Here is a 144179-nt window from a genome sequence, read left to right as displayed (position 1 = left end):
AGGGACTCATATGAAACTATTACAGAAGGTTCAAATGCTCACTGATACTCCAGAAGGAAAAACCATGCATTAAGAGGTGGTTTAAACTTTTAGAAATTGAAGATCAGGGTAAATGTAACTTATTTTGTCCTCTGGGGAACATGTAAGAATGTTCTGTAGTTTCTGAAGGGCAGTACTAAATGAAAAAATATGATATTTAGGCAAAATAAGAAAAATGTACACATCTACATTCTGTTCAAATGTTTACACCCCTGGCACCCCTTACATTGTTTTTCTTTCTGGAGCATCAGTGAGAGTTTTTTCAAAAATTCTGAAAAAACAAAGAATTTGAGGGACCTGAAGGATTTTTCTGAAGAACAGCAGGCAGTTTAACTGTTCAGGACAAACAGGGGACTCATGAACTACTATCACTGAACAAAACAACACAGCTGTGGATCATTCAGGTAACAACAGGTATTCAGAATCAAGCGTATGTAAACTTTTGATCGGGGTCATTTTTATAAATTCAACTATTTTTTTCTCTTGTGGACTATGTAAATATCCTTTATGTGAAATATCTTACTCAGCTTCAGTACTAAATAAAAAATAACATGCATTTGGTATGATCCCTCTTATTTTGGGAAAATTCTGCAAGGTGTATGTAAACTTTTGACTTCAACTGTATATCAACAACCTGGGCTCATCTGCATCTACCTAAACTTTTGTAAAGCTCTAAATCAATACCTAGCTATACACAAGTGGCAGTTACAAACATTTGCATTACATAACTAGATTACATAGATACATAACTAAATTTTCTGATGTAGTAAACTTGCTTGGAAACTCACCTGGTACAGCACAAATCACAACACTCAAAACACAAGAGCTCAAACAGTTGGAGAAGTGATCTAAAATGCAAATAACCCTCTTTTCCGGAATAGAGTGGCTTTACAGCTCATTCGTCAGATACTCTGCTAAAAAACATCTGTTTGGTTTTGATTATCATGTCTATCGCACTGAAATCATGCGTTTTAAACCATATTAGTTTCAACTTCTGATATATGTTTTTCTAAGTGCACACATCGGAAGCACACACACAGAAAGCAGCTGTTACATGGCATGTGAGTACTAAACTAAGTTCTCTTTCATGTCTTATTGCGCTTAATCTGTCAAATACACACAGGTTTATGTTTAAAACACACGTGTTACTAAAATAGCTGGTTATGTCTGTGAAGGTGAATGGCTGGGAAATTCTGTGCTCATCTGTGCAGCCAATGACAGAACAGTAAGCATGCTTTGCTCAAACTTTTGCCATGGTGTTAGAATTGGTACACCGTTGTTGCTTGCGAAAACAACATCTTTTTCACGCTTTCTGGGTTGGTAGATGCACCAGGGACCCGATTATAACGCTTAAACACGGAAAAAGTCAGATTTTCATGATATGTCTCGTTTAACCTTTTATCAAGAAGCAATGTGACCATTTTGCCACAGGCACATTTTTTCAGTGAATCTGGGTTCATTAATAAACAAGAAAATGGATTTACTAACTTGACTTGTTAATAGAATCTTGTAAATACTGTTTTGAAACACATACTTTATCTCTGTTTTATCTCTGTGGTGCTTAAATGTTGAGGTGACATTAGGCCATGCAAATAAAAGCATCTATTGTTTCTCTTTAAGCAATACCAGTGTGTATTGTACTATGCTCCTGTTATTTATATCCATTGGATCTCAATCTGGCTACTGTTCAGTGCCTTTATGAGGCTGTGTTATAAAATGAATTAAATAAAATTAAATGTGTTGGGTCGTTTGTTTAGATTAAACACTCGATTAAATCAAAGTTACAGTTTTGTGGCCTTTAGTCCCTGTCAGCTTAAGCTATCTCTATTCTAGTGTGATATATTTACAATTATTCTTCATTGTGCTCATCTCACTTTTTTGCCTTTTAGCTTGTTTGCTTAAAAATACTATTTTTTCAGAGTTTGGAGACTATTGTCAGTTCTCGGTGTCTGTTAGCAGAGTGTGACCCTGAGCAAAGTCTTTCTCTCTCTTTATCACATCTGATCATTCATTAGTGACAACATCTCCAGGCAACAAGCTGTTTCTACCAAAACAATGTCAATTACATCTTCAGGACAAAAACAGCACATGATTATACTGCACAGATCATTGTGTGGCTTTCACATCATGTATTTTTATTTTATTTCATTCAGAAGTTCAGAAAATATTCTCATAACATGATTTTTATGAAGTGATTTCGATATCCCTGTCAGGGATTTAATCTAGGATCTAGGAGTTGGTAATGCTGTACATGCCGTCTGTGGTCAAAACTTCTTTTGTTTCTAAGAAAGGCAAAGAAAGAGACATAGAAAGTAACCAAAAACATTTAAATATTTTAGTGAATATCCTTCCACTGTGGTTAAATCAAATACATGCCGGATACAAAAATTCGGAGAGGGATTTGAGTTCAGTGGTATTTTTATACTTTAACACCACAGAAGGCTGTTGTGGACAGCGAAGGAGAGCCGTCCAAGCCTCAATGATCAAGCTCTGTGAGCTACTCATATTCACGTAAACTTTAAAACATAGTCTGTGTGCCCTTTGATTTTCAATGCATTTAAATGTTTTGATGCTTTTATTGGCCTGAAATGTATAAGTTGTGTTGCTATTTTTGTCCAGCTCACAATTAAATCCAGCCATATGAAGTATCATCATGCTATACTGAAAAGACACATTCTTCACATACAGAAAAACAGGATGCATGACCTGTGCATGGCACTGTGGGTGAAACGCATTTCTTTCCGTGATGGAATAATTACATTAATCAAATTGACTTCAAAGCACGGTGAGCTGGAGAATGTCTCTATTAATAACTGTCAGGTTTTAGGCCATGGGGGTGTGTTTACTACCAAGTACCAAAAAACATTCATTGCTAAATGTCTGGTAAATACTAAAACACAATTATGTAGTTTACTGTCACTAAGCCTGTAAGGCTTTTATGAGACATTTATTACTTCCTTTCTGTGAATGGTTGTGTTAGATTGTGTTCTTAGCAGGCGTCATAACCATTACTTAACCTTTGACCCCACTGACAAATATGGGCCCACTTGTTGAAAGTATATTTCAAACTGAAATGTATGAGTGGTGCTTATTTGTCCGAAGATATCGTGGGAACCAAGTCATGAGTGCCCTTGTGAAAGAAGTACACTTTGAAACTTTTAAAAAGTTTTGCTTTCCAAGAATATACTTAATAACAAGCTGAAAGTAATGATTTCTGACACTTATTCACTTATCATAGAACAGAAACTGCAAATTATTTGCTTTTTGTGTCAAACCAAGGCTGTCATTACTAGTTTTACTGCTGTGTTCGACAATATAGATACTCATAGACTGATTACAAAACTATACAGGTATTTGATGGCATGATTTAAGATCCTTCCTTAAGTTTAGATCCTGTCTGATTGTTATCAATTTGTTTATTTAAACGAGGAATCATCTCAATTCTTGCCAGAGAAGTATGGTGTGCCACTAAGATCTGTCTTAGGCCCTTTGCTATTTTCAGAAGAAAAGAGGACCTCAGATGACAACAACACTTAACCAACATACAAAACTACTAAATTTTCTAAGTTTCATCGCAACATATAATCTTGGCTGTTAATAGTGATCACCGTTTGTTTAAATACATTTCATTAACTGCGTGATAGTCACCACTGATAAGCTACTCTGAAATGTAATGTAGAAACTTACATTTTTTTGTGAAGCTGCTTTGCAATGATTTGTATCGTGGAAAAACGCTATACAAACAAACATGAATTGAACTGAATTTATGAGATGTATTTCAGATTTGTTTTATATTAAATGCAATTATTTTTTTACTCTATATTTTACTCTATGTAGGACTTTTGTAATAGGGGTTGACTGATATGTTTTTCAGGGCAAATTCCGATACCGGTTATTACAGATCAAGTAGACTGACAACCGATATTTTGAATCGATATACAGTTGAGGTCAAAAGTTTACATACACCTTGCAGAATATGCTAAATGTTAATTGTTTTGCCAAAATAAGAGGGATCACACAAAATGCATGTTATTTTTTACTTAGTACTGACCTGAGTAAGATATTTCACATAAAAGATGTTTACATATAGTTCACAAGAAGAAAATAATAGTTGAATTTATAAAAATGACCCTGTTCAAAAGTTTACATACACTTGATTCTTAATACTGTGTTGTTACCTAAATGATCTACAGCTGTTTTTTGTTTAGTGATAGTTGTTCATGAGTCCCTTGTTTCTCCTGAACAGTTAAACTGCCTGCTGTTCTTCAGAAAAATCCTTCAGGTCCCACAAATTCTTTGGTTTTCCAGCATTTTTGTGTATTTGAACCCTTTCCAACAATGACTGTATGATTTTGAGATTCATCTTTTCACACTAAGGACAATTGAGGGACTCATATGCAACAAATAAGGGGCTCATGAACTGAACAAAACTAAACAAAAAAGTCAGTACTAAATAAAAAATGTTTTGTATGATCTCATTATGGTAAAATAGTTAACATTTTGCAGATTCTACAAGGTGTACAGTATGGAAACTTTTGACCCTTAATTGTATATGTCTGGTGTAGAAATAAGAATATCAAGGTCTCTGACAAAAACTTTCTTTTAAATTATTTTATCTGCAAATCGGTTTTGAAAATTACAGATACCTATAACTATAAAAATGCTTAATATCGGCACCGATAATCGGTCAACCCCTAATTTGAAATTATGATTGAGGTTAAAATTTAGTACATTTAAAATATATTTACATTAAATGGAATATCAAATAGCACACTACAGTTAAATTTATTTACAATTTACAGTATTTTAAATGTGCTTTACATTGATTTTCATAGTATGTTACACTATGGAAGTTAACAGCTACTAGAAACTTTAATTTTCCAAATTGTTCAAAATATTGTTTTTTTTATATATTGTCTTTTGTGTTCAACAGAACAAAGTAATTCATACAGGAGTTAAGTTTATTTTTTAAAAGTTTGATCAATAAGAATAGTCCTCAAAGCAGACCCACCGCAGGCAGTGCAGCTCAGTTTGGAGCTTCAGTGACATTGATGAGTGCGTCTTTACTGCTCTCAGTCCATTAAAGGGTCTGCGAGTGCAGGAACCAACATGCTTCAACCAGATGTGCAACAGCAACCCAGTAACCCTGCGTCTTCCTTTTGATATCTGTTATTTGTCACAGTTCCCATCACAGTTCCCACATATTAATGCCTTATTCTGCATGATCATATTTTAGATCTCTACCCCATTCTTAAACTTATCAACTACCCTAACTACAGTGAGGTCAATAAGTATTTGATCACCCTGTGATTTTGCAAGTTCTCTTACTTAGAAATCATGGAGGGGTCTACAATTTTCAGCATAGGTGCATTTTCACTGTGAGAGACAGAATCTAAAAATAAAAATCCGGAAATCACATTGTATGATTTTTTAACAGTTTATTTGTTAATTACTGTGTCAAATAAGTATTTGATCACTTGAGTCAAAAATTTTTAATATTTGGTACAGAAGCCTTTGTTAACAATTACAGAGGTCAAACAGTTCCTGTAGTTCTTCACCAGGTTTGCACACACTGCAGGAGGGATTTTGGCCCACTCCTCCATACAGATCTTCTCTAGATCTGTCAGGTTTCGGGGCTGTCGCTGAGTTTCAGCTCCCTCCAAAGATTTTCTATTGGATTTAGGTCTGGAGACTGGCTAGGCCACTCTAGAACCTTGAAATGCTTCTTACAGAGCCACTCCTTGGTTTTCCTGGCTGTGTGCTTTGGGTCATTGTCATGTTGGAAGACCCAGCCACGACCCATCTTTAATGCTCTGACTGAGGGAAGGAGGTTTTTGCCCAATATCTCACAATACATGGCCCCGTTCATCCTCTCCTTAATACAGTGCAGTCGTCCTGTCCCCTGTGCAGAAAAACACCCCCAGAGCATGATGCTTCCAGCCCCATGCTTCACTGTAGGTATGGTATTATTGGGATGATACTCATCATTCTTCTTCCTCCAAACACTGCGAATGGAGTTAAAATCAAAAAGTTCTACTTTGGTCTCATCTGACCACAGGACTTTCTCCCATGACTCCTCTGGATCATCCAGATCCCTGGCAAACTTCAGACGGGCCTGGACATGGGCTGACTTAAGCAGGGGAACCTTCCGTGCGATGCAAGATTTTAAACCATGACGTCTTAGTGTGTTAATGATAGTAGCCTTGGAAACGATGGTCCCAGCTCTCTTCACGGCATTGACCAGCTCCTCCCGTGTAGTTCTGGGCTGATTCTTCACCATTCTTAGCATCATTGATACCCCACGAGGAGAGATCTTCCGTGAGGCCCCAGTCCAAGGGACACTGACAGTCATCATTAGCCTCTTCCATTTTCTGACAATTGCTCCAACAGTTGTTGTTTTTTTCACCAAGCTGCTTGGCAATTGCCCCGTAGCCCTTTCCAGCTTTGTGAAGGTCTACAATTTTGTCTCTTGTGTCTTTTGACAGCTCTTTGGTTTTGCCCATGTTGCTACTTAGACTTTGGCTGATTGTGGTGTGCACAGGTGTCTTTATGACAGCTTACGACCTCAAACAGGTGCTACTAATTTAGAATCATGAGCAAAGTGTAGCTGGACTATTTAAAAGCAAAATAACAGGTCTTTGAGGGTCAGAAATCTGGCTGATAAGCAAGTGATCAAATACTTATTTGACACAGTAATTCACAAATAAATTGTTAAAAAAATCATACAATGTGATTTCCGGATTTTTATTTTTAGATTCTGTCTCTCACAGTGGAAATGCATGTATACTGAAAATTGTAGACCCCTCCATGATTTCTAAGTAAGAGAACTTGCAAAATCACAGGGTGATCAAATACTTATTGACCTCACTGTATTAATAAGCAGCAAATTAAGAGTTTATTAAGGAAAAAGTCATAGTTAATAGTTATATATACTTTTTTTAAGTTACAGGGAATGGAAAACAGTCAGGAAATGAAAACACGTAGCTGCTTCCAGTTGATTGATAAGGCTTGGAACGTTTTTAGTATTGTTCTGATGTGAGGTTGATATGGAGGATGTTTGCTACATTACCTCACTAAATACACTGTGAAAATGTTCTCAGCATTCCTTTTGTCAGCTATCATATTTTCCTAAAACAAGGCGAACCCTAACGTCCACACAAAGACACTTTCACTATTGGTTTTAAGATGTTGAAATGACTGCAAACAATAGCGATGGAGGCTTGTAATCAACTGACACAGTCAATCCAGTTTTCCCTCTCAGTTGCTACCAACCTAAATCACAAGAAGCAGAAGCAGTAAATGTTGAGTTTCTCCTGTCTAATTTGTTGGACAGGATGACAGGCAAATATGCCACCTGGATTACTGCTGTGAGACAAACACGACTTACTATGACAGAAGAAGACGAACATTAGCATTTCAGTGGACTGAAGGTTCTGCGAAGATCATCACAATTCAGTACGGAAACTAATTATATCAGAAGGGCTTTAGGTGATCATTAAGACATATTGACTTCATTAGTGAAATTAGGAAGTATCTGGAGTCTGTCATATGGTATATATGCTCTGAAATAACAAAATCAGTCTTGTGACTCATTAATGAACTCTCTATGAATTTTGTACAGAGATGTCAGATACATTTTTTATCAAGCAAAATTTGATTTAAAATCAAAAACAGCTCCCTAATTAGCGTGTATGTGTGTGTTACCTTAACAAGCTAATAACACAAAGAGCAGTTCTGTCTATGCTAATGGACATGGTGTGATTCTGATACAGAACAGACAGAAGTTTTCTGAAAACAGACACTAACTAGTGTTATATAAGGACAGAAAGTCCAATGCCAAATCAGTGTTTGCATTTATATTCCATTTACAAAATCCACCGCACGAGTTTTGGGACAGTGGAACACAAAATAAAAAAGTCTTGCAGAGTTTGTAAGCTGCTTTATTAAAATCTGGCAACCTGATCTCATGACGAAAACGTACCTCTCTGAACTTTTTCGCAAGACCAATAAGTACATATCACTGCAGTTTCCAACAGAAACTAATACTAGAGGCCGTAAAAAAAGTGAGCACTTGTAATTGTTTTCGTACACAGTTACGATTACAGCTCATTATGTTTCGCTATTCAGATGTAACAAGCTTGCTCTGTAGCTCAGCCGGCACGGTATTGGGTTTAAGATGTGGAATCCTTGGGTACAAATCCCGTGAAAAACATGGCTCATGATGATAGAGCTGAAAGATGAGAGATTGAAAAACAAGTTAAAACAGCATGCTTGCTATTGTGTTTTTACATTACATTGCATTAGAGTTATAGCCTATAACACAGAACTGTGGGGACATGTACAAAACCAACATCACATAAAATGTACCATATGTACGCTCATCTGTTTCCTGGGAAAAAAAATTAACACCCTTTTAGCGCCACTCAGTGGACATTTCACATCGAATATGTAACGTATGTACGTATGTGGCGGTACGTATTCCGCGTCTTGCGAAAACGTTCCCACAGGTACATTTTCGTCATGAGATTAGGCTCAAATCTGGCCTGTTGTAATTAGTCACAACACATAATTTCACTGTATGGAAATTGGCAGCATAATCATTCTTCAAAATATCTTGTTTTGTGTTCCACTGGGGAAAGGAAGTCATACAGATTTGAAACAACATGATGAAACAAGATGACAGAATTAAAATTTTTGGGAGCATTAACCATCAGACGACTATCAGCTGAATTCAACCCTAACCCTCTAGTTATTTACTATAAATATCATGAGTGTAGGACACGGCTATCCAGAAAGGTATGACAGTGCAAAATGCAGTAACCACTGTTTTAACTACGTTATGAATAATGCTGCTTGGACAAGAGAGGCTTCTGATTTTATATGCTGACTTTAGCTTACCTTGTGCATTACGAAAAATGCATCACATATATTTAACTGCAGTCCCACCGAAACACACAAGCTCTCCTCTGACACACATAAAGCAGCCACTGCTATCACTGAAGCACTGTCCAGTCAATACAAGCTGCTTTCTATGGCCTTGAGAATTCATTGCAGACCTTTGCATCAGACAACTCAAATCAAGCCTGGTCATACGCCTGCTAAACTACAGCTTGTTTGCAGACGAATATGTGAATATTGAATACAATTTAATTAAAATCTGAATGTGTAAGTGTAAGTCCACCCTCAGTGTGTTTATTTGAGTCTTTTAGGATAAATCGGCGGCATGTTATAGCAAATGTGAGTGTGCTTTCTCACAGAGTGAATGCTAATTCTGAACTCTTTACATTGACATTCACAGGTAAGCAAGCCAAGCACTGGGTAGGCTAGAGAAAACTGCAGACTTCAGCACAATGACCTACTTCATTAACAGAACTAGCATTAAAGCACCAGCAAGGCTGATGACATAGTGTGTTAGCATCAAATGAATCTTGTTTGACAAAGATGAAGTTGGGTCACAATCTATAGACTATTACAACACTCCTATTCCTGTGCATTTAACATTTGGAATTGCTGAGTAATACAAATGAACTACTTATAAACTTATGAGTATAGTTCTATCATTTTAGCATTGTAATGGATATGACGATGTTAATGTATTTGGTCTTGGCGGAAGTGATCTGCTAGACTGCTAAATTGCTGCTGCTGTTGGTTATTTCTGTTTTTTGTAGATTATTGCTGCTGCTGCAAAGCAAGTACAGGAACTTGCTAGTGCCAATACATACGCCGATATAGTGCTGTGAGTATTTAAGACATACTGCTGCTGCACAAATAGCGTATATAATAACCCATAGTTGATCTAAACAGGTGGAGCTAGGGAGGTGGAGGGTTTCAGAAGAGCTCTGAAAGCATGCTGCGAAATGTTCAAGTGAATGCTAACTAGCCACTTAAATGTAAAGCAGCAACCTCATTGGTTGTGTATGCAACATGAACCTTCTAACCTGTGACAAGCAGTTTAACGCTGTAAATATCATCAGTTTGTGGTGAAGACCCATCAGTCTGTGCCATCTAGAGTGTCATGAAAGAATTTGGCATTTCACCCAAAAATTTTACACCAAACTTGTATGACTTCTTCTGTGGAAGATAAAATATATAAAAAAGATATAAGGACAATAGCGTAACTGATGAAAGAATCTTCATTTTTGAGCTATTAAAGGCACATTTTCAGTAAACAATATTTAAAGGGATAGTTCACCAAAAATGAAAATTCTGTCATTAATAACTCACCCTCATGTCGTTCCAAACCGCAAGACCTTAGTTCGTCTTTGGAACACAAATTAAGATATTTTTGATGAAATGCAAGAGCTTTCTGACCCTCTATAGACAGCAAGGGTCCTACTATGTTTAATGTCCAAAAATATCCTAATTTGTGTTCCGAAGATGAACAAAGATCTTACGGGTTTTGATACAACATAGGGGTGAGTAATTAATGAGTTTTCATTTTTGTGTGAAGTATTCCTTTAATTTTATCCCAGCTCACATATTTGTACTTCATTTGTTGGTCGTAAAGTGTACAAGCTGGCTTTAGTGTTGTCTCCTTGCCTCTAACAAGCTAAATCAATTTGTCTGTAATAGAGGAAATGGCCGTACCAGGCCCTATTACATTCAGACACAATGGCTTTATGTTGGGACCTTTTCTATTCTGCCCAGCATTACCTTCTAAATGAGAGCAATAAAAACAAAACTCCAGTTAAAACACTTTTCTAAATGACTTGAAACAACTGTTTGAGTTCAGAAAACAGGTTGACATTGGCAGGGATTCTTGAAACAACATTTGCCTTCGGTTGCAGCTCAAGATATAATAAAGGGAACTGGTCTCCTCCCTGAGGAACCCTGAACAGTGTGAGAACAAATCCAATCCTGAGGTCACTGGTGCAGGGGGATTAATTGGAGTGTGCTCTGAAATCCTATTAAAACAAACATTAAAAATGTTACCAATTTCTATTTTGGGTATGGAAGAATTTCCCTTCACTGACACAGATTATCCGCTGTTCTGTAACTCTCTTTGGCACTGTGCTTGATTGAAGCACTTTTAACTGAAACTTCAAAGGGGGAAGGATGTGCACGCGCCTACACCAGTCACAGAATTCAAAGGGATTAGTCGAGTGCTGCTCATGGGATAATAAAAAAATGGAATATCTAGCCCACCACAGCCTGTTGCTGTGGAATTATTAATTACTACATCCAACCTCTGAGATGAGCCCTGGAGTGTAGCTTCTCACTGTGTTTTGTGGAAACAGGTGGAAGGTTTGAAAACCAAATACAACCTGGTCTCATGTTGAAAACATACCTGTGGGAACATTTACGCAAGAGGCGAAATACGTACCACCATGTACGTATTGTGACATATTCGATGTGAAATGTCCACTGAGTGGTGCTAAAAGAGTTTTTTCCCCCATAACAGATTAACGTACATACGGTACATTTTATGTGATGTTGGTTTTGTGCGTCACCTGATTTGAAATGTCCGTTGAGTGGCGCTATAACTCTAATGCTCTGTGACGTTTTAAAATGACATACCATCTGCACTACACCTAAACCTACCCAACAGTATGAACAAAAGTGAATGTGACATAAAAACGCAATTGCAAGCATGCCGTTTTAGCTTGTTTTTCGATCTCTCAACTTTCAGCTCTTTCATCATGAGTCATTTTTTCATGGATTCATACCCAAGGATTCCATACCCTGAGTCCAATTCTGTGCCAGCTGAGCTACCGAGCATGCTTGTTATGTCCGGAAACATATGGAGCTGTAATCATAACTGTGTCATGAGACCAGGTAGACCAAATAGTATGAGTCTGCTGGGATTTTTCAAGTCTTTTTCCCCCAAAATATACAGTTCATATGCAGGTCAACCTTGCTGAAACAAACAAGTAAAAAATTTAAATTTGCAAAGCAGAATGACTCCATGCCATTCACATAGACGCAAAAATGTGGGACACAGAAAACCGAAAGGTCTTGAGGCACATTTTTTAAACAATGAAAATTCTTTTTCTGGAGAATCACAACAAAAAGTCAACACAAATATTATTGCAATTTAAAAGAACTGTTGTCTATTTGAATACATTTTAAAATGTAATTTATTCCTGTGATTTTAAAGATTAATTTTTAGCATGATCCTTCAGAAATCATTCTAATATGCTGATTTGCTGCTCAAGAAACATTTCTTCTTATCAATGTTGATATTATTATATATATAGTTTTAAAATTATATGCTTATTATATCATATTGACATGGTTATATGTTTTTTGTGGAAGCCATGATCATTTTTTCATGATTCTTTGATGTATAGAAAATTTAAAAGAACAGCATTTGAAACAGCCATTGACTATGGAAAAAAAAAACTATGGAAGTCAATGGCTACCAGCAAAAGTCTGGATACCAACATTCTTCAAAATACCTTGTTTTGTGCTCAGAAAAAGAAAGAAACTCATACAGGTTTAGAACTTGATAAAGAGTAAACTCATTAACTGCATTACAATAGTCATTGGCCACTTTATTATGCTGTAGTTCAGTTATAATACTTTAGCAATTTATAATATTTTGTTACATTGAATCCATCTTTGTGTCTTATCTAGTTACATTTGAACTAGATAAGACACAAAGATGGATTCTGCATATATGGGAATAGAGGTCAAGCAGCACTTGATGTGGTTTGTATTATTTTGCTGTGTAATGGCCATGAGAATTGTCTTACTTCCGAAAGCAAAGCAATCTTACAAGGATAGTTCACCCAAAATGAAAATGTGATGTTTATCTGCTTACCCCCAGGGCATCCAAGATGTAGGTGACTTTGTTTCTTCAGTAGAACACTGAAGATTTTTTAACTCAAACCATTGCAGTCTGTCAGTCATATAATGGCAGTCAATAGGACTTTGAGAGTCAAAAAAACATACACAGACAAAACCAAATTAAACCCTGCGGCTTGTGATGATACATTGAGGTCTTAACACACAAAACAATCGGTCTGTGCCAGAAACTAAACAGTATTTATATCATTTTTAACCTCTGATCCACCACCTACATCTTGGATGCCCTGGGGGTAGTCAGATAAACATCAAATTTTCATTTTAGGGTGAACTATCCCTTTAATGTGAGCTGATACTGTACATCTACATGGAAACCATCAACTGTGGATCTTAATAACTCACTCAGAGTGATAATCAATTTTATGCCCCATTACCCACCATGCTTTGATGCCATCCCACAGTGCATTTGGCACTCTGGGATGACTGCTAAATGACATTTAGTGAGTATTTCTCGTTGCTACTGTCACAGTGTTTACACTCAAATACTACACTATAACCAAACTTTAACTGACATCCAAACATTCACATCTATATAATATATAGCTTCTCTCAAAAAACTTTTTTTTTGCCTTTTTAAAACTTTATCTAAAAGTATTATAGTATCATTTACAGTATATGTTTTTTAACATTTGTGCTGCACTTTTAGCTTTGATATAAATTGTTAGTGTCCATTTGCTGCTATAAATTCGAAGCAGCGTGCTTGTAGTTTTCAGAGGAAAAAAAGACAGTCACACTACATCTTATGACTCGTCTTGCATATTGTGTAAGCTTTTCCAGTTATTACAGGAGTATGACACAAACTCTTTTTGAACTTGTTTTGACTGCTAAAACAAGATTAGAGATGAACTTGTGTGTGGAAAATCCCACACTGGATTCTAATGAGCATTTAGTTTGGACCACACACAAACAGAGTTTCTGCTGAACAACAGACTGACAGCACTGCCAGAGTAAGAGGATTTCCCTCAAAACAACAGCACGCCCGCTTTCTCCTTTCTTCTTCAACTGTACTTCTGTTAGGGACTGAGATGCTTTCTTCCCTCTCTAGAGGTTACTGAAGGTCAGTCTGTGGTTCGTCTAGTTCAGAATGTTCAGTTTTCTGATGCGACAGGGACAGTGTGACATTTGATCATAAACAAGGACACAAAGTAGAGTTGGGGTACTCGGACTTGTACTCGGACTCGAGTCCGGTCTCGAGTACAATTTTTAGCGGACTCGGACTTGTCACGGACTCGGATGCATTTTGACTCGGACTTGACTCGGACTTGAGCTTTTCGGACTCGGGAATTATTGCCGAGTCCAGCCGAGTCCAGGGACAGTTGATGGAAATTTTACTGACTCGATGCATTATTACGAAAGTGACATTCAGTATTATTGGCATGTGTTTTAAAGTCTTGCCGGTACTTGAAAGCCTGCCTCTCAGTCAGCGCACAATGCTGAATTAAACTCTTTCTCTATTGCTACACACTTACACGAAAGGTAATGTCAAAATGCATCGTCTTGGAGAGCATTCATGTAAATGCTATCGGTTTTGTGTTGAGTTAGAAATACAGATGTGTCAAAATATATGATCTGTGCGTCCGGTCTTAAAGCGACAGCAGTGTAAACCTGCCACAGACTGCGTCATAATCAAACAACAAAATAAAAAGAGAAAATCACTCACTGCTCTTGATTGAAGCAGTTTAGCAATTTTAATAAGAATCATCTATATTTATTATATACGGTGAAGATTGTAGAGAGTTTTATTTTTACATTTATTACTTCATTAAATGTTTGTAGTACACTATTTCTGTGGTATACTTTACTATATAGATCAATCTGAAAAACGTATAAAACTATTTCATTTGTATTTTGATTATTATATTTATTTATGCTTTTGCTTGTAATTAATTATTAGACTGTTTATTTTCCTTCAGTAAGCTTGAGAATGTTTTACTTACTTACTTGGGTGTGCATTATTTTCTAATAATTCAATGGCCCGTTGTCAATAGACCAATTTGGAGTAGACGTTACAGTTATGTCAGTAAAAAAATACTATTTAAACCTATAACATTTTACATTTACCTATTTTATCACAGAATTCAGAATTTTTTTATGTCGTTTATATGTTGTATTTAAGACTTTAGAACTCAATTTAACGCAGCAATAGCAAGTTTGTCAGTTCTGAGGGAAAAAATAAACTCATGACTTTAGCTGAGAGGAAAAGGGAGAATGTATTTTCTTATCAGAATTGTGAGATATAATCTCGAAATTGAGAAAATAAAGTCAGAATTTTATTCTTTTATTCCATGACTTCCATGTCATTAACCCTCACAGCCTCATTTTCATCTAAGAAAAATATGTCACTAGCTGTCCATCTCTTCACCTACCCCTCCCTTTATCACAGATTCATTCTTTTACTCGTAGGTACAGTCCTGTCCTTCCCTTATAATTCCCACATTGTCCTTCCCACATTCTAAAAGCTGTTTCACTCTGAAATATGTCATAATATCAAGTCAGTCATAACTTCTGTTACATGACTTTAAGTTTGCTGAGCAGGACACTAATGAGATGGTGTGAAATAAAAAAATCAAAATGGCAATATGCAACAGAGGTTTCCTTTTGTTACATTTAAATTGTCATTGCCTTATTGTAGTTGTACAAATTAAAACAAGGTTAAGATACTGTTTTTAGATACTGTAAAAACAGTAGTTTTTAGTTGGACTCGGTCGGACTCGACTCGGACTCGACCCATTTGGACTCGGACTTGAGTCCGACTCGCCCCATTTTGGACTCGGACTTGACTCGGACTCGACTGGTTAAAGACTCGGACTCGACTCGGACTCGACTTACGTGGACTCGACCCAACACTAACACAAAGTCTCAAAAACAACATTTCTCAACCTCTTATGCATGAATAGTTAATAGAAGTCATACATATTAAAAGTGTCTTGGATTTCAGTGTTGAATTCAACCTAGTATTGTGTTCAATGAAAAACGGTGAAACAATTGAGTCAATGATTTACATGGCATTTATATGTTGGTCTAATAAAAAAAATCTTGGTTTTAGGTTTAAAGACCTTTTTAATGTGGTTTTAATGTGCAGAACACATACTGCAAAAATGATTGTGGCCTTTATTTTTTATGATCCAAAGTAACTTTTTTTCAAGATTTGCTGGTAGTAATTACTATTGCATTACTTCTTATAATTATGCATTGTAAAGATTTTTCAAAAATTCTTCCTGCATCATAAAAAACTTACAAGGAATTAATTATTTTTTTGAAATAGCTACTTTTAAAAGTTCTGGAACATGCAAAATGTCAAAAACAAAATAAATAAATGCATACTCTAGCAGTCAAAAGTTTCTGAACAGTAAGATTTTTTACATTTTTTAAAGAACTCTCTTTTGCTCACCAAGCATGCATTTATTTGATCCAAAGTAGAGCAAAAACATCTAAAATAACTGTTTTCTATTTGAATATATTTTAAAATGTAATTTATTCCTGTGATTTTAAACCTGAATTTTTAGCATCATTACTCCAGTCTCCAGTGTCACATGATCCTTCAGAAATCATTCGAATATTCAGATTTGCTGTTTAAAAACCTTTTATGTTGAAAACAGCTGAGTAAATTTTTTTTTAGGTTTTTTTGATGAATAGAAAGTTCAGAAGAACAGCATTTATCTAAAAACAGAAATCTTTTGTACTATTATAAATGTCTTTATCATCACTTTTAAGTTTGTTTTGCCAAATAAAAATTCTCAGATATCTTTTGATCCTGAAAAAAATGTACTCAACTGTTTCAAATATTGATAACAATAAATGTTTCTTGAACAGCAAATCAGCATATTAGAATGATTTATGAAAGATCAAGTGACATTAAAGACTAATATATTTAATTAGAAAGCAATTATTTTAAATAGTAAAAATATTTCACAATATTACTGCTTTTGCTGTATTTTGTATCAAATAAATGCAGATTGGTGAGCAGAAAAGACATTTAAAATCTTACTGTTCAAAAACTTTTGACTGGTAGTGTACATTAATAATTTTAAGAATTAGAACTGAAAAAAAACCTTTGGTTGTATGAATTAACATTAAAAAAATGTTAAAACATTTTGCCTTTTACAAAATGTTCTGAAAAGATTTCCTGCTGGATTTTAATATGATACAATGATGTACGCAATCTAGTTGAACATTCACTAGATACATAATATTTGTTGAGCAAACTAATGCAATGAGTGTTATCTTCTCTAAGACTCCTGAAAATCTCATTCGAAACTGTAGCAGCACTGACAGGTGTATTATCACAAGAAAGCTCTATAGCTCAGTCTTTCTTTTCAGTTCCTGCTTCCCGCCGCAGTCTGACCCTCCCCCAGTCCCACTTGAACTGCAGCCTGGTTCACTGGGATGAGCGATCTGTCAGAGTTATGTCCAGTGTTAATCATCATTCACGTGACCATGGAGAGAGATCCAACGTATTGGATTTCTCACCGTGAGCCCTGGTTCCCCAGTGCATGACTTGATTCCTGCAGCTCAGACACTGATGGGATGTGGAGAACTCATTCTTCCATAATCCAGCGTCCATCTATCAATCTCTAACATCACTCACTAATGGCTCAAGGACCTTGAGAGTCTTCGGTTGAATAGTTTGCTGCACACAAGGTGGAGCTCAGCTACAAGTACACTTATTTTCCTCTAAATATTTAAACCGATACAGACCATTGGACACACGCATGCAGCACTGCCTCCACAGGGGCCGACCCCTCTGTTGTGTATTCTGCCCAGTCACGCGTGAGGAGAGAGACTGCTATGTTGGAATGCATTCACATTCAGTTCTTCTGAATAAACAGCTCGATGAATGAGTAAAGCTATGCATGAAGACAATCCAAGGAAAAGTGTACAACAGTCGCTCAATAAAGCATAGCATTCAAACTATTGTTCCAAAGTCAGAGCTCATTTTTACAGTTTCATAATTTTTTGTCTTTAGACAAACATATGTTTTACATTTAGTCATTTCGGTCATGACTGGAAAGGGCCATTTACCCCCCCAAAAAAACGAAAAAGAAAATTCTGTCATTAATTACTCAACCCTCATGTCGTTCAAAACCTGTAAGACCTTCGCTCATCTTCAGAAGACAAATTAAGATATTTTTGATGAAATCTGAGAGCTTTCTGACCCTGAATAGACAGCAACGCAACCATGTTCAAGGCCTAGAAAGGTAGTAAGGGCATTGTTAAAATAGTCCATGTGATATCAGTGGTTCAACCATAATTTTACGAAGCTACAAGAATACTTTTTGTGCGCAAAGAAAAAAATGACTTTATTCAATAATTTCTTTGGAGCATATTCAGACTAAATAATTCGATCAACACAAAAAAATAAGCATCTAAATGCTTGAATCTGACTGCTTTCTTCACAAAGACCCGCCCCTCTTTATTACTGTTGTGAATTATTACTACATGCAGTGTAAAAACATTGCGGAGCAAAGAGGAAACTGACAACATGCCGACAGACAAGACAGAGCAGGTTACTTTAGGTATGAAACAAAGCCTTAGCTTTCAAATTTTTTGAGAAATTCAAACAATAAATACCGTTTTGTGGCTCTTTAATGTGTCGTGACAGATTGGTCTCAGTTCAAGTGTCACATGAACTGTTCATCTCTTCCTCTATTGTATTGTTTATATTAATTTGGACCAGAGACGTTGTCAGCGTATGACAGCCACAATCTCATCCACATCGCTATAAAATATACCATCCTGTGTAGAATTCAAATGAATACAATGCGTTTTATGGTTTGCGCTGATTCGCGCATATGATTAAGTGACACAGTGCAAAACCAGACTAAATTCGCCTCAGTGGAAAGCATATTTACACTAAATCGTCTCAATCGTTCCCTATCACCTATATAGTGAACTGCATGCCATTCACCGTACAGAAAATACTAACTCTGTGAACAAGTGACTGATTTCAGCCGCAGCAGTGCAGGGTGATGTCATCAAAACTGTTGATCCATTTTGACGGAAGTTAGAGACTGTAAGTTTTGAATGCTTCTATCTAGTAAATGCAGATTTTTTCATTGTTTTGGAGCACCCGCTTAACCTTAAGGCTAACATATTCATATGAAAAGCCAAAAATTTTGATTTTGATTTCATGGGGACTTTAACAGGCATTTTCTTTATTTTATTGGCATAAAAGGATATGGCAAACAAAATGGTTACGAAGCATTTTCATAACATGTTGATAAAGGGGACGCCGTAGCATTTGGACATAATGCGCCCTGCACACACAAATGACATTACTGCTAATAGGCTAATTTCCTCTTTCCATTTTCTCTACAGAGATATTTTGATCTAGGAGATTTTACGTCGTATGAAAAGTGAGGTGCCTTACAAAGCAAGTCAGATTAGTGAAATGTTCCACTTGAGAACAGGCATCTAGCTTTTTTTTTTTTTTTAATAAGACACAACCAAGTCAAGGATGAAAGGGATGTGTTTGACAGGAGATTTGTTCGTCTCTGTAAACAGCAGCTCTTTTTGACATGCACTTTTGATTTTATTTTCTGTCCGGTGTCTTATTGCTTACATTCCCCTGTGATTTCAAATGACAGGGAACTGACTGTCTCAAAGCCACTCAAAGTCACAGAACCGTCCTGACACTGATGAACATTAGTACCAAACCTTTGGTCAAAGACCTCCTCTGTTGAAAATGAGAGGTTGCACAAAACAGAAAGACTGAACGCTTAATAACAGAGCTGTGATTGCAGGGAATTTGAGGAAAACAAGCCGTAAATGATAGACTTATGATGGGTTTACAGCAATTTCCATTTCAATAACACTCCCAAACCACTGAAACAACTCACTGGAATGCAGGAAGAGACACCTGGATCTCTTTCCCTCCCATACTGATAAAAGCACAAAATCTCTCAGGATTCCCACACTAAAAGAAATCCACCAAAAGTATGATGGCACTAACATGGTTTGTTGGACATGTGTTGGCATTAGAAATTACCTTTGAAATTAAAATTAATTAATGAATTAAATCTTGAATCTTATGAAATATTAAGAACTGTCAAAGAAAAATTGTTAAACAAAGCTTATATTTCAGGAACATCATGCCCTTAGGTGCCTAAATATAAAAAGATAATTAGGTTTTAGTATCTCACAATTCAGACTTTTTTTGCTGAGAAATGCACCATGCAAACTCTTTTCTCGGAATTCCACGATATGAACTCACAATTCTGACTTTTTTTCTCAGAATTGCATGATATTAACTCAACTGCTAGTTATAAAGTCAGAATTGCACGACAAACTCACAATTATGACTGTTTTCTGAGAATTGCATGATATAAACTCACAACTGCGAGAAATAAAGTCAGAATTGTGTGTTATAAACGTACAATTGCGAGTTATAAAGTCAAATATTGAGGGTGGCGAAGACTGACATGTCCTCAGAATATCTTGCAATTGTGACTTTTAAAAATAAAACAAAAAATAAACAAATAGATAAAATTAATTAATTAATTTGTTAGTATTAGTATTATTATTGTCTTTTTTTTTCTTACAATATCTCTATAGTTAGGCCATAATGTGGCCATATTGTGCAACATTTACTCATGGATTGGTTCATAAAATGTATACAATTTTAAATTTTAATATACATTTTTATAAAAGGTTTAAATTTGTGATGCAGGTACTATCTTATTGTATTTTATTTATTTTTATTTTTATAATGTTAAAATTATACTTCCATGGTTTGCTGGACAGTGCTATTTAGTTTTCAATTATATGAATTATTATTATTATTATTATTATACATTTTTTTATTATTATTTTATTTCAAGCTATTATTTTTTTAATAGTTAATAAAAACAAATCTGGTACCGAAATAGTATAAGGGAATATTTTGAAGTACTTTATATCATGTATATAATAATCATTCAGTACAATGGTATCTGATACCATGGTACCTTCACAGTATGTTTTTTGTCTGTATCACATTAGTAATCAATCAATATGAGTTTTCACTGAGAGAGTATTTTTTTCCCTTCAAAATACTCAATACTGATATCCCCCAATTGAAGTCACCATACATAACACAGCATATTCAAATCAAATCAAATCTAAATAAATAAAGCACTGCCAGAAAACTTATTTATAGTATCTAAGCTGGGCAACAACAAACACTTTATAAATTGCGAAATACAGCATTTCCCATTTTTTCCTACCTGTTTTGAATTTATCCACATGTCTAAAGTGCCAGATGGACTTTACTCTGTTAGCGTTCTGACTGCTGGTAAGGTTAGCCTGGGTTTTCTTCTTGCTGTTGGAGTTCCCCATGGCATTGATCTCAGGGCCCACCGGCTCTAGACTCCCCAAACCCACCGGACTGCCTCATATGGACGCTTATTCAAATGCTCTCGCTCCCTCCTGCTCTCAACGCCTGAATATTCCTGTTCCCGCTCAGCGCTCCAGCTGCCGCAGCGGGGACAGAGATGTCCCGCTCTCTGCTGTGCGTGTGATTCTGTGTGTGTGAGACCCTCCCTCCTCGCCTCTGTTGTTCAGACCACACCGCTCTCAGCGATGATCAGTCACAGCTCACTCCAGCCACTTGGAATGTGAGGAAGGAGGGATATGTGCTTGTTTCAGCCACTCATGCTTGTATACACACACAAACACACATTGAAGCACTAACACTTGTGTAATGGATGCAGTTTAACTATCAGGATTCACATATTTGAGTATATCCTGTATTGTCTCTCACTCTTTCCTCCGTGTGTTTTATAGAGCTTGCCTTAGGCAGTTCATACCTCCGTTTGCACGGTTGCCTGCTTTTATTTCCTTTGCCTTTATCCACTAAATCCCAACGACTCCATCCAAGAAATGTTTTCCTAAACAGTAGGTGGGTGAATCTTATGAACGCTGTTAAGAACTGTCTAAAGGAAAATTGTAAAAAGAAGCTTATTTTTTAGGAACATCATGCCCTCAGTTGCCTAAATACAAAATGGGACAATTAGGTTTTAATATTCAATGTTCTTTTTGTGTGTGTTTATGGAAGCCTGTTTAAATGACAGCCTGTTTCTGCCACTGAATAAAAAAAGGTTATTGCGAATTTATTTCTCAAAATTCTGAGATAAAAAATCTTTCTTCTCAGAATTCCTCAATACAAATTAGCAATTCTGACTGTTTCTCAGAACTGCATGATATGGACTTGCAACTGCAAGTTATAGTCAGAATTGCATGACATTAACTCGCAGTTCTGACTTTTTTCTCAGAACTGCGTGATATAAACTTGCAAAAGCGAGAAATATAGTCAGAATTGCGCAACTGCGAGCAATTCTAATTTTACTCCTCGCAATTGTGAGTTTATATCACGCAGTTCTGAGAAAAAAGTCAGAACTGTGAGTTTATGTCGCACAATTTCTGACTTTATAGTGTAACATTAACTCATAGTTTTGACTTTTTCCCAGAGTTGCGTGATATAAACTCAAAAATCACTAAAAATAAAGTCAGAATTGAAAGATAAAAGCTCACAATTCTGACAATTTTTCAGAACTGCATGATATAAACTCGCAACTGTGAGAAATATAGTCAGAATTGCGCAACAAACTTTTTTCCTCAGAATTACGTGATATAAATTCGCAACTACAAGTTATACAGTCCGAATTGTGCGACATAAACTCACAGTTCTGACTTTCTCTCAGAATTGCATAATATAAACTCACAATTGTGAGAAATAAAGTCAGAATTGCACAACATAAACTCACAATTTTAACTTTTTTCTCAGAATAATGTGATATAAACTCGCAACTGCGAGAAGTCAGAATTGCGCAACAACTTAATTCTGACATTTTTCTCAGAATTGTGATACAAACTCGCAATTCTGACTTTTTATCAGAACTGCGTGATTAAACTTGCAACTACGAGTTATAAAGTCAGAATTGCGCAACATAAACTTTTTTCTCAGAATTATGTGCTATAAACTCGCAACTACGAGAAATAAAGTCAGAAATGTGTGACACCTGCACTTCTGCCTTTTTTCAGAATTGCGTGATATAAACTTGACACTGCGAGTTATAAAGTCAGATTTGTGCAACATAAACTCAGTTATGACTTTTTTCTCAGAATTGCATGATACAAATTACAATTACAATTGCGGGAAATTAAGTCAGAATTGCATGGCAAACTTACAATTCTAACTTTTTTCTCAGAATTGCTTGTTATAAACTCACAACTGTGAGAAATAAAGACAGAATTGCAAGATAAAGTCTGACTTTTTAGATCTCTATATCTGTTTATATCTCACAATTCAGACTTTTTCGAAATTGCAAATTATAAAGGGAAAAAGACTGATATGTTCTCAGAATATCTAGCAATTGTGACTTTTTTTCTAAAATTTAAGTTATTAAGTCAGAATTGTGAGATATAAACTCTCAATTACCTTTTACTTTTTATTCAGTGGTGGAACAAAACAATAAAAAAGGTCATTGTGAATTTTTATCGTACAATTCCATTTTTTTCTTGCAATTATGAGTTTATAGTTTACAATTCTTTAGAATTCTTTATGAATCCTTTAGAATAATTCTAAGATAAAAAATTGTGATATTTAAACTCTAAAAATCTTTCTTTTATATTTATTTTTTACAAGTATATTATTAAAACATTTTGTTCTGATTTTGGAGTAAAAACATGGCTAGGATACACCCCCCAAAATAGTTTCACAATCTGAACTGTTTCAGTATTAAAAAGTCACAACTTAAAACATCTTCTATTTCACATACGTGGAAACATTACAGATGACATCTCTTGATACATTACTGCTGCAAGCATGTAATTCAAGTCTTCCTCAGACCAAAAACAACAACTTATTATTCAACTGCTGCACTGTGCAAGCCTTAAACCTCATCCCATCTCAACCACGGATATGCCAAGAACCCTGCATATTTTATCCATTATTCTTTCTTCCACCAGCATCTCTTTCTTTGTCCTATTTCTGGTGCAGTCCTCTTGTGTCACACTCTTCTTGTGTTTCCAACTTTCTCTCCCCCCAGCTTACCGTCTTTCACTCTGTCTTTTACTGTTTCTCTCTATCAGGTAACCTAATATTTTATTCGACTCTGATCTATACCAAGAAGTGCACCAACGGCAGCATACAGCCTGTTTCAATTGTACAAACTGCACATAAACACTCAGAAGGAAATGTACAATCAACACATTATGAATATACTGCGATTACATATTCAAGATGAAAATAACTGACATATAAATAAGCCTTTGCTATGAATAGACTAAAAAACAGATTAGGTGCAATAAAATAACTGAACTTCAAATGAAAACAAAAAACATAAAAAGACATTTTAGATAGTGTTTTTCCTATTAAATGAGGAGATTAACAGTCTTTATGCATATTTTATGATGTAATTTTGCATTTAAATGCAAAATATTTAGCATTTGTGTGTGACACAGCTGAAACTAAGCCTACAGGGCTTTAGAAACTTTAATTTATACATTACGTCATGATCTCAGAGAAAAGGAATGCCCAATGGAGATTTTAGGAGGGAAACACAGTGCCCCAGGAAAGTTTTTGACCTTTTCCAGGTACAAGTTGGGCCTCCCTTTCCCTTGTTTTCTCCTCTCTCCGTAATCAAGAGCAGAGGCTTTACAAATACTGAAAGCTTTGCAAATCATTGTTAATCTAAAACAGACAGAAGACACAAGAGGCCCCGACATAAGCAGATGCAAACATAATGGAATCCTGGGAATTACGTTATCCTCTTGTAACTTGGCAGGGGAAACACTTTATGAATCATGTAACAGAAAAGAACTGTAACAAAACCTATTTCAATCAGCTACCTCATACCAGATTCATGGCGTATGCATTGCATTTCAAACTCTTGAAACACTCCTCTTTTGAAACATTACCCGTATTGCATCATCTGTTATTCACAAACACAATGAAGCAATCATTCTCCACTAAAACAACCACTTTTAAACCATGCAAATACCGACACAAAGCCTTCAACATCACTCTCATGTTTGGCCTTATAAACTAGCTCCAGGTTTAATATCAGGTTTGACCAGGACAAGTACATTACACATCAATATACAGACACTTAGAAGTAGTCTGAATACCGCAAGAAGCTTTCAGAGGGCATCATCACCAACTAATGGATAATAATGCCTTATAAATCAATGCCGCCCTTATTTGGCTCCACATTAGGCTCTTTGCACAGACTAGCTCCATCCTTCTTCCCATGTGATTCAGCTCATCTGAATTCTGTTGATTCTTTCTCTCCTGAACCTGTGAATGTGCTCTGGGACACGCTATGCTGTTTTAGAGGCTTGCGATGTGAAGAGAGGAATTTCAACTGACAGGAATATAATGCCCTGAAGGTGTAGTGATATTACTGGCTTCCTACCTGCCGCCTGCTTTATTCATCACTGCTGAAGTGACAAAAATGTGTCACACTTAATGTCACACTTCAGTTTTCCATAAGAGAGACTTTATTGCAGCTAAAAACTTGCTTTTCTTTTTATACATACTAAATTAACTGCTTTATTTATGGAGCCTTGTCAAAACGCCAAGTATGACAAAAATGACGCTGTATTAAAACGTATACTTGTACGTACATATTTTCATCTATACAAATTCATTTATACTGTTCAAAACAACAAAAAAATTAGGCCTAAATTTAGTATTTAATGGAATAGTTCATCCAGAAATGAAAATTACCCCATGATTTACTCACCCTCAAGCTATTCTAGGTGTATATGACTTTCTTCTTTCAGACGAATACAGTCGGAGTAATATTAAAAAATGTCCTGGCTCTTACAAGCTTTATAATGGCAGTGAATGGGTGTTGAGATTTTGAAGTCTAATAAAGTGAAAAATGAAAAATATCTATATTTATATTTATAAACCGTAATCTTGGATGATGTAGGTGTAGCGTAAGATCTGGTGAGAAGTGACGAACATGGAAGAGCATAGGACAGACTAAAAGAAAAGACCAGTCACGAATTAGAAGTACAAAACAAGGATTTGTAAAGTAAAATGTCGAAGGATTTCGATATAACCCAAGAGGAGACTTGTTTTCTAGGTCTGTAACTATTAATCGAAAAATAAAAACAACAACAACAAAAAAAGATTTTTACTATGTGTTGATTTGCTGGCCGTAAATGCAGGGAGTCCATGACAAATCCTAAGCGGTTATAACTAAATGCACTAGGTGGCGTTTTAGAGCGTGTTAACAAGTTGATAGTATTTGAGCACAGAATGTCGTCATCTCCCTGGCGACGTTTGGATTTACTTTAAACAAAATGATCTTATTAAAGGTTGTATCAGCGATTTCTAGCCTGAAACATAAAGTGTCAAATTCAGCTGACCTTTCATCACGATCCGCTCGCTGCCTGCCCCATAAATTGTCTGTGAAAAAAACCGCGTCTCTCTGGTCAGCCTAGGGTCCGAGATATGCCAAAAAAAAAACAATCGGCGCTATCAACTATTCCACAGATAAACAAACAGTGTTCCAACCAATCAGCGTCAGGGGTTTGGTGTTGTGGACTTTCGCTCCGCCTCCCTCACATCCCTGCACCAGTAGGAAAGTCCACAACACCAAACCCCTGACGCTGATTGGTTGGAACACTGTTTGGTTATCTGTGGAATAGTTGATAGCGCCGATTGTTTTTTTGGCATATCTCGGACCCTAGGCTGACCAGAGAGACGCGTTTTTTTCACAGACAATTTATGGGGCAGGCAGTGAGCGGATCGTGAAGGTAGGTCACCTGAAATTGACACTTTATGTTTTAGGCTAGAAATCGCTGATACAACCTTTAAATGATCTGACAAAATGTAATTACTTCTGATTAAATGAATTAGTGAAACTGATTTATCATAATACCACAACCACAATGAGAAATCACATGAAATCCAAACACAGTCAATTGTGGAAAGACAGCTGTCCATCACTGCATTCATGACTGCAGGACCCAAGTGAGGCAAGAATAGAGTACATCTGCAAATGCGAATTGATCTTGAGACATATATAAAGTTTCCCGAGGGAGAGTGGTTTAACACAAAGCGCTAAACTGTTAGCACACTTTATCTTTGTCAGCGCGTTTTTATTGTTGAATGAGACTGAGGAACAAACTTTCACCTGAGCATGTGAATATTATTGTTTCTCTCAGAATTAATATGTGAAACAATGTAAACACAATAAATATATGCCAACTCGAGTATATGTACGTTCTGTACTGTAACTGGCACACTCTGCTTGATCTTGAATGTTTTTGTTTTTTATATGTAGGCTATATATTTTTTTTTTGCTTACATATGTTTTCAACCAAAATAAAACCATGAGATATAACGTGACGTTGCTGTAGAACATTGTTGTGTAAAGGCTAATCATAACACAGATGGCACACAGTTTTACATACATTCTAATTCATAAACATCTTAAAGACATCTAATAGATGTCTATTTGACATATGATAGAAAACGTCCAATAGACGTATCGCAGATGAGCAAACTACGTCTAGCAGATGTCTTGCGGATGTAAATGCAGACGTCAAATAGACATCTCCGAGATGTATGTGTGCTATCAGGGAAGCTTTTTCAGAAATTGTGACAAAAACATGATAATTACAAATAACGTGTTTCTCAATAAACCTAATTTAAATAAACAAATATTCTAATTCAATATTTTTGGAAAATGCCCATCCCTAATTCGTACAAGTGAGGGTACAAATTAGCCACTTTGTGTCATATGTATGAACTGCCATGAGATTAGGGTTGAAATACAGTATCTTAATGCTGTGATGGACTAATTGGAAGTTAGAAGTATTCCGCAGAGAATTTTAGTCAGCATCATGCCAATACAGCAACAGCCTGCTCACTGCTGTTTAGAGTTAGTAATACAGTGGAGACCATTCACAATAATTAGCAGGTCATGGCTCCTGTTGTCAAGGTGAACCTTCTTTTTCTTGCACCTCTAGAAACAGATGAAGACCCCCATCTGTGCATGAGTAAGCATGTGTATGTGTGTGTGAGCCATTTCATGTGCTTGTGTGAAGACAGAAGTGTGTTCAGGTACTGTACCTCAGGTCTCATCTGAACTTACTCCTTCCAGGCAGAAGCTGTGTGAATTTTAATTACATATTTTGTACGAAAAACTGCCAAGCCTGATGTTAGAGAATGTAGAGTAGCTACTACATAAATAAGGCCAGACATCCTGGTTCTGTTAGGACTAGAGTTATTAAGATGGATAAAATTTTGTTGTTTTTGTTTAGCATCAAGAACGATGACTGTAACAATGTGATTTGATAAGATTCTGTTCATTATAAGCACACAATGTGGTTTTCGTGTCTGTCGCTTTAAATATTCAAGCTCTTTAAAATCAAGTGGATTCTGATTGGTTGAGAATGTTTTTTATCTTAATCAACAATCAACTTAATCAACTAATTGTTTTGAAAGGGATTTTAATGACATCACTCATCTGTACTGTTATAATTATAGTTGTGGTTTGGACTTCCCTAATTACAGACTTAGAATGATGACTAAAACTTTATAATTTCAGTTATCATTATAGTTACCATCCTTAGCCTGAATAGGCTGTTAGCCATGATGGTCCTAAATTCAGGTTGTGTCCTGGTGTCCTGGTTGCCAGGGATAATATTCATACCCCTGGCAAATTCTGACTTAAAGTTAATTTTATTCAACCAGCAAGTTTTTTTTGACCGGAAATGACACAGGCTTCTCCCAAAAGATAACAAGACGATGTACAAGAGGCATCATTGTGGAAAAAAAATACTTCTCAGCTCAGCATTTGAACAAAAAGTGGCATGTCCAAAATTATTCATACCTTTTGCAAACTGTCACAGTCTATGGGAAAATCCAAAGTTCTATACCATTCCAAATAGTCCAAGCTGTTCTAAAGCATCCTAATTACCCTGATTCATTGGGAACAGCTGTTTTAATCAACTCAACAGGTGAAAAACAGAAGCTCTCTGCTGTTGGTTTGTGGACAGTCATGGCTAAGACAAAGGAGCTCACTGAGGACCTGCTCATAAGTCAGGAAAAGGCTATAAGACCATATCTAAATGTTTTGAAGTTCCAGTGGCTACAGTGCAAAGTATTATTAAAAAATACAAGACGTTCCAAACTGTGAAAAATCTCAGAGGACGTGGTCGGAAGCCAAAAGTGAAACCTGTGCTGGCCAGGAGGATAGTGAGAGAGGTAAAAAAGAATCCAAGGATCACCACCAAGGCCATCCTGATGAATCTGGGCTCTGCTGGTGGCAACATCTCAAGGCAGACAGTCCATCGGACACTACACACCGCTGGGTTCCACGGATGCAGACCAAGGAGGACACCACTTCTCCAGATAAGGCACACAAAAGCCCGCTTGGCCTTTGCTAATGCTCAAAAAAGAAGACTTCTGGTCTTCTGTTTTATGGTCAGATGAAACAAAAATTTTATTGTTTGGTCACAATGATGTAGCCTTCATTTGGCGTAAAAAAGGAGAAGCCTTCAACCCTAAGAACACCATCCCCACTGTCAAACAAGGTGGTGGAAACCTAATGTTCTGGGGGTGTTTTCCAGCCGGTGGACCAGGGAACCTAAACGTAGTAAACGGCACCATGAAAAAGGAGCAATACATCAAAATTCTCAACAACAACATCAGGCAGTTTGCAGAGAAAGTTGGCCTTGGGCACCAGTGGACATTTCAGCATGACAACGACCCAAAACACACAGCAAAAGTGGTGACGAAATGGTTAGCAGACAAAAACATTAATGTTTTGTAGTGGCCCAGACAGAGTCCTGACTTAAATCCAATTGAGAATCTGTGGTGAGAGCTAAAGATCAGGGTGATGGCAAGAAGACCCTCCAACCTGAAAGAGTTAGAGCTCATCGCTAAAGATGAATGGGCAAAAATACCAGTGGAGACATGGAAAAAAACTGGTCAGCAATTCTAGGAAGCGTTTGATTGCTGTAATAGCCAATAAAAGCTTTTCTATTGATTATTGAGAAGGGTATGAATAATTTTGGACATGCCACTTTTTGTTCAAATGTGAATAAAAGATGAGTAATAATTTTTTCCACAATGATGCCTCTTGTACATCGTCTTATTATCTTCTGGGAGACCCCGGTGTTATTTCTAATAAAAAAAACTTGTTGGTTGAATAAAAGTAACTTTAAGTCAGAATTTGCCAGAGGTATGAATAATTTCGGGCTTGACTGTAGGTATGTCCTGTTTTCAGCTGTCACGGTCAGTTTTTTCATACTTGAATTGTGAAATTCTTTCAGACAATTAGCTTGCATCTGGTTGCCATTACAATTGGCAAACATTTAAAAGATATGACTCAGACCATTCAAATGATCTTGAAACAGCACATGAATGCTGTGGAGGGAAATTAGCATTTTGTTCCACACTGCCCTCTAGTGGCTGAAGGTGAGCACAGCTTGGCAAGCATTGCTGGCTCCTGCATTATTAGAGCACTAACCAGAAACTCAAACCTGCTGTTCTCACTGTTCTTACGAACACAAAACGGCGCCCAAAACAAAACCATGCTGAGAACATTTCCTTTAAGTTAGCAATTTTCTCTTGCACAAATCTGCAATTGTTCTAGGTTTGCTGGGATATTGCCATCCTGGAATGAGAGGGGTGTAATCCTAGTGGCATCAAGTCAAATTCCATCCACCTGCATTCCTCCAGATCCAACACTTGGCAGACACATGGCCAGTTCAGTCCCAGCTCAGTGCCAGCCTACAAATGCAATTCACCTGCTCTCAGAAGGAACAGCTTGTTCTTTTCTGATTATTATTGTTTTAACATTGTGTCATCCATTTTTAATCATTCAAGGCCATTGGTCTTTACACGTTATAGAGGAAGGAAAAGTTAATCTTACAAGCAGCACAGCGTGAACCTTCATAGTATATCTGTGTTCATTGTTCCCTGTCTTCATTCCTAGCATGCCTGCTCACAGCGCCAGAGTTATGAAGAGGCTAAAAGAGGCAGAAGAGACTCAAGGTCAAGGCGAGATGATGAGTCATGATCCATTATAAGAAATGAAAAGAGATTCAGCACAACTTTATCTTAGCATCAACCAGGTGGAAGGAGACAATGCAAGGTGTGAGAAAGCTGTCAGTGGAGAGCTAAAAGTGCTTCACAACAAAAGCAGACAGAATTCTTTCCTCATTCATGTCTAAAGTGTGATGTTTGTCTCCGAGTGATGACGAACAGCTTTTGAGATACTTCCTTAAAGTTTTGAGCCGAATGTACAATTTGTTGATACTTTTGTGTGCTTTATTAAACATTAAAGGGTTAGTTCACCCCAAAATAAAAATTCTGTCATTCCAAACTTGTAACTTTGCACAGAAAATGTATTCTTATAGCTTCATAACATTACGGTTGAACCACTGCTGTCACATAGACTATTTTATTAATGTCATTTTTATTAAATTTCTGGGCCTTGAACGTGGTAGTTGCTTTGCTGTCTATGCAGGGTCAGAAGACTCAGAAATCTATCGAATTTCATCAAAAATATCTTAATTTGTGTTTTCTGAAGATTAAAAAGGTTTTACAGGTTTGGAATGACATGAGAGTGAGTAATTAATGACAGAATTTTTATTTTTGAGTGTACTATCCCTTTAATATGATGGCGTTTTAGTGCCATGTTAAATTTTTTTTTTTTTTTTTTACAAATAAATAAAAATTAAGATTACAAGAATAAAGTCAAAATATTACAAGAATAAAGTTTCAATATTTTGACTTTATTGTCAAAACATTTAGACTTTATTCTCAAAATATTTAGACTTTATTGTTGAAACATTTTTACTTTATTTCCTGAATTTCGACTTTATTCTCTAAATTTTGACTTTATTCTCGAAACATTTTGATTTTATTCTTAAAACTTCTACTTTATTCTCGAAACATTTAGACTTTATTTTTGAAATTTCGGCTTTATTCTTGAAACATTTTGACTTTATTCTTGTAATTTTGACTTAATTCTCGAAACATTTCGGCTTTAATCTGGGAATTTCTACTTTATTCTCGAAATTTTGACATTATTCTCGTTATTTTAACTATTCTCGAATCATTTTGATTTTATTCTCAAAACATTTTTACTTTAATCTGGAAATTTCTACTTTATTCTCGAAATTTTGACATTATTCTCGTAATTTTGACTATTCTCGAAAATTTTTGACTTTACTCTCGAAACATTTCAACTTTATTCTCAAAACATTTCAACTTCATTCTCAAAACATTTTAATTTTATTCTCAAAACATTTCGACTTTATTCTCAAACATTTCAACTTTTTTCTCAAAATATTTCCACTTATTCTCGTAATTTTGACTTTATTCTCGAAATTTTTCAGCTTTATTCTCGTATTATTTCAACTTTTTTATTGTAATTTTGACTTTATTCTCTAAATATTTCTACTTTATTCTCAAAATATTTAACTTTAATCTTGTAAAAAAAATGGTATTAATAGATCTAAACAAAGAGATACGGAGGTCACAAGGTCATGGGCCGGCTGCCATGACAACAGGAAATCTCCCCATACTGTTATCTGGTTTTACAGCAGCAAAGTGTAGGTGTGTCAGCACCCCTTGTTGAGCTTGCGTGTGTTTGCCGGACAGCTGGGTGTAACCATCATGACCCAGACTGAGGTCAGATAACTTGTTCCTGACCTTGGCAGCTTCTTTTAGACTCTCCTCATTCCTGTACTTTCTCTCTGGAGCTCTAAACTGCAATTTCATCCATTAATGCTGTCAGAGTGTCCTTGTTTCATTACAGCAACATCACGACCACAGCCGACATTAAACAGTCCAGCTAAGAGGTTCAGCCCTCGGATAGTGTAAGCTATGTAAAATCTTACCGCAAAAGGGATTAGCGACTATGTTTTATCTTGACTTTAAAAGAGGTGTGAGAGAAATGTGCCCTGACAGCTTTGCGGTAATAAGAAAAAGACTTTCTTAATAAGAAAAAATGCTTTCTTATGTAAATGAAGAATGTAGTGAGAAGATGTTCATAAGCTGTCAGTGAGCAACCTGGTTGTTTTCATGCACAGGCTGGAAGAGGGTGAGAGAGGGCAAGTTTTTGTTGGAGTAAATGGTGAAACGAACCTGTCAACAGGTGTATCTATTACTGGGAGTTACATAATGAAAACCACAAACACTGAGACACATGAGACGACTTGGCTGATTGGGCGCACGTAAGGATGCACAAAAAATGTAGAAGTTTTAAAAGCAGGTTTTTTAAAGGTGACATCATGAAAATCAGATTTTTTCCGTGTTTAAGTGCTATAATCAGGTCCCCAGTGCATTTACCAAGAGGTCTCAGAGGAGACAAGAGAGCAGTTGATTTATTGATTTATTTACTGTATATTGTGCTGCTGCCACACTAATCTAATATAAATGTGTTTTCTTCCAGCTGTTTATCTTCGCAGACATAACTGACTGTTTTTGTAACTCGTGTGTGTTTTTAACATAAACTTGTGTGTATTTGACAGTTTAAGCGCAATAAGACATGAAAGAGAACTTAGTTTAGTACTCACATGCCATGTAACAGCTGCTTTCTGTGCGTGTGCTTCCGATGTGTGCGCTCAGAAAAACATATATCAGAAGTTTAAACTAATATGGTTTAAAACGCATGATTTCAGTGCGCTAGACATGATAATAAAAACCAAACAGATGCTTTTTGGCAGAGCTGTAAAGGCACAGCCCTATTCTGAAAAAGGGGGCGGGGAGCAGCAGCTCATTTGCATTTTAAGAAACAGCATGCTTTTGCTTCCACTCAAAATAGGCATTTTCAAAATGACTTAAAAATTATCTGTGGGGTAAACTTTACAGACACATCCTGGGGCACTTGAGATTTACATTACATCTTATATTACATCAAAGAATCCTAAAAAAATAGTAAAGTATTACGTACTACATTAAATAATAATGTAATAAATTTAATTTTAAAATATACTAAAATAGAAAAACAATTTAGCAATATTAATTTTTATTTTATGCAAATATAGCTTTGTGAGCAAGATATGTCTTTCAAAAACATTTTTTAATCCAAAAATACAGTGATAAATACGGTGATAAACTTGTGGAAATGTGGCTTTATATGCAGGTGTGCACATAAGTGGTCCATAGGGCGGCATACACGACCAAAATAAGAAAATGCGCTGTGAAATAAGTTCAGAGCGTGAATTTGCGTACCGACATGGTTGCAGCTGTTAATGCACAATTACCATGTTAGACAAACTGTAATACTGATTTCTATTCGAATTGAAAGCATAATTCTAGGCTTTTCGCTGCCGTTTTCAAAGCACAATGCAAAAACGAGACATTTAATTCACTGACGCTCTTCACTGAATGCTCTTTAATCGGAAGCGCTAAACCCGGCAGGAGTGTGTATACTTACTTGCCGGCAACCTGCCAAAATCAAGCTTGCTAATTAAGGTTTGAAAATGATGAAAATTCACATAATATTAGTAAATATTATCATTTTATTTTTAGGTTTACTATAAAATAATTGTATTTTTTATTTAATACTCCCTCTTTATTTTAAAACATAATAGTATTGCCACACTTTATTATTTTGTTTATTATTTTATATAAAAAAAAGAAAAGTCCAATGATATAATTATCACTATTATTATTATTTGTATTGTTTATTATTTATTTATTATATTATTATTTATTTATTTATTCATATTTATTATTTTAATTATATAATTATTTTAGAGTTATATTTAACGGGTCACACTAAAGTGTGTGAGGACCAAACCAAATCTCTAGGTACTCTAGGTTAGAACCAGGCTAAAAAACTTGTGTGCACCCCTGTTTATATGTTATAAAATATGTTAAATGGAGCTGATAACAATCGACTTTTTCAGCTAGGTATAACTGACTCCAAACTAATTCATTATTGATTTTTAGTGCACACCTGAGTTGGTAATGGGGCCATGACACGAAGCAGAGACGCGGTTACACATCAGAGTACATTAATATTTAATAATATTTTCAGCATTCCAATGCACTAAAATGATTCTGTGAATCAAAATACTGCTTACAAACAGTACGGGATGCTGTTACTAGTTTGGAAATAAGGCAAAGTGCTATTTCAAAGTGATTTACAACTGTAATGTAATTGTAATGTATGTCAACCAGAATCAGTAGTTTATTTAGGACATTACATAAATGTTTTTGATTGCAAAATGCTATGATTGACCAGAATCAAGTACTGCAGAACCTTTTAATGAGCAAATATATTTATTCAATCATCATGCAAGTGTGCAGCTTGAATGACTGGTGTTCCAATTCTGTGGAAATCTGCAGAGTTTTCTGTGGAATCCGGTGGTTGTTTTTTGTAAAGGCCTACTTATCTTCGCAATCTTCTCAGCAACACAAAAATATACAGTACTTCTCTTGAAAACATTTCATCGTGTTCCTCCACTCTGCAAGTCTGTTAACCCTAATGTCTATCACAGTTTCCCAATTCTGACCTCATGTGCTCTTTAGTCGTCTTCTGGTCAGGGAAGCGCTCGGAACAGTAAATTACTGTCTTTTGTCACTCTGCTCTTTTGTGTTTCTGTGACGTGCGTTGGGATGTATATCAGTGTCACCCCAAACGTCATTAAACATTCACATGTTCTTTATTTCAGAGCTATTACAGGAAGCTCATGTTTCATTGAACCCTCCTCTGTTTGACCACAAGTCATCATTCTATGTTGGCATTCGAGATCATCATTAACAGATGTCTGGCCCTCACAATATAAAATGACCAGTTGAGCAAAATCTGCCTTCTTCTTCACTTTATTCTTATTGCCACTATACTTGTGATTTGAAGTCAATGGCTACCGTTAACTGTTTGGTTACAACATCTTTTACTTTATTTAACGGGTTTAGAACAACAAAATTTTTCATTTTTGGGTGAACTATCCCTTTAAGTGCATGTCCACAAGGCCAAACACAAACAGCTTTGACTTGGGTTAAATTGAGACACAGCTCTGTGTTTCGCCTTCTCTCACTCATGTGATAAAGGATCAATGTTTACTGTGTCTATGTTTCGCTTTAGAGGGAATCCCATGCACAGTGATCTCACCCCACAAAAAGCTTCCGGACCTGATAGAGCCCTCTGGCTGGAGGGAGGGGGGTAGACAGAGGCTGAGCTCAGTCAAACAGGGGTGACGCAAGGAGTTAGTTCTGCACTGTTGAGCCCCTCAGCAATGTTCCCTCTAATTTTTCTTTTCTTGCTGAGCAAAACTTTTTTCTATTGGGCGGACATTTCGGCCACCTGAGCAAAAACATTGTTTATACCAGACCTGTACAGCACACAGACAAAAAGTGTGTAACTTTTTGTTTTAATGTGCTATTTAAATTTGATTTGACCCTTGATGTAACTATTTTTGTTTGGGATCAGTAAAGTCTTTTAAAGTTTCTTATGCTCCTCAAGGCCGTATCTATTTAATAAAAATACTGAATATTATTTCAAAAAAATAATTTTGTGAAATATTATTGCAATTTCTAATATTGGAATAAATGCTGTTCTTTTTATTAATCAAATAAAAATAATCACAGGTTCCAAAAAATATTAAGCAGCATAACTGTTTCCAACATTAATAATAAATCAGCATATTAGAATGATTTCTGAAGGATCATTTGACACTTAAAAACTGAAGTAGTGATGCTGAAAAGTCTGCATTGCTTCACAGGAATAAATTATATTTTAAAGTATATTAAAACAGGAAACCAATATTAGAAATTGCAATAATATTTCACAATAATACTGTTTTTCTGTTGTTGATGAGCCTTAATGAGCATAAGAGAATCCATTAAAAAACCAGGTCAAATATTTATTAGGTTTATAATATAGGCCTAACATAATATAATATCAAGACAAACAGCATTTAAACTGATAAAATAGAACTTAAAACAAACCGAAGCATCTAATCTATCTGTAAGTTAAATATAAAAAAAAACATGTACATAATCATGAAATATCAAAAAGTGTGCTTCACCCTCCACTTCCACAGCTCCACCTGTATAGATCTGCTACAAGGTGACTCAGTAAAAAATACTTTTAAAATATTAGGAACACTGCAAGTACATTAAAATGTACTTCTTGGGGGTTGGAGACTGAAACTAGATAAAAAGAAAAATAAAAAAAAAAGGGATGTAATATTTACAAGCACTTCAGATAAATCAATCATCTTTCAATAACAAAGCATGTGTCTCATCTCTCAGGCTTTTCAACACTTTGGTTTTGTTTCCCTCTTATAAGACCAGAAAATGCTATAAACTGTGGAGTCTAAAGAGAGAATATGAAACTCTGAATGATATGTTATTCTCGGTGTATGTCCAGCTAAAGTCCCAAGTGTCTGTTAGCTCACAGACTCTGGCAACTCAAAGTCTACATGCTTTTTCAGTCTTACAGAGGGAGTGTGAGACTTGTGGGGGCAGGAAGAGAAAAATCCAGAATCTGAGTTTGTTTTACATAGTCTTCTGCTCTTCTGGTTGGACCTCTACATGAAAGTGGTCCAGCAGGTTTTAAAAAGCCAGTGTCCAAGAGGACCTCGGGGACCGGATTTGCAAAACTTTCCCAAGACCACTTAGCAGAAAGGTTGGGGATATAATGCTGAATGTAGTGTCCAATATTGTTCTTATAATCTTAGGTTCCACAAAGGGACTTATGAGCAGATGTCACATGGCACAGATTCTAAATCCTTCATGCAGAGTCTAGTTACAGCACATCCTTCTCTAATTTTTAGTTTTTTTTCTAAGGCAGCTGATAGGGTGTTATAGGGGTTGCTAGAGTGGTTTTGTGTGTGGATTATAGTGCATGTGGCAGTTTCTAGCTTGTCTTGGATGGTTGCTATGGTGTTGCTACAGTAGGTGATTGCTACAGTAGATGATTGCTAAAGCATTGATTGGTTATTCCCGGTCCTGGTGATTGCTAGAATGTTTCTAAGTGGTTGTAAGGTTTTTCAGTAAGTGTAGGTGGTTGCTAGGGTGGTGTTACCTTGTGAGTGGTTGTTAGGGTGTTGCTATGGTGTTTACAGGAAGTTGCGGGTGGTTGCTAAAGTGTTTCTAAGTGATTTCTAGGTTTTTACCTAAGTGTAGGGTGTTAGGATGTTGCTAACTTGTGTTGTTTTCACAAGTTTCACGAGTTTGCCTATTAGAAAGCATATTTTGGCATGCTGTCCTGGGGGAGGGCTCCGGGCCCGGAATATAGACCGAACCCAGAGAACTCCCCCTATCCCTAGTATGGGATAAAAACAGATTAGAAGTGGGGAGTTGGGGTGGAGGAGGGATGCCAAGAAACTGTCACAGGATGGAGGTAAGAAGGCTGTCTATATGTGTTGTGCTTGTTAGGATGATTAGCTAAATGAGTTACACCTGTGCAGAATTGATTGATTATCTGATCGTGCTCCTCCTGTTATATAATAAAACATCATTTGTTGCTAGGAATATATGGACAGTTGCTAGGGTGTTGCTAGGGACTTTTCAGGAAGTTATGGGTGGCCACTAAAGTGTTTCTAAGGTCTCTAGTTTTTTGCGTAAGTTTAGGATGTTAGGATGTTGCTAGCTTATCTTCTGTGGTTGCTTGAGCTATGATAGAGTGTTGCTAGGAATATATCGGTGATTGCTAGTGTGTTTCCAGGAAGTAATGGGTGGTTACTAAAGTGTTTCTAAGTGGTCTCTAGGTTATTGCTTATGTATAGGATGTTAGGATGTTTCTGACTTGTCTTGGATAATTGCTTGAGCGTTGTTAGGGTTTTGCTAGGAAAATATGGGCAGTTGCTAGGGTGTTGCTAAAGTGTTTCTAAATGGTTTCTAGTTTTTTGCTTAAGTGTTGGGTGTTAGCGTGTTTCTAGCTTATCTTGGGTGGCTGCTTGGTTGTTGCTAGGGTGTTGCTAGGAAGTTCTGGGTGGCTGCTAGGGTGTTTCCAGGAAGTTTGGGGTGTTGTTTGTAAGTGCTTTCTAGGTTTTTGTTAAGGTGCACGGTGTTAGGATGTTGCTTGCTTGTCTTGGGTGGTTGATAGGGTGTTGCTACAAAGATGTGGGCAGTTGCTAGGATGTTGCTAGGGTTGTAGGATGCTGGGATGTTGTTAGCTTGTCTTGGGTATTTGCTTGAGCATTGACAGTCTGCTGCTAAAAAGATATGGGCAGTTGTTAAGGTGTTGCTAGGGTGTTTCCAGGAAGTTCTGGGTGTTGTTAAAGTGTTTCTAACTGGTTTCTCAAGTATAGGGTGTTAAGATGTTGCTAGCTTATATTGGGTGGTTGCTTGGGCGTTGATAGGTGTTGCTAGGATGTTCTGGGTGGTTTCTAGGGTGTTCCCAGGAAGTTCTGGGTGTTGCTAAAGTGTTTCTAACTGGTTTCTAGGTTTTTGCTTAAGTGTATGGTGTTAAGGTGTTGCTAGTTTTTCTTGGGTGGTTTCTTGGGCATTGATAAAAGTGTTGCTAGGGCATTGCTAGGATGATATGGATTGTTAGGGTGTTGCTAGGTGATTGCTAGGGTGTCCCAGGAAGTTTTGGGTGTTGCTAAAGTTTTTCTAAGTGATCTCTATGTTTTGCTTATATGAAGGGTGTTAGGATGTTGCTAGCTTGTCTTGGGTGGTTGATTGAGTGTTGATAGGAAGATATGGACAGTTGCTAGGGTGTTGCTAGGGTGTTCCCAGGAAGTTCTGAGTGGTTGATAGTGTTTCTAAGTGGTTGCTTGGTTTTTGTTTATGTGTAGGGTGTTACAGTGTTGCTAGCATGTTGTGATTAGTTGCATGGTTGTTGCATGAGCATTGCTAAGAAGTTTTGGGTGGTTGCTAGGGTGTTGCTAGGTGAATGCTGTGTTGTAGTGTGTTGTGGGTGGCTATTTTCGTGTTGATAAGACAATATCTTAATAAAACAGATACACACACACACACACACACACACACACACACACACACACACACACACGCACACACACACACACACACACACACACACACACACACACACACACACAATATGACAATTATTATTATGTTGCATTAAAACTAATACCCTAAGAAAAACATTGACCCGTGTCAACACCACACAATGCCACTGATGTGCTCATAGACACATCATACCAAATCAACGCTGTTTTGTCTTTCCAGTAGAAAAGTTGAAGCCAAAAGCGTAAAGTAGAGAGTTATAAAGCAAAAAGAAACAACAAAAAACAGATAAGCCATTCCAGAGAAGACATGTCCTTGTGATTGTAGCCTAATCCTGCTTGAATAAGTGATGTCCCCGTGATAACCGTTCAAATAATACAAGAAAGAATTTCCATGTTCAAGGTTTGGACAGACTGGCACCAGAGAAACGTGGCTAAAACCAAGCTGTATGGTATTTTGAAACCTTTCCATCTATGGTATCAAAATCAGGCATCTCTGATTAGCATCAACTAATCCAATTCTTCAAAAACCCAGTAATACGCAAATTGTTATAAATACACTCCATTTATAGTTACTGAAGCAAACAAGGAGTTCTTGCTTACCTTTAGAGTCACCACTGGCATAAATCGGTTTGGCTGTAGTGCTCTCTCCAGACCGTCCACATGGACCTCCTGACCTGCTGTGACCATTACTGAGACTCCTCTTGCGTTTGCTGCCCTTGAACCAGCTGAAAGCCCGGCCCAAGGATGAACCCCGTTTCTTCTTACTGGCCTGCTGCAGGGCCAGGATCTCAGTAATGTCTTTGGGCACCAGATCCCCCACAGAGCTGCTCCTAGACATCCTGAGACCAATGACCACTGATCTCTGACTGCTCTCGTATTCCACTCAAAACACCTGCCTCAACATCAAGAGAGAGAAGAAACATGAACATACATTTCTGAAAAGAAGAAAAGCAATGATGAGAAAGTGGATCTAACTGGGTTTCCATCCAAAAGGGCAAAGTATGTGCAAAATTATAATATTGCATACAATATTTACAAATAAAGCACAGTTTTCATCCAACAAGTCAAATAGAACATATCGTCACTTCCTGATAACCTGGCACAAAAAAACACTAAGAAAAGTAGGAGAAGCCACTGAATATAATAATTTTCATACATAATAAATTACTTGTGGGTTGTGGCTCAGAATGACCAGACAAAACACTATACATTTCTAAAGCGAATGTCAGCTGTTTGGGAACACAGCCGCGTAAGACATTGCATCCCATTGTGCCAAGTCACATGACTTTTTGGATGCACATAGAGGAATTTATTCAGCAAATGCATTTCCATTTCCCCATTCCCCTCTTTTTTTCGCACAATTTAAAAGCCACCTCAATGGAACGTAAAAACTCTTTTGCGAATTAAGGGATTTTTCTTCTAAATTAGCCATTTCCATCACTTGTTTCTGATGCGGTACTTTAAAATGTGCATAAAAATGGGGTGACAGAAACATATAGTGACAAATGAGACATGATATAAGCTGTGTTTCCATTACCCTTCAAATTGTGCAAAATAAAAATGGGAATCGAAAATATGCCCAATGGAAACAAGGCAGTTTCACAAAAGCTCCCATATATTACAAAATAATTTTTAGGTTTGCATGAGGTGGTTTTTCAGGCAATCCAAAAAAGGAATATATCGCAAAACTGCAATAGAAACTTTTTTTTGCATTTACAGGTCACTTGGTGTACATTAAAGTCACATGATCATTCTTTAATGTACTATAACCTCCAAGAAGAATTTACACTGCATTAAGGCTCCGACACGGCCAACGGAGCTGATTGTGGCCACTCCAGTCAATGCTTGTTTTTATACCAGCTGCACTGTGGTGGGTTTTAGAAGTGGTTTCCGCACTGCTTTGCAGAAGATACGTCTCCTTCGAATTAAAAATAATGGCTAGTGCGGTGGCTGCAATATACATTAACCAACCAACATCGGTTGTCATGACTGGAATGGAAAATGGATCGGTCAATAGAAACGGGTTAGTAGAAATGTATATTTTTTTATACATTTTTATTTCTAAATTAGTTTTGTGCAAATCTGTAATGGAAACACACCTATTGTTTAATAAAATCTGCGCCAAATTGATAGAAATGTGCTGATTATATTCATGGTTTCATATGGTTTTGAAAAAATGTCAAAAATGTCTCCAAAAATGTCAAGTGGTGCAATTACGACTTTAAATACATGGTAATGTACACATCCTGATTATTACTTTTTAAAACCTTTTTTTATTATTATTTAAAAGTAGTCTTCGAGGCCCCCGATGTACTTCAAGCAAAATCAAAGAACAAACTTATGTGACGTCATTTCGAACAGCCAAAATGAAGTTTGTTTTGTGTTTGTTTTGGGAGCTCGAAGCAGTAAACTTTCTAGAAAAGTTTGTTCCGGCTGCAAAACACCATTGTACCATTGGTCTGTGACGATAACGTCATAGGATGTGTGCGCTGATGCTCTGCCTTCTCTCATGCAGAACTCCTAGTACTCTAGTCTGAGTTCATTTAATCTGTCGAGTCCTTCGACGTGAGTTGTCCGCAGGAAAAAAAAACATAAGCATAATGGAGATCTGCTTTATAGTAGCAAATAAAGTTGTGCTTCTGATTTATGTTTAATACTGCTGATTGTCATACAATTATATCAAATCATTTCATCTTTTTAAAGACTTGTTGACCTTGAATCAGAGTCAAGAAGGCCATGATGTAATATCCTGTTGTTTATGCTTTTTTACGTTGGTTAAACCACATGACTTTGACGTGGTGGGCAAAAGTTTTTCCAAATATCAATTTGCAGCAAAGCAGTTTTATTATTATTTTTTTTTTTCTGACAAATAACAAACCTTATTCTAAAGTCCTAACTATTGCATACCCATATAACCAGACAGGACTGTAATAATGTTCAAGAATGTTTTCCCAGAACCAACTAGGATGCAGATCCAGGAACTTGCCCTATCCTTCAGCAAATCATGGTACTCATCTTTTTAGTAATAAGCTGAGTTAGCAATCAAAATTGCAGTACATTACAGGTCCAGTCTCTATTGAGCAACCTGGGGCTGAGGACACAAATCATTGACCGAACCCTACTAGCCCAGATCTTTAACCATTACGCCACACTTCTGTGTAACAGAAGAAATGCCCAGAAGTCAGCAGCCACTTCAGCTCCTGTGTCTATATCAAGTATATCTTAGTACCCATAGAAACAAGGAAATCTGAGAAAAGTTACTATTACTCCCTCTCCAAAGATGCCTCACATGTGTTTTGTATCAGGTACTTGCGAGTCCCTTTTCAACATTCACATGCAAATGTAGCGTCCACAGCCCTCATTCCCTAAAAACGTTTATTCTCGCTAAGCCTTCTAATCTCAGTCATGGTGCGAGAACTGGAGGTATGAGAGACAAAACAAAAGTAAAACAGTGTATAAGGGGGAAAAACACACTACCTCATGCAAATGCAGGCACTGAAGTTGCTCTCCCTCTGAGAAAATATGCAAGTAAACTCCACTATATCCAACTTTTTCAGTGTGGTAATTCGACAGCAACAAAATCTCTCAGGATGGTGTAACACACACACACACTCACACACCCCAATTACACACTCACAAACCCAAACTCTCACACTCCATCACACTAACTTACACAACTACAACTCAAAACAGTCGTCACATTCCCAAACACACATTTTATGTGGCTACACACACAAACAAGCACATAAAAACACCAGAGGGTACCTTTCTTTTCTTTCTTGCGTCCTTTTGTCTGTGTTTCTCAGTGTGTGTCTTGTCTTTGCTGCAGTGCTGTCTTGTACTGTTTATTCAGCTCTTTTTGGGTGAGTGGAGCTCCATGCTGGTCAGTCCTCCCCCTCCTGTCCTGTCTCCTGGTCACCATTCAGCGCAGTGCAGAGAGGAGCTGCAGTTCACACGTGTATTCCACCCAACTATTTCACAATGACAAGCTGGCTCCCTCCCTCCCAGACTCTCTCCTCCTCCTCCTATCTCTCTCTCTCTTTCTCACTCTCACGCTCTTGCCACAATGTACACACCGTTTCACTCCTCTCTACCTTCACTTATCACTCTTAGACATCGCTTTTATCCACTCCTCCTGTCTCCCTTCCCTATGCACTCATTAGTTTTTGTTAACTTACTATCTCATCCTGATCAGAGGTGGTGGAGAGACACCATCCTGTTCCCTGATGGGGAGGCTGGCTTTGGTTTCGAAGCACTGACATGAAGCCAAAGTGTTCGACGTATGAAAAACAGACAAGCACTGCACATGCCACAGGTTCATTATGAGCTACAGGTGATTTATGGACTCTGAAACCTGAGATGTAGCGTGTCTTCCGACATGACTGACAGGCTTAGAGGCATGTAGACTCTACAGCTATGAGAGTGAGGCTAAAAGTAAAAGAATAAGCCAAAACATTGGAAAATGGCTGCTGAACGTACTGTATTTGGAGATGAGCTACAATTATAAATATATATGGTTATTATATCTGCAAAACATCAAATAAAGTGCTATTGATTGTAAAGACAGATAGGATGAGCACATTTACAGGCTCCCGATTGGTCATTTTCTGAAAAAAAAACCACAAATGTACTTTAACTTCAACAAAGTAGTAAAATACATAAAACTGACATAAAAAATAAATACGAACTATAAACATATAAAATAAATATATATTAAAAATGAAACTAAAACTGGGTTGCTCCCTGTGTGCACTTGAAGACAACTGACTTAATACATCTACTTTATCACCATCATCTTGAAACCAGCTGGTTAAACATAAGGTTAGCTGTGAGACACTGTCTCGAATCAATTGTTTGCAGATGCTACTTTTATATTTCGTATCGTATAGGGCAGGCTATGCAGCTCATAGTGACAGCCATACATTTTAAAGAGTGGCTCAAGTGTTCAAATACTTTTGGGGCCACCGTCTACCTTAATGAGGTCTGGTAACCAGTGGCAACAGTTAGGAGAGGGTATGTGCAGGGACTTGTCTCCTTAATGTACCGAGTAGCTCTTTAACCTCTGACGGTGCTTCACCCTCTGGGGAATTTTCTTTTGAACTTTGAGGGCCTGGTTGCCGTGAATTCGCTATTTTTCGTTCTTTCGCAGCACAGAGAAGCCACAGAAAGCAGGCTAAGAATAGCGGAGCTAATAGTGATGTCATGTCCCGTGGGAAACGGTGGCAAGGGATCTGTTACCCGACTCATCTGGTTTCATTTTAAATCCTGGCTGACGGTGAGCTCACTCAGAGATGTTGCAGCTTTGACAACATCCTCTGAGATGATGTTTCCTGTCTGTTGTTAATGGTTTCATGTTCATTGTGCAGGCTAAGAGTAGTATATAGACCATGGCATCCTATTTATTAACCTGTTAACCCAATGTTTGAGAATATGCATTATTCAGAAATGACTAATAAAAATGGGTATTATATAAACAATACATAAACAATACAATAAAATTGACAATAATATGTATAATATTATAATATATGAGGAATATCAGACAAATAGCAGTCGATATGGCTGTATATCAGCACAGCTGTGATTCGGCTGTAGGTAATACGAGTGTAATATTGCATTTATACAATCAGTTCACTTTAAAGTCACTTTAAAAACCCTCTTTTGTGTGAATTACTTCCTTCCACGGATTCAAATCTGTTAAACCGTTGTCTGACAGTTTAACAGAAAACGTCACTTTAGGACTAGTAACGAAGGAATGTTGAGTTGTTTTATTGAAAACTTATTGTATTACTGTTTGAAAAGCTCACTTTATTATGCAGAGTATTAGGAGAGAGAGATGGACTGAGCGAGTGTAATTACCTGCATCTGATGCAGAATTCATTCTTCAGCTCAGTCTCATATTCACAATAAAACATTAGTTTGAATGTCCGCTGAGGATAGCCATATCTTTGTCGTACTATCCTTTCATCTGTTAAGAGTGATTTACAATGACACACTGCTCAGTGCATTTGTTGGCTGCATCTTACAAGGTGTTGTTGAAAGTAAAAATAACTTCCTTGTTTACAACAGCGCTTCAGTCTCTTTCAAAATAAAAGTCTTTACTGCTGACTGACTTCTCGGCATCTAATGGCAGATCAACATAACTAAAATCTCCATCACGAACACACACACACCATTTGCAAATACTAAATAACATTACTAAATACTACTTTCTCTCCCTTACCTCGGCTTATTCCCTTCTACTCAGGGGTCGCCACAGTGGAGTGATCCGCACAACTGATTTAGCACGTTTTACGCCGGATGCCCTTCCTGACGCAACCCAGTCCTGAGACTGCACTAACTCGTGCAGCCCCAGTGCTGGGACACACCCACTCACTCATACAGCCCATTTAGACTGTTCAATTCACCTATGCATGTCTTTGGAATTGTGGGGGAAACCCATGCAGACATGAGGAGAACATGCAAACTCCACACAGAAAGGCATCCTGGCTCAGCCAGGGCTCGAACCAGGGACCTTCTCACTGTGAGGCAACAATGCTACCCACTGAACCACCGTGCTACCCCAATATTACTAAATACTACTATTATTTAAAAATAATATTTATTGAATAATAATATTTGATAAACAACAACAGCCATTATAAAAGTTGCTAGGCAATTCAGTCAAAAGTACAAAGGCAGCGCTTTGATATACAGCATTTACATAAAATATAACATGATGAGATTTTGCCCTTAGCCAAAAGTATTTGCTCTGGAACAAATAACAGATTACTGACACCAAAGACTGTCCATTACATTTACCTAAAACAAATTATACCTCATGTTTAACCACTATATAGAGACATCAGAGCAAATTCCAGAAGATCTGGCCGAGGTAAGGCTGCTTTCGGCGGGTTCATGAGCGCTGAATGACCACTGACGCCCTGGAGCTCACATCTCCAAAAACATTTAAGCTAATTTTAAAATAGATGTTACCTTTATTAACAAACCACATATTTGAAGTCTAAATAGTACATTCTCACCTAAAAAAACTCCTAAAACTGTGACACAAAAACAGATTTGTTTTTGACAACAGCAGATTTGGGCATCCACCATGACACTTGCTGTGAGAAATACAGCAAGCCGAGTGACACAAACAGTGAAATGGTTAGAGTTCCTATATCACAAGACTATCTAATTGTATGAATGGGCTCTACCACCTGATTCATTCATATAGTATGTTAGTGTGAAACTGCAGGGCTCTTGATTTGTCCAGTGGGATTCTTCAGAGACGTGTCAAAGCGTTCTGTCAATATTTACTCTAGTCTCACAAACTGATTTCTGAGTTCCTTTTATCTGAAACCTATCTGAGAGACAACAAACTATGAGTGTCTCTAAAATGACAGTATTATTTCAGCCTCTGCAAAGAAATAAAGCCTTGCTGTCTGGCGCAGCCCTTCATGAACTATGTTTAATGTGTTGTCGATGTATTTTCCACCACGCCATGGCCATTTACAGGAAAATTTAGTGACTGTAAACAGAGATAAGGGAGACGTGTGTGTCAGGATATGTACCCAGGACGACTCAATATGCTCTGTAAACACATGGCTGCTTATTCTCAGAGCCTGTTTGACTTTCTTTCTGCTTTGAAAAGCACAGATGGAGAACCTCGGGCCCTGGCCTCCTTCCTCGCACTGGGCTGGACCAGCTATGATCCAGTAAATCAGCACTATCTAGGGATCACAATCTGGATCTGTTTTTCAGGGTCACAGAGTGAAGATACAGTACATGCATTTTTTTTTAATTCATCCACAGATTGCAATCAGACATGATCATTAACCATTGCAGGACCATACAGATCATTTGTCAATTAAAACAAGGTTAAAATATGACATGGACGTTCTGTCAGCCACCTCTGTGTTGTACAAAAGAGAGAGAGAGCTTGTGGGGGATTGGGTGGGGTTACTGTGAGTCAGACTTAAACTCAGTCCCTATGAACACATTGAAATGTTTAAATGTTGCTATAGCAACTATGGAGAAAACAGTCATTCTCTTGCCTTCACAAAAGCCTCAGTGTTTTGTTGTGAAAGTATGGAGCTCAATCTGTGGGTATATTTTGAGTACTACTATACACAAACATTTACCAATAGAAGAAACTCAACCTTGCCAGATCCTTTGATCACTGGATTGCATTGGGAAAATGGAACATTTCCTCATTCCCAGCTAGATATATCAAGTCTTTCTCAAGGTAACCAAGAAATTGCTTGCGCAAAACATTTATTTTTAGTTTTAACCAAAGTGATTTACAAATAAGGAAAGCACAAAAGCAATTTGTCATACAGGAGATAATGTTAGTAGCTTTGTTGTACATAATGGGATGAGTTGTTTTGTTGCTACAAGCAGTGTAGCTCAATTTCAGAGAAGACATTTGCTTCCATCTCGCATCCATCAATCTCAAAACATGGACCTGGAATACAGTAAGTATAACTGTAAAGTATTAACTGTGCTCAGTGTGTGTATATTAGTTATGATGTACAGTATGGGAGTAGGTTTAGTTTAGTTCCATGTCGTAATCCAAGAAAGCTTGTTTTACCACAGAAGAAGAGTGAATAGAGAGTCAAGGTCACGCTATTCAACGTGACTATTTTATGAGGTGCCGATTTTGTATTAATTCGTAAGATACAAACATGCAACATACGAAAAAGTATTTTTAGAAAAAAGCATGCAAGAAATCAACCTCTAAATATTACCGTCAGGAATTGTACTAATTCATACTAAATAGCCACCAATTTAGCAAAATGTAAAAATAGCTACAAACTGCAAATGAGACTCTGTTGAGATATTAGCAGTTATGGTTTAACTGGGAATCAAACACTACCTCACATGCCTATTCTGGCTGCTGTAATCATCAACCATCTGTGATGAATATCCTAACAGGTATAGCACAGATGGTTTTTGCTGTTTGCCAACCAGTCAGCATTTGTGCTTATTATGGATTTTCAAAGGCCTTTAGTTATTCTTCTTCAGCCATGTCTTCTCAGGCTGTAAAGTTGGTTTATCTTAAAGGGGTCATCGGATGCAAAACTCACTTTTACATGTTGTTTGAACATTAATGTATGTTGGCAGTTTGTGTACTCAACCACCCTACAATGATAAAAATTCACCAGTGGTATTTTTTAATGACATTGGTATTTTAATGACCAATGGTATTTTTTAGTGACGACACACAGACAGAGGCCGCTCCCACGATAGTTGATTGACATGAGCACCTTACCTTAGACCTGCCCTCAACGAGCTGAAACAGTCCGACTCCAATCGCCATTGTGTCGACTCAGGTGCAGGGGAAGACAAGAATGTCTCCGATTGAGCGATTGAGGTGTTCTGTTGTTGGATGTAACAATGAACATAGCAGTCATCATTTACTCCCGACATCTGAGCCGCTGAAGACACAGAGGATTAACGTTACTTTCGATTTTGAAAGGAAAGCGCTGATCCTGATCTACATGTGCGTCTATGTGTGTGCGAATCATTCGTGATGCAGCTTCACCCACAGCAGAAGTGAGTGTAAGGGTTTTTTATGCATCTTTGCAAATGGCCTTTCTTAATAATTTGCTAGTTCTCAAGTTTTACAGCTAAACGCGGCTAAAGTAAACATTACGGCTAGTCATCCCACTGCAGAAAGGGGCGGGGTGAGCAGAGCTCATTAACATTTAAAAGAACATGCAACAGAATAGCTCGCTCTAAAAAGGGCTGAGAAATTTTAACCAAAGTGTGTTATAGACTTCTCATTAAGACCCTAAAGAATCATTTCAACTTCTGGAAAATGGCCATCCGATGACCCCATTAATTTGTTTTTCGAAGGTGAACAAAGGTCTCACAGGTTTGGAACGAAATGAGGGTGAGTAATTAATGACAGAATTTTCATTTTTGAGTGAACTATCCCTTTAATAAAATCGATCCTATTTACTAGAACTACTAATGCTGTGCCCTACTAAAACATTACTGACTGATCCTTGTATGTCAACAAAAATGATCATATACTGACATGAGAATATTTTTTTCTGATAATCCAAAAATCTATTTTTTTTGTCACAAATTTTTATTTGTCACTCACAAATTAATCACTCTTTTGATCTAATTGATCAAACAAGTTTGCAAAATGGCCTTCGTGTTTCACTATTTGCCATTCACAATTCTTTAGGACAGTTCACTTACACACTGGATCGTTTGCAGTGGTTTTTCACATAAAAATAGTAACAAGATATTTTATTAGACAGTAAACATAAAGAGTACCAGATGAGGTGGATATTTATTTCATTTATATCCAAAACAGTATTAAAGGGGTCATATGATCGTTTAGGGTCTTAATTAAACATCTATAACACAGGCCTACTTTGGTTAAAATTTCTAAATGGTAGTGCAAAACAACACCCTTTTTACCTTGTCAAAAACAGCTCTGTTCACAGCGACCCATTTCGGTGCATGTCCCTTTAAATGCTAATGAGCTCTGCTCACCCCAACCATCTTTTCTGTGGGGTGACAAGCCGTTCTCTGATACTTTAAACTTTAGCTATGGAACTTGCTAACTAGCACATTATTAGGAAAGGCGATTTGCAAAGATTCATAAAGAAACCCTTGCTGAAAAATGCTGAATCATGAATGATTCGCACAAACATAGACGCATTTCGGTATATCGGGAGACACATTCCCTTCTAAAACAAAAGTGTCTAGGGTCTGTGTGATGTCACACAGCCAAAAATCTGAGAATGGCTTTATCTGAGAAAGAGATGATTTTTGCCAATTTAAAAAAAACACTGGGTGGATTTTTATTATTATAGGGTGGATACACACTGCCAAGACACATTTCAGTTCAAACAACATGTAAAAGTGAATTTTACATCCAATGACCCCTTTTAAAAAAAGTTTCAAAATATGGACAGACTTGATTGCTGTGGGGCCTGTGCCACAGTACTGATGAAAAGCTAGAAACTCCCGTGTTCGGCTCATCTAGTAAACCTGATAAATTTCACAAGGTTATAAGAAGATGTGACGCAAAACATTTTATTTACATGGAGCAAACTCCACCCACAGAAATATACTGGTAGCGCAGATCCAAAAGTTCATCGACCTAAAAAATGACAAGGGTACAGACAGCTTTACAGCTCAATTCATGTAAATGCTTTGAAGAAATATGAGCTTCAACATATAACAGTAATTCAACAGCTTTAGCTTATCACAACGAGAGTCAAAATAAGTTCTTTAAACCATTAAACCTCTATTTGGACCCAGTTTCTACTGTAATTTTCTCTGTAGATCCCTGTAACGTATATGCAATTTAACAACTCAAAAACAAGCCCCTTATTCACAGGTGCTTTCCGTAAATCTTCCACCTCTATCATGGATGGGAGCTGAGGCAACAGCCAGGAAATCCCGCCTGTCCACTGGGTTAAGCCCTCCTCTCCCAGTATTGTATTATCCCTCTCTCTCTGTCTTTGTCCTCTGCAGACTGGATTTCCTTCTGTACCACCGAACAGCCAGTGGCACAATAACAAATACACACAATCTCACACACCAATCACATATGAGCAGAGGACAAAACATACAAACACACAGTCTACACTGTATAATGACTATGAAAACTGTATATTGTTTCATAATTATTTTTGTAAAAACACAAAATTAGATACTTTGAAAAATGTTCATGCTGCTCTTTTCTATAGCAAAATAATACAGTGACCAAAGGCTGACACAGCATAAAGATTCTTCAACTTTTTTTGTTGTTCCACTAAAAAAAGAAAGCTGTGATTTTGTGACAGAATCTTACTATCCCTTTAAGACATAAACTACAGGGAAGATACAGACACTCAACAGTAATACATTGTGATCTTTTGTTGCACATATGCAGTCCAGCCAAACCCCAGCAGGCCCCAGACGGGTGCTCTAGTACCACAGCTTTAGCCTTAATGAGACTCACATAGTTTCAGTGCACACTCATTACTGTGTCACAAGAATCATGGAGAAAGTACATCTTGGCAAGTGTCCCCATTTTTTTTTATCTCCTTCATCAAGCCAGTTCTCCAGAATGAAACGCATGGAGAGTTTCAATTAGACATTCTGGCCTGTGATGAACACTTTGATTTAGAGGCTTCTGTGCCTTCATGCCTCTGTCCGTAATAAGGCACTGATGTGCCAAGCTCCCAGAGCATCAGAGATTTAACACTTTAATACTAGCGCTCAATTAATTCACCAGTCTTCCAGTGGCTGGTCAAATCATGTCTGCAGACTGTTTCCCAAACAGTCCAGCATGAATTATCCATCCTTATTAAAGGGATAGTTCATCCAAAAATGAAAATTCTGTCATTAATTACTCACCCTCATGTCGTTCCAAACCAGTAAGACCTTAGTTCATCTTCAGAACACAAATGAAGATATTTTTGATCAAATCTAAGAGCTTTCTGAGTCTCCATTGAATCAAGGGTCCTTCAACGTTCAAGCCCCAGAAAGGTAGTAACGATTATTCAACAATTCTTCTCTTTTTTGGGCACAAAAAGTATCTCATAGCTTCATAAAATTACGGTTGAACCACTGATGTCTATGGACTATTTTGTCGATGTTCTTGGTACCTTTCTGGGACTTGAACGTGGTAGTTGTGTTTCTGTCTATTGAGAGTGAGAAAGCTCTCTGATTTCATTAAAAATTTCTTAATTTGTGTTCTGAAGACAAATGAAGGTCTTTCGGGTTGTATGTGTCTTATGTGTTTACATATCCTAATAAATGCCCAAGCGCACGCACAAAAAGCTTGCCATAGTGCACCGGCAGATATAACAATTATGAATGTATCAGGGAAAAACAGCAAGGAGACTGCAATAATGTTTTAATAATTTATTGATAAAAAAGTGGTTTCTTTGTTTTCCACTTAAAGGAACACTCCACTTTTTTTGGAAATAGGCTCATTCTCCAACTCCCCCCCGAGTTAATAAATAGAATTTTACCGTTTTGAAATCCATTCAGCTGTTCTCCTGTTCTGGCGATATCACTTTTAGCATAGCTTAGCATGGATCATTGAATCCTATTAGACCAATAGTATCGCGTTCAAAAATGACCAATGAGTTTCCGATTTAAAACTTGACTCTTCTGCAGTTATATCGTGTACTAAGACTGGCGGAAAATGTAAAGATGCGATTTTCTAGGCCGAAGCAGGCACAGTAATATCACGCAGCACATCGCAGCACAACGTGACCAACTGCATGCACAGGGAGCGTTCCTTGTTGGAAGTTACCTAGCTGGGAACTAATTTCAGGTGCTGCGTGATATTACTGCGCCTGCTGAGTCCATATTACGGCAGCAAACTTCCTTGACTATTACACCGGAATTGGAGTGTAGTTCCTAATCTTATTGGCCTAGAAAATCGCATCTTTACATTGTCCGCCGGTCTTAGTACACAATATAACTACAGAAGAGTCAAGTTTTAAATAGGACAAATACCGAAACTCATTGGTCATTTTTGAATGCGATGCTATTGGTCTAATAGGATTCAATGATCTATGCTAAGCTATGCTAAAAGTGATATCGCCAAAACAGGAGAACGGCTGAATGGATTTCAAAACGGCAAAACTCAACTTATTAACTCCAAAAAAAACTCCAAAAAAAGTGGAGTGTTCCTTTAAGAGATGAAGTCGGCCACATGGACTTGTCATCTCCACAGTAGTAGATGTGCCTGTTTGCATGTTTCATATGGATTACATAATGTGAGAATATTTTTCTATTTGAATTGGTTCATTTAAAAGTAGATATTTCACTCTCTATAGATCTATTTTTCATGTCAGTAAGGAAAGTATACACCGAGTTTCGAAGTTTTGCGCTCAAGTTCACAGAGACCGAGATGGCAGAAAGCGCATCCTGTTTGCTTTCATTATTTTACAAAAGCGTAGCGTTTTGTTGTTTTTGTGAGTGCACACAAATAAATGTAGTCTTTACAGATTTGAAAGTTGTATTACTTTTATCTGTATGACCAAAAATGACGGAGTATTTTAAGAGCAAGTGACCGCACCAGCGCCTCTATCTGTCATGAAGCAAGCGCACTAATGTTCAGCTTTTACACTTAAATAGTGCACATTTTCCAGGGTTAACATTAGATTGAGCTGCCATGTACAGTTGCGACTACATACATCTTTCAGATGAAAAGCCATATTTGAGGTTGATGAATAATAGGTGAGCGTTTTGGATGACTTGCCCAATGTACTGTATTACCACATAGACCAGCTGTTAACGATCTGTCCATCATGGACTGCATGACTTGCCACTTCCTTGTTTTTTTTTTTTTCTTCGCCTAAGTGACTAATAAAATTTCGATAGACCAAGCCTCTTCTTGTCGACTAATGGTAAGTCAACTATTAGGGGGCAGCCCTAACGAAGAGCAAGTTGCTAGTTGTCCGCTGGTTGTCTGTCCAGTGTGTTTTAGTGCAACTTTTTTGCCTCGATGCAGGCAATGCGAGGCCACAGTCACAGTTACCATTCCTCAGTGCTAGATCCTTGGTGTCAGCTTGGTGTGTCCCTGCCTTTAGCATACAAGTAAAGCCCAGGACACACCAAGCTAACTTTAAAGAACTAGTGGCGACAAAAGCAGATGGTGTTGTTGCCTGGCGTCGATGGCATCTGGATCAAAACGCTGTGCTTGAACACAACGTACAGAATACAGCCAACTGCTAACTAGCATGTGTGTCTTTTGTGCCTGTGTGTAAGGAAATTGTCTATATCAGCAGCTATCAATAGTCTATATTTGTCATTTAAAAGGAGAAACCGGAACAAGATTTATGCAGATATACAAAACATAAACAAAGCAGCGCTTGCTTGCCATTTTGAATATCAGTTATGTTGACAAATTGCTTCCTTTAAAGTGGCTCATGTTGATATGAAAATATTTGTATATTAGAATGCTCAGGTAAGATGATGTGTGCCATCTTGTCCTACTTGCTCACTTTCATCACTTTCACATTAATTCTGATGCCCTGACTCATTTGCTAAAATGAACACCCAATCAATGTGAGTTCTCACTCTCACAGACGGCCCCAATGGCGATTTAAAATGATGCCGCCAAATTGAGCCCTACACTCTTAAAAATAAAGGTTCCAAAAGGGTCTTTTTGCAGTGATGCCATAGAAGAACCATTTTGGTTCCTAAAAGAACCTTTCAGTAAACAGTTTTCAAAAGAACCGTTTTGAAGAACATTTTAAAAATTCAAAGAACTTTTTCGACTATAAAGAACCTTTTCTGCATTTGAAAGGTTCCATAGATGTTCAAGGTTCCTTATGGAACCATTGATGCCAATACAGAACCTTTATTTTTAATAGTATACAAAAGTCGATGTGAAAAACGAACCCGTCAGACGTTCAAAACCAGGCCGACGTTGGTGTGTCCCGGCCTTAACTGATTAGCCTGCTATTTTAGCACACTGCTAGCCTAGGGTAACAATACTTGACATGTCCTGGCCAGTTTTTAAATTGTTTAAAATGTCTGGGTCTTGGCTTTGTTTACCTATTGTTATCATACTTGTTGAAAGTATTAACTGAAAAGTAGTTTGACCAATTGAGTGCAGGCATTGTACATAATCAACCAATCATTGATCGACCATAGAGAGTGCATCAAAAGTAAAATGGGCCCTATTTTAACAATCTAAGTACATGGTCTGAAGCACATGGCACAGGAACACTTGGAGACGTTTCAGAATCCACTTTTGCTAGTTTTAGAATAGAAAAAAACGGTCGGCGCCTGGTCCAAAAGAATTGCACTTATTCTCTTAATAAATCATGGGTGAAATAAACCAATCAGAGTCTCATCTCCCATTCCCTTTAGGAGCCAGTTGTGCTTGCACAATGGCGGATTTGCTATTTACAGGGCGGAATTTGTGGATCTGCTTGTGCCCGAGGTTAAAGCGTGCGACCATCATGTACGGGACAAGCTGGATTCCATCAAAGCCCCCTGACAATAATACACAATAATAATCTTTTACAGTGTAATCCTTTATTTTTTTTTTATATATTTGGCATGTTTATAAAATACTGCACCATTGACTTTAGACCAAGTTTTAGTTGGTCAATGACGCAATCGGTTTTAGTTTCCTCAAAATAGCAACAAGCTATAACTGCGTCAGGCTGAACTTGCGTCATGCCTGGCATCGCATTGCGAACAATCTATTAGCGCCATTCAGTGGACATTTCAGTTGGAAACTGCAGTGATATGTACTTATTGGTACGTATTTCACGTCTCGCAAAAAGTTTCCACAGGTACGTTTTCGCCATGAAACCAGGTTGGGTTTTTAAAAACTGAATTGAGAAACTGGGAAAAGTTTCTAATAACTGATACTCTTGACAAAAGGGGGTATTATTTCAATCCAAGCTACAGCAAAATAAATAAATTTGGCCAAAACTGTAATAGGATAATGATCTGCAAACTGTATTTGGAACAAATTCCATGTTTACAAGCATGTGCAAGCAAGATTGCAAGCCATCCGACCACTTCCAGGTTGGAGGAGCACATCTGGCTGGATGCTATGAGTCTGAGGTTGTATATGCCTACAGAGCCAAACCAATGACTCATAGAAATGTGGCTTTGACAAGAAACCACTGCTTGAAGGCAGGACACAAAAGAACTTCATAACCCTACCCTTTTCATAACATCTGCCACAGACAGACAATCAGATAGATGTGGCTGAAATCACTGTTTACTAAAGACAAAAAAGCTGCAACTGCACAGACACATTCAGCTTTGATACTATTACAGACATATTATTTGTCAATACATATTGATTGTCTGTTTGTCATTTTGATTTAGTCATTCTTTGCAGAGTTTTATGGTCTTTAAAAGAGAGGTTAAATAAGCTAATTTATTATCCTTTCATCCTGTTCAGACACAGGCACAGGTCCAGGCATGATGTTTGGTCTCTCTCTTTTTTCCTATTTAAGAGACACGCTGAGAGGCCAAATGTCCTGAAATTCCTGGACTTTGCTCCATTTGCACAACAAAAAGAGAACAAGGAAAGATAGCAATCATTGTTTTTATGTCCGTTTTTCTTCTCAGACCTAAAAATAAAAGTCTGCAAAAATGCACTGAGATTTTGGAGAGTTTAATTACGGCCTACACTAAAGAATCTTGAACACACAATAGGTTCTTTTAAACAGTGGAGGTCTATGATAACTTTGCTTAGAGTCAGTATGCAGATGCACAAAATCTGCTGAGAAAATGGACAATATTCCCAGGCTTTGGCTTCTCAGTGCTCCTCTGGGCATTATGTGGTTGAGTATCTCAGCAAACACATGGATGCTTTTGTTTGTCACTATTTCCATTCTGTTTTTCATTTATGCTTTACTTGATCCATATTTAAATGCTGGTTGCCTGAAATAATCCCATGATTTTGTTTATTTTTTAATAATGACAGCACATAATCTCCATTTATGACATAACATGAAATACTGACTTTAATTTATTTAAGTGATTTTATCTTGCAGGTCTTTCAACAAGATGAACACTATGGAAAATTAAAAAGGGTATACTTGCACAACAATGATTTAAACAACAAAGTGTTTCCTTCATGATTTGAAAAGTTTTGTGTACAACATCACCATAACAATCCCTATTCACACATATCTGTGACAACTAAAAATGATGTATAATGCTTGCTAAGCCAGTAGTTGGCAATGTTACTTTGTAAAGAAACACTACTGCGCACATACCTATAGACTGACCACGTAATACACATACACAAAATGTCAGCACTTTTACAAATTCCCGTTTACAATGAGATCATAACAGTATCGTTACAGTAGTGTAAATGAACGGTGAAAACAGGTTTATGTTTTTAGTTGAAGACTGTGTCATCTAAACAAACCCTTATCTTTTTTTATGGATTAGTTACAGTGAGGGAAAAAAATATTTGATCCCCTGCTGATTTTGTACATTGGTCAGTGACAAAAAAAATGATCAGTTTATAATTTTAAATTGTATGTTTATTTTAACAGTGAGAGACAGAATAACAAAAAAGTCCAGAAAAACGCATTTCAAAAAAGTTATAAATTTATTTGCATTTTAATGAGTGAAATAATTATTTAACTCGTACGCAAAACATGACTTAGTACTTGGTGGCAAAACAAGTTGTTAGTAATCACTAGGGCTGTAACGATACGCGATATGAAACCGAAATCGCGACACTCAGATCCACGATCCTGTGTCGCGGTGTGATAAGGGAGAATCGCGACACACCCCGTGACTACCTTTCCAATCATGTGACGCCTGCCTGCAAAAGTTGAGCTAGTTGAAAAAGAACGTGAGGAAACATGGCAACCAACCCAGAGATTGCGGACCCTCCCTCCTCATTTAAGTCAGCAGTATGGCAACATTTCGGAGCTGTATGATCCATAAAATACGGAGAAAGGCTATTAATAAAGAAAAAGAATCCAGAAAATGTGTGTAGTACAGCCTGCGCAGTAAAAATACAATTATGTGTAAAATGTCATAGTAAACTGTGTCTGACATGAAAACCACGCTAGTCATTGTCCCATAAAATGACAAATAGCAAATAACACATAGTATTTTCATTACGTTTCATTTATTTTGTTTTTGTAAAGTAAAATGAGACCTTGTTATTTGCAATACGTTTACCCCGAGACCGCGTCGCGAACACCAGCTCGACCGCAAAACACTTTCACTATGAGAGAAAGCGGCAGCCGCTCAGAGATTCCACCGCTTGACGCGTCCCATGTGAAAGGGCTTTTAAACGGTCTTCAGACAGAGCGCGAACACAAGCACGGGACCGTTTGAGAGCAGCGTCAGCGTGTACCGGATTGAGTCCAAAGAGCAAATACCCGTGCCTGTCACCCGCACTGCACCTGACAGATAAATATTATTCCACCTTTACGTCAGTAATAGAGGTTCACCCGTCGGGTAGGACTCTGTTTCGCACACACATAGAATCTTGCATCGCTAGCAGGTTTAAAGAATTTGACATCTTGACAATTTTATCACTATCATGTTAAATAAAATAAAAAAATCAGTGACAGACAGACCTTATCAGTTGTTAATTTTAACACAGAAGGTTTTTATTAAACCTTAAAATGTGACCTTGTATGTAAAACTAAGAAAGCTATTGAAATTTATTTTTTTAAAATAAATCTATTGTTTGATTTTCAGTTTCATGTTTTAATTTTTGTTCAAAATATCGTGATACGTATCATATCGTGAACCCAATATCGGGATACATACCGTATCGTGACCTAGGCATATCGTTACACCCCTAGTAATCACAGAGGTCAGACGTTTCTTGTAGTTGGCCACCAGGTTTGCACACATCTCAAGAGAGGTTTCATCCCACTCCTCTTTGCAGATCCTCTCCAAGTCATTAAGGTTTCGAGGCAACTTGAACCCTTAGCTTCCTCCACAGATTTTCTATGGGATTAAGGTCTGGAAACTGGCTAGACCACTACAAGACCTTAATATGCTTCTTCTTGAGCCACTCCTTTGTTGCCTTGGCCGTGTGTTTTAGGTCATTGTCATGCTGGAATACCCATCAATGACCCATTTTCAATGCCCTGGCTGATGTTCTCACCCAAGATTTGATGGTACATGGCCCTGTCGATTGTCCCTTTGATGTGGTGCAGTTGTCCTGTCCCCTTAGCAGAAAAACACCCCCAAAGCATAATGTTTCCACCTCCATGTTTGACAGTGGGGATGGTGTTCTTAGGGTCATAGGCAGCATTTCTCCTTCTTTAAACACAGCGAGTTGAGTTGATGCCAAAGAGCTAGATTTTGGTCTCCTCTGACCACAACACTTTCACCCAGTTCTCCTCTGAATCATTCAACTGTTCATTGGCAAGCTTCAGACGGGCCTGTACATGTGCTTTCTTGAGCAGGGGGACCTTGTGGGCCCTGCAGGATTTCAGTTCTTCACGGCGTAGTGTGTTACCAGTTGTTTTCTTGGTGTCTATGGTCCCAGATGCCTTGAGATCATTAATAAGATCCTTCTGTGTAGTTCTGGGCTGATTCCTCACCATTCTAATGATCATTGAAACTCCACGAGGTGAGATCTTGCATGGAGCCCCAGACCGAGGTAGATAGACAGTTATTTTGTGTTTCTTCCATTTGCGAATAATCGCACCAACTGTTGTCACCTTCTTACCAAGCTGCTTGGCGATGATCTTGTAGCCCAGGGCTATTCAATTAGATTCATTTGAGGGCCAATTATCGAGCTGAAAATTTGAAGGGGGCCAATGGGATGGGGGCCGTCCCGATCTCTTTCTAGGGGGGGGCTTTACAATTAAATTGAAATGCACTAAAATCAACTAATATTACAACACCAACATCTATAAAAGGTTAACATTAGTGCTGTCTGTCAATCCATTAAAAAAATATGCATTTTTCTGTAATTAATCATGATTAATCGCATATTTCTATAGTCAGAATTTCACACTGGACCTCCAAATTAAGGTAGAAACAACATAAAGTATATTTTAAATATGTGTTTAATGGCATATTTTTTTTTTTTACCAAGTAGGCTATTATTAATGAAGTATTGATATCAATACTGGTACTGGTGTCTTTATTAAATGAATTTTCTCTCAGTTTTACATATTAATTATGTCCATTCAATAATTGAAAGCCAATATTTTCAACATTTAATAGGCTCTGAAATATATATAACAACTTTTAATTTAGATTATTTTCTTTTTTTTTTCTTTTTTTAAATTTAAATATCTTCACATGAACTATAAATTGTTTATGCATGAACTACACAGATTATTATTGCAATATACTGGTTATAATTGTGATTTGATGTATTTTAATTTTTTTACTTTAGTGTTTGTTTACCACAAAGTATATTTTGGCCATCCAAATAACATTGGATACGAGCTTTACGTGCTGGGAATGGTTGTGCAAAATGTTTGAAAGTCTTGAATTTCTCTTTCAAAAGGTTGTACAAACTAGGGGTGGGCGGTACACCGGTGTCATAGTCATCACCGGTGTGAGATTGCGCCACGACATGGATTTTCTAATACCGTCAATACCGGTATATTTAAAACATTAAATTTTCTTCAAACGTTCAGTTGTGGTCTGAATACCTGTCCTTATACTATATATCTTGTTGTAAATAAAAAAGTAAAACATATTCGTATCAGCTTTGCAGGTGGTAAAAGGGGAGTGGCCATTAAACGACTGGTGAAACATCGTGAAAGGTCGGGCCTGTAGCCTATACCAGGGGCGGAGTGGCAATCGGGACGACCGGGACTTTTCCCGGTCGGCCGGCAAAAGGATTTACACAGCGGATCACAAATTGAGCAGGCGCGAGGCGAACGCGACCGGCCTGTTAACTTTTACTTTCGATTTTGTAAAGGGAGCAGCACGTCTTATAATAGATATTTGTCAGTGAGTACAAGATTGCAACAAATCCTCCAGTCTATTTTTGTCATCTCTCTTTACTTTCGACCCGTGATCATTCAAATCTAAAGGTCATTGTACACTGAGTCCGATTTTCGTATGCGTTTTTTTTTTTTTTAGTTTTCTCATATTCGCCATCCTTATCAAAATGCTTATTATGGATGTGAAAATGCAGAAAATCAAACACGATCCAAATTTTTTTATGACGGACGAAAGTTTCAGAGGCAGTGTGTAAACTCTATTAACATAACCTGTATTTTTTTTAACGTGCAAAAATGTCGGACGAAAATTTCGTACTCATGTGTGCAAAGACATTAACTCCAGCAGCTCTTGTTGGATGCAGGGTTGCCAAGTCTGCGTTTTTCCCCACAGAATTGGTCTACTTTTAAACTGTTGCCATGGGTTGATTTCCCCCAGTTATTGAAAGGTTGTAAATATTGCAGAAATTAAATTTCAATAAAAAATATTTTTTTGTTTTGTTGTACACTGTTAAGTAAGATCTTTAGGTTTTTTGCAAAATAAATATGTTGAGAATGCATAATACTCTCCCATGTCTCTTTTTGATAAGGATACCTACCATATACTTATTATATTATGAAAATATTAACTTTATTCACATACTAAATGGACAGGACAGGCTACTCCTCCGAAAATGTACCAAAAAAAGTAATACCGTGATATTATACCGGCACCGTTCAAAAGATGAAAAATACCGTGATATTAATTTTAGGTCATATCGCCCACCCCTAGTACAAACCCTTAAGTGAATACTGTAATAACATTCAACTATGCTTAAATTGGCGTTACTTCTGGTTTTCTGACATACCTCAGCGCTGTTTATAACAGAATTTGATTTATTCTCAATAGATCTTGCAGCAACCTTAATTCATTCTGTGCGAATTCAAACACTTCTCACTGGATCTCGCAGCACTGTGCAGTTACAGTGTTGCGAAATCAACTTTGGTTCCCGGCTGTTCTGAGCTCGGACAAGCGTGTTAACGTTGCGGTCCGAGCTGATAAACGGTCCGCGCTGCGCAGCTCAAACGTGGCGCGCTTTGGTTTCTCTTTCGTTTCGTTTGGCGTTTTATGTTTCTCATATGAAACAGAAATAGCAGCGCTTATGAGTTGAACAACGCGGTGGTCGCGCCAATGCGACCGCTCACAAAATTTAGTCGCACCGGCAGAAAAATGTGACCATTGGTCGCAGTCTGGAGCCCAACAAGTGCTTATTAAATCTGCTGTCTATTGATGTTGCGGTCTCTAGTAGATTGTTGTTGTTCTTGGCTCTCAAACTAATTAGTGCCAAAACAATTCAAGCCACTTGCGCGTACATCTCCCTCGGGCCGGACAAAGATGATTGGCGGGCCGGATTGGGCCCGCGGGCCGCCAATTGAATAGCCCTGTTGTAGCCTATTCCAGCCTTGTGTAGGTCTACAATCTTGTCCCTGACATCCTTGAACAGCTCTTTGGTCTTGGCCATGGTGGAAAGTTTGGAATCTAATTGACTGATTGCTTCTGTGGACAGGGGTCTTTATAAAGGTAACAAGCTGAGATTAGGAGCACTCCCTTCAAGACAGTGCTCCTAATCGCAGCTTGTGACCTGTATAAAGGACACGTCTCAGCTTGTGACCTGTCTTTTATACAGGTCACAAGCTGAGATTAGGAGCACTCTCTTAAAGGGAGCTTGTTAACTGTATAAAAGACACCAGCCAGAAATCTTGCTGATTGATATGGGATCAAATAACTTATTTCACTCATTAAAATGCAATATCAATTTATAACTTTTTTGAAATGCGTTTTTCTGGATTTTGTTGTTGTTATTTTGTTCAAATAAACCTACCATTAAAATTATAGACTGATAATTTCTTTATCTGATCATTAATTTTTTATTTTTATATCATAAAGACATTATTTAAACGCGATTGTGGTATATATTGTTACTGTGAAATAAAATTACTCATATCTTGATATAAGATTTTGGTCATATCGCCCACCCCTAGTCGTGAGTATACAGTTAAAAAAAGAACAACAGCTAGATTTGGTCTTGAGTAAAAATTTGCAGTACAGTTACACAATCTTTGAGTGTTACGCGTTATGTCCATTCAGAGTCTGAAAGGACAGTTTGCAATCCACTGCTGCATTTGCTAATTCCGTGTTTATGCTGTTACCTTAACAGCAGGTTACAAAGCAAAATGAAAGACCACTTTTGTAGTCTAAACCCATATGTACTTGTAGCCACACAATGAACTAAAAGGTATACATGTATAAGAAGATGTATGTGATGAACCTACTGAGTTTACTGTTTTGGTTCAAGTAAGACCCTTTTTAGAAACAAGAACTGCATTTATCATAAACTGCTGTGTGTACAATATTCCAAATTCTTTAAACTTACGTGGTTCACTTTCCCTATACACTGATAAGGAGTGTAATTCACATTTACACATATAGCTGACTCAGTACAAATGTGTTATACACTCCCGTTTGAGAACTTTAAAGTGAAAAACAGACCATTATCAACATAAAATCTTTCATATCAAGTAAGTGGAATGTTAAGTACCTGTTGTTTTTAAAAATCCCATCAACTCTAATCTCTCTTTTCATTTTAGTTTAGTTCTTCAATCACATCTTATACTCCTCTTTCTGATTCAGGTGTCAGGAGGCTGATCCGACTGACCCGTCTTCTAGAATTCCCTCTTATACAATCACTATCACGTCAGCTGTCAAAAGCCATTTTATTACTGCAATGAAAACAGCTGCACTAAAAATCCCAGCAGACAGTTTTTGATCATATCTGACCGTCAGGAGAGTTGACCTCAACCACATCCACTGAAATAAATTGAAGAGACCAGTTGAAAGCAGAGACGGAGAACATAAATCTCTCCAGATCACATTGATCTGCTCATCTCCAACATTCTTTGACTTCCAAAAACTCTATGTCCTTTTATGGTTAACTTACCAGCTAAGCTTTGTAGAATGTGCCATGTTTTTCTATTACTGGGACCCAAAGTATTTCAGTTTAAGTGATATGTCTGCATTTAATGCACTATAGTCTATCAATTCAGAAATTCTCATCATACAACCCAGTGTGGGAAATTTGCGTGTGTTTTCTTTAGATCAAAAATGATATGTGAAGCTTAAAAGGAACATAATGAAGTGCCAATTACTTGATAGGTAGATTTGCTTCAGTTGTATCCCACACAAAACATCATGAGAGAGTTATCTGATGCTTGAGAATGTTGTCGTGTCAGTTCAGGTTGTTATTTTCAGACAGGTAAGGCTGTTTATCGCGACCATCTTTCCTTTTCATGTAATACTAATGCTTCAATGTTGTTGAAAAGCCACAGAGTGATACATGTGCTTGTGAAAAGCATGTTTTTAAAATGCAGTCTTTGAGATAAGCAGATACTTTCTTGAAGACTGTCTCAGACTTACTTTTCTTAGAAGACACTTGGAGTTTCCATTAACAACACAATCTAAGAAAAATCTGACAGCCAGCACTAAAAAAAAGATCACAATGCTCATCTGGCACCACAAGCAGATTTATAGTTCTCCAAAGACTTTCATGATAATATAACTCTGACCAAAAATAAAAATGGCATAAAAATGGCATTTTATCAACAGGGATGTGAACAGCAGAAAAAAGCAGTAATGCAAAATAAAATTAGTAATGTTTTAAAGCAATTAGAATTGGGTAAAAAAATATAATCATTCTAATTTTTATGAAACAATGTTGATTCTTAAATTCTAATAATTGATTAGATTACACTGATTACTGGTTTTGATGCTGGTATGCTGGTTTAAGCTGGTCCTTTGCTGGTTTATGCCGGTCCTTGACCAGCAACATGACCAGCTAAGGACCGGCATAAACCAACAAAGGACCAGCCTAAACCAGCTAAGGACCAGTATTAACCAGCAAAGGACCAGCCTAAACCAGCTAAGGACCAGTATTAACCAGCAAAGGACCAGCATAAACCAGCTAAGGACCAGTAATAACCAGCAAAGGACCAGCCTAAACCAGCTAAGGACCAGTATTAACCAGCAAAGGACCAGCCTAAACCAGCTAAGGACCAGTATTAACCAGCAAAGGACCAGCCTAAACCAGCTAAGGACCAGTATTAACCAGCAAAGGACCAGCCTAAACCAGCTAAGGACCAGTATTAACCAGCAAAGGACCAGCCTAAACCAGCTAAGGACCAGTAATAACCAGCAAAGGACCAGTATTAACCAGCAAAGGACCAGCATAAACCAGCTAAGGACCAGCATAAACCAGCTAAGGACCAGCATAAACCAGCAAAGGACCAGCATAAACCAGCTAAGGACCAGTAATAACCAGCAAAGGACCAGCATAAACCAGCTAAGGACCAGTAATAACCAGCAAAGGACCAGCCTAAACCAGCTAAGGACCAGTATTAACCAGCAAAGGACCAGCCTAAACCAGCTAAGGACCAGCATAAACCAGCTAAGGACCAGCATAAACCAGCAAAGGACCAGCATAAACCAGCTAAGGACCAGTAATAACCAGCAAAGGACCAGCATAAACCAGCTAAGGACCAGTAATAACCAGCAAAGGACCAGCCTAAACCAGCTAAGGACCAGTATTAACCAGCAAAGGACCAGCCTAAACCAGCTAAGGACCAGTATTAACCAGCAAAGGACCAGCCTAAACCAGCTAAGGACCAGTATTAACCAGCAAAGGACCAGCATAAACCAGCTAAGGACCAGTATTAACCAGCAAAGGACCAGCCTAAACCAGCTAAGGACCAGTAATAACCAGCAAAGGACCAGTATTAACCAGCAAAGGACCAGCATAAACCAGCTAAGGACCAGCATAAACCAGCTAAGGACCAGCATAAACCAGCAAAGGACCAGCATAAACCAGCTAAGGACCAGTAATAACCAGCAAAGGACCAGCATAAACCAGCTAAGGACAGTAATAACCAGCAAAGGACCAGCCTAAACCAGCTAAGGACCAGTATTAACCAGCAAAGGACCAGCCTAAACCAGCTAAGGACCAGTATTAACCAGCAAAGGACCAGCCTAAACCAGCTAAGGACCAGTATTAACCAGCAAAGGACCAGCCTAAACCAGCTAAGGACCAGTATTAACCAGCAAAGGACCAGCCTAAACCAGCTAAGGACCAGTATTAACCAGCAAAGGACCAGCCTAAACCAGCTAAGGACCAGTATTAACCAGCAAAGGACCAGCCTAAACCAGCTAAGGACCAGTATTAACCAGCAAAGGACCAGCCTAAACCAGCTAAGGACCAGTATTAACCAGCAAAGGACCAGCCTAAACCAGCTAAGGACCAGTATTAACCAGCAAAGGACCAGCATAAACCAGCTAAGGACCAGTAATAACCAGCAAAGGACCAGCCTAAACCAGCTAAGGACCAGTATTAACCAGCAAAGGACCAGCCTAAACCAGCTAAGGACCAGTATTAACCAGCAAAGGACCAGCCTAAACCAGCTAAGGACCAGTATTAACCAGCAAAGGACCAGCCTAAACCAGCTAAGGACCAGTATTAACCAGCAAAGGACCAGCCTAAACCAGCTAAGGACCAGCATAAACCAGCAAAGGACCAGCATAAACCAGCTAAGGACCAGTAATAACCAGCAAAGGACCAGCATAAACCAGCTAAGGACAGTAATAACCAGCAAAGGACCAGCCTAAACCAGCTAAGGACCAGTATTAACCAGCAAAGGACCAGCCTAAACCAGCTAAGGACCAGTATTAACCAGCAAAGGACCAGCCTAAACCAGCTAAGGACCAGTATTAACCAGCAAAGGACCAGCCTAAACCAGCTAAGGACCAGTATTAACCAGCAAAGGACCAGCCTAAACCAGCTAAGGACCAGTATTAACCAGCAAAGGACCAGCCTAAACCAGCTAAGGACCAGTATTAACCAGCAAAGGACCAGCCTAAACCAGCTAAGGACCAGTATTAACCAGCAAAGGACCAGCCTAAACCAGCTAAGGACCAGTATTAACCAGCAAAGGACCAGCCTAAACCAGCTAAGGACCAGTATTAACCAGCAAAGGACCAGCATAAACCAGCTAAGGACCAGTAATAACCAGCAAAGGACCAGCCTAAACCAGCTAAGGACCAGTATTAACCAGCAAAGGACCAGCCTAAACCAGCTAAGGACCAGTATTAACCAGCAAAGGACCAGCCTAAACCAGCTAAGGACCAGTATTAACCAGCAAAGGACCAGCCTAAACCAGCTAAGGACCAGTATTAACCAGCAAAGGACCAGCCTAAACCAGCTAAGGACCAGTATTAACCAGCAAAGGACCAGCCTAAACCAGCTAAGGACAGTAATAACCAGCAAAGGACCAGCCTAAACCAGCTAAGGACCAGTATTAACCAGCAAAGGACCAGCCTAAACCAGCTAAGGACCAGTATTAACCAGCAAAGGACCAGCCTAAACCAGCTAAGGACCAGTATTAACCAGCAAAGGACCAGCCTAAACCAGCTAAGGACCAGTATTAACCAGCAAAGGACCAGCATAAACCAGCATCCCAGCATCGAAACCTACCTAACCAACATATGCTGTTTTTTTTCAACAGGGATGTGAACAGCAGAAAAAAGTAGTAATGCTAAATAAAAGTAGTAATGTTTTAAAGAATGTCAATTCTTAAATCTCAATAATTGATTAGCCTACCTTGTTGAAAAAAACTACATAACCAGCTTAATTAACTAATAAATAATAAACTAAGTTAATTAACACATTGTAGCACAACTCCCATCCAATAAATCGCAATAAGATACTTTTGATGTGAAACTAAGTCTTACATTTAAAATTCTGTCCATTTTATTACAATATTCGGACAATAAATACCGTTTTGGCGCTGTTACTGTGGAGTGACAGATCGCCTTAGCGCCTCAGTTCAAGAGAAGTGTCAATGCGAGATCAGCTGTCTCCTCTGCTTTAACAACTTGCAACACAAACTAAACATCAAGGTTGCAAAACTTGCAAACTTCCAAAGGTTGGTTTAAAGAAAGAGTACAATTTACCGAAATCCGTATGCTGTCTCATGTAATCGCTTAACTTGTTTCAACCGTGAGAAGACGTCAATATAAGAACTTGTAAACAATTTCACGTAACGTCACATTTAACTCCGAAAAAAAAAACATATTCGGTGAGCGTAAACTCATTAGTCGGCTAAATATATACACCATGTAAGATATTCATTATAATGTTTACTGTTCTTCAATGTTTAATTAAAGTTTGAATAAATCTGTCAAGTTTTAATGACACCATTTAAAAGTTTATATTTAAAAAAACTAATTGGAGTAGCCTACAAATTGTAACTTCATTGTATGATTATACAAATCAGTTAATTTAACCTTCAATATTATATAAATGCCATACCAACTGACTGTCATGTATATTTTTAACAGCATTAGTTTAGTTTTTTTTTTCTTGAGAAAATTTGGCATGTACTGTACCTGATATATACATCCAAAATAATCAATATTGTATCAAATCAGAAATCGAATCGAATCACAACTTTGTGGATCAGAATCGAATGGTGAAATTTGTGTCAAAACCCAGCCCTAAAAACAATACAGTATGCTTCAAATATAAAAAAGCGATACAAATTTCTAGGTCTCTAATCATTTGTCCAAATTGGAGACATTGACCACGCACTTGTACTTCTGTTTAGTCTCAGACTTTTGAACCTCACTGTATGTACTCAGTTACACATATTGACGCAGCAAAGCCCTGTAGAGCAGTAGTGACCTTTTAGTCAAACACTGGATGTGAAGCGGCATACCAAAATATTTAACTTTCCAGAGCACCTCTAGACCACAGGCTTACAGCCATCCTCTGTGGTTACACAGAAATAGAAAAAAGGAAATTATTGATGGAAAACAGGTGAGTAGTCCCTCACACAGTTGCACAATACAATCAATACCATACATATAGTTTAGGAGAATAATTGGTAAAGTCGTTCTCATCTGTGTAAGTGTGTAAATGGAAGAATCCATTCAATGTCTCTTATGGTATCTATGGTAACCTCAATGGTAACAGTGTTTAATGTATCCACTTATTTGCTGAGCAAACCTATAATTCAAGGCCACACAGATTGGGATTAATTTCACACTATTTGGAATTATTAGTAGTGTTTGCTAAGGCTATATCTTCACTATTGTGATTTACTATTGTATTGTTACAAATCTGGCCACCTTATTAAAAAGCATGTAGTGACAGTTTTTTTACAAATAAATTTAGAATGGTCATTACCAAGTTCGGTCAGCTCAGGCATCACTCAACACTGCTTTATTACTCAGCTCAAGTATCTCTACATTCCTCAGAGGGGGCTTATTGTAAGAGAAAGAGTCTTGAACTGATGGGCATTAATACAGTTAGAAAAACCTTGTAGTATAAAGCTTCTAAATTTAATGTTTAGAAATCTTATTTTAAAGATTCCAATTGGATTACTGATTCTGTCACCACAACATTTATAAAGAGAATGCAAACACACCTATGTAGCTGCCATCTTATGAAAAGAGGTTGTATAGCGCCACCATGTGGTTCTAAAAGGAACACAGTTCAGTTACAGGAAAGCCCCTAGACATGTTGACCCCGCAATGGTTGCGTCCCATTTAACTAAGCGGACCAGTCACAACAGAAATCTTTTTTTACCACTCCAAGATTTCTCCTTTTTATGTCTTAAGGGCTTTCACAATATTCCTAACTCCCGAATAATGACTGACATCTTTGTAAACTTTTGAGGTTTTTGTGAGCTTCTGGATAGTAATCTGTTTGACGGATTTAATCAAAATGGATCATACAAAATGCATGTTATTTTTTATTTAGTACTGACCTGAATAAGGTATTTCACATAAAAGACGTTTACATACAGTCCACAAGAGAAAATAATAATTGAATTTTTAAAAATGACCCTGTTCGAAAGTTTACATACACTGTTTGGCCTGAACGCTTAAACTACCCATTGTTCTTCAGAAAAATCCTTCAGGTCCCACAATTTTTTTTTTCTTCAGCATTTTTGTGTATTTGAACCATTTCCAACAATGACTATGATTTTAAGATCCATCTTTTCACAATGAGGACAACTGAGGGACTCATATGAAACTATTACAGGCACTCATGATGCTTTAGAAGGAAACATGATGCATTAAGAGCTGGGGGGTGAAAACTTTTTGATTTTGAAGATCAGTGTAAATTTAATTCCTTGGTCTTCTGATGAACATGTAAGTATCTTCTGTAGCTTGATATTTATTAGAAATTATATTTAGGCAAAATCTTCACACATCTTCATTTTGTTCAAAAGTTTACACCTGTTTTTTTTTTTTTTTCTGAAGCATCAGTGAGCGTTTGAACCTTCTGTAATAGTTGCATAATGCATATCAAATGCATAAAATGCATAAAAATGCATAAAAATGCTGAAAAACCAAAGAATTTGTGGTACCTGTAGGATTTTTCTGAAGAAAGGCGGACAGTTTTACTGTTCAGGACAAACAAGAGACTTATGAACAACTATCACTGAACAAAAATCATCAGAATGTTAATAGTGCATTAGTCGTTTATTCATGTGTATTTATTAATTAATGACTGAACAGTATTCTAAATTGTAACCCATCATAACTTTCTTACATTTATCATTTTTAAAACCTCCAGTAGATTAATTTGGAATAAACATGACAATTTTTGCTAAAGAAGGATTTAGAAATAGCACACTGATTTCTCACATTATTTGGAAGTACTTTCACCGTCATGTCATTATTATTATTACAAACTGAATTTTTTCATCTTATCTTGGTTTAAATATTTGTTAAGTCGTATCACAGTACCAGTTTATCAATTTGTTGAAACTAGATGTCTCAAAATATGTATCTTGCACCAACTGATCTGTGAATGTCTAATTATAGAAGCTGAGAAAATGAGCAGGCATGATGGGAATTTGGCGCTGTTGGCTCTTCTAAACAAACACTCACTTCTTATATCTCACTGTCTAAAATGACTCTCTTGAAGCTTTCAGTTCCCACTTGATTTTAATCCTGCCCATGCTTTTTGTGAGCTGGCTTTCAGGTCATTCCTGAATATAGGTCAGTGCCGTTTAGCAAAACCACAAAAGTGACAACTTTTCACGAGCATCTCCCAGTGGCCCCTATTGGTAACTGCAGCATGTCAGTGTTGTGCGGCCACCCCTCTTGGATTCTTTTGCTGTGTCATGTCCATGTGCGGACCCTACACTTTCCACCAGTTGGATACTGGTCATAGCTATTTGCATGAAATTTGTTCTTTGCAGTCCTATTGGTTCATGAGAGCAGGTCACCTCCCAGAGGACCTCATGATTCCTGATTAGTTCAAGTTGGTGCTCATGCTGTACAAGCTCGTATTTCTTCCCCCTTCTGTTTATTAATAAATGTAAACAGATTAAACGTTGCCTGAGAGACCAGCGGCGCATGTTTAAACTCGGTCAGAGAGAGGCCAGACTACCGTTGTCCTATTTTCATGTTCAGTTGGCTACCAGCTCTTCCCTTGGAGTTCACTTCATGGTAATTGTCCTGGAACCTCTTTGTCTGAGTTGAGGTGAGTTGATGAATATATTACAGTTTTTCTGAAAGGTTTTTGATGTTAGAACATTTACATTTGCACAGTATCCTAACTCTAGCTATATCTTTAGACTTGTCATATCACTACCTACTCAGTAACTTCACAGTTTCTTCATGGTTTTTCTTTCACACTTTGTTTCAATTCTTGGGGATGGTTTCAAAAGTCTGGAAAGCTGGAGGATATGACTTAATTGAAAACAAATATACATCTATTTTCGCTTGATTAGAGTGATTAGTTACTTCAACCCAGCATGTAAAACTGCTAATATGTCTTATAACATGCCTGAGTTAACATGTCGAAGGAATGAGCAGTTGTGTGATGGGGATTTTGAGATCATTGGCACTGGTGGAATGTTCTCTGTCTGGACTTGCTGCCAGTTTCAGCAGCTGCTCTGTGTCCCATTGAGACTGGCATAAGAAATACCAGCACTGTCTAACAAGAAGACTGTGGGTGGGCATTTCTAGATACTTAAATCATAGAGTTTGAGTAAAGTTTATGCACAAAAAATTGTTTCCTCTTTTTGGTGATTGACAGCATTTTGATAAAGAGGCAGGAGATTAATCTGTTGTAATGTTTACATTTTATTTATCTCCCAGTATTCGCATTAACCCTTTTTCCACAAGTCAAAAAAATTTTGAGTTTCCGTCACTCATTTCTGATGCGATACTTCAGAATGTGCATAAAAATATGGTGATGGAAACATAGCTAATGTGTATAATGTTTACAGCTAATCAAACAATCTATTTGCAGATGTTAATCTAAGCTTTTCATATGTGCGCTGTGTATAAGTGTGTTCAAGATCAGTCAGCTGTTCGACAAGTTTATGCAGCTGTCCTTCAATGACGTATTTGCTTCAGATTTCTTCTCACCATCCTTCATCACATTTCACAGAGCACATTGTACATACCTAAACTATAAAATGAACTTGATGGCTAACCACAAGATTAATATGGTGTTGATATATTGATAAATGTGTCTGATTTAACCGGCAATTTTTGTCATTAATCAATCACACTCATGTCGTTCCAAACCCTTAAGACCATTGTTCATCTTCGAAACATAAATTAAGATAATTTTGCTGAAATCCAAGCTTTCATACCTTCCATAGACAGCAAGGGTCCTACCACGGGCAAGGCACAGAAACACTGTAAGGACATAGTTGAAATGGTCCAGGTGACATCAGTTGTTCAACCATAATTTTACGAAGCAACTAAAATACTTTTTGTGCGCAAAGAAAACAAAAATAGCAGCTTTGTTCAATAATTCTCCTAATGCACAAAAAGTATTCTCTTAGCTTTGTAAAATTATGGTTAAATCACTGATGTCAAATGGACTATTTGAATGATGTCCTTACCACCTTTCTGTGCCTTGACCTTGGTAAGACCCTTGCTGTCTATGGAGGGTCAGAGTGCTCTCGGATTTCATCTAAAATATCTTAATTTGTGTTTCAAAGAAGGTCTTACAGGTTTAGAACGAGATTAGGGTGAGTAATTAATGACAAAATTATTATTTTTTGTTAGTGAACTATCCCTTTAACGTAATGTTCACCCCCTTAGGTCAACATACAAAATGGAAGATCAAGAAATGAACTTTGAGCAAGCTTATGGGTCTCTGTCAGAGACAGACAAAACGTACGAACCCTTATTTATTGAGGAGGAAGATGAAGACTACTTTGAAGATTGCTTGGAAGAGATTGAGGCTGCTCTAACTCTTCCCAGAGAGTCCATGCCTTATTCAATAAAATGCAGAGAAGCTATGCAAGCTGAGTTTAATGGACTTATGCAGCAGATGTTGGCACAGTTAGATGCTTTTGATGCGGCCCATCCAACTGCTGCACCACTAGAGTTGTTTTCAGAAATGGAAAACAAATTAGACAGGAATGGATTCACAAAAACAATCCAGTTTGGAGAGACGTGCATTCCTGAGACAGAGCAAACTGTGTTGGAGGACGCAGATAGTGCTGTTGGCATCCCTGTCGAAGCAAGGCCTGAGTTGTCTGCCACCGTGGAAATACAAATGCTCAGAGAAGCATTTGAAAACCGTATTGAGGAGGTGGGCCAGTTGGAGCGCAGAAGGGATGTGTTGGTTCAGGAGCTTCTGGAGCTGGAGGAGCCAATGGCCCAAGAGCTGCAGACTGTGAGGAAGGCTCTGGAGGAGGAACAAGGCCTCTTGTCCAAAGTCAGCCTGGAAAGACAAAGCCTGCAGGAGGAGACTCAAAAAACTAAGAGACGCCTGTTCAGAGCAGCCCTAAACTGTGCACAGAGACAAGTAGAGCTTGACTTACAACAGAAAGAGGTGGAGCAGCTCAACCAAGCTCAGGTAGTGTTGAGGGAACCATTTTTGCTAATGCAACCAAGATTTTAAATATCTGACAAGTCCCAACCAACCGAACTTGCAAAACAAATGTCATAAAAAATCATATGGTTTATGTTACTCATTCCCTATTGTTCATGTGACATCAGTTATCTTAAATGGGTGTTAAATCCATTCTAACTGTATTCAAAAATCTCTGACTCAGGAGGAGCTGAAGGCCCTTGACGTTAAGCTGACTGAGGAGATCACCAAGATCCATTCAGATCACCAAACCCACTTGGAGGAACTGCAAAAGCAACTGAACATCACTCAAGAATCCAGCAAGAAGAAGAACCGCTCTTATGTGACTCAAGGACGACGGGCCTCTTGTGATCTACAGCAGTACCTTCAGGGTGGGATCAAAGCTCTGGAGGACTTTTACGAGCCCCGGTTAGTGTCCCTGCTGAAAAGACGTGAGGTTGCCGTGGATGCCTTCAGTAAGGCTAAAGAGCAATGCCAGGAGCTGAGGGCCCAGTTAGGACCACTGAGAGAAGAGGAACAGATGCTGAGATTCCAGAGAACTTGTCTGGAGGAGAGGATCCAACTAATGGAGAGGCAGAGGAGGGAGAATGTGGAACAATATCGGGTGAGTAATTTCAATGACTGATACAGTGAGGGGAAAAAAATACTTGATCCGCTGCTGATTTTGTATGTTTGCTCACTGACAAAGAAATGATCAGTCTATAATTTTAATGGTAGGTTATCTCTAAAAGGGAGTGCTCCTAATCTCATCTTGTTACCTGTATAAAAGACCCCTGTCCACAGAAGCAATCAATCAATTTGATTCCAAATATTCCACCATGGCCAAGACCAAAGAGCTGTCCAAGGATGTCAGGGACAAGATTGTAGACCTACACAAGGCTGGAATGGGCTACAAGACCATCGCCAAGCAGCTTGGTGAGAATGTGACAAGAGTTGGTGCGATTATTCGCAAATGAATGATGCCAAGAACACCATCCCCACCGTCAAACATGGAGGTGGAAACATTATGCTTTAGGGGTGTTCTTCTGCTAAGAGGACAGGACAACTGCACCGCATCAAAGGGACGATGGACAGGGGCCATGTACCATCAAATCTTGGGTGAGAACCTCCTTCCCTCAGCCATGGCATTGAAATTGGGTCGTGGATGGGTATTCCAGCATGACAATGACCTAAAACATACAGCCAAGGCAACAAAGGAGTGGCTCAAGAAGAAGCACATTAAGGTCCTGGAGTGGCCTAGCCAGTCTCCAGACCTTAATCCCATTGAAAATCTGTGGAGATTCGAGTTGCCAAACATCAGCCTCACACCTTAATGACTTGGAGAGGATCTGCAAAGAGAAGTGGGACAAAATCTCTCCTGAGATGTGTGCAAACCTAGTGGCCAACTACAAGAAACATCTGACCTCTGTGATTGCCAAATAGGGTTTTGCCACCAAGTACTAAGTCATGTTTTGCGAAGGGATCAAATACTTGTTTCACTCATTAAAATGCAAAGCAATTTAAAACTATTTTGGAATGTGTTTTTTCTGGATTGTTTGTTGTTATTCTGTCTCTCACAGTTAAAATGAACCTACCAAATTATAGACTGATCTTTTCTTTGTCAGTGGGCAAACATACAAAATCAGCAGGGATCAAATAATTTTTTATTTTGAATTATTATTGAATGTTTAATGTTCTTCTTTTAGGGGACAGTTGATGCTTTGGAGGAGAGCATCAGAGAACTGAAAACGGAGCTCAAGATCCAGATAAAGAAGACAGAAGAATTGGATATCCTGAAGAACAACATGGCCAAAGAGCTGCTCTTCTACAGGCAAGTGCAGGCACTTTTTTTAAAATACTGATCTAATGACGAAAACGTACCTGTGGGAACTTTTTCGCAAGATGCGAAATATAAGTACATATCCAATAAGTACATATCACCGCAGTTTCCAAAAGAAATTAACACTAGAAGCGGTAAAACAACAAGCACATGTAATCATTTTTCGCCACTCAGTGGACATTTCTGTTGGAAACTTCAGTGACATGTAATTATAGGCATGTTTTTCGTGCCTTGTGAAAAAGTTCCCACATATACTTTTTCATAGAGTGGCAGTTGAGCTTGTGGCGGCCCTGGATGGCACATCTGTATTTTACGTTTGTATTGTTTTACAGAGAGCATGTAGACGGCCCATGCAAGCAAGAGAACAGTGTGGTGGTGGAAAAAACCTAATGAGCTAATGTTTGTGTTATTGATGATCTTATCAATTACGTATGTAAAATGCTTTTAGTATATTGTTTTCATAGTTTCATAGTCTTCTAATAACTTATTAATGACATTATTAATCAGTCACCAAAACAGTAATCCCAATTTACTGAAGATGCACAACAGTGGTTACTAAAAAGGTCAATTTAGAATGAAACAAACCAAAAAAAGCACTCTGAACAGCAAGGACCAATTGTGTCAGATATCCCGAACTTTATCTGACAAGTAACACAGCTCACAATGTTCTTAAAACACTGTTTTGTTTCTGCTGTGTGTACAAGAAGGAATAGAGCTCATATATCAAGTGGTGCCTGTGAGTAGTAAGTGAAGTGGGCAAAACAAGGACTTATTTGGGCACGTAGGAGAGCTCTATAAACAAACCGACAGCACGATGGTGAGTACGTTTAGATGAAGGACTATGAGAAGATGAATTAAGTGCTTTGTTGATGTGATGTGTCTTGTTAATAAAACCTGAGGTAAACATGTAAGAATTAGAAATTGTTTATATGACTCATAACTAGTAGTAAAAAGAGTGCAAGGAAACAAACTCTGTCAGTGTGACGAGGGCATGTTTTTTAAGACTGAATAAGTTGTTTTTTCAAGATGATTAAAATGTAGAAAATGTAATCCATACAATCTGGATAATTACAAAAATAAAAGGTATTTTGTTGAACACTTGGTCAGTCTCTCTCTTTTTTATGGGGGCTTTCACGTGTAAATCAACTGACCCTTCGCATGGAGTTTGATTGACAGGTGCTCTGACCAATCACAATGCCGAATCTGCCATTTCTGTCTGACAAACCAGACAGGAGTAGATTAATGTTGCTGGACCTGAACTTGAAAAATGTTGTGTACTGATGCCTTTCCATGGTTGAAACAAGACCTTCTGATGTCCAATAATGTTTATTTCATGTTATAACTAGTCAAAAGAAAGAGATGGTTGGTTCAAGTGCCGCTTAAACTGAGGCACTACAGCGATCTGTCACAACATAATAAACAGCCACAAAACAGTTCTTAAAAAATGACTAAATTTGAAATCTGGGACTGTTTCATATCTCAAGTAACCTGCTTTGTCATGTCTATAGGCATGTTGTCAGTTTCCTTTTTGCTCTGCAATGTATAGACCAATTCGGTGTTGCAAACAGTAATGACGTTTGTTTGTGGGTGAGGCCTATCTGTTGGAATAAAATAAAAAAAGCTAAATTTCAGTGTATATTTCAAAATTCAGATTTTATTCTTGCAATTCCAAGATTATATCTCTCAATTCTGACAAGAAAAATTAACTCATCGTTCCCTCTTTTCCCCTTGGCTCAGAATCATGAGTTCATATCCCACACTTGTTTTTTTTTTCCCCCTCAGAAAAGACAACCTCGCTATTGTTGAGTTAAATCGAGTTATAAAGTCCAAAATATGAGATATAATTTTAGAGGCGGTAAAACAACAAGCACTTGTACTCATTTTACGTACACAGTTATGAATACAGCTTTTTGTTTTACGTTTCGCTTTACAGACATTACAAGCTTGCTCAATCAAAAAAAAAAAAAAGTAAAAATTGTGAGATAAAATAGTTAAATGTAAAATGTTATAGATTTAATTTTTACGGTGGCTGAGAAGTGCAAAACACAACAACAAATCGCAACACAAAAAACAAATAACAAATCCAGAACCAAAATTACAAATTAGAAAACGCAATATCAAATCTAAAAACAAAACGGCAGACCATAAAACACAATAACAACTCCGGAAACAAAATAGCAAGTCGGAAACCACAACGACAAACAAGAAAACAAAACGACAAGTCAGAAAACACAACGACAAATCAGTCAAACAGGAAAAGGTAGGTATTTTGTGTAAATGGCGTAGTCGCTGCTGATTGGACTTAACTCCTGTCAATAAAGACATACAGGAAGTACAGTTCTAGAATCACGCCATATGAATGTCCTTCTTGAAAGTAGTGCCGAACATTAGTGATGGGAAAATGAAGCTTTTCGAAGCACAGAGGCTTTCCCCTCAACTGTATCGTAAAAAGGTTCATTACTCGAAGCTTTTCAACACGTTGCACACTAATGACATCTTGTGGTCAATGGTGGAAACAGTTGCTTTCGCGTCCCAAATCTCAAAGCGATCTTGGACAGTTTCATCAAATACATCAATTTGTGCCAAGAAGCCGTCAGAAATAAATAAATAAAAAATGTCATTTTACTTGAATTAATCTGTCAATAAACTTTTTAATAAAATTATACAAGCATGGTTCATGTAGGCATACATGTTCAAAGTAAATTAGGAATTGTTGACTAATATTATTATTAATTAGAAGTGCTTGTGAAGCAAGGATAACTACAAAATGAACATGCACAAAACTACACATGTACATATTTATTCGTATTATGATTTATTCTTAACAAAAAGTGAATGACACTTGATATCTGCGCAAGGGGTTCGCGTTATTTTAATCAGAATATGAAGCAGTCACGTGGTTGTGTGCGAAAACCATAGCGAAAACGAAGCTTCGGGCTTCACAGGTCACGTGGTTATGGCAAAAAGAATCAAGCTCCGGTACAGTGCTTCACTGTGAGATGTTTCGTTTTTTTGATACAAGCTTCGAAGCTTCGGTGTCAAACGTCACATCACTACCGAACACACTCTATTGCTGCATCCGAATTCGCATACTTCCCTACTATATAGAATGCGAAAAACAATATGTGAGGCGAGTAGTATGTCCGAATTCATAGTATTCGAAATACAGTAGGCGAGAAGTACCCGGATGACCTACTGCTTCCGCCCGAATTCTGCAGTACGCATACCATGGACACTTAAGGCTCCAGGAGAGGAGTGGTTATTTGAAAAATGGCGGAAAGTGGAGACGCGGCGGATGTAGTACGTCCGAATTCCATTCATACTACCCATATTCATACTATATAGAACGTACTGTTTTAACGGTCATGAACTACTTTCAAATTTAAATGTAGTACCTACTGAAGCAGTATGCGATTTCGGATGCAGCTCATTTTCCTCCTACGTAAACATACACAAATCCAGAGCCGTATAAATCTAACTTCCTGTATGTCTTGATTGACAGGAGTTCCGTCCAATCAGCAGCGACTACGGCGGTCACACAAAATACCTACCTTTTCCGGTTTGACTGATTTGTCGTTGTGTTTTCTGACTTGTCGTTTTGTTTTGTTTGTCGTTGTGGTTTCCGACTTGCTATTTTGTTTCCAGAGCTGTAATTGTGTTTTATGGTTTGCCGTTTTGTTTTTAGCTTTGATATTGCGTTTTCTAATTTGTAATTTTGGTTCTGGATTTGTTATTTGGTTTTCAGATTTGTTTTTTGTGTTGCGATTTGTTGTTGTGTTTTGCACTTCTCGGCCACCGTAAATTTTCATGCTTAACTTTCATTTCATGCTGTAACTGTATGGTTAATACAATGTCCCCTATGAACTGCATATGTGAACACTGTTTAAATCAAATTCTTGCTTTGAAAGTAGAGTAAGAGTAGTTTCATCCATAGTCTGTTTGTTTAAACATCTGCATTTAGCTTCAAATGACGTCTTTGGCGACAGTGTTCTGTAAAAATGACTTGCATTCCAATTTTTTCTTCTCATTCCATGTATTTTACCTGTTTCCCTCCACTTACTACTAGTGTTTTTTCTGCCACTACAATGTATGTGATTCTATATTTGAGCTAAACATCTTACCTCACAAAACGCGCCATTCCTGATAGTCTCTGTGCACGCAGGTCTTCAGTAAAGCCAAAGACTATAGAATACCAAAGACATGTCACTCGTGTAGTTTTGATTGGGGAACAATGAAACGGTCATCATGGCCGCGAAGCTCCGCCTTCTTAGTGAAAGAGCCAATCGTTGATCAGTAAAGTCAGCGCGTCACTGCATCTGCCGTTAGAAGTCCCGGTTGCTATAGAAACAGCCGGCGCTTTAAGACGTGCGTTCAGTACTGCGCATGCGCACTGGCTCATCTAGCCGGAAAAATAAGCGTTTTTTTAACGCTATTCAAGCACAATGAACTATATTTATGAGGCAGTTCTTGTTGGATTTCTTTGGAGATTTCAAATATGAAATTTAATCGTAAGTTTGGCGAACAGTTTGAGAATTTGATGTTTCCCCATTCAAAGAGATAGGAGCTGCACTTTGATGCCCGAGAGGCGTTTCAAATATGGCCGCCGAGTGACATGACTTGCCTTAAAAGGACTTTGGTAAAGCGCGAAAGCAGATAAGAGACAAGCCCACACACAAACAGGTAGCCCCGCCCCCTAACTCATGCCATTGGCAGTCAGTCGCCTCCAAGTTTTCTGATTGGTTAACACACGTGAGCCAGGCCAAAATTACTTTCTGCCGCCCTGCCTATTTTAAGCATTTCTCATTTTGACCTGATAACTTCTGTAAAATATACTATATTTAAAACAGAAAATCTTATAAAACCTCCAACACATTTTATCAACAAAAACAGTTTATTCATAAGGTTCTGTACAACGTATGGACATACAGGAGAAAACATTGAAAAGTCACAATATTAAAAAGACATTAAACACCACCTGCCTGATACATGAAGCTCAAAGTAAAAAGAGTACACAAGAGCTTAAGTTATCAATACATCTAGCCAGTAATTAAATGGATACTTAAATGGAAAATGTATTTGTAGGACAAGGAAAAAAAAAAAGAAAAGAAAAAAAATTCTACTGAACATCAACATTGTACCACTGCACTCTGCTCACAATATACTACACACCTGTATACACTTTTCTGATATTAAGTAATACTTTAAGTATACTTAAACCGCAAGGAAATCCTTATGAGACACTGGTGGGATAGGATGCGACAGGTCATTTGTCTCACATTCTGATATTGACCAATGATCAACTGACATTTTTCTTAGAAAAATACTCTATTAACATAGTAGAAAATGCCTGGTGGGGAAAGTCAATTATTCCTTTTCCATTACTTAGGGGAGAGCACTTAAGTTCTTCAGTTGTGTGTAGACAGACAGTTTTTAGAAGAGTTGTCTTATGCTGAGAGTGGGGTGGTGTAAAGAGCTGTTTTATCCCTGAACCTCAGTGTCTGCTGCCCCCTCTGGGTCCTCATCATTGTAGATGTTCTCCGCCTGAATAAATAAAAAGAAATATGCATATAAAACAGCTACAACACAAACTAGAAATGTTATGCTAAAACTTTTACTTTTGAGAGGTAGCAAACACTTAAAAGGAATAAAACAGGTGGCAGAAGAGTTAAACGTTTTCAGAAACAGGTCTAAAAGCTGATAGTGTCCTTACCATCTGCCAGACTTGCATGATGTTGTCCTCAGACACTGAGCAAATCACCCACGGTTCATTTGGATTCCAGGAGAAGTCAGAAATCTTGGCTGTATGGCCTCCATGGATGAACTGAATTTTTTAGAAGAAAAAAAAAATGTGAATAACATGAATATACATAAACAGGGTTCGCACAGATACTGTAAAATGAAATTCCAGGACTTTAAGCATTACTCTTATCTAACAATATCTTCCATTTCAAATTTTAAACGAGAGAAATGAATAAATAAAAATATACAAAAAAAAAGAAAAAGAAAAACAAAGTGAGGCTCACATGAGGTATTGCTACTAAAGTATTACAAAAGTACACTACACTTACTATAGTAAAACCACGGTTAATTATCTTAAGGGATTTCTGTGTGTGTATACTTTATTCTTTGTTTTGTTTTTATAACTGTACTGCAGTAATGGTTTGATGTTTCTACTGTTTAGGTAAAAATAATTAGAAAAAGATACGCAAAATGGCTCCGAAATCCTGATCTGAAACAAAAGCACCGAATTCCTGAATTATGAAGATGAACCCACTCTGAAGCTCCAATCTAAATAATTAATGATCCACGCATCTAAATCCCCGATCTGAATAATGATTCATGATCACTAATCCACACTTCATTTGATTTAAATCATTAAATTTTCAAAATGATTCACAAACCCGTTCCTATCCAAGTCAAATGAGTCGCAATACGTGTTCTACAGTCCCGACTTGAATCAAATGATTCTCAATATGCAAAGTTCCAAATCAAATGATTCATGATCCATGCACTAAAGTCCCAATCTGAATGATTCATGAGCCATTATTTCAGATTAGAAACCTGCACGGGACGGATTTTTCAGTCCCGCTCCCGCCCGCTCCCAAAAGATTGTGTCCCTTGCCCGCCCGCTCCCACGGAAATAAATGTTATCTCGTCCCGCTCCCGACATTCATGTTTTGTCCCGCTCCCGCCCGCAAAAAATTAACCTATATAGATTTTTTCAGTACATCGGTTGAATTTACATGAAAAAGTTCTGTAACATCTCGTAAGTTCCACTAGACCCCAGCATAAATGCTCTGGATAAAATATTTGTTATTTAGGCTCAGCATCAACATTCACAAACCACTGTTATTCTTAACAAAAAAGCAAACATGAGCTACTGGGTGCATCCACGGCAGAATGCAAACAAACAAAGCTCCTTTAAAGCTGACATCTCAGTGCGCAATCTCATAAAGCTCTTATAACACAATTGATATTATGCACAATTAGCCTTTCATAAATGTCTACACTTTGTGTGTTGTAATTCGTAAGCGCGCAATATTCAGCACTAGGCATGGGCCGGTATAAGATTCTGACGGTATGATAACCTTGGATAAAAATATCACGGTTTCACGGTATTACGGTATTGTAATCACTGCTCTACAATGTTACATTTAAATGTCTGGGTAAAAAAAACAACCTTTTTTTCCCCAAACGGATTACAGTATATTTTATTTTAGGAAACATATAGAACATTTTGTAACATGGAACAGAAGGCAAAATAATTAAAATAAATAATTGAATCTTCTTAATTAAATTAAATTGCAGTCACTTGTGTTAAAGGTGCCCCGTGTAATATTTAAGATGATCTCTAGACAGTGGTGCAATAATTAACATAGAATCAGCTTGCGAAAAAAACACTGACACAATGATGAACAAGTAATATTCACAATAACATAGTTTTATTGAATGATAAAGTTAATATAATTCCTTAAATTACATTTTAAAAGAAATCTCACTATTCGTTGATGTCAAAAAAAAAGGTGAGATTTAAATCCTGTATCGGCTTCCGTAGTTCTGTAAAGGGAGGGGTGAGCGGTACTCTGCTGCAATTCACAATCTCGCCGCTAGATGCCACAAAACCTACACACTGCACCTTTAACGTGACAGAAAGCTTAAAAGCAAAGACGTGATTTCACTTTAACTTAATTGTTGTGCTAAAGTTCACAGAAACGTAAAATTAGTACATATAGTCTGCTATTCCCCACTCTGTGTTGTGGGGGTTCACCTCCTTTGGCCGTCCTGAACTTATATTACTGCTGAATCTCACTGACTGTGGATCACGTGCACAAACACAGACACGCGCCTGAGCACTAACCGGTGGGGGAGGGGCTGCATTGTTTTCTCTGCAGGGACTCACACACACAACCTAGTAGGGAGTCCTGCGCTTTCACTTTGACACAGAAAATGCGCATATCGTAGGAACGGTATAACTTTTTTTGTTTCCGGTTTTGAAACCGTGACTTTTTCAAACCGCGGTAAACCTTGAAACCGGTTATCATCCCATGCCTATTCAGCACTGTGCAAAACTTTTGAGCAGTGAGTGGATTTTAACTTGAACACCACAGATTGGCGATGCGTTCCTGAAATCAGCAGATGGCTACATTCCTCATGCTGCAAACAAGCTTTAAATCGAAACTGCCTATTCTCACGCTTACTAATTATATTTATGTTGTTCTTGCAGCTTTTGTGCAATAGGTGAATAGCAATTTTTTGTTTTTAGATATTTTATGTTTAGATATTTCTATTTTGCAGGAGTCCCGCGAATCATTTTATTTTCCCGCATCTCACACACACACACGAGTCTCTACCCGCGCCGCACTCTGTTGCGTTGGGTCCCGCGGTACTCCCGCGGGATTGCAGGTCTCTATTTCAGATCAGCACTCAGAGAGCGGATCACTAATGATTTGAATCATTTGATTTAGATCGGCATTTCAAATCGTGAATCATTAGATTTGAATCATTCAACTTGCAAAATGATTCACAAACCCGTTCTAATCTAAATGATGATTTGCGATACACATTCTGAAGTCCCGATCTGAATCAAATGATTCACGATAGCGAAGTTCCAATCTAAAAATCAAATGACTTTCAACAGGCGATTTGAAACAAATGATTTATGATACTCATTCTGATTGGAGCCCTTCAAAAAAGCGAATCATTTAGCAAAATGGTTTAACTGATTCCTTTCGAAAAGCTCCATTTCACCCATCACTAAGTGCTTTTTAAAATCGAAAACGAATGGCTCTTTTAATTTGATCTGGTTTTTGCTAGTGAATCATTTTAAAATGAATGATCAAAGTCTCGAGTTTGAATCTATCAGAGAGGTTCCAGTGTAAATGACTCAATTGATTTGGTTCATCTGTTCCTCTTTTTGCATTTTGAATAATGTTTACATGACACCATCTACTTGCTTAGCTCGATTGTTTTCTGACATTAACGGAACTAATTCTGCATGAAAAATATGCGCTTGACAAAATTAAACACTTATTTCATAGATACATTCTCTTTCAATAATTTAAGCACTTTTCAAGTACCTATTCAAGAATACTGCTACTTTCAATGGTTTTACAGGTCTTAAATTTTAAAGTCAAGTTCAAGTACTTCAAGCACTTGTACGAACCCTGCATAAATTTAAAATAAAAACTGAACACCATTACTACTCACCAGTAGCTCTGGAGGTCCATCTTCTGCATCTTCTGGTGACTGTTCCTCACCAATTTTACTGCAAGAAAAACAAGGAATTCTCATTAACAATGTGAAAATATGCTAATAATAAAGTATTTTACATTTCACTGGTTGTCGTGAGAAAAATGAAAATGAGAACCCACCTGAGGTCCCAAACATTGAGTCGCCTGTCTGTTCCACTGGAGGCCAGGATGGTCTCATTATGGGGTGACCACTGAACCTGTGGACACATTTGAAAACCTCCTGTTATCTCAATCATTTATCTTTAATTTCATCTGCGATCATGGAAGGAAGGGATTTGATACCTGGAAGATTTCATCTTTGTGCGATTCAAATGAATGAAGTTTCAGTTTCAGGTTTCGCAGATCCCACAAGGCAACAGTCTATGAGAGACAAAAGCACAATTCAGAGGTCTAAATATAGTGTTCACAGGTGTGACAGAAGCAATAGCTCTATGCAGTTCTCACTTTGTCAGCAGAACCGGTTGCCAGAATGAACTCGCTGTATGGGTTGAAGGACAAACAGTTGACCTCTGCAGTGTGGGCATCTACTGCATGACTGGGTTTGGATGTGTTGTTGGAGCGTGTGTCCCAGCTAAAGAAAGGGAAAGTAGCAGATTAATATACTGCTCGCACTACATAACCACAGTTTGAACCATTACAAGTGCTAAAAGACATTCAAATTACAGAAATACATAAGATGACCAAGTACTTACATCATAAGCTTCTGGTCATCTGCAACAGACCCAAAGAGAGACTCGTGCAGCAGGTGCCAAGACACATCCTCCACTACAGCAGTGTGACCAGTGAAAATGGTCTTAGCGTCCACTATTTTTCCCTCCTTTGGCACTGTGCTGATGTCCCACAGACAGATGGTCTGAAGAATAACAGAACAACTCTAACATTTAGTGTTGGACGAATTGAAATAAAAATGTAGGGTACAAAAAGTCACACCCGAAACCTCAGCATGTTTGCAAATGTACAGCAGTAGTCACCATATAATGAAGTCTTACATGATCATCAGACGCACTCAGCAGGCAGCCACTCAGGTTGGGGTTCCAGGACAAACCATATCCTTCTTTCTGATGTCCCCGCAAACGCAGGTCAGGAGTACACTCACCCGAGGGGTCTTCAGGAGCACAGGAGGGGAACACAAAGAGCATACATTTAGAAAGAAAACATAATATTGATATACGAGTTGACAAGTAGCTCAGAAATGAAGAGTTAAAGGGATAGTTCATAATGTTGATAGCTCCAAAATGAAGATTCTGTCATTATTTACTCACCCTTTTGTTCCAAACCCTTAAGACCTTCGTTCACCTTTGTTTTGTTTTTCACAATGAAATCTAAGAGCTTTCTGACTCTGCATAGACAGCAACGCAACTAGCATGTTCAAGGCTCAAAAAGATAGTAAGAACATCGTTAATATTGTTAACAGTTCATGTGACATCAGTGGTTCAACCTTAATTTTATGAATCTACGAAAATACTTTGTGCACAAAGAAAACAAAAACAACTTTATTCAACAATTTCTTCTCTTCCGTGTCAGTATCTGTTGCACAAAAATTATGCTTGTAGCTCCAATAACATTACGGTTAAATGTCACATGTAGCTATTTTAACGATGTCCTTACTGCCTTTCAGGACCCTTATGTTGCTGTCAATGCAGGGTCAGAAAGCTCTCAGATTTCATCAAAAATATCTTTGCGTTGAGAAGATGAACGAAGGTCTTACAGCTTTGGATCATGAGGATGAGTAATTAATGACAGAATTTCCTTTCATGGGTAAACAATCCCCATGTTAAAATGCTAAAACCAATTGGCTATAAAGCAACATTGCTAGATACACTGAGCTGAAATTGACAAAACGTTTCCAAAAATCACTCATACCAGGTTTGGAGGGGTGTTTGGTGTAGTCAAAGACCAGCACATCACTAGTGGGGGTCTTGGTGGCAATGATGCAGGGGTTCTGTGGCATGTAGCGAGCCCTGTTCACTTCTCCCTCATGATTGATCTTGATCTCAATCTCTATCTTTCCACTCACTGAGCCAAAACCACCAAATTCTGTGAACAAACAGGTGTGACAACATGAGATAATTGCACAGGTGGAGACAACACAGTTACAATTTAGTTAATTATATGAGCATATAAACCACTCACCTCCTTTTTCACTGTCATAATGTGAGGCGTCAAACTGGGCGTCATCATTGGGCAGCTGGACACTGGCAATAACCAGGTGATTCTGCTCATCAGAGGTATGTGTGCCGAGAACCAGCCGGTGGACGCTAAAATCCTTCCCTTCGGGTCTGTGAAACAGATGACAAGTGTGCTTATTTACACAGAGCTATATAAAAATGTACAACAGTGATGAAACAATCATTTTTGTCCATTTTTGATCGTGGACAATTAAAACATCTCCAATAAATATCGTAGTATCATGCTACAGTGTGCCTTCGTCTCAATATACTGTACAACACGACATACATTCACTCAATGCACACTGTACTTATTAGTATTCGCAATTACAAAAGTACATTATTTGCATGTGCTTCAAAGCCTTGCTGGTAAAATAACGCTATTTCGTCTGTGCGCTGTTCTGGAATGTCCTTCATGAGCGCATAAACCTGAAGTGTGCGCTAAAAGCCTGTCAAACAGCACCAGATTTGCAGATTGTCATTAATTGACAGTTCACCCAAAACTTTAGTCACTCACATGTTGTCCCAAATCTCTATTTTTTTTCTTGTGCTGAACACAAAAGATAACAGTAGCTGGTCCCTACTCACTTTGATAGTGGGAAAAAAAATAAAATACTATGGAAGTAACTAGGGACCAGCAACTGTATTATAGTTTTATGTTCAACATGTTTTATGCTTTTAAAACACTTGAGAGTGAGTAAATGACAGAATTGTCATTTTTGGGTGATGGTACAATAATAATAATAGAAAAAAAATACACAAAGGAAAATCACTCACTGCTCTTGACTTAAGAACTTCAACACAGTTGCTTTAATAAGAGTCAATATATAATTTATGTATACAGTAGGGGTGGGCGGTACACCGGTGTCATAGTCATCACCGGTGTGAGATTGCGCCACGACATGGATTTTCTAATACCGTCAATACCGGTATATTTAAAACATTAAATTTTCTTCAAACGTTCAGTTGTGGTCTGAATACCTGTCCTTATACTATATATCTTGTTGTAAATAAAAAAGTAAAACATATTCGTATCAGCTTTGCAGGTGGTAAAAGGGGAGTGGCCATTAAACGACTGGTGAAACATCGTGAAAGGTCGGGCCTGTAGCCTATACCAGGGGCGGAGTGGCAATCGGGACGACCGGGACTTTTCCCGGTCGGCCGGCAAAAGGATTTACACAGCGGATCACAAATTGAGCGGCGCGAGGCGAACGCGACCGGCCTGTTAACTTTTACTTTCGATTTTGTAAAGGGAGCAGCACGTCTTATAATAGCTATTTGTCAGTGAGTACAAGATTGCAACAAATCCTCCAGTCTATTTTTGTCATCTCTCTTTACTTTCGACCCGTGATCATTCAAATCTAAAGGTCATTGTACACTGAGTCCGATTTTCGTATGCGTTTTTTTTTTTTTTTAGTTTTCTCATATTCGCCATCCTTATCAAAATGCTTATTATGGATGTGAAAATGCAGAAAATCAAACACGATCCAAATTTTTTTATGACGGACGAAAGTTTCAGAGGCAGTGTGTAAACTCTATTAACATAACCTGTATTTTTTTTAACGTGCAAAAATGTCGGACGAAAATTTCGTACTCATGTGTGCAAAGACATTAACTCCAGCAGCTCTTGTTGGATGCAGGGTTGCCAAGTCTGCGTTTTTCCCCACAGAATTGGTCTACTTTTAAACTGTTGCCATGGGTTGATTTCCCCCAGTTATTGAAAGGTTGTAAATATTGCAGAAATTAAATTTCAATAAAAAATATTTTTTTGTTTTGTTGTACACTGTTAAGTAAGATCTTTAGGTTTTTTGCAAAATAAACATGTTGAGAATGCATAATACTCTCCCATGTCTCTTTTTGATAAGGATACCTACCATATACTTATTATATTATGAAAATATTAACTTTATTCACATACTAAATGGACAGGACAGGCTACTCCTCCGAAAATGTACCAAAAAAAGTAATACCGTGATATTATACCGGCACCGTTCAAAAGATGAAAAATACCGTGATATTAATTTTAGGTCATATCGCCCACCCCTAGTATACAGTGTTTTATTTTTATATTTCTTAATTCAATTTCTCGAATGCTACTGCTAAATAGACCTACTGTACCTGAAAAGTAAAGCACTGTTTGTTTTATTATGAGTATTTGTAACATGTAGCCTATCTTTGTTCTTATTTCTTAATAACAAAGAAAAAAAAAAAAAACCTGTTATTTTATCTTCAACAACTTTGGCCTAAATATCTGCCATTCTTTGTTTTATATTTTGTTACCTTGTAAGGTGTTGGTTTTCAAATAGGGAAATTAAAAGTAGGAAATAAGTAGAGCGCTACTCATTTGAATAGTGCCTCTCAGCTCAAAGTTCAAACAGCAGCGATTCTACAAATCGCCATCATTTCCCATGGATTTACTGTAAAAACACTAACTGCATCATGGTATTGCATCAGAAATGTGGGTATTCGTATAGAATTTTATTATATTATTAATGTAGACATGTATTAAATGTATTGTAAATGTAAGGAGTAATGGAATATAATTGCAGTACTTTTTGTGATTATGCTAAAGCATTTCTGCATTTATATGAAATGTATTTTGACTACTGTTTTTCATACAAATACCTAGAAACCATATATTTTTAACAGTATTGAGGTGCAATATTTGAGGTTTTAACTGTGGTTATCATGAGCTAAAACATATGCTACTATGGAAGACCAATGGTTAATTAAAAAAAAAAACATTTTTGCCATAACTTTTACAGATATTACTGATTTTGATAATGAAAATTTTTTTTACATATGTATTCAAACTCAAGCTATCATCAAATGTGTATTTCTAAGAGACAAAAAATATATTATTAATATTATCAGGGAACATAAGCCTGTTTCTTGATCTGAAACAATTAGAACATGCAGAACTAAGAAATTATTTTTCTATTAAGATATGTACTGTAAAGAAGTAAAGTGTAAAGAATTCAAAACATGAAATGTTTGTCACAATTAACTGTCTGGTTTCTACAAATGAAGCGTTTTTTTTTTTTTTTTAAAGGAGAACTCCACTTCCAGAACAACAATTTACAAATAATTTACCCACCCCCCTTGTCATCCAAAGATGTTCATGTCTTTCTTTCTTCAGTCATAAAGAAATTATGTTTTTTTGAGAAAAGCATTTCAGGACTGATGACAGATCATTTCACTAGATAAGACCCTTCTTCCTCGGCTGGGATCCTTTAGAGCCCTTTGAAGCTGCATTTTGGAAGTTCAAAATCGGGGGCACAATTGAAATACATTATATGGAGAAGAATCCTAACATGCTTTCCTCAAAAAACAATTTCTTTGTAACTGAAGACCGAAAGACATGAATATCTTGGATGACAAGGAGAGTTAATTATTTGTTCATTGTTGTTCTGGAAGTGGAGTCCTTTAAGTGATATAAACAAAAGCATATCATAGTTTGAAACAGCTTGTCATGTCCTTTGACAGAAGTGCGCACTGTTTTTTAAAGGCTGTATTCTTATTTGTAAGGATACAACAGTGGGTGGGATGTGGTACAACAATTTTGTTTATTTTTATTTTTCCTTCATTTAATCAGTTATCAAAAGAATCATTAATTTCAATCTTAGTTCAAAGCTAATGGCCGTAGGTGTGAAGGTGTTACCTGGTGACATCTGGCAACCACTGAGCAGTAAGACTGGGCCACTCCAGCGCGTGGGTCATCACCAGATCATAAAGAAACGGTGTGTTTTTCTTCCATATTTTATATTCTTCATTTATGACCCTCTCCTCCACCGCGTCATCAAAGGCAGCTGTAACAAAAGGGGCGGGAAAACAAAATGAGATCTGTCAAAACGCCTCCAACAAAGGTATAGAGCAGCTTGAATATGTAAGGTCATAAAGTTTTCCCCCCACAATTACTGTAAGACAGTAAATGACTTAACGTGTAATCTAACTCACATGTAAAGCTACCGGAAAATAAAGACGCAACATTGTTCAATCTTTTACAGACAAACTCTCTGGGAAATGTAACAATTAAGTGCACATAGCTAAACATTTTTCATTTATTATCAATTCGCAACACAAAAATTAAAACAATACTGAAAGCTTTCTGAAAGCAAGCGACGCGTCGCTCATTTCACACACTTCAACTTAAAACCCAAACAAACTAGCCGCAGCTAATTCGGCGCTAATTTAACTAAATTGCTTAAAAGCCTAGATACTTTCTAACGTGTTTCCATCTTAAAAACAACACTGTTACACCGAAGACTAACTAACGTGTGCTCATAACGAGCTCTAATGTGTAAACTGTATGAATGTAGCAAGAGTATGTGGTTATGGCGGGATTCGGCCTGTGCTGAATTCACACCAACAAACACCTCAGCGGCCGCTACCGGCTTCATTTACCCACCGCCGCTAAAAGAGAGTACCCCGAATGCCATGAAAGCACACTAACCTTCTTTATCAGCCATAGCGACTCGACAGACAGCTATCACTCGTAAACTTGACCGATAGCAGGATACCGGTGTAGTTTCGACTGGAGTGCAGGATGCTCTTTGTCTCGCGCCGGCGTGCACGTTCGCGCCAACTCGGACAGACACAGCAGAGCACGCGCCACCAATGAGCGGAGAGGAGAAGAAGAGCGGTTTCTTCTGCGGAGGAGGATGATCACACGCTATAGTCACTACACTGCCCTCTGCTGATACCACGCTACAAAATTAAATCTATCTGTGAGTAGTATCCACTCAGTTGTCATTTCCATAAAGAAAAATATAGCATTATTTATTTATATCAAATACACAGTATTTGTATATTACTGTGTAGACTCTAATGAGAATATCAATTAAGAATGATGGGTATTTATGATAATATTTACAATAACTTAAATGTACAGTATTATGTTACTATGTAACAATATTGAGACACTAATGAGAATAATGGATAATACAAATAAATTAATAGTATTTTTTTTTCAGTATTTGTATACTACTATGTAGCAGTATTGAGGTTCTAATAGAAATAAATCGTAATTAAAATATATAAAAAATATATAAAAATACAGTATTTGCTATAGCATATCATATATGTATAAATATATCATATATGATTTAAATAAAAATGTTAGTATTTGAAACAGTAGTGAATAACAATTGAGAATAATAATAAAATAATATAGTAAAGTAAAACAACCTGTCAAATGCCCCCCTCCCCAAAAAGAAAAAAAATATTTAAATCTTTAAATGTATTATTTTATTTATCATTTTATTAAAATATATCAAAATAGTAAAAATATAGCATTTGCTAAATAAATATATTTACAGTATTTGTATATAAAGAGTACTGATACTCAAATCAGAATAACAATTGAAAATTATTATAAAATACAAAAAAAATCATAATAAACCTGTCAAATGACCCATAAAATAAAAAAATATTTAAATGTATTATTTTATTTGTCATTTTATTCAAATATATCCAAAATAGTATATATTTTTTTGCTATGACTTAAATCAAATGTTTACAGTATTTGTATATGAAACAGTATTAGATATTAGAATAACAATTTAGAATAATAAAATAATACAAAAATATTACAATGAAGTAAAACAACCTGTCAAATGCCCCCCTCTTCAAAAAGAAAAAATTTTTTTTTAAATGTTTAAATGTATTATTTTATTTATCATTTTATTTAAATTGATCAAAATAGTAAAAATATAGCATTTGCTAAGATTTAAATAAAATGTTAGTATATGAAACAGTAGTGATAGTCAAATCCAGAATAACTGAAATTAATAATAAATAATACAGAAATTATATAAGGTAATTATATAATAACCCTGTCAAATGCTGCCCCCCCCCCCCCCAAAAAAACTATAATTTTTTAATATATAAAATGTATTTATTTTTATATTATTTATAAAATGTAAAACATATATATATATATATATATATAAGAACAAAAAGATAAATTATTTAAATGTATTATTTAATTAGTAATTTTATTAAACTATATAAAATAGTAAAAATTTAGTATTTGCTGATTTAAATAAATATATTTACAGTATTTGTATATAAAGAGTACTGAAACTCAAATCAGAAAAACAATTGAAAATTATTATAAAATACAAAATAATCATAATAAAGTAAAATGTGTCAAATGACCCATAAAATAAAAAAATATTTAAATGTATTATTTTATTTGTCATTTTATTAAAATATATCCAAAATAGTAATGTTTTTGGCGATGACTAAAATGTTTATGGTATTTGTATATGAAACAGTATTAGATATTAAAATAACAATTTAGAATAATAAAATAATACAAAAATATTATTATAAAGTAAAACAACCCGTCAAATGATCCCCTTCCCAAAAAGAAAAAAATTACAAATTATTTTTGTATTTAATTTATCATTAAACCGACCTGTCAAATTACACCCCCCCCCCCCCCAAAAAAAATATATATATTTAAATCTACTGTTTATCATTTTATTAAAATATATCAAAAATATTAAAATATTAATTTAAATATTAAAAATATATAAAAAAGTATTTGCTATGATTTAAATAAAAATATTTACGATATTTGTAAATGAAACAGTATTAACACTCAAATGAAAATAACAATTGAGAATAATAATACAAAATTTTATATTATAATAAAGTAATACAACCTGTTAAATAACCCAAAAAGATTCAATATTATTTACATTTATTATTTTATTTATCATTAAAACAACCTGTCTAATGATACCCCCCCCCCCCCGAAAAAAAACTTAAATATATTGTTTTATCATTTTTTAAATATATATACAATATAAAATAATAGCTTTTTTTGCTAAATAGAAATATTTACATTATTTGTATATGAAACAGCACTGATACTCAAATGAGAACAACTGAAAATAATAATTGATGTGTCGACTTTATGAAATTAACAAGAATTTGCATATTCATATCTAAGATTATCCATTATTAACTGTATTATGAATGTCTTATGAATTATTATATTTATATCATTATTAATCTTTTTGAGAATATGTATTCAATGCCCTAACAGTTTTACCCTGACTGACCTTTGAGACATGACATGAGACTGTATGCTGTTGCTATGTTATTTTCGTACATTTTATCACATCTATCATCAACTCCAACGCACAGACCGATGTTCTTAGAACAGGAAGTACTTAGTAAATGTGCCTTTTTAAAGTTTGGGTTGGTGGGCAAACATGCAAATTAATAACGCCTTTGGTCACAAGCTGAGACACGAATGTGTTCATAATCAAAATTAGAAATATAAGTGACCTATAGACTTCCTGTACTGTCTGGTTTTTGGGTATGAGAAGTGATAACCGTGCACCCCTTGCAGATCAGAGACTTCCGACTTCTTACTTCTCCTTTCTCTCCGCTCTCTCTTTTACTCTGATACTGGGTGCACCTAGACAGTCTAATATTTTTATTAGACTTACTTCTCTCAGATTTGATTTGATTTAATTTCTAATTGGCTTTGAATTGACTTAGATCTTTAATTCGACTTTAAGTATTTAATTTTAAGACAATTAATGTGTCGTTTGTTAAGTAAATTAATATCTTCTTCGAATGATAATAAGCCAAACTCTATGATGAAATTCAATTTTTCTCTTTATGTTAATGTTTAAAACACATGAATCAATGTGTGAGTGACAGAGACAGTGGCCTTGGCATAATTTGCACAACTAAAATGCCTTAATATAGTCCTAATCAACATAAAAAGTAAGTCTGTAAAGGCATTAACATTCATTAATCTGGCAGATGCCTTTACCCAAGTGACTTGAGGAGCTAAAGATGAGTCAGACAAATGAAAAGAGGCAAATTCTTGAAATAGAGTACATATAAAACACCTTTTATTCATAAAAAGATTCAAAGCAGTCCCATACAACATATACACGTGTTTGTTCAAATGAAAATCAGTTGCAGGAAACAGATGTGTGCCAACGCAGTACCTGAACGGCATTAATATAAAATCCATGTTAAAGTGTTTGTTAATAAAGGCTGTCTATATGCAGCTTCCTCCATTTGTTTCATAGAGCTCAGAAGCTTTTCCCTGGATTGGGACCTTAGTGTATGTGACTTGTCCCTCTGGACACAAATGGTACGACAAATAGCCTAAATATGCACTAAAAAGCTGGTCACAGAGAGCTGACAGTGTAAAACCCACAAACTCTTCAGCATCCTCAAAATTATTAGTCTTCTTCTCCCTCTGACTCAGACTCTGTGGGAGAGAATTAAGAAATGATGTGCTTGAGATTTACAGTTTGTTTGGCAGAGGATATTTTTATCCGATATAATTCCTCACCTTCCTCCGCATTCTGAAGCCACTCCACAAATTTCTTCATTTGCTCCAGGAATACACTTTTTCCTTTGGCAGCATGGGCATCTTTGTACCATTTCAAAATGGCCTCCTCACTAAGGACATCAGCTGTGGAATGAGAAACGCACATCATATCTTACCTTGCCTATAATATTATAGTTAAAACACTGATCAGGTGGGACATGGGTACCTTTGTAGAAGAGCACCACTATTTTGGAGAAGGATTTCATGAAGTGGATGTTGTCATAGCAGTACTCCTGAATCTTGAGCAGTAAGACCAGCTCGGATTGGCCCTGAGTACTGAACACAGCCAGGAGAGGTGCATAGTGCTACAGGAGAAATAATAATAATAATTATTATTCTAGCATCACTGTCTCTCGCTTACTCAAATCTAAACTAGAAATACATATGTTGACATGCCATGGTTCGTTACAACAGACTCTTTCAGTGTAGACAGCTTCAGTGGTAACTGAAGTGATTTAGTGGTGACAGAAGTGCAGAAATGGCAAAATAATTTATTTACAGTTGAGGTAAAAAGTTTAGGTTTTGTTATTGTTTATTTAGTACTGACCTGAATAAGATATTTCACATAAAAGATGTTTACATAGAGTCCACAAGAGAAAATAATAGTTTAATTTAAAAAATTACCCTGTTCAAAAGTTTACATACACTTGATTGTTAATACTGTGTTGTTACCTGAATGATCCACAGCTGTGTTTTTTTGTTTAGTGATAGTTGTTCATGAGTTCCTTGTTTGTCCTGAACAGTTGCCTGCTGTTCTTTAGAAAAATCCTTCAGGTCCCACAAATTCTTTGGTTTTTCAGCATTTTTTTTTTGTGTTTTAACCCTTACCAACAATGACTGTATGATTGTGAGAGCCATCTTTTCATACTGAGGACAACTGAGGGACTCATGTGCAACTATTACAGAAGGTTCAAACACTCACTGATGCTACAGAAGGAAAAACAATGCATTAAGAGCTGGGGGTGAAAACTTTTGGAGTTTTAAGATCAGGTTAAATTTAACTTATTTTGTCTTCTGGAAAACATTGAAGTATTTTCTGTAGCTGAAGGGCAGTATTAAATGAAAAAAAAAAGAAAAATGTACACATCTTCATTTTGTTCAAAAGTTTTTAATGCATTGTTTCCTTCTGGAGCATCAGTGAGTATTTGAACCTTCAGTAGTTGCATAGGAGTCCCTCAGTTGTCCTCAGTGTGAAAAGATGGATCTCAAAATCATACAGTCATTGCTGAAAAGGGTTCAAATACACAATAATGCTGAAAAATCAAAGAATTTGTGGGACCTGTTGCATTCTTCTCCAGCACTAATGATGAGACGTGGCATGTGGTGGCCATGGAGGGATCAGAGGCAAGCCTAAAAATTACTATTATTGTTATAATTATTATTATTAGTAGTAGTAGTATTATTTATTTATTTATTTTTGGTTATAATTCAATACAATTGTTAATTTTACTTGCCTTCCTCATTGTCCTCCACCCTTTCCAAATCTCTCTAAATCTTCAACTTATTATTATTATTATTATTATTATTATTATTGACATTATTATTATTATTATTGATGTTATTATTATTATAGGTATTATGGTTATTATTATTGCTAATAATATATGATATCTCCAATGGCTTCTTTTTTTATTTATTTATTTTATATTGTTATTACTATTATTATTATTATATTTGTTAATAATCTGGTAGATATTATTTCAATTATGTGCTACCTCTCCCACCCCAAGATGCAATAACTGGCTCACATGCGCAGACATTTGCATACACACATGATCATAATGTTCACAGACACATGAATACATACACTGTTATATGAATACACTTGTAATATTAGATATCAGTATATATGTTGAAATTGCTTCTTTATCTAAATATTGTCATATTCCTTACTTGTTTTTTTTTTTTTTTTGTTTGTTTGCTTTTTTGCTTTTGTTATGTGTTATATGTTTGGTATAATATTGTCACATTCTCTACTTGCATAAAAAAAAAAAAAAAAAAAAAAGAATTTGTGGGACCTAAAGGATTTTTCTGAAGAACAGCAGGCAGTTTAACTCTTCAGGACAAACAAGGGACTCATGAATAACTATCACTAAACAAAAAAACACAGCTGTGGATCATTCAGGTAACAACACAGTATTACGAATCAAACGTATGTAAACTTTTAAACTGGGTCGTTTTTATAAATTCAACAAATATTTTTTCTGGTGGACTATATGTAAACATCTTTTATGTGAAATATCTTATTCAGGTCAGTACTAAATAAACAATAACATGCATTTTGTATGATCCCTCTTATTTTGGTCAAATAATTAACATTTTGCAGATTCTGCAAGGTGTATGTAAACTTTTGACCTCAAAGGTAAATACTAAAAACATGGAGTGTAGCTACAAAACAAACTAAAGTCTAGGTGTTGATACTGTGCCTTCAGGTGTTTGAGGGCCTGTTCGGTGACCAGCTCCTCTTTCTTATTCCATTCAACAGCATTCATGAGGCAGCTCCAGAGTAAGCCAATCACAGCTTGCTCCTGAAGATCATTCTTCTTCATCTCCTCTTTCACATACACCACAATCTGAGCACAATTCACAGCAGAACATATAGAACATTTTAAGTTGTTTTTGTACAGTAAATGTACCGTGTCAATCCTTAAAGGGATAGTTCACCCAAAAATGAAATTTATAATGATTTACCCTCAAGAAATCCTAGGTGTATATGACTTTTGTCTTTCAAACTAATACAATTGTAGTTATATTAATGTCATGGGTCTTTTAAAAAGGTCATCAGATGCAAAAGGTCATTAATCTTTAAAAGTAATATTCCCTTTTTAAAATCAGGTCATTCTCAGCTTCTTGTCAGTGTGACGGCACACCTACAGAGACCACTCCCACGATAGTTGATTGACATGAGCACCTTACCTTAGACCCACCCTCAGTGAGCTGAAACAGTCCGACTCCAATCGCCATTGTGTCGACTCAGGTGCAGAGGAAGACAAGAATGTCTCCGATTGAGCAATTGATGTGTTTTGTTGTTGGATGTAATAATGAACATAGCAGTCGTCATTTACTCCCGACATCTGAGCCGCTGAAGATGCAGAGGATTAACGTTACTTTCGTTTTTATAAGGAAGCCGATCCCGATCTACATATACCTCTATGTTCGTGAGAACTGTTTCTGATGCAGCTTCACCCACAGCAGAAGTGAGTATAAGGGTTTTTTATGCATCTTTGCAAACTGCCTTTCTTAATAATGTGCTTGTTGGCAAGTTTCGCTACTAAACGCGGCTAAAGTAAACATTACGGCTCATAATCCCACAGCAGAGTGGAGCGGGCAAACAGAGCTCATTTGCATTTAAAGGACCATGCAATAAAATGAGTTGATTTTTTGCAGAGCGGTAAAAGGGTGTTTTCTTACACTACTATTGATAATTTTTAACCAAAGTATATTATAGACTTTTCATTAAGACCCTAAAGAATCATATGAACTTGTGGAAAATGGGCATCTGATGACCCCTTTAAACAAGTGTACAACAGTTATTGGAAGCTAGAAATATGGATATGTTTCTTACACAAACACACCAACTCGCTTTAGAAGGCTTTTGTTAACCCCTAGAGCTGTGTGAAGCACTTTTTATGATGTATGGATGCACTTTATTGGATCTCAAAATCTCAATAGTCATTCCCTGAAATTATAAACCTGGGAAGAGCCAGGGCATTTTTTTAATATAACCCCGACTGTATACGTCTGAAAGAAGAAAGTCATATACAGGTCCTTCTCAAAAAATTAGCATATTGTGATAAAGTTCATTATTTTCTGTAATGTACTGATAAACATTAGACTTTCATATATTTTAGATTCATTACACACAACTGAAGTAGTTCAAGCCTTTTATTGTTTTAATATTGATGATTTTGGCATACAGCTCATGAAAACCCAAAATTCCTATCTCAAAAAATTAGCACATTTCATCCGACCAATAAAAGAAAAGTGTTTTTAATACAAAAAAAGTCAACCTTCAAATAATTATGTTCAGTTATGCACTCAATACTTGGTCGGGAATCCTTTTGCAGAAATGACTGCTTCAATGCGGCGTGGCATGGAGGCAATCAGCCTGTGGCACTGCTGAGGTGTTATGGAGGCCCAGGATGCTTCGATAGCGGCCTTAAGCTCATCCAGAGTGTTGGGTCTTGCGTCTCTCAACTTTCTCTTCACAATATCCCACAGATTCTCTATGGGGTTCAGGTCAGGAGAGTTGGCAGGCCAATTGAGCACAGTAATACCATGGTCAGAAAACCATTCACCAGTGGTTTTGGCACTGTGAGCAGGTGCCAGGTCGTGCTGAAAAATGAAATCTTCATCTCCATAAAGCTTTTCAGCAGATGGAAGCATGAAGTGCTCCAAAATCTCCTGATAGCTAGCTGCATTGACCCTGCCCTTGATAAAACACAGTGGACCAACACCAGCAGCTGACATGGCACCCCAGACCATCACTGACTGTGGGTACTTGACACTGGACTTCAGGCATTTTGGCATTTCCCTCTCCCCAGTCTTCCTCCAGACTCTGGCAACTTGATTTCCGAATGACATGCAAAATTTGCTTTCATCCAAAAAAAGTACTTTGGACCACTGCTCAACAGTCCAGTGCTGCTTCTCTGTAGCCCAGGTCAGGCGCTTCTGCCGCTGTTTCTGGTTCAAAAGTGGCTTGACCTGGCGCCTGTACACGGTGGCTCTGGATGTTTCTACTCCAGACTCAGTCCACTGCTTCCGCAGGTCCCCCAAGGTCTGGAATCGGTCCTTCTCCACAATCTTCCTCAGGGTCCGGTCACCTCTTCTCGTTGTGCAGCGTTTTCTGCCACACTTTTTCCTTCCCACAGACTTCCCACTGAGGTGCCTTGATACAGCACTCTGGGAACAGCCTATTCGTTCAGAAATTTCTTTCTGTGTCTTACTCTCTTGCTTGAGGGTGTCAATGATGGCCTTCTGGACAGCAGTCAGGTCGGCAGTCTTACCCATGATTGCGGTTTTGAGTAATGAACCAGGCTGGGAGTTTTTAAAAGCCTCAGGAATCTTTTGCAGGTGTTTAGAGTTAATTAGTTGATTCAGATGATTAGGTTAATAGCTCGTTTAGAGAACCTTTTCATGATATGCTAATTTTTTGAGATAGGAATTTTGGGTTTTCATGAGCTGTATGCCAAAATCATCAATATTAAAACTAGGGATGCTCATTTCGGTTAATTTTCCTGACCGACAACCGCTGCTCGTTATCCGAACATTAACCGTTAACTGATAAAATTAGAATAATAATAATTTAAAATAAAAATAGAATGCACGAGTATCTGTGATGATACATTAAAAATACAAGCAAATGTTTTATTTTAACGTGCAAACAGCAGCATACAGAGTAACAACAAAAGCTGTATTGACATATACTTAAATTATCGCGCATCAGCAGCGGTTCTGAGAACAGAGAAAATCTGAATGAAAAAAAAAAAGAATAATATAAATAGGCCTACACTAAATATGTATAAATTAAATAACTACCTAATTAAGATGACAAAACTAAAACACACTGAATCCTTTTATGCGCTTTGAAGAACTGTACCGGTCTTATTCTTCTCGTCGGACATAAAAATATATAGCAGGCCAGCCAATACCTCAGTGTGCCTAGTTTTTAACATGTCCACATGCTGTACGGATAGGCAGGACCGCTGCCTGTTAACTTTTAGATCCGCGAAAAAAACACCATCACAAAAACCCTTTCAAATTGCGGTTCGGGACTTCCATCCACTGTCATATGCGTGTGGAGAAGCGCGTGTTTTACAGCGTTCAGCAATAGCCAATCACAGACATGTATGTTGATTTGATTATCACTGTGGCCAATCAGAGGAGGCTATGTTACAATCCACTCACCAACCAAAGTGCCGGTTTCAGTTTTGCTGACTTCTACACTTTCGCGAACTCTCTTATTAAAACAAAGAAAGTGTTGGCATTATATAAATAAGAGATTAATTGTGCAGTCTAAAGGTTATTTTATTACTTTTTAATAACTTTATGAGATTGCGATGAACTACTCTAGGATGAGTGATAGCTTTCCAGTGATTGTAACGGGAGCGCCTATTGCGCACTTTCTAGACTATAATTCATTCAGAATTTGAATACATTCACTCACGGATTCACTCTCTGATAACCCAATAACGCCACTTGCCATTGAGTTGCATATACTACATCAGTTTACTAAGTAAAGGTGAAGCGAAATATGTCTGTACAGCCACACTGCACGTGTCGACATGCGCGCGTGAGTAAACAGATAACTTACAAATAGCATTATTTCTTTCACCATGCAGCAAACGTAAAAAAAAAAAAAAAGACTAGAAAAAAACCCTTTTAAACCGTTTAACTGATAGTAATAATCGGTTAAAATTCTTACTGTCGGTTAACGGTTAAACGGTCAATATGAGCATCCCTAATTAAAACAATAAAAGGCTTGAACTACTTCAGTTGTGTGTAATGAATCTAAAATATATGAAAGTCTAATGTTTATCAGTACATTACAGAAAATAATGAACTTTATCACAATATGCTAATTTTTTGAGAAGGACCTGTACACCTAGGATGGCTTGAGGGTGAGAAAATCACGGGGTAATTTTAATTTTTGTTTGATCTCTTTAATGACCAATATAAAATCTGGGTTTCGAAGCAACAGCAGTTGATAAGCACTGATCTGTAATGTTTCATGTGTGGATGATTCACCTCTCTAATGGGACACTGCTGCGACAGGCGCTCCTGCAGCTCTTTCTGAAGCTCCTTGCGTGTGCCCAGAGTTTGCTGCACACGCAGGAAGTCTGACAGCTCCTTTAATCCTGCCTCAGTGAAGTACTTTGAGAAGTGCTCCACATTCTGCTTATTGGCAGGAAAGAGTTCCTGAAGTCAGAGCAGATTACACAATTAGATTAACCACAGGAGGACCTCGGAAGAACCTTTAACCTTTACAACCAAGAAGGTGAAGTGTGTTAATAGTCCCTAGTTAAAAGGATAGTTCATCCACAAATGAAAATTCTGTCATGAGTTACTCACCCTCATGTCATTTCAAAGCCGTAAGACATTTGTTCATTTTCGGAACACAAATAAAGATATTTCTGATTAAATCTGAGAGTCCTTACTACCTTCTGGGCCTTGAACATGTCTGAAAAGTCAGAAAGCTTTTTTTGTGTTCCGAAGATGAACGAAGGTCCTATGGGTTTGGAACGCCATGAGGGTGAGTAATTAATGACAGAATTTTCATTTTTGGGTGAACTAACCTACTGTGTGCATCAAGGTCATGAGTAAGTTTAGGGGTGTTAAGACTCGTCTGCCAGGTGATGAACATCTCCATGGAAACATAATTAATCTCTGAAATGGTTCATTATCTCCTCATAATTTTCAGAGGTTAATGAATTCAGTATCAAAATTGATCTAGACACACAACAAATGAGCATTAACAATCATACCAGGAGTTTCTTATCCAGGTTGGCCTTTCTAAGGGCAGATGTCACCGAGTTGGCGTCCTTCTCTGCTATCCAAGCTTTAAACATCTTCACCGCAAAAGAGGCTGATATTCCTACAAAGCAGTGTGGAAAAACCACATACTCTAATGAACATAAAGAATTCCAAGGCAAATAATGAATTAAATATTTCTTTTTTTCTCAATTCTCTTGAAGACCAAGAAGACAGAAAGCACAAACCTTCTTTGACAAGGTTATCGCTGAAGAGGCTGGTGAGGATAGGTGGTGGCAGTGTGCCGTTGGCTAACAGGATGCCTGTTAGCATGGCTAGTTTGGTCTGCTCAGACTCAGTGAAGGCCTTCAGGAAGAGAAGAAGCTATGCGGGGAGAAGAAATATAGATGAAAACATACAGTATATTAACTTATTTGGAGCATCCTACACAGTAAAACATGTTACTGACAATAGCAGGAACATGATATGCACATTATTTACCTTTTTGATTTCCTCCTCAAAGCCCTTCTCCAGATATTTGTACCTTCTGATAAGTTTATTGAACACCTGTATATAAATATAATCATCTGTGAGCCAGAGCATCACCACTTTTAAAAGTGTCATATCATACATTTTTGTATATGACAACAACAACAATAAAATTATTATAATTATTAATAAAAATAAAACAGTAAATGACAATATATATCAAATAAAATACATAATAATAACATAATAATATGAAAAAAAAAACATAATGAAAACATCTAAAGTAATATAAATGAAATATAATATTAATTTATAATAATAATAATAAAAATAATAATGTAATAATAATAATAATACTGTCAAAGACAACAAAAATATCTGAAGTAATATAAAATTAATATATATTATTAACTTATAATAATTATAGTTTATATAATTGTACATGTTAATATTATATTTTATTATATTATTTTTAGATATAATAAAATATCTAAAACACCAAAATATAATTATTATACATGTATATACTTTGACATTGATAATAAATAAGAATATTAATATTAAAAAATTAAGTAATATTACTTTAGTAAGAACATCTAAAGTAATATAAATTTAATATAATAATTTAAAATTAAGTAATATTACTTTAGTAAGAACATCTAAAGTAATATAAATTTAATATAATAATTTATTATTATTATTATGTGATATAATAATAATAATAATAATATCAAAAGACAAAATATCTAAAGTAATATAAATTAAATATAATATTAATTTATAATAATAATAATAATAATAATAATAATGTAATATATCTTATATAATTTTAGATGTTAATATTATTTTTTATTATTTTTTTAGATATAATAAAATATCTAAAACAACTAAATATAATTATTATACATGTACATACTTTTTTGACATAATAATAATAATAGCAATATTTTACTACACTTTTTATTTGACAATGATAATAACAAATAAGAACATTAATATAAAAATATTACTTTAGTAAAAACATCTGAAGTAATATAAATTAAATATAATAATGTTTATTATTATAACAATATGTGATAATAATAATAATAATAATTATAATAACAATTACAATAAATAAAATAAATAATAAAACGATCTAAAGTAATACACATCAAACATAATCATATTTATTTATTATTATAATAATAATGTAATGTTTATTTATTTATTTACTTAATCGATCCCTAGTTATAGCCCAATACACCAAACACTCAAAAACCAAATCAAATCAAATTAGATCCCTCATGATATGACAAAATCAAAACCCTAAACACAAAGGCCCGGTTTCACAGACAGGGCTTAGACTAAGCCAGGATTAGCATATAGTTCAATTAGGATATTTAAAGGTTGTATCAGCGATTTCTAGCCTGAAACATAAAGTGTCAAATTCAGCTGAGCTTTCTTCACGATCCGCTCGCTGCCTGCCCCATAAATTGTCTGTGAAAAAACCGCGTCTCTCTGGTCAGCCTAGGGTCCGAGATATGCCAAAAAAACAATCGGCACTACCAATGCACTACTAGACAATTTATGGGGCAAGCAGCGAGCGGATCGTGAAGAAAGGTCAGCTGAAATTGACACTTTATGTTTTAGGCTAGAAATCGCTGATACAACCTTTAAGTAATTTTTATAAACATGCTTAGAAAAAAAACATCACTGGTGTGCATCTTGAGACAAAACAAAGACACCGATATATTTTAAGATCAGTCAGTGCAAGTTTCTTTCAGTTCAAACAGCTCAGACTTACATTTTAGTCTAGGACTAGGCTTAAGCCTTGTCTGTGAAACCGGGCCAAAAACATTTTAAAACTCACAGTATATTGTGATGAAGAGACACTGTAATCCAAGGGATTATTTCAAAATGACACAGTATGAGTGGCATACTGGTTCTACCCAGAGGATTTGAGGACTAAGTACTGCTAATGCAATTTTGAAACAGGATTCCCCCGCCTTCCTGCCATCTTGGTATGGACTGCTCATTTTTCATATACAACAATAGAAAAAAGCATCTCATTGTACAAGGTGAAGTGGGGCGTTCACCTGAGCATAGCTGCGGACAGCAGTGTGGTTTTCCTCTGTCTTGAACACGCAGTACTCCGTCACCTTGGTCTTGTCCCCATCGTCAATGCGCGTTCCCCCGGGAGCTGAGAGAGGGAAAGGTGAAAGTGAGGTTACAGGTTAATGCTGTAAATCCTTTGAGAGCACAGAGCTGTCATTGTTAACCCCTACTGAGAAAATGTCACTGCCTGCTGCACAGTAACAACTGAGTTGAGCAGACATCACAGCAACCAGCTTTGCAACAACACAACAGTTACAGCAGAGTGCATTGTTTCTTCTATCTATCATATGCCATGTTTGCAATGTTTAGTTTTATTTATGTATAATGCATTATGCTGTACAGCTTTATAAAAGAAGTGATGTAGTGTAGGCTGATGTAGAGATCAAAAAGCATTAGCCTCTGTACTCCAGAGTAGATGCATTTCAAAATCATTTAATCAAATAAGGAAAGAAATTGAATTACAGCATTGCTTCCACTCCAAAATAGGACATGGTTTCTCAATGTGCTCTGCACACATAACAATGCAATGCCTCAAGGTCTAATCCACAGGTGTCCAGGGTAATACCGTACACATAGTTAACTTCAGATCCCCTTGAGAGATTTGCTCCGGATTACAATGTTGAGCCACTGATCCGTTGATTGGTCAATGTAATACTTCCCATCTTACCATTTAAATAAAACACTAAACTGGCTTTTCTATGGAGCACCTAAAACAACATGAAGGAAATATATCACGGATTGGAAGAAAGATTCTAATTTATTGTATTGCAAAGCTCTTTTCTTCACTCCTCATACTTTCTTCAGAGAAACTTGCAAATTTATTTTTTTCAAGGGAATTCAAAAGGTTTTTAAATAAATGCAAAACCACTGAAATATAATTTTTTCTCCCACCTCATATTATTTCCATCCACAATTTTGCATCTGCTTGCAAAGCTTTTAGGTTTTTCTAAGAAACTTTGTGTTCCCTTGCAAAATGTTTGTATTCTCTAGACAAAGTATGCCATCCCCTGAGAAACTCTAGATTCGCTCGCAAAACTTTTGCATTCTATCTTGCAAATACAAAGTTTCTCAAGGGAACATGAATAAAAAACTTCTCCTTCTATCTTGTTTCCCATCACATGTTCCTTTAGGGGCTCTGTATTTTTCAGGCAAAAAGGACTATATTCAAAATATTTAAAGGGATAGTTTACTCAAAAAAGAAAATTCTGTCATTAATTACTCACCCCCATGTTGTTCCAAACCTGCAAGACCATTCATTTTCAGACCACAAATTAAAATATTTTTGATGAAATCCGAAGGCTTTCTGACCCTCCATACACTGTAAAAAGTTTTCACCAGTTTCAACTTAAAAACTTAAGTTTAGCTGCCTGAAAATTTTAAGTTAAATCAACTTAAGTCATTTCAACTCACAAGTTAAATCAACTCATTTTTATTATAAGTTAAAATGACTTGCAGTTTTAAGCTGATTTAACTTTAAAATTTAAGGCAGCTGCTGAACTTAGGTTTTTAAGTTGAATCTGGTGAAAACTTTTTACAGTGTAGACAACAACACAACTACCACATTTGAGACCCAAAAAGGTAGTAATGACAGATAAAATAGTTTGTGTGACATTAGTGGTCCAACTGTACTGTTATTAAGCCATAAGAATATTTTTTGTGCAATAAATATTTAAAAATAAAGACTATATTCAACAATTTCTCCTCTTCCGAGTCAGTTTTCCACATGTGTTTTCTCCAGAGAACCACTGATGTCATATGGCCTATTTTAATGATGTCCTTACTACCTTTCTGGGCCTTGATCAGAAAGCACTTGGATTTCATAAAAAATAACTTAATTTGTGTTCTGAAGATGAACAAAGGTCTTTTGGGTTTGGAACTCATGACAAGGGTGAGTAATTAATGACAGAATTTTCATTTTGTAGGTGAACTATCCCTTTAAATGAAATCAAAGCACAACAATGATTTTCAGAAGTTGTCAGAAGTTTTGGTAACACTTCATTTTGATGGTCCCTTTTGAACATTCTACTGACTATAAGTAACTTTGCAAGTACTTGTCAACTTATTCTAACCATAACCCTACCACTCTACTAATAGTCTACTAACACTTAGGGCTGCCCCCCAATAGTCCACTAACCTTTATTCACTGAGAAACATAGCACATCAGACAGGACGTCCAAATGCTCACCTATCATTCATCAACCTCAAATATGGCTTTTCATCTGAAATACATGAGTAGCAACTTTACATGGCTGCTCAAAAAACATTAACCTAGAAAAATGTGCGGTATTCAAGCATCTATGTGGAGTGCGGAAGCTGAATAGTAGTGCGCTTACTGCATGCCAGATGGAGGCGCTGGTGAAATCATTCATTTTTGGACATACAGATAAAAGTAATACATCTTTCGAATCTGTAAAGACCCTACGTTTATTTGTGTGCACTCACAGTAACAAAGAAACTTTTGTAACATTGTTGCACTTTTGTAAAATAATGAAAGCAAACATGATGCACTTTCTGCCGTCTCAGTCTCTGCAAACTTTAGTGCGAAACTCTGTGTATACTTGTCTTACAGCTAGGCATGAAAAATATAGGCTATATATAGAGAATAAAATGTCTACTTTGAACCAATTTAAATAGAAAACAAATATTCTCAGATTATGTAATCTGTGTGAAACATGCATATAGGTGCATCCACTACTGCAGAGATGACAAGTCAGTGCCACCGACTTCATCTCTCAAGGCACAAAAAGAAAGCACTAGTTTATCAATAAATTAATAAAACTTTGATGCAGTCTCCTTGCTGTTTTTCCCTGACACATTCATAATTATTACATCTGCCAGTGCACTGTGGCAAGCTTTTTTTTCCATGCGCTTGGATGCTTATTAGGCTATGCAGGCAATTAAAGGCTCATTATTATGATTTATATGGCTTAATAAACGTGCTACTAATAGTCGACTAATGCTTAAAATGAGTCGAGGGCAGCCCTACCAACACTCTAATGAGAATTAGTAGATATGTAGGTGCAATGTTATTTATAGTGAACTGAATGTGTTAAATTGACCATCAATATAAAGTGAAATTAAAGTTTTTTATATAATGGCATATTTTAAATAACATTTTCAAATATTTAAACATATTTTACTTGCCTAATATGGCATATTTTTAAATATCTGACAAGATATTCAATACATTTTTAAAATATAAATTAAATAAAAACCGCACATTGTGACTATTACATTAATGACACATAAAAAAAAGTTCTCTAGGATGAAGACATTAGCAAATTATTCTGGTAAAATAATGTGCACAAATAAATTGTTCATGATAAGACCAAAACATGCATTAATAAAGTAAAGTAAACAGAGTAAATTTTCATAGTATGTTAAGTTGAAAGTAGTATTTTCATGACATGATCCCACTCTATTTTGACAGAGTTCAGGGAAACCAGTCTTTGTTAAGGACTAATAAGGGCAAAGGTCACGTTAAGGAAGTTCCTTGATGCGTAACAGAGGATTTGGACTTAATCTATATTTTAATAGAGTTAATGCCAGTCTTCTGCTCATCAGAGCCTGAGTAAACCTTTTAGCTGTAATAGGGATCACAGAGAGTGCCATACTGAAGACATCTCTACCAGTGCCAGAAACTGAACTCATTCAACACAGATTGAACAAAAAGCAGGAGTAGCAATACAGACAATACAATTACATTTGAACAGTAAGAACTCTCACATGTGGATGATCATATTTGGGGGTCCTTGGCATTCAAATAACCCCTGTGCTTTAGTATATTAGTTTGAATGCACTGAATTGTGTTACATGGCTCAGTACACAATTAAAAGTAAACTGCTATAATCTAATCATGTGCTGTCTGATCTGCCAGCATACAAGTGCTTCACAACTCATACAACTCACACGCATACAATCCTAAACACACAGAATGCATATTCAACTCCAAAAATCCTTATAATATGCGGTTTTCTACACTGGCTTCCCATATCTGCTCCAACCAAATTCAACACTCTGCTTCTGTCCCACAGTGAAGCCGCCCACTCACTCTCTCAGCCTGCTTATGTGCAAAAGATCTGAAGATTTCCAACCGGCTGTGACAGCTCCTAGGAGACAACTAAGACAGGGTAAAATCGTGTTGTGTATTCCCTGCTGTCCTCATCTTTAACCATCAATGGGATTTGTAAGTTGATGGCCTGGAGGTACAGCACTAAACACTTTGATCCAGAGACGTGCTGCAAGTGTTGAAGCAACAGCCTGCTGTCAAGGGGGAGTGAGCTAATGACCTTTCATTCCGTTAATCTGCTAAAGACACCAGTGTCTGTGTGAGCTAACAGCAAAATGGATTGTTCTACAAGGGTCCACCAAGTGATCAAGTAACATCTTTAGGTAACAGATGCGGCATTAACGATCTTTTATGTCAAACTGTAAAATACACAGTGGAGATCAAAATTAGAAAACAATTTATAAATACTTGATTACTTCTGAAATATTGTTAATCTCCATCGCTCAAAATCTGAAGGAATATTAGCTTTAGGTACACCAATGTTCCACCAACATGTTTGACAAATTTTCCAAGGCAGTTTAAGAAAAACCTTTATTTTGGGGAAAAAGAAGATTACATTTAAATATTGGAGGGTTACAGCTGTCAGAAATTAGTAGAAAGTGTAGACATCACTAGTTTCTCACATTGCACTGGTGTGATCTTTGTCTACTCTTCTTCTACTCTCTTTCATAGTTTGGTAACTCTAATGGGTTTCTTAGCCATAATATTGTCGCCAAAGATTTTCCAGAGAATTTCATGCAGTTTAGATAAGGACTCTGGCCTGGCCATCTCATAATTCCATTATTCACTGTTCTTAGCTTCAAGGAACTGCTTTACCTGTTTTGCAGTATAATTGTCTTGCATTAAAATTAGCATTTACCCTGCCATGTAGTTTTAAAAATGGCCCAACTCCTGCTGCAGAAAACACCCCCAAACCATGACACTTCCTCCTCCATGACTGACTTCTTTACGCACTTGGGCTTCAGTCTTTCCTCAGTTTGACACCAAACAAAATGTTTTTCCATCAGACCCAAATAAATTAAACTCCAACTTCTCTTAAACATGCTAAGACAGATCCTTACAATGTTCAGTGCTGAACTGGCAAGCAATTCCAGCTGCAGTGTTGAACCAATTCTGCATTTGAAATGCTCTGCATTATCCTGTCTAGTGTTGGGCGATATGCTCAATTTTCATATCGTCCTATCGCCAGCCTGTGAGATCGCCGATACACAATACTATCGTGATAATTTATTTAATAATATGTAAATGTGTCAATATGTAATAAATTCCTTATTCATTTTGTAAGGGTAGTGCATGTGACTTGCGACACAGTTGTGCATGTACAGAGCGCTGACGGTAGTTCACTTTCGGTTTCATTGCTATCTTCAGGGAGCAGTTAATGTGCGTGCATGAATGTAAATGAATGTATCTTTCTGTACCCGTCATGTTGCGATAATGTACCGCTGTATGTCTGATCTTTGTCATCAGCTCATGTTGTAGTTCAGTTCATATAGAATGTGGAGAAGCGATGTGCGTGTAATTCACCTGCGTATGTTTAGCGCCATTTTATCGCATCGTAATTCTAGTTAACGCATACAGATGTTACTGAGGTGAATGTTTATGTTTACTATATACAGACGGATTCTGATATATCCTATTTAATTCAGCCTAAACCACATTTTACTACCTCTGTTATCCTAATGACTGCCTACACTTAATCTATGTACACTGTATGATGAATAAATCTCTTACCCATTTTCACTGCACACATCTGCGGCGCGACGCAGCCACTCTATGCTTGTGTTTATACCGCGCCAACCGACTCTCCGCGCCGCATCGCTAAAGTTAGGAGCCTTTTTGACGGATAATAATAACAATCGTCTTACTATCGTCAAAGGCATCAGCAACAGGCGATATCTCTGACTATCGTCGATACACGATACTATCGTCTATCGGCACAACCCTAATCCTGACTTCTCGTGAATTAGTCTAATGTGGACAACCAGCCTTTTTGTTGGACTTGAATTAATTAGGGTTTGTTCACACTTGTAGTTCGGTTTGTTTGGTTCATTTGGTCCGGACTTAAAAGAAAAATTATGTATTTGGTCCTGGTCCGCTTAGCATTCACACTGGGATTTTTGACAGTGAACCTAAAGATACTGAACCTGAAGGCATAGTGATACGTTCATAACCTTTTTGGTTGGGTTGACTGATGTATAATTTAATGACGGAACACCCCAAACACTAGGGCCCGGTTTCGTAGACAGGGTTTAGCAAAAGCCAGGATTAGACCATAGTTCATTTAAGACTTCTGAGTAATTTTTATAAACGTGCCTTCGAAAAAACATCACTGGTGTGCATCTTGAGACAAAACAAAGGCACTGATATATTTTAAGATCAGTCAGTGCAAGTTTCCTTCAGTTGAAACAGCTCAGACGTACATTTTAGTCTAGGACTAGGCTTAAGCCTTGTCTGTGAAACCGGGTTAAAGCGGTGCTTTATTTTCACCACCTGTGAACTCACAAAGAGCTCATAAAAGGCACTTTACCTCCTCGTTACTCCACGTTTGCCCTCTGCTCATATTGTTTTGAATACACCGCTCTTTGTGAAATCATGTCACATAGCATTGCATCTTGTCATTACTTCCTGGTTCGTGTTGCGTTCATATTTCATTTGAACTGCACCAGAGTTCATTTGGAAGCAGACCGAGACCCATCTTTTTAAGGGTTTTGGTCTGCTTGTTTGGTGCGCACCAAGGTTCGGATGGCAGCGTTCACACCTACTCAAATGAACCGCACTAACAGAGCAATCGCACCAGAGTTAGTTTTAATCGAACCCAACATGACCAGTGTGAACACACTCTTAGTGTCATTGTAAAGCTGCAACATTTGAGAAATCACAGATTTGGAATGACCAACTTCTTGTGCAATGGCTGAAAGTGTCACTTCTTTGTCAAGTGTCATTTGGAAAGTGTCATTTGGACAACCTCATTTCATAGGGTTTCAGTCAACTCAGAGCAGCCCACCATCTTGCAATGAAAAACTGGCAGGAATGCTGCCAGTTAAATAGGCTTTGTCATATAATTAAGGAAATTATCACTAGGTGCCAGATTAACACCAATAACTTGGAGGCATCTGTAAGTGTTTTCTAATTTTGATTCTTTTTCAAATATCTCAGAATACAATTACTTTATGAAATATGCATAAAAACTGCCCTTCTACTTCTGTTAGGATAACTTCAAATAGGAGTGACCTTAATTTAAGAAATCATAGGTTGTTCTCTAATTTCAAACTCCACTGTACATCTGCAAGAATGTGACCCAAAAAATCTGTCAGTGATTGTCACACTTTGAGTGCCATTTTTCCTTTCGACAAATGATTTAAAAAAATTGCTCTCAAAATGCAAATTTGTATCTAAAAAAGGGAAAAATAAAAGAAAACATACATTATGTACAATATGCTTTGTACGGGACAACAACAGGCTAACATATATTCAGGATCTGAACATTGACTAATGAGCTTCCAAAACAAGGACTTCGTTTAACTGGTGTAATTCAACCGGATTTTACTTTTATGGGCCATTCATAAGAATTTGTTGATTTTAAAGTTGTGATATCGCGAAAGTAGAATCAAATCTTTTCTTTTGTTTTGCTGTATTGTAGTACTCAGGATCAGACCAGGCTGAAGTCTGACTCAAATTCTTCCAAATCTAAAACCAATTTTCTATGACCAACTCATTTGAGTCTGAGCCAAGTCCAAATGCTACTGAAAAAAGCATTATTAAGCATTATTTGGACTAAGGAAGCAAAAATATGATATAATTGACAGAAAAAAAAAATTGAAATATCTTGTTGCAACTACAACAAACAATATGGTAGATTATTAACTGTGTTCCTAATATAAAATAAAATAAAATAAAATGGTATACTTAAAATCATGACAAAGTGTATGTAATAAGACATCACCAGACACAACCCTGAATTTGGATCTACACAACAATAACTACACAATATTAAAGAAGTTCACTTCCAGAACAAAAATTTACAGATAATTTACTCCCTTGTCATCCCAGATGTTCATGACTTTCTTTCTTCGGTCGTAAGGAAATTATGTTTTTTGAGGAAAACATCTCATATAGTGGACTTCTATGGTGCCCGCGAGTTTGAACTTCCAAAATGCAGTTTAAACGCAGCTTCAAAGGCTCTAAACGATCCCAGCCAAAGAAAAACGATCTTATCTAGTGAAACGACTGGTCATTTTCTAAAAAAAATTGACAATTTATATACTTTTTAACCTCAAATGCTCGCCTTGTCTAGCTTTGTGTGTATTCTGTGTATTCCTGTTCAATAAAGTTAGGGTAGGTCGAAAAACTCCCATCTAATTTTTTTTCCCTCCAACTTTAAAATCGCCCTACATCGCTGCAGAAGTACCGACCAAGTGTTTACAAAGTGAACATGCAAAAAAGATCAAACACTCTTAACAAAAAAAGGGTAAAACAGCAATGTAGCAATTTGAAAATGAGATGGGAGTTTTTCAACATCCCCTAACTGTCTTGAACCGGAATACACAGAGTATCTGCAGAGCTAGACAAGTCGAGCATTTGAGGTTAAGAAGTATATAAATTTTTTTTTTTTTTTTTTAGAAAATAACCGATCGTTTCACTAGGTAAGACTCTTCTTCCTCGGCTGGGATCATTTAAAGCCCTTTGAAGCTGCATTTAAACTGCATTTTGGAAGTTCAAACTCGGGGCACCATAGAAGCTAACTATGAAGAACATTCCTGAAATGTTTTCCTCAAAAAACAATTTCTGTACGACTGAAGAAAGAGAGACATGAACATCTTGGATGACAAGGGGGTGAGTAAATTATCTGTACATTTTTGTTCTGGAAGTGAACTTCTCCTTTAAGACAGACAGTATTCCAAATTATGTACAAGATTTTGGACCTTCTCACCAAGCATGCTCCCAGCCATGAGGATGTCAAACAGGGTGTCGGCATAACGGCGGTAGTCTAGTCTCGACCCAGTGACATCCAGAAACTTGGCTACAGCATCAAGATCACCACCTGCTTCGTTGAGGCCTTGAACAATAGTGTCTCGGAAAACCGTAGGCTCAAACTTCTCCTTTTCATCTGTGAGCGAGAAAACACAAGAAAGACTCTCAGTCAAGGTTACCACAGCAAAGATTGAAGATCCACATTAGCCACTTATATGTAGAATATAATGGTTTAAATGAGTTAGAGTTGATCCTTGATTTGTATCCATCTGTGTAGAACACTTGATAATGAAGCAGGTGGTCGCATATGCAAGCCGCACTTATACCTACCATTATGTAAATGAGTTCCCTCGCCTCGCTGCTGGCTAGGAATTCTGATTATAGCACACACTAAAGAGCATGTTGAGTGTCTTCCTGTGAGATCTCACATTTGAAGAGCCAGTCACACCTACCACACAAGCCAGTGAAGCACAACTCTAATGCCCTGTTGAAAACGCCTCCACATTTGTCCCAGTCAAAAGCTATTAAGTAACGCTCCTAAGCTGTCCATAATGTCTAAGGTGTTCACCTTTCACCTGTATCATACACCTACATGGACATGGATTCAATTTAGAACTGTATGGCAGAGACTGTATGACTTGTTTCTATGTAAAACACTTAATTGTGTGTCTTTTATTTTTTTATTTTAAAATCTATTGACCAATATTGTGTAAAAATACACTACTGGTCAAAAATTTTGATTTCTATTTGACTATGAAAATACAAAACGTAGATGGAACCATGGAATCCTTCCATAAAAATGTAATTTACTATATAGAACACTGAATGTCACAGAATTTACCCAATTTTGGATGAATAGATCAAAAGTAGGTCAGCACACTTAAATCAAAACGCAATACAGAGTGTTGTGTCTTTGAATATTAAGCTACAAAAATACTATTTAAATATGAATCCTGTATGTTCTGTGTCTCTGTGTGAATGAATGGCGCAGATGTGTGGTTTTATTTACTACACACATACTGAAGCGTATGACGCTCGTAGTGTTTTCAGCCTCTGCCGCCTCAATATGAGTACATGAACACATAAACATAATCATAAAACATAAAGTCACTACATGAGCATTTTACTGTTTCTTTTGGGAAGAACAATCACCAAATCGTACGAACAAAAACTTAAAGGTCTTCACAGCAACCCGTCAAAATAAAAGTTTGGTTTAACTTGAAGAAACTGTAACACAAATATATTAGATTTTTTGATTAAAATATCCAAAAACCATTAGAGTAGTGTTATATATTTTGTTGACTTCAGTTGTACTTACATTACTCCCTAATGTTGAAAAAAAAAAAAAAAAAAAAGAGCGGAAGCGTTCGACTGTGGCATAATAAAAGCTCTGCTGCTTTTATGCTGTGTGTGATCGTCTCTCATTAGCAATCGCTCCAGTGGCCTCGTTTCGCTTTCACCCTGCTTCATATTACAGTGACGTTAATAAAACTTTAGGATATTAGCTCATCAATGACCATGATTTCTTGCCGAGTCCCGTTGGATTGCATCGGCTTGGGGATGAAGAAGACAACTCCCATGATTCCACACTCAATCACAGCATCATCGAACTACGCATTTGTTTCATTGTTTGTTTTAATTATGCGCCATCTATAGGCGAAAATTACATATTGTGCCTTTACTGTAATGACAGCAGTAGTAGTACTACTAATAAAATTATTAAAACATTATTTTTAAAGAAATATTTACCAGAAATTTTTTTTATCAAAATGCATTTACCAGAAAAATGTAAATACACATCAAGTATTTCTGTAAAAAAAAATTAAATAAAATAATATATATATATATATATATATATATATATATATATATATATATATATTATTAAAATTAAATAAAACCATTAAAGTTGAATCCAGAAAATTAATGAAAAACACAGAATTTGGTAAAAAAAAATCTAATAAAACTGATTTTGAGAAAAAAAAGAAAACATTTCATAGGGCCTTAATTTAGATTTTGTTGCTGTTAAAATGATTTTTAATTCATATTTTTAACTTAATCATTAAATCAGAGTCTAGAGTCTAGAAAGTAAAACAGAAAAAAAAAACACAATCCAAATACATAATAATAAAATGGAAAAAAATGAACTTGGAAAAAATAAAACAGAATTTGGGAAAAAAATAAAACGGATTTTATAGGGCCTTATTAATACTTCTATTCAGGATGTTTACACTTTATTTCAACAATTATAACTGTTAGTAACTCCACATCAACATCAGTCTCTCATTAGAGTATTAGTAGTCTATTAGGTTAGGGTTAGTAGAATAAGTTGACAATGTCTGTTGGGGACCATCAAAATAAAGTTCTAGCAGATATTAAGAAGACAGTCTACTAATTAATAGACTAGACTGCATTTTCTACAAAAATATTAAGCAGCACAACTGTTTTGTACATTGACAATAATAAGAAATGTTTCTTGAGCAACAAATCAGCATATCAGAATGGTTTCTGAAGGATCATGTGACACTGAAGACTAGAGTAATGATGCTGAAAATTTACCTTTGGATCGCATGGATAAATTTCATTTTTTAAAGTGTATTTAAACTGTTATTTTAACAATTATTTTGAAATATTTTAATAGTATTTCACAATATTACTGTTTTTACTTAATTGTGTAACAAAAAATATGAACTGATTTGTAGTTTATTCAGCCTTTTTGTCACAATACATGTCTGATCATACCAAAATTTCAGACTTGAGATGCAAAAATGAGTACTTTAAAGAAATAATAATAAATAACATAAAGAGGCCATTCACACAAAACATGGTTTTGCTTTGATGCAAGAAGTGGAAAGGGAAAAATTAAGATAGAGACATGTTTTTTTGAAAGAGGTTTCACTTCTTTTAACTTGAGCGTTGCATTTGCAGAATGCAGCGTCATGCGCGAGACACAAGTGCAATGGTCAAAGATGTCTGTCTAGCACATTTACAATGGAAAACAATGGAAAAGTAGTGCAGTGGAATGGAAAAAAGCTTTCTGTGTGAACACCCACTAAACTTTTGCAGCTATTGCAGAAGGCTACTTGTTAACTTCTGCTTCTCTGAGACTGCAGAACTAAGATAAAAGATCAGAATGGCAGAGGGTCTGTACGGGTACTAGTATTGTGTAATGACATGATGAAGTACACCGTAGCACACAAACAAGCTATTAATGGAACATGAATTGAGACCCTTGCCACCGCAATGCTGAGTGAGTGCCTGCAACATGTGTTCACGTGTAAGGTGTAGGTGAACATATATTAATAACAATCACTGTACACTTTCCATAGAACTGTCAATACACATTTTTGTTTGTTTTCATAAGTTTAATTATTTATATTGTAGTAATCAATAGTGCCACTCATATTTGATCTGGAGTACTAACAATTAAGTAAAATAACAATGTTAAAGAAGGTATATGTGAGTTAAAGAAGATCCTTTGTAAAGCCCATGAGGTAGAATGTGAAATATGGAGATAAAAAGTGACTCACCCCTTTTCCTGGTCTTAAACCGCTGGCCTGTAAGCACTGGCTTCTGTTGCTTACCGGTATTCATAAAAGTCCTTCACATGCAAAGAAACAGACATAAAATATATTCAAATCAGCAACAAAAACATAGATGACCCATTTTTTGTGCTACGACAGATTCATTATTGATTAATCCAGATGCTCCACAAGATGAAACAATGATACAACTCCTGTCCCAGTAATTTGTGCTTTAGTCAACACTCACACACCTCGTTTATAATAGCGCACTGTACTGGGGGGGAAAAAGCTTGCGATTTAAAAGCTCATCAGCTGAGAGGTTCTCTCCAGCACGCAGCAAGTGCTCCAGCAGAAAGCCAGTGCTCCGGCAAGCCTTTCGCTGCCCTGTGCTGCTAAATATAGAGGGGCTCATCCCCAACAGTGTAAACTTCAGTCACCCAGGCCTGGGACACGTGTCGTATTACAGCAAGGACATGTCTGATCACAGTTTACAGCCCTCTCCGTGTGTGTGTGTGTGTGTGTGTGTGTGTGTGTGTGTGTGTGTGTACACAAGCAGACGCACAAAGTATACACACGTGCAAACATATACACAAACAAAATCATCATTTTCCATCAGCTGCCTTAACTTATTGACGCTTAGAGAGACAGATTGCAGGTTAAGATTGTGTTTCTAAGAATCTACAAATAATATGGTGTAAATAAAGGCAGATGTTATGAGCTCTGCATAACAAACAAAACCAAAACTGTATCATGATGTACTTTATTCCTTTATGTTGTAGCAAATTTAGAATTTTTTTTTAATATTTCACCATGGTATAGTTATGTCACCAAAGTTTGTGACATTGTGATGGAAACATAAGCTACATTTGGTTAAATATAATATTATTATTGTTATAAATATAACATTTAGTTATAATTTAAAAATTAAATATAATTTATAGGCCACATACAAGCCAGATTTATTTTTGAGAGTCAGCTTTAAAAAATACATATTTTTTTTATAAGCTACTGCTCAAAGGTTTGTGGTCTCTAAGGTTTATTTAATTCATTTTATTATTATTATTATTTTATTAATTTTGCATTTTTTTAATATAAATTAATACTTTAATTCAGCAGGGTCCATTAAATTAAGCAAAGGTACACTACCAGTCAAAAGTTTCTGAACAGTAAGATTTTTAATGTTAAATTAATTATGTTAAATGTTAAAGTCTCTTCTACTCAACAAACCTGCGTTTATTTGATTCAAAGTACAGCAAAAACAATACAATTCTGAAATATTTTTACTATTTAAAATAACTGTTTTGAATATATTGTTTGAATATATTTTCAAATGTAATTTATTTGTGTGATCAAAAGCTACATTTTCAGCATTATTACTCTTCAGTCTTCAGTGTCACATGATCCTTCAGAAATCATTTTAATATGCTGATTTGCTGTTCAAAAAACATTTATTATTTTTTTAGGATTATTTGATGAATAGGGGATTCTTTTATGAAAAGGGGGGTCAGATATTTCAGATTAATGCTGTTCTTTTGAACTTTCTATTCATCAATGAAACCTGAAAAATCTACTCAGCTGTTTTCAACATAATAAAATGAATATTATTAATAATAAATGTTTTTGAGCAGCAAATCATAATATTAGAATGATTTTTTTGAAGGATCATGACTGGAGTAATGACGTTAAAAATTCAGCTTTGAAATCACAGGAATAAATTACATTTTACAATATATTCAAATAGAAATCAAATCAGTTAATTTAAATAGTAAAAATATTTCAAAATGTCACTGTATTTGCTGTGTTTTGGATCAAATACATGCAGGCTTGGTGAGCAGAAAGGACATTAAAAATCTTATTGTTCAAAAACTTTTGACTGGTAGTGTAACAGTAAAGACTAACCACAATATTGCAAAACATTTTAAATTATTTCAGACTAATGCTGTTCTTTTAAAGATTTTCCACAAAATATATAGCAGATCAACGGATTTCAAATGAATAAAAATAAGAAATGTTTCTTGAGCACCAGATCAGCATTTTAAGTGAATGTAAAAATAAATGCAGCCTTGGTAAGCAAAAGCCCAAAAGACACTTCTTCCAAAAAAAAAAAAAAAAAAATAGATCAATCCCAAACAAATTGTTCAATGTGCAAATGCATTACTTTTTATGTTTCTAAAAAAAAAGCAGTCAGATGAGGTGAGTCTTCTCACTTTAAAATTTTCTAGATATAAAAGCTCTAAACAGAGCATATTTTGTATTTCATACCACACAAAGAATATCCTTGATTTGTTCTCAAAGCTGAATGAACTCATAACTCACAGTGATATTTAATTAAAATCAGAACAATCGTTTTTAAACAGCATTGTGCATCACGGCTCAGTGTTTTTCTAACATTGAGTCCTCTCACGCAGCTCTGAACAATATGTACTCATGTGCGAGTCCCGTGTGATTTATAAATGATATCAACAACCACGTTCACCAGGGATGAGCCCACAAAGGAGATGATTTAGCTGATTGTCACCTAATCCATTACAACACACAATGCAGTAACCTGCCCTTACATCAGCACAAGTGGAGGATGTCCAAAACACAACGCCACACAGGACCGGTTAATACCGGTGTTGCTGGAAAGCCAGAAACACTGTAAGAAACTCTGGAAAGTCAAAAACCAGAGTCAGGTCTTAATTAGATTACAACTGTCCCTGAGGAGTGAGTGAGGCTCTGCACAACACAGCTCTTCGATTTCAACACTTTTCTCACAATATATAAGTGACATAAGGACAAACTTCACACTGTACTTGGCAACCAAAAGAATATGTTCTTGCAGATTTGCGTTTGCTGCCGTACAACAGTCGGTTTTATGTTCCATGATACACACTCTTTAGTTTAGTGTTGCCAGTCCCAATTTATAAGTGCTTCAATGCCAAGAATAACACACTGGCTATGGCATTCCTGGAAGAGAATGCAACCTGGTTTCAAAGTCAGAATGAGGTGTTGGGACACAACACAGGACTGAGGCTTTGATAGGATATAAATATTACACATACTATAATTAGTACTATAAATATTACACTGTATTACACAATAGTTCAATTGGCATTTGTGTTTTCAAAGATTGAAAGATTTTTTTGCTTTTACATTCAGCATTGCACATTCTACAGTAAGATAGTTCATATATACACACAACTGACCAATCAGATCAAATATTTTAGAAAGCTATGCAATATACACACATGTATATAGAAATACTGTTAATGCATATTTTTATTTGATCCCCTAATAATAATAATATGTCGACCTGTGGTTCACACAAGTGCTTCAAATAACACAGTTTCATAAATAACCAAGTAATCTGACTTCACCAGTAGTTAAATGTCTTCGTCTGCTTACAATACAAATGTGCTTATCTGAAATTAATAGTTTTCAAGACTAGTGGGTTACGCTTCAAAACTCGTACAAGCTCAGAAGCTCGTTGCTCAGAAGAAGCACGACAGAATCTGACATAAATCAGGTTAATAATAACATTTCACATCATGACATTCCATCATGTGATTGTATTTACCTGTCTGTGATTCTGCCTGTGCTGTGATGATCTCGAGCACCGCTTCTCGCAGTATCTCACGCTACAGTTTGAGCAGGCAAGTTAAGTACAGCTGGACTGAACCACTCTCGGCAGGGGTAGTTCGCACCACATGAATTACTATTTGTTGATAATCATTAACTCTTTTTGAATTAAAAAATGATAATTTGTATTTACAATAGACTTTTAAAATATAATAGATGTTTATATTTCAAAATATGAATTACTGCTCGTCCACATCGTCTCACTCGGATATTCACCCTCCCCTTCTTTCAGTTTCCAAAGTGGTATGATCCAAGGATGCTTTCTCTATTTTACTTTGAGTTCTGTATTAAAAGGTCTGTATTCTGAGGAAGCAATTTTAACGTCGATATACTATTTATCCTTAACAATAATAACAAATGACTGGTGTCAATATGACAAGCACGAGCCCTGCAAGGAAAGGTGATTTGACAACTGAAGAGAGAGAGATGCTACAGGTAGCGGCTGCAGGTACTGGAAATCACATTTTAGTTTTCTTTTCTGTTTTTTCTCTCTTACTTTCTACTTATAGGATATTTATATTACTGAGCTAATTGAATTGGTTGTTTATTTCTTCTCTTGTTTGTTTAGTTACACAACCTTTCTGACACTATGACCCGTTTGGGGTCAGAACTTTTTTGTTGTTAAAAGAAATTATTACTTTTATTCAACAAAACACATATTACACTGATCAAAAATGACACAGTAAACAATTTTATTATAAAAAAAATGTCAAAAACATTTTTTAAACTTTGTGTTAATCAGAGTCTTGAAAAAAAATGTTTTCCACACATATTAAGCAGCACAACTGTTCAACAGTGACACAGTAAACTGTTTTATTATTAAAAAATGTCAAAAACATCAAATAAATGCTATTTTTTAAACTTTGTATTAATCAAAGTCTTGAAAAAATGTTTTCCACACAAATATTAAGGAGCACAACTGTGTTTAACAGTGACACAGTAAACTGTTTTATTATTTAAAAAAAAACTTTAAATAAATGCTGTTTTTTAAACTTTGTACTAATCAAAGAGTCTTGAAAAAATGTTTTCCACACAAATATTAAGCAGCACAGCTGTGTTCAACAATGATAATAATAAGAAATGCTTATTGAGCAGCAAATCAGCATATTAGAATGATTTCTGAAGGATGTGACTCTGAAGACTGGAATAATTATGTTGAAAATTCAGCTTTGCATCATAGGAATAAATGACATTTTATACTATATTCAAACAGAAAACATATTTAAAATTGTAATAATATTTCACAATATTTACTGTATTTTTGAGAAAATAAATGTAGCCTTGCTGAACTTTTTTAAAAGAACTTTTCAAGTTCTTTCAAAAACATTTAAAAAAATATCTTACCAACCTCAAAAATTTTATACAGTGACTGATTCATATTATTCAGACTTTGATATTAGATATAAGTTTTGTTCACATAATACACTTTAAACTAACCAGTTTAATGAAACTTTCCTCCTTATCTTAGATCAAATTTATCATCTGGTACAATGCACGTACTGTATTGTGTACATACATGTTTTTACAATTGACTTACATTTTTAAAAATACCTGCATTTAGTTACATCTGCAATTAATTTATGGACTTAAATTTGTAATTACACTGTTGATCCCTTACACCTTAATCCACTCTAATCCTACCCATCTCTGTCAGGGGATCAGATAAAAAATATGTGCAATACAATATGAATACATTGTACTTATTTTTTGATGTAAATACAGTTGAGGTCAAAAGTTTACATACACCCTGCAGAATCTGCAAAATGGTAATTATTTTACCAAAATAAGAGATCATACAAAATGCATGTTTTTATTTAGTACTGACCTGAATAAGGTATTTCACATAAAAGACATTTACATATAGATAACATATAAAATAATAGTTGAATCATCTGAAGGGCAGTACTAAATTAAAAATATGATATTTAGGCAAAATAAGAAAAATGCACACATCTTCATTCTGTTCAAAAGTTTACACACCCGGCTTTTAATGCATCACTTTTTCTTCTGGAGCATCAGTGAGTGTTTGAACCTTCTGTAATAGTTGCATATGAGTCCCTCAGTTCTCCTTAGTGTGAAAAGATGGATCTCAAAACCATACAGTCATTGTTAGAAAGAGTTCAAATACACAAAAATGCTGAAAAACCAAAGAATTGAGACCTGAAGGATTTTCCTGTTCAGGACAAACAAGGAACTCATGAACAACTATCACTAAACAATAAAAAACACAGCTGTGGATCATTCAGGTAACAACACAGTATTAAGTTCATCAACTATTATTTTCTCTTGTGGACTATATGTAAAGATCTTTTATGTGAAATATCTTATTCAGGTCAGTACTAAATAAAAACAATATGCAATTTGTATGATCCCTCTTATTTTGGTAAAATAATAAATGTTTTCACAGATTCTGCAAGGTGTACAGTCGTGGCCAAAAGTTTTGAGAATTACATAAATATTGGAAATTGGAAAAGTTGCTGCTTAAGTTTTTATAATAGCAATTTGCATATACTCCAGAATGTTATGAAGAGTGATCAGATGAACTGCATAGTCCTTTTTTGCCATGAAAATTAATTTAATCCCGAAAAAAACTTTCCACTGCATTGTTAAGAAGGCTTCAAGGCGTCCAAGAAAGTCCAGCAAGCGCCAGGATCGTCTCCTAAAGAGGATTCAGCGGCGGGATCGGAGTGCCACCAGTGCAGAGCTTGCTCAGGAATGGCAGCAGGCACGTGTGAGCACATCTGCACGCACAGTGAGGCCAAGACTTTTGGAAGATGGCCTGGTGTCAAAAAGGACAGCAAAGAAGCCACTTCTCTCCAAAAAAACCATCAGGGACAGATTGATCTTCTGCAAAAAGTATGGCGAATGGACTGCTGAGGACTGGGGGCAAAGTCATATTCTCCGATGAAGCCTCTTTCCGATTGTTTGGGGCATCTGGAAAAAGGCTTGTCCGGTGAAGAAAAGGTGAGCGCTACCATCAGTCCTGTGTCATGCCAACAGTAAAGCATCCTGAGACCATTCATGTGTGGGGTTGCTTCTCATCCAAGGGAGTGGGCTCACTCACAATTTTGCCCAAAAACACAGCCATGAATAAAGAATGGTACCAAAACACCCTCCAACAGCAACTTCTTCCAACAATCCAACAACAGTTTGGTGAAGAACAATGCATTTTCCAGCACGATGGAGCACCGTGCCATAAGGCAAAAGTGATAACTAAGTGGCTCAGGGACCAAAACATTGACATTTTGGGTCCATGGCCTGGAAACTCCCCAGATCTTAAAACTTGTGGTCAATCCTCAAGAGGCGGGTGGACAAACAAAAACCCACTAGTTCTGACAAACTCCAAGAAGTGATTATGAAAGAATGGGTTGCTATCAGTCAGGATTTGGCCCAGAAGTTGATTGAGAGCATGCCCAGTCGAATTGCAGAGGTCCTGAAAAAGAAGGGCCAACACTGCTAATACTGACTCTTTTTTTTCTGAAATGTCATGTAATTGTCGATAAAAGCCTTTGAAACGTATGAAGTGCTTGTAATTATATTTCAGTACATCACAGAAACAACTGAAACAAAGATCTAAAAGCAGTTTAGCAGCAAACTTTGTGAAAACTAATATTTGTGTCATTCTCAAAACTTTTGGCCACGACTGTATGTAAACTTTTGGCAACTTAATATAAAGTGGGACCTTTATACAAAAGTACAGTTGGATATGTAGGCCATCCAAGGAAACAAAATGGTTGCTCATTATGACGCCTAATGTTTAGTTTTTAAACTTCAGACTGTGTTTTCTCAAAAGGTGATGTTCAAGAGGCCACCCAGCTGCTCAGCAATCCAAGCGTGCGTGTTAACTGTCTGGATGAGGTAAGCGCATAAAGATGATGAATATGGGTGGTAATTTACAGGCCGTTTAGGCACTGGTTATGGCTCATTGGGGTTCACCAACCTGAAACACAACAAAACATTAAATCAGACATAGGGCTGCTGGCCAAACACAACCCATACTTATTGGTACTTTTATTGATGTTTATGCTATTTCACTGTAGCCTAACTATAGACACAGGCCTTACACTGTAAATAGTGGGATTATTCAGTTGTTTTCTGATGATCAGCCCTTATGTAAACAATTGCAGTGGCTGGTGGGCTGGTGGGCTGGTGAGGTGACGGCATATGTTCCACATTGTTATTCAGGCATATGGCGGAGACTCTTGAGTGGCGGATGTGGTACTTAAAGAGGTGTGATAATAGAGACGTGCCACTAGATGTAACCTACAGAATACTCGAGGTCCTTTTGTGGCCAGAATGATTAGAAACAGCAGTTGATAAGTGTATCCCACCTGTCAAAATCAGATGTGCTGCTCGTTGGCTGTACCACCAACGCAGTCTTTCGACTTCTTCCAAGGAGCAACAAAGATTGTGACTCACCCAGCTCATGTCACTCTCAACAAGTGCCAGTGTTTTGTCAGAATCTCCATACTGCAGACACATTTCCTGGATTTTCACAATGTGTGATAGGCTTGAACAAGGCTAAATGTCATTTGCTTTTGAGTCATGTAGATGAAAAGGTTGGTGAAGTAATTTCTGAAGTCTTTTCTCTCATGTCGTTTCAGTATGGCATGACCCCTCTCATGCATGCGGCCTATAAGGGCAAAACAGACATGTGCAGACTGCTGCTGCAGCACGGAGCTGATGTCAACTGTAATGAGCATGAGTATGGTTACACTGCCCTCATGTTCGCTGGCCTCTCAGGTAAACTCATGTCAATATACACTAGTCAGTTTCATTTGATCTAACATTTAACAAATGTACAAAAGCTATCAGTGAGGTGGCACTTTTTCAAAAGATACACCTCTGTAGGTCCATATTAGTACCTTAAAGGTACAAATTATTACCTAAATGGTACATTTTAGTACTTTACATTAATCTCAGTATTGCCTAAATCTCATTATTATCGATGGTGAAAATAGTTGTTCTGCTGTGAAGTTCAAAAGAACAGCGTTTATTTGAAAATAGAAGTCTTTTGTAATTGTAATGTTAATATTATAAATGTATTTACTGTCACTTTTAATCAATTTAGTGCATCCTTGCTTATTAAAATGCCGGTTAATTTCTTTCATTAAAAAAAACCTTACTGAAGCCAAACTTTTGAATAGTATTCTACAGAAATGTTTACAACTTGTGGAAAAAAATGTTTGTATGCAAATTGTATAATATCCAACGTACACATATCTAGTAATTGTGAAGTTAATTCTTATAATCTGTTTTCAGAAAGTTTTGGAATATTTGTCCTCCCTCCAAATTTGCCACTATACCGTAACACAGTAATTATATTTTAATAAGAAGGGTTATATTGACCTATTATGATTTTGTTTACATCTACCTTGTAAATATATTTTTTTGCTATTTTATGAAAACATTTTTAGAGGTAAATCAATAACAATTTTAATTTTAGGAATATTTCAAGTGTATTTTTTCCCTTTTTTTTAATTGGATTTGCTGTATTTTGAATCCAGTCCTTTTTTGTAAAAAGCATCAAGTGGATCATACTGATTTCAAAGTTAAGGATTCATTAGTCTGAATTTGCATTGAACCAAACACTATCACAAGATCGTAGTTGATAAATCAATATACTTTTTTTTTTTGACAAAACATCCCATGTTATGGTCGTGACTCACATTTTCGGTAGCAACATGTTTTGGTGGCAAACACATCACATTACAAAATTTTTAACACTAGAAAACATACAAAAATACAAAGAATTGTATATAAAATTTGTTTATTCCCCCCAAATAAAAGGTTTTGTGTTCTCTTTTGGCACTATTGAAACAATGATGTGTGTTACGTGCGCATAACTGTTACGGTAGTGATTTTACCCTGGTGGAAAAACCAGCATATGCTGGTTAGGTATGTTTTGATGCTGGTTTAAGCTGGTCCTTAGCTGGTTTATGCTGGTCATTAGCTGGTTTATGCTGGTCCTTTGCTGGTTTATGCTGGTCCTTAGCTGGTCATGTGCTGGTTAAGAACCAGAAAAACAACCAGCATAAACCAGCAAAGGACCAGCTTAAACCAGCTAAGGACCAGCTTAAACCAGCATCAAAACTACCTAACCAGCATATGCTGTTTTTTTCACCAGGGTAGATACTTTTGAGACAAGCTCAAAGATGCTAATCAGCACATGGTTAGATAGCACAGTTTTGAACAGTTGTACACACATTAAAACTACATTTTATGGACATTTTACAATTATGCCATGACCGAAACATCACCAAATATTTTGGTTGTGACTGTTTCGATAGTGACAATTTTAGATACTTTTGAACCTTGCTCAAAGATGTTAATCAATACATGATTAGTTAACACAGTTCTGAACAAGGTGTTTGGTAGTGACGTTGCTTAAAGTTACACACAGATTTTCAGACTTTTGATCACATTTACCTCAAAATGATGAAACTTATCTACTCGTACCATGTAGCTATGAGAGAGAAAATTGAAAATTTTCAGAGACATGAAAATTTCCTGATCATAAATGTAGGGATGTAGTTAAAAATCATTTTCAGCCAATAAACTAAAACATACACTGTTTCAGTGGTGACATGAAAATGCGGGACATGTTTTTTACACAAATGTTTATGATTTACAAAGAAAATATTATAAAAAAATATGAAATCTTTTTTTTTTTTTATCAAAAATATAGTTTTAAAAACAACAAAGGAATACACTCTCAAAAATAAAGGTTCTTTGTTTGCATTGATGATTCCATGAAGAACTTTGAACATGCATGGAAAATGCAGAAAAGGATCTACATAGTCAAAAAAAAGGTTCTTAATTTTTTTTAAATGTTCTTCAAAATGGTTCTTTTAAGAACTTTTCACTGAAAGTTTCTTTGGGGAAAATGGTCCTTTTATGGCATCACTGCAAAACACCCTTTTGGAACCTTTATTTTTAAGAGTGTAAAATACAAAATTCTTTTCAATATCATTTTCATAAATTGAAATTTTGTGTTTAAGGTTCGGGGCAGCCACCTCCCGATTGAAAGCACCCAATAAATGATCATTTTATATATGTAAAGCTTACTGATATTTTAAATATTATTTTGGGTTTCAGTAGTTAATAGATGGATCTTGGTAAACATCTCAGAATTAAATTCCTAAATGCTTTTTAAAAGTGTTGTGGGACAGCAGTTTGCACTGCAGAATGGCCCATATAGTGTAGCTCATCTGACAATGGCAGCTCATCTGAAATAATCCCACAGGTAATGCTGAAATTACAGAGATGATATTAGATGCTGGAGCAGAGACAGATCTGGTCAACTCTGTAGGACGAACTGCTGCTCAGATGGCTGCCTTTGTGGGTGAGTGTTTCATATGCATATGCACACTTACTACTTCCTTATGAATAAATCTTTAACCTCTTTCTCTTTCCACCCTGTGCAGGTCAGCACGACTGTGTGACAGTGATCAACAATTTCTTTTCTCGCGCAAAGCTGGAATACTACACCAGGCCCCAGGGCTCTGAGCAAGAACCTAAACTACCCCCCAAACTAGCAGGGCCCCTACACAAAATCATCATGACTACTAACCTCAATCCTGTCAAGGTAAGAACTGCCAAGTGTGTTTATATAACTCGGATTTCAAACAGCATGCTCACACAAACCAAACAATGTTAGTGAAACACAGCAACCCGTGATTTTATAACACAGACCCATAAGAATACCATACAAGGTCACATGACTGGAGGAAGCATCAGTTTGCACTACCAACACCCCTCCTGCTTTTATTCCATCTAAATATATCCTTGTGATATTACAGAGCAACAACATGGCCTGCATTTCAACACAGGCTTGGAATTCTGTATACCTGTTATATTTACAGCTCGATAAACAACCTTCATTGCATAATACATGAAAAATGGAAAGACATTTGCATGTAAGATTGCAATGAAATGGAGAAATAACACCGGCCAGCATCATATTTGCTGAATGATATCCAATATTATAAAATTATATTTATATAATTGTATACAAATTTTTTTTATATACAAATTTTGGGGTACCGATTCCAAAAAAAGTGCCAAAAATAGTCACACGTTCTTACAAAATATGACACAGTTTGTAGCATTTTTGCTTTTGACAACCTGTTAAGTGAAGAAGATATTCTAGTGATAACAGAACTCCAACTGTTTCACCATTTGTACCACTCTGCTTGGGTATTTCTCACAGCAAGTGTCATGGCAGATGGCCAAATCTTATAATTTTATAAATAATACTGCTTTTTGTGTCACAAAATGGAGTTTTAAGTTTCTTTGGTAAGAATGTACTTGATTAGACTTCAAATATGCGGTTTGTGAAAAAATATTTTTGTGATTTTTTTTTTTAAACAAACTTATAGTTCTTTTTGTATAGTTCACAGAATTTAAAAAGTTTTTTGGCAAGAATGTACTTGTTTAGACTAGCAAATTAGTTTTGTGATTTTTATGTTAAACAAACTTGTGTTTATGTAGTTTTGACATTTGACTTTTGACATTTGACTGCTTTTGTTGTTCTGATAAGTGAATTAAAGCTGATACCAACAGTATATCATTTCAAAATTAATCTTATTTTGTGAAAACAACTGTATGTGATGAGAGGTTTTTATAATCACACTTGCTTGCAAAATATGACACAGTTTATATCATTTTTGCTTTCGACAACCATTTGTAAGCTGAATAAGTCGTATTATCACTTATACAACAGTTCTTTTGGTCCTTGAATCTGATTGGCTGAGAGGAGTGCGATATCCTAGTGATAACAGAACTCCAAACATTTCCCTGTTTATATCCACTAGAGTTTTATAAATCATACTCTTTAGTGTCACAGTTTATAGTTTTAAGAGCTTTTTAGGCGAGAATGTACTTGTTTAGACTTTAAAAAAAATATTTTGTAATTTTTTTTAAAACAAACTTATGTTTATGTAAAGTTCTTTGACAATAGAGTATGTTTGACTGCTTTTGTTATTCTGATAAGTGCATTAAAGCTAATACTTACAGTATATATCATTTGGAAAATATTAATTCTTCTTTTGTGAAAACAAGAGTATGTGATAAGAGGTTTTTATAGTGACAGTTTCTTACAAAAATATAAATTGTCACACTTTCTTACAAAATATGACACAGTTCATAGCATTTTTGCTTTCGACAGCCATTTGTAAGGTCAAAAAATTCGTATTATCTCTTATACAATAGTTGTTTCTGGTCCTCGAATCTGATTGGCTAAGAGGAATGCGATATTCTAGTGATAACAGAACTCTAACCGTTTCACCGTTTTTATCACTCCGCTTGCGGTATTTTTCACAGCGAGTGTCATGTCTATTTTTTTTTATAAATAATACTGTTTTTGTGTCACAGAATGTAGTTTTAAGAGTTTATTCGGCAAGAATGTACTTGTTAAGACTTCAAACATGCGGTTTGCAGAAAATTTGTTTTGTGATTTTTATTTAAGTAAACTTCTGTGACATTAGAGTATGTTTCAGATTTGTGACCCTGGACCACAAAACCAGTCTTAAGTAGCACTGGTATATTTGTAGCAATAGCCAAAAATAAATTGTATGGGTCAAAATTATTATACAAAAAAAAATTTTTTATGCCAAAAATCATTAGGATATTAAGTAAAGATCATGTTCTATGAGGATATTTTGTACATTTCTCACAACAAATATATCAAAACTTATTTTTGGATTAGTAATATGCATTTCTTAAAACTTAATTTGGACAACGTTAAAGGTGATTTTCTCAATATTTAGAATTTTTTGCACCCTCAGATTTTTTGATTTTTTAAACAGTCATATCTAATATCCAAAATATTCCTATCCTAACAAACCATACATCAATAGAAAGCTTATTTATTCAGCTTTCAGATGGTGTATAAATCTCAATTTCAAAAAACTGACCCTTATGACTGGTTTTGTGGTCCACGGTCACATTTGACTGCATTTGTTATTCAGATAAGCTGATAGCTACAGTATATATCAGTTAAAAAATATTAATTCTTATTTTGTGAAAACAACTGTATGTGATGAGAGGCTTTTATTGATATTTTTGAACTCAGCACCAAAAATAGGTAATATTAGGCCTCTGCCTTTTTTGCAAATTGGCAGGAATTTGATTTTCATGATGCAGGCCTGTGAGTGTCAAATCAAAGGTGTGTTAGTAATTTAATACACAGTTGCTGTAGTATAGACTTGCGTGTGTGCTTTGTGGCAGTTCTCGGATGGCATCTGTGTGCGCTATCTCAGCTGTCTTACATCCAGTGATTTCTGATGAGTAAGGTGTCTCAGCGCCATACTCAGCAGGGATCAGTTAACAGAATCGTGTAGCGTGAGAACATGTTTCCCCCCATGAAACTTGCATTGTAAGTAAGGCTAGTGTCTCTCTGCTATATTCACTTCTCATATTTTGGGGCACATTTTTTCCATCATGCTTTTTCAGATGGTGATGCTGGTGAAGGAGGACCCCTTATTGGTGGACGTGGTGGCTCTAGAGAAGTGCTACCGTGTGATGGATCTGCTGTGTGAGCAGTGCGTGAAACAGCAGGACATGAATGAGGTTCTGGCCATGAAGATGCACTACATCAGCTGCGTGCTGCAGAAGTGTCTGGCCTTCTTGCAGGAACGTGATGACAACCTTGACGCCCTGCTGAGAAGGTGACAACATCATTACAGTCCTTCCATCTTAGATGGCCTTGCAAATGGAGTCACAAAAACATATATTTTTCTTCTCCCCAAGCCTTCTGAGAGGAAGAGATGGTGACGGGTTTCCACAGTACCAGGAGAAATTCATCCGTGATTGTATCCGGAAGTTTCCCTATTGTGAAGCAACCCTGCTGCACCAGCTGGTCCGAAGTATAGCACCCGTGGAAATTGTCAGTACATTTTTCTAACATATAGAAGTAGGCATCTCATCTTAAGAAATGCTTCTTGAACAGCAAATCAGCATATTAGAAAGATTTTTGAAGGATCGTGTGGCACTGAAGACTGGAGTAATGATGCTGAAAATTCAGTTTTGCTGCCACAGGAATAAATTACATTCTGCTTAAATATGACCCAAAACATCATCAGATTTTCATACAAGTCCTAAAAATGGTAGACAAAGAGAACCCATTCAAACAAGTGAGAGAAAAATATTTTCTTTGTCATTTATTTATTGAGAAAAATGATCCAGTGTTACATATCTGTGCGTTGCAAAAGTATGTGAATCTTTGCTTCCACTTGCTTTCACATCTAGTGTGATCCCCCTTTTGCTGCAGTAACTGAAGGTAAAGTTTCTTAGATGCTGATCAGTCCTGCACAATAACATGTAGGAGTTTTAGCCCATTCCTTAGTGCAGAACCACTTACGCTATTTGATGTTGGTGGGTTTCCTCCTATGAACTGTAATTGAATTATGGTCATGGATGTTGACTCAGCCATTCCAAAACATTGACTTTGTCCTTCTTTAAACATTCTTTGGTAGAATGGCTTGTGTTCTTGGGGTTGTTGTCTTGCTGCATGACCCACATTCTCTCTAGACTTTGTTCTTAAACAGATGTCCTGACGTTTTCCTTTAGAAATTGCTGTATAATTCAGAATTCATTGTTCCATCAATGATGGCCAAGATGCAGCAAATCAGGCCCAAGCCATGGTACTACCACCATGTTTCACAGATGGGATAGGATTCTTAAGCTGGAATGCAGTGTGTTCTTTTCTCTGAACATAATAGCTTCTCATTTAAATCAATAAATTCTATTTTGGTTTCATCCATCCATGAAACCTTTCTTCAATAGTCCTCTGGCTTATCCACGTGATTTTTAGCAAGCAATTTTCTTTTTGGAGAACAGTGGCTTTCTACTTGCAACTCTGCTATGCACACCATGGTTGCTCAGTGTTCTCCTGATGGTGGACTCATAAACATTAACATTAGCCAATGTGAGAAAGGCCTTTAGTTGTTTAGAAGTTACCCTGGGAACTTTTGCAACCTTGCAGACTATTTCACGTTCTGCTTTGAAGTGATCTTTGTTGGTCAACCACTTGTCAAGTAGGTAACAGTGGTTTTGAATTTCCCCCATTTATACAAAATCTGTCTGACCGTGGATTTGTGGAGTCCAAACTCTTTAGAGATGGTTTTGTAACCTTTTCTAGCCTGATGAGCAACATCAACTCTTTTTCTGAGGTCCTCAGAGATCTCCCTTGTTCGTGACATGATTCACTTCCACAGACACGATCAGACTTTGATAGAACCCTGTTCTTTGAATAAAACAGGTCATGTACTGACATTTGATAGTCACATCTGCACAGATGGACTCTAATTTCACCTTTAAATAATTGCTAATCCAAGAGATTCACATACTTTTGCAACGTACAGATATGTAACACTGGATCATTTTTCTCAATAAATAAATGACAAAGAAAATATTTTTCTCTCACTTGTTTGATTGGGTTCTCTTTGTCTACTTTCAGGACTTAAATGAAAATCTGATGTTTGTGGTCATATTTATGCAGAAATACTAACAATTCTGAAGGATTCACAAACTTTCAAGCAGCACTGTATACTTAACTTGCTCAATGATGTCAAATATTAAAAATGTGTCAACATTATGTTTAACAACCTCACTCTTGTTTCCAGGGGAACGACCCCACAGCCTTCTCGGTTCTGACCCAGGCATTGACAGGCCAGAAGGTGCTTATGGACACAGAGTACTGTGCTACATGTGGAGAGAGGGGTGCTGACAAGAAGTGCTCCTTCTGTAAAATGGTATAATGTGTTTACTCTTTCCAAGTAATCACAACATAGGATCAACATTTATTCAATTGATATTGACATTTTTGATCATTTTGTTGCCAAACTTACAAATGTTGTTAATATGATTTATTTTTTAGTAATCACACATAATAACCATCCGCAAAGTATACTAATGATTTTATGTTGCTATTTAGCATGTGGTTTCTGTTAATTAAAGGGATAGTTCAACCAAAAATGAAAATAACCCTGTGATTTACTCACCCTCAAGCCATCCTAGGTGTACAGTCAAGCCCGAAATTATTCAAGTCAAGTTAAAGTTTTTTTTTTTTTGGACTGGAAATGACACAGGCTTCTCCCAAAAGATAATAAGACGATGTACAATTTTCCACATCATTGTGGAAAAAAATATTTCTCATCTTTTATTTACATTTGAACAAAAAGTGGCATGTCCAAAATTATTCATACCCTTTGCAAACTGTCACAGTCTATGGGCAAATCCAAAGTTCTATACCATTCCAAATAGTCCAAGCTGTTCTAAAGCCTCCTAATTAGCCTGATTCATTGGGAACAGCTGTTTTAATCAACTCAACAGGTGAAAAACAGAAGCTCTCTGCTGTTGGTTTGTGGACAGTCATGGCTAAGACAAAGGAGCTCACTGAGGACCTGTGACTGTGCATTGTGGCTGCTCACAAGTCAGGAAAGAGCTATAAGACCATATCTAAATGTTTTGAAGTTCCAGTGGCTACAGTGCAAAGTATTATTAAAAAATACAAGACGTTCTGCACCATCCCCACTGTCAAACATGGTGGTGGGAACCTAATGTTTTGGTGGTGTTTTTTAGCCGGTAGAAAAAAAACTTGCTGGTTGAATAAAAGTAACTTTAACTCAGAATTTGCCAGGGGTATTAATAATTTTGGGTTTGCCTGTATATGACTTTCTTCTTTCAGACAAATACAATTGGAGTAATATTAAAAAAGTTATATCAAAATCATATAATTCATTATAAAGCTTGAAAGAGCCAGGACATATATTCGTCTGAAAGAAGAAAGTCATATACACTTAGGAAGACTTCAGGACGAGTAAATCATGGGGTAATTTTTATTTTTGGGTGAACTATTCCTTTAAGAATCCCAGATCGTTTGGCTATACCAACCTAATCCAATTTTTCTTTTGATTTCTAGCTTCAAAAATGAATTTAAAATGCAATGTTGAGTTACATTATACAAAGATTACTGTTTTGTATTCTTAAGTAATCTCTCATGTCATTATGTTGGAGATTCACATGTTGCTGAAACACTCTGTTTTCCCATAATAACTCTCATCTGTTCACAGGTGGTCTACTGTGGGCCGACGTGTCAGAGGCTGCACTGGTTCACACATAAGAGGCAGTGCAGAACTTCTGCGCCACAGAGAGATGCTCAATTCAACCGCCAACTCTCTAGCAGTGGTAAAGTGTTAGCATATTAGCACATCATTGCTAAGTTAAGAAATGCTTGATTTGCTTGAGTTCTTATGGGATCTTACCAGTGTATAAGGTCATGACACCGAAGGATTAAGGATTGATGATAAAACTAAGGTCTTTACTATGGATTTGTGTTTTTGTCATGTTATGTTACATCATAAGAATATCAATAGTGAAGTATGAAGCTTATTCCATTGTGTGTTTTCTGTTTCCTCTCAGTTGATGACAGTGATTTAGTGAACGCCGCCAGCTCCATGCTCGCTCTTTGTCTGGGGTTATCAAAGTGTGCACTTGAGCACAGTCCTTCTGATGACCACTGTGAAACCTCTGAAGTCTCTGAAGATCCTTCTTGTGCTGGAAAGGACTGAGGAACAGAAAGATATTGGCTCTTGTTTCTTTGGCTAGGTGAAGTCCGCCGGGCATCCAGTTCAGCCTCAGCTTGCTGAGCTTTGGTTAGTGCTCTGTATTTTATAGGAAACAACAAACCATGATACAGAAGTGTTGGATTGTATGCTTATTCTAAACTGTGTAGGTACCACACAGAAGACAGGACATGGCAAACTGCTTACCAAAGAACATCACATTTTGACTTTTGCAACTGTTTAATACTCCAGAGACTGAAAGATAACTTTGGAGATTTTCTCTACCACTTTTATGATGGCGTTTTAGTGCCACATTAAAAAAAAAATCTAAAATTACGAGATTAAAGTCGAAGTGTTTCGAGAATTTAAATCGTAGAAATTAAAGTTATTATATTTTAGGAGTATAGCTTATATTGTGCATGCAGATGGCCCGTATTGAGAGCACCGGGAGAAGTTACACAATACAAATTATAAATGTGTTTCTCCTCTTTATTTCAAGTTTATAGCAAGATATAAAAGTAAAGGAACATCAGAAGGCATGAAAAAAAGTATAGCCTAATTTAATGAAACAAATGTCTTGTTATTGTAATCGGAAAGACGATTGACTCACATGCCACATTAAAGAGTGTAAAAAACACATTATTGAAAGACATATTTTTTGTATTTATAAAATTGACAGATTTTGAAATCTGAGACTTTGGAATATCTCCCAGTGCTCCCAATCTGGACCATTTATATACAGAATAGGCTAAAATATACTCTCAAAATATTAGAACTGTAATCTCGTAATTGCTATAAATATATTCTCATAATTTTGACATTATTTTTGAAATATTTTGTCTTTATTCTCGTAATATTTTAACTTTATTCTCGTAATATTTTGACTTTATTCTCATAAATTTATCTTTATTCTCGTAATATTTTGACTTTATTCTCGTAATTTTAACTTTATTTTCGAAATATTTCATCTTTATTCTCGCAATATATTTACTTTATTCTCGTAAGTTTTTGACTTTATTCTCGTAAGTTTTTGACTTTATTCTTGAAATATTATGACTTAAATCTCTTAATTTTAGATTTTTTTTTTACGTGGCACTAAAACGCTGTCGTAAAAAAAGAAAATTTGATCACACTCAGGCCATTCATAATGTAGATTCTGTTTCTTCATCAGAACAGATTTAGAGAAATTTAGCATGTCATCTCTTGCTTATCAATGGATGCTCTGCAGTGAATGGGTGCCGTCAGAATGAGAGTCCAAACAGCTGATAAAAGCATCACAATAATTCACAAGTAATATACACCTCTCCAGTCCATCACTTAACACTAACTTGTGACAAGTGAAAAGTTGCGTGTTTGCAAAAAGTCAGTCATTGAGATGTTTTTGACTAAAAGTCCTCTATCCATAATATCGCTTCCTCCAGTGAAAAAGTAATCTCATCTGAATCAGGAGAGAAATGTGCACAGATCAAGCACTGTTTAAAAGTGAAAACACTCTAAAACAGTTATAAACAAATGTTTTTACGATTTTATTTTTTCACTGAAGGAAGAGATATTATGGATTATAGATTCAGAATTGACAATTACAGTTAAAAACATCTTAATGATGGATTTGTTTCTTACATGCACACAGTTTTTCACTTTACAAGATTTGAATTAATGAACTGCAGTTGTGTGGATTATTGTGATGTTTCTATCAGCTGTTTGGACTGTTTCCGACGGCACCCATTCACTGCAAAGGATCCAATGGTGAGCAAATATGTGACCCTGGACCACAAAACCAGTCTTAAGTCGCTGGGGTATGTTTGTAGCAATAGCCAAAAATACATTGCATGGGTCAAAATTATTGATTTTTCTTTTATGCCACAAATCATTAGGAAATTAAGTAAAGATCATGTTCCATGAAGATTTTTTGTAAAATTCCTACTATAAATGTATCAAAATGTAATTTTTGATTAGTAATATGCATTGTTAAGAACCTAATTTGGACAACTTTAAAGGTGATTTTCTCAGGATTTTGATTTTTTTGCACCTTCAGATTCCAGATTTTTAAATAGATGTATCTCGACCAAATATTGTCCTATCCTAACAAACCATACATCAATAGGAAGCTTATTTGCTGAGCTTTCGTATTATATATACATCTCAGTTTTGTAAAATTTAACCTTATGACTGGTTTTGTGGTCCAGGGTCACATATGTTCCAATGAAGAACCAAACTCTTCTACATCATGGATAACCTAAGGCTGATTAAATATTTAGCTCATTTCAATTTTTGGGTGATCTATTCCTGTATGTGCTTTTCTTACCTTTTTCACCCTTTGTGTTTCTATTTGTGTTTCATAACGTAAAACTTTTTAATTCTGCTTTTTATTTCTCACATAAAATTTGCTTTTAAAGTCGAACCTCTAAAATGTTTGTTTATATTGAAGGCTTAATTGTCTCTTAACATTGAAGAACTTTTTTCCTTGATCAAATAAAGAAATGCTTCAGAAATTTTCCACTAGAGGGCAGCATCCATCCTCTACAGATCAAGTGTGATCTTAAATTTAGCATCAACAGGCTGTGTACTATTTACGTCTTAGAAAGAATAACATACTTGCTTTAATGATCAGAATCACTGTTTGTTACGAGCATGAATCTCTTTCAGATCAAATTTTGATCTCAGTAATGATCACCTAATGAAGAAGGCAACTGAGAATGCTTATTTAAAGTTTAAAGTTGAACTAAAGTTAAACATTTTTAAATTACCGTGCATCAATATCATAATCACCAATCAGTATATACCAACATAATCTCAAAAAAACGTTTGGAAAATTTCCAGTTGAAGCGGAAAGTCGTATCTGCAGTATACAGTGAGTTTTGAGCGAGCAGGGATCTCCTCGGTGGACTTTCCCACACTTGGTCCTGTTGCACACATCCTAAGGCACTCGCACAGAATTCTATAGACGGCTCTGTCTGTTCCTGAGCGCTTTGTTCCCAGTCTCCACATCCCCTCATCCCAAGGGACTATCTCACCCTGTGGGCCAAACGAGGGTCTATTTAGCACACGGTTGTCACGTCGCATGTCAATATACCCATAACTCAGTGCCGTAACCTCTCTGTTTCCCCTGAGATTCATCCCTCTCCTGTCTCCATCTATGAGCATGTCACGGTCATTACAGGTGCATGAAAGGACTATCTCAAATATCCGGTTTTCAGATGCAGAAATTAGCGAATGCCGCATCGTATCGCATGACTTTGATATTCCTCTTTCAAGCCCTGAGGTTGCATATTCAGTGATCCCCAATAAACCCCCCCTTTACCAATATGACTAACAGTGCTTTTTAGGTAATAAGAGATCATTTCGACAGCAGTGGCTTTTGAAATACATTTTTCTTTTTTTTTTTCAAAAATCCTGCACAATATTAAAGTGTTTTTTCATTCAAATCAAAGAAGTGTATCTGGGGGCAAGCGGAATGAATTAATCGTAAATGCCCGAGGAGCGAGTGAAACTAGACACTTTTTTGGGGGGAGTCACACATTTTCGGTCTAAGAAAGTGAGCATTGGGCTTTTGTGTTTTCTTCATGTCGTTTGTGTTATGCACATTCATTTGGTGAGCTCATCGGAGGCACCTGTTTAGATAATTTTGGGGTAAAATAATCCAGGGCTATCCCGTTTCACGGGTTTTGTCATGCATGCCTGTACTTTACAGCACTCACTACAGCTCAGTGCATTAGGTTCACATGTGGAGGATCTAAATACGCTTGAAAATGTATTCACACCTGAGAGCGCAACATCCTCAGCACAGTATCTCTCTGTTTGAGAGTGTTGCAATGCAGTGTTTGCCCATGTATCAATTGAGCTGCACAATAGATGTTTCCTACTTAAAGCGATAGTTGACCCAAAAAATGAGCATTCTGTCATTAATTACTCACCCTCATGTCGTTCCAAAACAGTAAGACCTTCATTCATCTTTGGAACACAAATTAAGATATGTTTGATGAAATCTGAGCTTTTTGATCATGTATAGACAGCAACGCAACTGACACATTTAAGGCTAAAAAAAGTAGTAAGGACATCTTTAAAATAGTCCATGTGACTGACACGGAGGAGAGGAGATTGTTTAATAAAGTTGCTATTTTTGTTTTCTTTACATACAAAAAGTATTCTCATAGCTTCATAACATGACAGTTGAAACATTGATGTTACATGGACTGTTTTATCGATGTCCTTAATACCTTTCTGAGCCTTGAAAGCTCTCAGATTTCATCAAAATATATTCATTTATGTTCCAAAGATGAACGATGGTCTTGCAGGTTTAGAACGACATGAGGGTGAGTAATTATTGACAGAATTTTCATTTTTGAGTGAACTATCACAACAAGAACAGCAATGTAATGACAGTGAAAGTTTGTTTGCATTAGTAAAAAAAAAAGTACGCTGCTAATTAAATAATTCTTTATTCGGAAAAAAAAATTCAAGAATTAAAAAAATAATAATGAAAATTCAACCAAATGTAATTTAATCATCCATCTATCTGTAGGGTCATGGGAATATGAAAAAAATATTGTTCAAAATTATTGTGACAACAAATATTATCTTTGTTTAGAAAAATGTCATTCAGTTTTAGTTTGTGGAATGCATTGTCTGAATGTTTTGTTTTCTCATAGCCTATACATTACAAGTCAAAGGTTTTTTAAAAGTAAGACTTTTAATGTTTTCATTTTAAAGAAGTCTCTTCTGCTCACCAAGCCTACACTAATTTGACAGCAAAAACAGTAACATTTTTAAATATTTTACTATTTTAAAATAACTGTTTTCTATTTAAACATATTTTAAAATTTTATTTATTCCTTTGATTTCTAAGCTGACTTTTTAGCATCATTACTCCAGTCACATGATCCTTCAAAAATCATTCTAATATTCTAAAAAAAACCTTAAAACATTTATTATTATTATGCTGAAAACAGCTGAGCAGAATTGTTTCAGGCTTCTTTGATGAATAGAAAGTTCAGACGAACAGCATTTATCTGAAATAGAAATGTAACATTATAAATGTCTTTATCATCACTTTTGATCAATTTAAAGCATCCTTGCTAAATAAAAGTATTCATTTCTATCATTTTCTTTCCCCCAGTGTAAAAAAAAATTATACAAACTCAAAGCTTTTGGTATAGTGTATAATGTTAAGCTTTTCAATTCAGACAAATGCTGATTTTTGGATCTTTCTATTCATCAGAGAATCCTGAAAATGAAAATACTCAACTGTTTATATATTGATAATAATAATAATAATAATAATAATAATAATAATAATAATAATAATAAATGTTTATTGAGCATCATATCAGAATATTAGAATGATTTTTGAAGAATCATGTGACACTAAAGTCTGGAGTAATGATGATGAAAATTTAGCTTTGATCACAAGAATAAATTACATTTTAAAATATATTCAAATAGAAAGCAGTTATTTTAAATATTAAAAATATTAAAAATATTTCACAAAACTTTTGCTGTATTTTGGATCAAAAAAATGTAGGCTTGGTGAGCATAAGAGAGTTCTTTAAAAACATTAAATGTAATCGTCTGGATACAATATTAATGTTTGTTTTTTGTCAGATTTACCTAAAACGATTTCATGTCCTATTTCTGCGTCGATTAGCTCACATCAATATAAATTTCCATGTGGCTACTAGCGCAGAATACTGCTGTAAGTGGGCGTGTACTACATCGCGAGGACACGCCCATTTCAGCACGCTCCATCATTCCCCTCACTGCTGCTGTTCAAGAATGGGCGGGTATATAAACATGGATGAGAAACAGGTAGGTATCCTCATTCTCTGAGTTTTCAAAGAGACACCGAACCGAACTCCCTTGCAATGCCCCTCAACACATGCGAATACCAGCTGCTGTTCCTCCTCTGTTTTCTAATGAAAAGCTGTCATGCGTTCAAAAATGACGCCACAGAAGAATTTCCAGGGTACACGGTCGCATCATCTCATCAGACTTTAAATAATGCCTCATTAAATCGAGCGCGGAACGGAGGAAGACGACCGGAAAACCGAGACCAAACCGGTACGTGTTTAACTATAAGTACTTACTCATACGTTTATGATACTTCAGTAGCGTCCATATCTATAATAATATTACAAAATTCAAGCCAGATGTTTTTTGAAAACATGCGCTGTTAAATATTTTTATAACTCTATCTATCTATCTATCTATCTATCTATCTATCTATCTATCTATCTATCTATCTATCTATCTATCTATCTATCTATCTATCTATCATTAGTCTGTCCATGTCTGTTCAACCTTAAAACCTAAAGCCTTTACAACTATTTGAAACTTTCAGGCTATTGTATTACTAAATAAATTACTTAAAGTGGAAGATATCATGTAATTCCTTATCCATTCCCTGATTATTAAACCATGAATTTTCTTTTTCAGAACAGCACCAGGTTGGTTGCAGAGAGCTCAGGTCCACTAAATACATATCTGACGGCCAGTGCACCAGCCTGAATCCCGTCAAGGAGTTAGTGTGTGCTGGAGAATGTCTTCCCACCCACTTGCTCCCCAACTGGATCGGTGGAGGTCACTACTGGAGCAGACGGGACGCCCAGGAGTGGCGCTGCGTCACCGAACGGACACGCATCCAGCGCATTAAACTCCAGTGTCAGGATGGCAGCACACGCACCTACAAGATCACCGCCGTCACATCCTGTACATGCAAAAGATACACACGGCAAAACAACGAGTCCTCTCATGTACCCCAGACTCCCTCAAAGGATCATCCGCTGCAGAACCCCAAGAAGAAAAAAAGCAAAAGTAAAAACTCAAAGCTGAATTCTAAAAACGAATAGATACGGTGAGGATGAGCCATACTGATGCAGATTTGACCAACACAGTTCTGCTCATGGAAGGAAAGTGACTTTGAACTACAATGACACTGACTCGAACTGCAACAAGATGTACAGCTGTTTTTCTTTATGTTTTCAGATGTGGATTCATTTATGACTGTATATGTGTGTATATGCACTTTCTGAGTGTAATATGTGACCCTGGACCATAAAACCAATCATAGGGGTCCATTTTTAGAAATTGAGATTTATTCATCACCTGAATAAATAAGCTTTCCATTGATGTATGGTTTGGCCGAAACACAACTATTTGAAAATCTGAAATCGGAGGGTGCAAAAAAATCTAAATATTAAGTAAATCGCCTTTAAAGTTGTTCAACTAAAGAGCTTAGCAATGCATATTGCTAATCAAAAGTTATGTTTTGATATATTTACAGTGAAAAAATGTTAATGCATGATTTTTACTTAATATCCTAATTATTTTTGGCATAAAAGAAAAATTTATAATTTTGACCCACACGCTGTATTTTTGGCTATTGCTACAAATGTGCTACTTACAACTGGTTTTGTGGTCCAGGGTCACATATGGTTTGTAAAATGTTTTATATGAATATCCTAATTACATAATTGTATACTGTTATGTACGGCAGACGAGAGTTAAAATGAAAATTCTGTTAAGAATTTACTCTTTCTAAAGTTGTTCCAAATCTTTGAAAATAAGTTATTTTGAAGAATGCTGGAAAATAAACAGTTGTTGGTAGCCATTGACTTCCATAGTATTTTTTCCGTACTATGGAAGTCGATGGCTACCAACAACTGGCTACCGGCAACTATTTGGTTACCAATATTCTTCAAAATATCTTC

The 144179-nt window shown here is 36.5% G+C and overlaps 6 protein-coding genes across 9 annotated transcripts in view; 3 read left to right on the top strand and 3 right to left on the bottom strand.

Annotated features, from left to right (window-relative positions):
- The window catches only part of nhsl3 (NHS like 3), a 70964-nt gene extending 27278 nt beyond the window's left edge, over nucleotides 1–43686 (bottom strand). Inside the window, exons 1-2 of one of the 3 annotated variants that reach the window (XM_073822061.1) lie at nucleotides 43501–43686; nucleotides 40336–40631 (exon numbers count right to left, since the gene is read on the bottom strand). In XM_073822061.1, coding sequence (XP_073678162.1) covers nucleotides 40336–40573 — 238 coding nt within the window. In that variant the 5' untranslated portion in view covers nucleotides 40574–40631; nucleotides 43501–43686. Of the gene's footprint in view, nucleotides 1–21050; nucleotides 21317–40335; nucleotides 40632–43500 lie in introns of those variants that run through there. The other 2 variants (XM_073822062.1, XM_073822063.1) reach the window with 2 other exon arrangements.
- A 27811-nt stretch (nucleotides 43687–71497) lies between these two features.
- Nucleotides 71498–76971, top strand: sync (syncoilin, intermediate filament protein). The gene is made up of 5 exons (XM_073822285.1): nucleotides 71498–71698; nucleotides 73279–74041; nucleotides 74241–74660; nucleotides 75742–75866; nucleotides 76208–76971. The coding sequence occupies exons 2-5, from the start codon at nucleotides 73292–73294 to the stop codon at nucleotides 76263–76265; spliced, it is 1353 nt and encodes a 450-aa protein (XP_073678386.1). The 5' UTR covers nucleotides 71498–71698; nucleotides 73279–73291; the 3' UTR covers nucleotides 76266–76971.
- A 3776-nt stretch (nucleotides 76972–80747) lies between these two features.
- On the bottom strand, nucleotides 80748–91901 carry rbbp4 (retinoblastoma binding protein 4). Its single transcript, XM_073821777.1, has 12 exons — nucleotides 91748–91901; nucleotides 90956–91103; nucleotides 87260–87405; nucleotides 86990–87163; nucleotides 86116–86231; nucleotides 85819–85979; nucleotides 85571–85697; nucleotides 85409–85486; nucleotides 85247–85323; nucleotides 85083–85140; nucleotides 81586–81696; nucleotides 80748–81416 (listed from the first exon to the last, which is right to left on the bottom strand). Exons 1-12 carry the CDS (start codon nucleotides 91761–91763, stop codon nucleotides 81354–81356), a joined length of 1275 nt encoding a protein of 424 aa, XP_073677878.1. The 5' UTR covers nucleotides 91764–91901; the 3' UTR covers nucleotides 80748–81353.
- Nucleotides 91902–95152: 3251 nt separating this feature from the next.
- On the bottom strand, nucleotides 95153–121887 carry bzw2 (basic leucine zipper and W2 domains 2). Of its 2 annotated transcripts, none has more exons than XM_073821874.1 (12): nucleotides 121845–121887; nucleotides 118292–118362; nucleotides 114721–114897; nucleotides 105703–105806; nucleotides 103637–103702; nucleotides 103384–103519; nucleotides 103150–103259; nucleotides 102413–102583; nucleotides 98092–98238; nucleotides 95832–95970; nucleotides 95627–95749; nucleotides 95153–95542 (listed from the first exon to the last, which is right to left on the bottom strand). In XM_073821874.1, exons 2-12 carry the CDS (start codon nucleotides 118353–118355, stop codon nucleotides 95514–95516), a joined length of 1266 nt encoding a protein of 421 aa, XP_073677975.1. In that variant the 5' UTR covers nucleotides 118356–118362; nucleotides 121845–121887; the 3' UTR covers nucleotides 95153–95513. The 2 variants fall into 2 exon arrangements, with proteins under 2 accessions (XP_073677975.1, XP_073677974.1); XM_073821873.1 differs by lacking the exon at nucleotides 121845–121887 and adding an exon at nucleotides 118537–118663.
- Nucleotides 121888–122278: 391 nt separating this feature from the next.
- LOC141289634 (ankyrin repeat and MYND domain-containing protein 2) lies at nucleotides 122279–136479 on the top strand. The gene is made up of 10 exons (XM_073821788.1): nucleotides 122279–122354; nucleotides 125700–125764; nucleotides 126511–126649; nucleotides 129153–129251; nucleotides 129334–129494; nucleotides 132362–132576; nucleotides 132659–132794; nucleotides 134533–134661; nucleotides 135982–136096; nucleotides 136331–136479. Exons 1-10 carry the CDS (start codon nucleotides 122279–122281, stop codon nucleotides 136477–136479), a joined length of 1284 nt encoding a protein of 427 aa, XP_073677889.1.
- Nucleotides 136480–142256: 5777 nt separating this feature from the next.
- The window catches only part of sostdc1b (sclerostin domain containing 1b), a 2142-nt gene continuing 219 nt past the window's right edge, over nucleotides 142257–144179 (top strand). The window contains exons 1-2 of the mRNA XM_073822364.1: nucleotides 142257–142530; nucleotides 142906–144179. The exon at nucleotides 142906–144179 is cut by the window's right edge and continues 219 nt beyond it. Of these exons, the coding sequence (XP_073678465.1) occupies nucleotides 142335–142530; nucleotides 142906–143318 (609 nt within the window). The 5' untranslated portion in view covers nucleotides 142257–142334 and the 3' untranslated portion in view covers nucleotides 143319–144179. The remainder of the gene's footprint in view (nucleotides 142531–142905) is intronic.

The sequence above is a fragment of the Garra rufa genome, chromosome 17, assembly GCF_049309525.1.
Source record: "Garra rufa chromosome 17, GarRuf1.0, whole genome shotgun sequence".
NCBI lineage: Eukaryota > Metazoa > Chordata > Actinopteri > Cypriniformes > Cyprinidae > Garra > Garra rufa.
The sequence above is the reverse complement of the archived record's forward strand: the minus strand, read 5'-3'. Positions and strand labels throughout refer to the sequence as shown.

Excerpts from the sequence above, each read along its gene's own strand:
- sync (XM_073822285.1), top strand. The coding sequence starts at position 73,292 with ATGGAAGATCAAGAAATGAACTTTGAGCAAGCTTATGGGTCTCTGTCA. Across the intron at positions 74,661-75,741 it reads AGAATGTGGAACAATATCGG|GGGACAGTTGATGCTTTGGA; the intron begins GTGAGTAATTTC and ends TTCTTCTTTTAG. Across the intron at positions 75,867-76,207 it reads AAAGAGCTGCTCTTCTACAG|AGAGCATGTAGACGGCCCAT; the intron begins GCAAGTGCAGGC and ends ATTGTTTTACAG.
- rbbp4 (XM_073821777.1), bottom strand. Across the intron at positions 86,232-86,989 it reads CAAACACCCCTCCAAACCTG|ACCCCTCGGGTGAGTGTACT; the intron begins GTATGAGTGATT and ends GTGCTCCTGAAG. Across the intron at positions 85,487-85,570 it reads CAACCGGTTCTGCTGACAAA|ACTGTTGCCTTGTGGGATCT; the intron begins GTGAGAACTGCA and ends TGTCTCTCATAG.
- bzw2 (XM_073821874.1), bottom strand. The coding sequence starts at position 118,355 with ATGAATACCGGTAAGCAACAGAAGCCAGTGCTTACAGGCCAGCGGTTT. Across the intron at positions 105,807-114,720 it reads CATGGCTGGGAGCATGCTTG|CTCCCGGGGGAACGCGCATT; the intron begins GTGAGAAGGTCC and ends TCCCTCTCTCAG. Across the intron at positions 95,750-95,831 it reads AGTGGTGCTCTTCTACAAAG|CTGATGTCCTTAGTGAGGAG; the intron begins GTACCCATGTCC and ends CTCATTCCACAG.
- LOC141289634 (XM_073821788.1), top strand. The coding sequence starts at position 122,279 with ATGACAAGCACGAGCCCTGCAAGGAAAGGTGATTTGACAACTGAAGAG. Across the intron at positions 126,650-129,152 it reads CATGTTCGCTGGCCTCTCAG|GTAATGCTGAAATTACAGAG; the intron begins GTAAACTCATGT and ends ATAATCCCACAG. Across the intron at positions 136,097-136,330 it reads CCGCCAACTCTCTAGCAGTG|TTGATGACAGTGATTTAGTG; the intron begins GTAAAGTGTTAG and ends GTTTCCTCTCAG.